This window comes from Nelumbo lutea, chromosome 6, assembly GCF_056320005.1.
Source record: "Nelumbo lutea isolate HS-2025 chromosome 6, American lotus-T2T, whole genome shotgun sequence".
NCBI classification, from domain to species: domain Eukaryota; kingdom Viridiplantae; phylum Streptophyta; class Magnoliopsida; order Proteales; family Nelumbonaceae; genus Nelumbo; species Nelumbo lutea.
In genome coordinates this window covers 69,144,938-69,248,874 of record NC_142689.1, presented here as the reverse complement: position 1 = coordinate 69,248,874, position 103,937 = coordinate 69,144,938, and the positions used below count along the sequence as shown (strand labels likewise).

The following is a 103,937-nucleotide window of genomic DNA, read 5'->3' as shown; positions in this document are numbered from 1 at the left end:
TCTGACAGTGGATTTCTACCCCTGAACTTGATATGCACACTTATTTTTATTTCTACCTTCCACCGTTTGATGCGAATGTCGACACTTGCCTTAGGTGAAGAGAGCCGGTTACTAAGTGTTACTGGTTGTCTTTGGCATTCCCTTTCCTAATTGACATGAATCTCGACACTTAACTTAGGTGAAGAAACCCAGTTACCAAGTCTAGGGTTTCCATTGACCTTTTATTCTCTCTTTTTTTTTTGAAACACTGTTTAGGGTAGTCCACTATCTCTAACAATTTGAAGAATTTTTTTGTCTAATTTCTCAATCTTTCGCTTATTATCTTTACAGGGGCAAACTTGGGAGTATTTTCCAATTTATAAATGGTTTCGACAATGTTCAAAGAAGACCAATTTTGACTCCTATCACTTGTTACCAATTTCTAGAAAATTCAGTATTCTTCTATCAATTTTCTCAACTTTTTTTTTTGTTTGAGAATCACTTTTAATGGAAAGAATTTTGAAAATCAAGAGGGTTTTCAATTTTTCTCTCTCTTTCCTCACCCCCCAACTTAAGTGCCATCGTCCCCAATGGCATGACTAGACTGATGCAAAGGGACTTGGGCCAAAGAGAACAATCAAGAGGGTTTTCCCAAGGGGTTCAAGGTCTGCCAATTGGTCTCAAATCAAGAAACAAAAACTCTAATCCTACAAACAATTGGAAACTATGTTGGGTTGCCTCCCAACCAGCGCTAAATTAAACGTCTTCAGCCAGACACATTCACACACTTCTCTCATCTATACTCTCAAACCCGCTTTCTTCTTCCCACAGATAGGGTTCAGATTGGGCTAAGCAAGGGGTAGATAGGGCATCTAAAAGATCATCCACTACATCTAACTTGAACTCATATTCCCCTAGGTTTGGATACTTAGTGGCATTAAATACATTTAATTGGACTTTCTACTTCCCAAATGAAATGCCCATTTCTCCCAATTTACAGTTAATGTTACATTGGTCATTGCTAGAAACGGATGTCCTAAGATTATCGGGTTATGGTTTAGTTCCTCGGTTGGGGTCATGTCTAAGATGACAAAATATACTAGGAAGTAATAATCCTCTATCCTGATAATAATATCCTCAACAACACCTCAAAGAGTCTTGACTGACTGATCAGCGAGTTGCAGAATTAACGGGGTAGGTTTTAACTCATCGATCATGAACCTTTCATAAATAATTGAGGGAAGCAGATTTACACTGGCCCCAAGATCAAATAGGGCCCAATCGAAAGTGATTCCAGAAATGACACAGCTTATGAGAGGAGCACCATGGTCTTTCATTTTCTGAGGAAGTTGGCTTAAGAGAACCGCACTAACATATGCCGAGAGCATAACTTTTTGTAGGGCCGATCGTGGCTCCCTCTTTTGAGAGCATAGCTCTTTCAAGAACTTGGCTTAGGCTAGGACATGTTGGATTGCGTCGATGAGAGGGATGTTAATATGAACTTGCTTGAATAACTCCCTGATCTCCTTGTTGCGAGTCTCTTTCTTCTTTTACAATGACCTGTCTGTGAGTGTGGCTGGAAAGGGAACTATAGGTCGGTTTACTATAGACTCTTCTTCTAAATTTTCTTTTCTTTTTTCTTCCCCCCCCCCCCCCAAACTTAGAGTCTTCTTGCTCCTTTTCTTCTTCACTAACTCTCTTTTTCTCATACATGTCTTATAAAATCCTCCCACTCCTTAAGGTTGTAACAACTTTGGCATTTTCAAATTGAGGGTTTGCAACCAGTTGACTCATTAGTTGCCCTACTTCTCTCCTCGCATTGCCTTCGACTAGCTGTCCTATTTGGCTCTCTAATATGGTGATGGACTACTGCTGAGTTAGGATCAGCTGCTGAAGCTACATCAATTGGTCATCAACTGTACGGGTCTAAGGAGGTTGTGGGTAAACCTGATAAGGTTGGGCCGGTTGGTTCCTAAGGTACATCTGCTGGAATTGACTCTGCACTTGTGGCCTCTGAAATTGCTGGGCCATGGAGTTAGATGGGTGGTAATGATGGAACTGTGTGTTAGGTTGATATGTCCTCCAAGAAAAGTTGGGGTGATTTCTTCACCCAGGGTTGTAAATATTTGAGAATGAGTCATTATTGGTTCTCGAGAAACTCTAGGTTGCCTGAACTTGTTCTTGGATAAACGGCGGAAACTGAGTCACCGTGGGACAATCATCAACTTGGTGGGTCAGGCTGGCACAAATGGAACAAACTTCAGGATAGGGTGTAGATGGGCCTAGTTGCTGGTTATAGGTGAGGAATTGATCAAGCTTTTGGGATGAAGATCTACCCTACCCAATTTTCTAGAGATTGCATTCAGGTCCATTCTTGCCTTGGGCTCTATATTATTCCTGACTTCGTAGAGCCTTGCCCTCTTTGAGGATCCCACTGACCTTTCATAGGAATACAAGGATGCATTGTTGACGGAGTTTTCACTCAATGTCTCAAAAAGAGCATACGCTTCATCCTCACTTTTGCTCATAAATACCCCTCCATAGGTATAGGCCTTTTAGAATTCATTTCCCCTCAGATTTGTTTTATTGGTTTCCCAAATGTATTTACGCATACCCCCTCCCAAAACACTGACCCCAACTATACAAATGCATTAGGAATTCTGAGGGAAATTTCCCTTATTGTTTTTCATGTGCAAGTTAGGCGATACAATGTTGGGTGTGCCTCACTTTTAATATGGTACCCTCATGTGCTTGATGCTGATCTAACGAGCCATATGTCTCATATCATTTATTTATATAATAATTACCCAAAAAATGTAGATCCAACAGTTAAATCACGTTTTATATTAGATCCGATAACTCAAAAGAGGTGGTACAGCCTCCTTGGTCTTACCCAAATGTCCAAATGTTTGTGGAGGTTTTGGAAGAGCTCTATCAACTGGGTGCATCGTTAGCTACATAGCGGTTTTGGAAGACCTATGAATTCCTATAATTGATCTTTTCTTTTCAATTGCAATCAAATCGAATTCTAATCAAGTAGTTCGGATTCAAATTTGATTAGGCTTGATTCAAGTTCAAGTTGAGTTTGAACTTGGGGTAAGCTCGACTAATTATTCGAGCTTGAGCTCGACCAATAAAAACTTTGGCTCAAAAGCGCATGAGCTTAGCTCAACATACGCACATACATAAATACATACATATATATTATAAAATATATTTTTATATTTTATATAATATAATAATATACTATATATTAAAAGACATATATAAAATATACAAATATACTTATTTTCAAGCTTTCGAGCCAAATTTAAACTCATTGAATATTTAATCAAATTGAGTTCGAGCCAAAAAATATAGTTTGAGTGAAACTTGAGTTTGAAATCGAAGTTAGTAGTATTCTAGTTGAGTCGAGCCAAGACATGTCAAACTTTGGCTCGGTTTGGCTCGATTTTACACCTACCTGAGGGTTAGTAAAGAGAATGTTGTTGGCACTTGCTAAAGACGATGGCATTAATGGTAGGGCTCAGATGTGAGTTTGAATAGAACAAACTAGCAAATACCTTAAAGATTTGAAGAGGCATAGGCACCCTTAGACACCACATCAGAAACGGGAGAGACACACAGAAATCGATGTTTTGCAAACATCGATACGTACGAGTGCAATTAATGAGGCCTTTGCTGATGGGGCGCTTATGTGGCAGCGTTTACTCAATAAACGTAAACGGAACCAAACGCATACAAAATGTTAAACTCGTTCATAACAAAAGAGAAGAAAATAAACCTAAGAAACCAACCCTTAAACTATTCCAATTGTCTATAAGTAGCAGTGGTGAGATAGCGGCAAAGAACAAAAACCATAGAGAAACCCTTGATGTTGTTTTGTTTATTCAACTCTTCTTTTACATGAATGTTCGGTGCAATGCGATGCATATTATCATTTTAAGTTTACGCCACATCAGACACCATGTTGGATCCATGTAGGCACCATGCCATAGAGCCAGCCATTGGGGGCAACGATGGCTCATGGGGGGAAATGACAATTTCAATGTTTTCTCACATCATCAATCTCAATATACAAGGCATTGTCATTTTTTGGCATTTATTTTTTGAAAAAAAAAACTAAAAGAGCACTACACACAACGGGGTAGTGTGACCCCAGAAGTTAGCAAAACAAATAAGGAGAAGAGAAGGGGAGAGGGAAGAAAAACTAAAAGTTAAGAGTTCCATAGGAAAAATTTGAGCTTTGCAAGCCAACCAATCTGCAGCCTGATTTGCCTCTCTCCATAAACATGGTAAAAGGCAAGTCTTCTAGTAAAGGAGTTCTTCATCCTAATGCAACTCTCAATTGTGCTTCTAAGCTTCCATTGAGGCTTCACCTTGTGGTTGAGACACGATATCACTGTCTGGGTTATGATTGAGTTGGCCCTAGGTGTCACGTGCTAGCCTCTGTGATCGTCTTATCTCTCCAACCATGTTGGCACCACGCAGGACAGATAAGCGCGACCAAGAAGAGGAGCCCCATAAGGATAAGGAAAGCAACTCTGTCGGGGAAGAGGACTTATCTTGAAGACCTCGGTGGGTAACCTCATCCCGACAACCCCAGAAGCCTAATCCAAATTGGACACAGATCATTGGCTATAAATAGGTAGCCTTCGCTCAAGGTAAGGGACTTTTGACTCCTCATACTATTACTTTGCCTCCTTTGCTCGGACCAGCATTATTCTCATCTGCTCGGCCCGACCACCTACCTTCCACCTGAGCTTCACTAGTTGATAGGACTATCTGACTGCGATCTTGGTTCGAGACACCTCAGATTGAACAATATTAGATTGGCATCGTCTATGGGTAATGCATGAAAAGCCATTCCCAAATCTCTTTCTATGCAATCAAGAACCATGCTAAGAAACATACCCAACCACTCTGGATCCCAATCCCCATCTCAGGGATCTCATTCTCACTGTAGCTCTCCACCTCAGGAGCCCCAACAATAAGCCATGGTTGACACTGCATAGTTCTAGGCGATGCAACAGAAGGTTGATCGGATTCTTGCAATGATGGAGACACTAGGACAGCTAGCACAAGCCCCCAGATGGTTCCCCTTGTCGCACAAGCGCTTACTACAACTGATCCTCGCACTAAGGACCCCAAAAAGCATCACCCAAACAGGCACAGGGTTTGATCTGATCAAGAAAGACAACAGTTGACAAGAGGACAAACCGTCTAGCTCAGTCCCGCTCACGTGATGATCACAGCAAGATGCATCGCTCCACCCAAGCTTCGGTGAAAGAAGGTCTCGGTCACCGTCTGCCACAACTGCCGATCTTGATTGCCAAGTCCTACTTAGTTCGAGACCAGCCTGTAATACCAAAGGGAGAGAAACCCGTAGGTGTGGCCCTAGCTAACAAGAATGCCGAAATCAGGGAATTAAAGGAACACTTGGTCTGGTCAAACTAGAATGTAGCCAAGCAAACAGAACCGCGGCTCCTCCAACAGCCCAGCCCGTAGAACACCATAGCCAGCTCGCAAAAGAACCGGTCTTCGTCCAAGAAATTGTAGACAAACATTCGCTGACTGGTTGGCAACTCCGCAGTTCAAGAAGTATGGTGGAGCCTCAGACCTCAATGACCACGTTGAAGGGTTCAAGATTGTGATGATGCTACACGGCTCATCCGAGGGTAGGGGTGGATTCGAGCCGAGCCGAGTCGAATAGTACAAGGCTCGAGCTCAGTTCGAGCCAAAACCTTAAGCTTGAGCTCGGCTCGAGTAAAAAATTCATAAGCTCGACCTCGATTTTGAGAAAAAATGTTTTATAAAAATAAAAAATTATATAAAATATTTTTTATTTGATATTTAAAAAATTAAGAATTATAATAATTAATAATTATAATATCTTTATTATTATTATTATATATATATATATTATTTTCTATGATTTTTTATTATATATATACATATTCAATCCAGCTCGCGAGCCTCACAAGCCGAGCTCTAGTAGGCTCAAACTCGGCTCGTTGCCACCCCTATTCGAGGGGTTGATGTGCAAGGCCTTCATTGCCACCCTCCATTGAGTCACCAGGACATGGTATGCTTCCCTTCCTTTACGGTCCATATCTTCTTGGGAACAGTTGGAGACCTAGTTCTTGGCGCAGTTCATGACCATCCAAAGACATCGGAAGACTTCGACTAATTTCATGCAGGTGCGACAAAGGAAGGGGGAAGCCCTAAGAGAGTACTTGGTGAGATTCAACGCCAAGGCCCTACAAGTTTGAGCTCTGAACCAGTCCATAGCAGTGACAACCATCATGAGCAGCCTGCGATATTCAGTGTTCAGTTTCTCCTTGTAGAAGAATCCTCCTCCCAACCTAACGACACTCATGAAACATGCACAAAAGTACATGAACGTCAAGGAAGCCCGGGCACTGCAGAAGAGAGAGGAAGAGCAGTAGGATTTGGAAGAGGAGAGACCATGAAGAGCACAAATCGGAGCAAGAGAGCAAGAGACAGGACCGGCAATCTAACTGAAGACCTAGGATCCTGCCTCCAACTTATAGAAACTTCACTCCTCTAAATGCACCTTGGTCCAAGATACTAATGTAGATTTGCAATTGCAATTTTGTTGGATGGCCCAAGAAAATGATCACAAAATAACAAAAGAAGTTGAGACAAATACTGTGACTTCCATCGAGACCATGACCACAAGATGGAGAGCTATCGCGATCTGCGCTACCACCTTGAAGACCTCGTCAGGCGCGGGTACCTCAGTGGGTTCATGGATATTAAGGAGCATAAGCCGAAGGAGGAAGCATGTCAGCCCGATGGACCTCCAGCCCGACCTCCCCCAGTAGGAATCATTGCGGTAATCTCCAATGGAATGACCTCTAGGGGAGAGAGTAGCACGGCCCGCAAGGCATATGCATGACTAGTTGACTACACTAGGTCGAAGACAAGGAGCAGAAAAGATGGAGGCAAGATGATCCGATCACATTCACCGAAGACGACCTCAGGGGGTCCAGACCCCGCATGATGATGCCCTCGTGATAACCATTGAAGTGGCTAACTTCAAAGTTAAGCTCATCTTGGGGGACATAGGAAGCTCTGCTGACATCCTCTTCGAAGAAGCGTTCGAATAGCTCGGCATTAGTAGGAACCATCTCACTCCCATTAAAACTCCTTTGGTCAGCTTTTCCAATGACTCTTTCATGCCCTAGGGGAAGATCACCCTACCTTTGCTAATTGGGAACAACGACATCACCACCACAGCGATGGTTGACTTCATCGTTGTCCTAGTCCTCTCTCCTTACAATGCCATCCACGGCCGGCCATCCTTGAATGCTCTGTGGACTTCAATTTCCACCTATCACCTATCGGTCAAGTTTTCGACCCCATACGGAGTAGGCATAGCCCGCAGAAACAAAGGAACACACGGAAATGCTGCCTAATAGCTTACCAAGGAAGGCTCCATGCCACTAAGACACTCAGCACGGAGAACATGCATTTGAGAGAAGAGTTGCAAACACAACGTGGCTAGCCCATCGAAGACCTCATCCAAGTGTTGTTCTCCGATGAAGACTCCGAGAAGATGGTCTAGTTTGGATCCCTCTTGGATGGCCGTCTTCAAGATGACATAGTGCAGCTATTGAGGGAGAATGTCAACATGTTCGCCTAGTCAATGGTGGACATTCCAGGGATTGACCCCAAGGTTATCACCCACCGCCTAAATGCTAACCCACGCTACCGACCCATCAGGCAGAAAAAAAAGGAGCATTGCCTCAGAATGGTGGCAGGTGATTAATGAAGAAGTCCAGAAATTGCTCGATGATGGCTTCATCCAAGAAGTGACCTACCCAGATTGGCTGGCGAATGTGGCAAAGGTCAAGAAGGCCAATGGAAAGTGAAGGATCTACATGGACTTCACTGACCTAAACAGGGCCTGTCCCAAAGATAGTTTCCCCTGCCGAGGATCAACCAACTCGTCAATGCAATGATGGGGCATGAACTCCTAAGCTTCATGGATGCATTCTCAGGCTATAACCAAATTCATATGCATCCGAACGATTAGGAGAAAACTACCTTTATAACCAACCGAGGACTATACTGCTACAAGGTAATGTCCTTCAGTCTAAAGAACACTGGCACTACCTATCAGTGGATGGTGAACCAAGTATTCAAGGACCAGCTCGGCCGACACGTGGAAGCTTACGTGGATGACATGCTGGTGAAGAGCAAGAAGGTCGAGCAACACCTAGCTGACCTAAATGAAGTCTTCAGCACCCTTAGGAATTATTGAATGAAGATAAACCAAACGAAGTGTGCCTTCGGCTTCGACTTTGGAAAATTCTTGAGGTTCAAGGTTACATAGAGGGGGATTGCGGCCAATCCGAAAAGATCAAGGCCATTCTCGACATGCAGTCACCTCGTAATTACAAAGAAGTGCAATGCCTAACCGAATGGATAGCCGTGCTTAGTAGATTTATGTTGAATTCCGCAGACCGGTGCTTACTCTTCTTCAAGGCATTGAAGAAGTTGAAAGATTTCCGATGGGCTGAGGAATGTGAACGGTCCTTCCAGGAGCTTAAAAGGTACCTGAGTTCACCACCCCTACTCACAAAGTCAAGCCTAGGGGATTTACTCTTGCTTTACCTCTCGGCTAGAGATGAGGTGGTCAGCTCAGTCTTGGTAAAGGAGGAAGGTCAGACACAGAGGCCGATCTACTACACCAGCAAGGTACTCACAGGCGCATAGACTCGGTACTCAAACTTTGAATGTCACCCTAGCCCTAGTCACCTCGGTAAGAAAGCTCAGACTGTACTTCCAAGCCCACAACGTCTAAGTGCTCCACCAGCCTTTCAAGCAAGTCCTGTAGAGGTTGGAGGCATCTGGCCGCCTAGTCAAATGGAGTGTGCAGCTGAGTGAGTTCAACATTGACTATGTGTATCGACCCACCATCAAAGCCTAAGCATTGGCCGACTTCCTACCAGCCGATGTCCCACCATCTTAGACCCTCCATGTGGATGGCTCGTCCAACCATCATGGTAGTGGAGCCAGGCTCATCTTCCTCGGTCCGGATAGCACCGTACTAGAGCACACCCTCATGTTCAAATTCAAAGCATCTAACAATGAAGCTGAGTATGAATCTCTTAGAGCACACCCTCATGTTCAAATTCAAAGCATCTAACAACTTCCAACTAGTAGTCAACTAATTCCTTGACCAATTTAAAGCAAGAGTACCAACCATGGTGAGCTACCTGCAAAAGGTGCAAGGGCTCATCACTATACAACAAATCCCCTAAGCCGAGAACATACAAGTCACTCTCAAAGCTTGCTAGCTCTTCACGCACAGACCTCGACCCGACAGTCTGGATGGACTCCCTTGCACAGCTTAGCATTTCAGAGACAACCCCGCTCGTCCTCCTTGTTTAGCAAGAGCCATCATGGATGAACCCCATAACTCAATACCTATAGGACGGTACTCTGCCAGCTGACCGAACCGAAGTGAAGAGGCTCATACATAGGTTAGTCTGGTACTGCCTCATCTAGGGACAACTCTATCGCCGGTCACACACTCCCCCCTACCTAAGGTGTTTCCCCCTAATAGAGGCCAACTACGTCCTTAGGGAGATACACGAGGGTATCTGTGGAGACCATCCCGACGCCCGAACCTTGGCTCACAAGGCACTTTGGCAAGGATACTTTTAGCCCACCATGAAGAAGGATGCAACTCAACTCGTTAAGAAGTGTGGTTGCTGTCAGAGACATTCGAATCTCCACCATCAGCCAACACTCCCCTAATGCCCATCACTAGTCTGTGGCCCTACGCCCAATGGGGAATGGACATCCTCAGAACCTTCCCTACTGCAACTAGGGAGAAGAAGTTCTTCCTAGTCGTGGTAGACTATTTCACCAAGTGGGTGGAGGTCGAGCACTTGGCACACATCATTGCGTAGAATGCCCGAAATTTCTTATGGTAGAGCATCATTTGTTGCTTTGATATTCCTTGGGTCCTCATCACTGAAGTAACAACCAAACTGAAGTAACCAACCGAACCCTACTCCATGGCATGAAAACCAGACTTAACAAGGCCAAGGGAAGGTAGGTCGAAGAGTTGCTTAGCATCCTTTGGGCGTACAGGACCACACCACAAACAACTATCGGAGAGACACTGTTTAGCCTAGTATATGGGGCCCAAGCAATGATCCTCGTAGAGATCGGCTAACCTACTCAGATCGAGCTCTATAACAACGAGCAGAACAATGAAGATTTTCGTGTAGAACTCGACCTAGTGGAAGAAACCCACAACTGAGCACACCTCAGAATCGTAGCGCAGCAGCACCAGATGGCCAAGTACTACAACTCTAAAGTTTGAAGAAGGGAATTCAAGATAGGTGACCTCGTCCTCTGCAAAATCATAGTACAGGCACTAGGAGAAGGGAAGCCGGACCAAACTAGGAGGGGCTGTATAGAGTAATCAGGGTCCCCGGCCTAAGTACCTACAGACTAGAAGACCTCGATGGAAAGCCCGTTCTGAGGAGGTGGAGCACAATCAACCTAAGGATGCACTATCAATAGCTTAGTTAATTAAGTGCTCTATTTTTCATCCAACTGGGTAGTACACACCACACACAGCGCCCATCCGAACTCTAATGGTTAAGGTACCGAAGCATAGCACACCAGTGTGCACCGCACACACCACCCAACCGAACTCTAACGGCTGAGGTGCCCGCACGCATCACCACACACACCTTCATACCCAGACAGCGCAAAGCCAACCTAAAACGGCCAACAAACTTGACCACCTCGAACAATTGAAGCCCAAAATGGAAACAACACTCTTGCCCCCAAGGGCGAGAGGGCGGCCACTGAACTCCGCACACCCAACTGACAAACCGTTAGAGAAAAGCTAGCCGAGGAACACAAATAGCCCAAAGAGAGCATAAGGCTCCCCAAGACCAAGCACCACCAAGCATCCCCAAGACGTCAAGAGCTCAGAATCCCCTTGACCAACGCAAAGCCGAAGACGTGAACTACATGATCTTGGCTACCCAACACCTCAACCAAGGCAAGAGCGAGGCCTATGATCGATCCGTTTACTAAGTATAACAGAAAGGAAAGAATGAACACAGTGCTTGAGACAGAAAAACTTGATCTTTCATTAATTGGCAAAAATAGTTACAAGTCAAAAGGCTTGGCATACCGAGCTGTGTACATCATAACAAAAACAAAGAGAGAAACTTCAATCAATGGTAGGGGGCTCCTCGGTTCGCTCTTGGAACTCAGAAACAATGTCCTCTCTACTGGGCATAGGGGGTCAAAAGGGCCAAACCCCTAAACAGCCTCAACCACCTTCGAAAAGCAGCACATGGTCCTCTGCTGGCAAAAAGCAAACCCCTACTACTAAGATTCGGTGGCAAAGTCATCTGGGGCATTCTGATAGGCTTCTAAGGCCTTGTACTTAGAGATCCCCTCTTCCTCTGCCCGAGCTACCTTCACCTTGGCATCTCGAGCTCTTTCCTCAGCATGTCCCACACCTCCTTCAACTCATGGACGCGACTCTTCAGCTTGCGGATATGTCATCCCTTTCTTCCACGCTGTGCTTTAGCTCAGATAGCTCTGCCTTCAACTCAGCATTTTTCTGCTTTCACTTGCTCGAATTCTGCCTCCCGCGCCTCACAAAGGTGTTGCAGCATGCGAAGAAGTAGTGAACAACCGAAGAGAAGGGGAAAGAACTTACCACCGCTATCTGGCGTAGGGTCACACTCTCTAGAGAGTTGTTGGTTAGACTATTGATATCCTGTCTGGTGTTGAGGAGCATCAGACCCTGGATGAGCTGCTCGGGAACCCCCTTCGTCTCGAGGCTATCCTCCATTTGGACACTCCATCGTCATATGCATATGCCCACTGAGTTCCCTGCCACGGTACGCTGTGGCTTGCACTCCCTCAGCAGCGATGGGTGATCAGACTGAGGTGTGGCCTCCTCCAAATCAACGACCACTACCTCCTCTGGAAGCCTCAACCTCTTTGCCTGCCGAGGTCGTGGCTGCGCACCCAGAGTCTTGGCTGGTTGCATCCTCTCTGCCATAGCCCTTATGCACTGGACCATCTCCTCAAAACTAGCCATGTCAGTACCAGCACAAGCCAGCATGGAATCAGTACAAGGAAAAGATCTTGGAAAGCGAAGGAGAAGACCAAGTATAACCTACGAACCGAGCTGGTAGTGCTCGGTCATGGCACTCATCAGCTCAGCATGGATCAACATCGAGAATGGCATGTACTCGAGCACGTCTATCCTCTCTATCAGCCTTATAGACACCAACTCCTCCTCGAAAAGATCAACCTCAATTGGCGCCTTTACTTTGGTTCTCAGCTTAAGAAGATCAATGGGAAACCACCATCCTCAAGGGCAATACACGAAGAAGAATCTCTCCTTCTAGCGCTTCACCGAAGACGGAGCACCGACGAGCACCTTGTTATGCTATCGAGCCGAGAAATAGTAGTAGCCCTGCTAGTGCTTCTTCAGTTGTAGAAAGTAGACAAACATCGGCAAGGTAACCTCAAGGTTGTGGACCGAACAGTAGTAGAGGTGGCCGACTAAGTACCTAAAGGAGTTGGGCATCAATTGGATCGGCTGGGCACGGTACCACCTTAATATTGCAGTTCTGTCCTCGCTCAATGGGAATCTTAGCCCAACCATTAAGCTATGCTCGTAGACGCAAAGTTCACCAGGCTGAGCCGAGGTGTCTTGCTCACCAACACTTGGACATCTCAACTCGTACTCCTTGGGAATGCAATATAGAACCTTGATTCGGGCCAGATCCCCATGAGTCAAACAGCAAGGAGTAGACCCGAAGCGGCTGCCAAGCCACAAAGGGAAATTAGGCCCCTCCTTGGACACTAACTCTACCTCGGCCTCGTCGGCCTCAGCTTCCCAGATCACGACCTCTTCTAGCTCTACATTCTCACCCCCAAATCTGTCGACCTCGACCCCCTAGCCATCGACCTCACAGACCCATGAGTACAATAGCCTCGACAAGAGACCTCTGCTCAGACTCACTACTTGAACCAAAAGAGGAAGACAAGCAAGAAGAATCAAAGGATAAGAAAAAAGACATCTTTATCGGATAATGAAGATTACACTGTAGAAGATCGAAGCACTAGCTGAGTACTACTTCTCGTCGAACTCCAAAGAGAAGACTCTTCGCAAATGACAAAGTGAAATGGCTCTCCATTTCCCTTTTATATGACACCCAATGGCCCAGATCAAGACAGATCAGCGATGTTGATTCAAACGCCGCCCTCTGATAGCTCAGGGAAATGAAATGACGCACCCGCTAACCCATATCAGAAATGACATGGGCGTCGAACCGGCTAGTTCACCCAACAAACCGGCTTTACCTTGGGCCACTCAGCTTGGAGAGCATGCTCAGCCAAAGTTCAAGTTCCTCAACCGAGAACTGCAGAGCTTTTCCATGCCACATCGCGGTTGAGCACTACGCTCATCGACTTCAGAACTGGGGGATTGGTGTTTGGGTTATGGTTAAGCTGACCATGGAGGCCAGGTGCCACATGGTAGCCTCTTTGGCTGTCTTATCTCCCTAGCCATGTCGGCACCATGCAAGACAAATAAACGCGGCCAAGAAGAGGAGCCTCGTACGGATAAGGAAGACAACTTTGACGGGTAACCTCATCCTAACAACCTTGGAAGCCTTATCCGAATTGGACACAAATCTTTGACTATAAATAAGTAAACTCCACTCCAACGTAAGGGACTTTTGACTCCCTAGACTATTACTTTGCCTCCTTTGCTTGGACCAACATTATTCTCATTTACTCGGTCCGATCACATATCTTTCATATCACTCACTTGAGTATTAGAATGCCTACCCGATAAACAATTCCTTAGGCCTCTAATCTTTTTATTTTTTAATTTCACAATCAGTACTACGATCTTAATTCGAGACACCTAAAATCTCACAACATAAATCACCAACTACAAATCGCCTTCAATAATGACCATTAATTGACGGAATTTGAGAGCCCAGCCAACACAAGCTTTCACTTGATTAATAGGACAAGATCCTATCTTGACAACTTCGGCATTTATTCAAAAAACACGTAAACCAAACAACAACTTTTCGGAAAAAAAAAAAAAGGGCCAGTGTCGAACTAGATCTGACGTGGCACCATTTTCCGAATAACGGTAATAAAACCGAACACCTGCTATATATATATATATATATATATATATATATATATATATATATATATATAAGTGAAAAATATCTTTTTTTTTTCCTTTATCTTATTCACAATGAAGTAGAGCCTGATTAAATCCAAATCCAATATTTTGGATTTTCGGATTTCTTCCGAATCCGACTTGATTGCAGCCTTAGGCCCTTAACGGGGCGCATTATCTTGCTCGGCTGGGTTTTACTAGTCGGGTGTTTTCCTGAATTGTTAATCTTGTCAGTTTGGAAATTCTAGATGAGATGACTTTAACCCCATAAGTGGTGTCCATTCGATGGTAGGTGTCGCTCCAAACACGGGACACATGGCAAAAATGGCCAGAAAATATAAACAAGTAAATACTGAGTAATGACAATCGGGTTGATCCAGGACCCCGGAGGCCAGGATCAGTATTAAAACCTTGATCGGGTCGGAGAACTCAGAACTCAATAGCCGGATCGATCTCTCGTTCGGGATTTAAAACATTTTAATTGGTATTGGGAACGGGCGCTATTAGGGTTTTTCAGGCGACAGTCGGACAGAAAACAGAGGAAAAACCACTCGGGCAGGGAGAAGCAGCTATGAGCAGGAGCTTGGGGATACCAGTAAAGCTTCTGCACGAAGCAGCAGGGCATGTAGTGACCGTGGAACTAAAGAGCGGGGAGCTTTATAGAGGCACCATGATTGAATGCGAAGACAACTGGAACTGCCAACTAGAAAATATCACCTTTACTGCAAAAGTATTCTCTTATTCCTGCTTGTTCTTTCTTCGGTTTCTAAAAGTTTCCATGCTGTTGCTTGTTTTCTGGTTTTCTTCTCTTTATAAATGTGTATAGTTATATGGTCTCAGGTTTTCTGATTCGAATGTGTAAACCTTAGTCACTTAGGACTTAGGACCTTATGAGAAATAAGAAATTAAGAACATCGATTATTAGTATTCGTCATTGGCTTTGTCCCAATTCCTTCTTAATGAATCGCCCATTAGCTTTATATCTTTGAGAATTTCTATATACTTGAAGCCTGATAAACCCTAAATTACCTTAACAACCCTATCCAAAACCCTAAGACATTGTTATGCGGTTTTTAACTAAAGAAAAATTCGTTGCACTCTGACGAGAGCTGACTAAAATGGAGATTCAAACTACAGCCGAAGACACTGAACTCCCAAGTACCTCGAACTCTAATGTTAGATAGCAATTGACACAGTACATGTATTTATTTTTGTATTGGTGTGGATTTCAGGACTTACTTTGCTGGTCTACAAGGGAATACATAAACTGGGAATGAAGAATTAGATCATGACAAAAAAAAATATTGATAAAAAAAAAGATCATGACAAAAAATCGGTATTTGGTGATAAATGTTGATGAAACATATTTTACTTGGTCATGGGGACTGGGGAGGATACCATTCTGACCCTGCCTTTTATGCCATTGGCCCCAAGGACGCATTATTAGAACTTCAAAATTAGATTAGAATAAGCAATTTGGTATTCAATGATAAATCTTGGTGAACATAGGACCCGGGGATACATTATTTGGAGTCCTGACAAAGTTTAATCATATGGAGCTAACTGCTAATTTTAATATCCCGCCCCCCCCCCCCCTGCTATTCAATTTTGTACTAGTACTTTGATGGGAATATTACATTATTAAGTTGTATCTGCTGCAATTTTTTTTTTTACCATAGTTTCAAATTAATATTATTTTATGAACTTTGTGAAGCCTTGTTAGAATGCTTTGTTTATTCCCCTCTCTCTGAGGGAATCACAAGGATGGAGTTGTTGGATCCGTTGAGTATGATGGGAATCCACAATTGTTTAAGAATTAAGACACAAAAAAGAAGCACATGACTAGTTTGGTCACTACTTACTATTAATTTTTTTTATTCCAACACATTAATCTTCAACTGATAAGTGATAGTATTAAGGGAAAACTTGACTGAAACCCACCCCATAAATTATAACACCACCTAACACTCACAACATTTCAAAACTTCCAATACCCCCACCTATCCCACCACATCCCTTCTTAAATTGGCATCAATACCCCACTTTCACTGTTCCCAACTGTACAAAAAAGTAAAAATTTATGTGGTGAGGGTAAATGAGGTTTCCCCCAGTATTAACTGGTACACTATGACTTGTGAGAGCTACCTATACAAACACCTCTTATTTTAACCTACAGCCCCTTGGCCCCCTTCCAAAAAGGAGAGGAAATGATAAAAAAACAAAAGAAAAAAGGGCAAGAAGAAATACTTGGTCATACTTTTCTTTTTGTTATTTAAGTATAATTCTTTATGTCAGCCTTGATGTTCAGTTATTCTTTGTTTAATCTATGTTATGGCTTTACATTTGTAGCTAATGCTATTATCTCATCCATAGGATGGGAAGGTCTCACAGCTCGAGCATGTTTTCATCCGAGGTAGCAAAGTCAGGTAGCTAAATGTTATTGTTCTTGTTATTCAACTGCCACTACTAATGTTTGCAATTTTATTTGTTGGGCTGTATTTGGTAAGTATGAATGCAAATTTATTCAATAAGAAGGATGCAAACCCTGTTCAGTTTTGCACTCATAAATTTATAATGTCTTGTTTGGTTGTGATGGGTGCAAATACGAATCTCAATGCTGGAACCAATCTATTCTAGAATGACCAACTTTGAGTTCAAAGTTTGCTTCCTTTTTTGAAAAAACTGTGCTCTCATTTTAAGTGCAATAACAGTTGAAAAAACAAATATGCATTCATTTCCAGTAGAGTGGAAATGCGCTTCAGTCCTACACTCTTACTTAATGCAGTCTTAAGATCTACTAGTTGGGAATATTTATTTATTAGTAATTAATTGCATCTGTTTCCTAATGGCAACCACGGTTTCCTTCAGGTTTATGGTCATACCAGATATGCTAAAGAATGCTCCAATGTTCAAGCGCCTGGATGCTAAAATCAAGGTAAGAATGTCATGCTTATGCCTACTCTTATTTTCCAAGATTTTTGTATAGATCTGCTTAATTTTATATATTTCTTCTTGAAGGGTAAAGGTTCATCCCTTGGAGTTGGCCGTGGTCGTGCTGTTGCAATGCGGGCTAGAGTAAGTTCTCATTTTTACTTCCTGCATTTAGGTAGTCTTTGGGATTCACAGTGCACAAGTCCCAGAGACTATCCAGCTATAATCAAAAAAAAAAAAATGGAACTGGTAGTCACAATCACAAGATGTTTTGAGAGGACAAAAAAAGATTCTCTTTCTGTTTGGATAATATTTATTGGCTCCATTGGGAAACAGGAAGGCGAAAGCCTTCACCATGAAAGTGGATAATAAAGCACCAAAAAATGTGAATATCTTTTGAGAATGTAGGTCACCTATTATTAGTCTTTTTACAACGAAGATGGCATTTTGACATGGATTATTTGTCTTCCCTCTTGTCATCCATGCAGGCTCAAGCTGCTGGTCGTGGTGCTGCACCTGGTAGGGGTGTTGTGCCACCTGTACGTAGGTAATCTATCCCGTGAAAGGATTTCTTGCCAATTAATTTTAGTGGGATTTCTCTCACAAAGGGCTTGGGATGTTCTTGCAATGATTTTTCTTGTAAACTCTTAAGAAAAAAAAAGGTGGTGTAAGTAAATGGTTTCTTTTTAGTTAATGTTAGATTTCCATTTCTCAATTTCTAGACTGTCTAATTTTGTGCCGATGATTTTTGTTTTGTTCATGTACCATTAATATGCATAGGCCATAGACTGAGTTGGTAACTAGCATATTTGTTATTGCCTGGATGTCTGGGGGTTTACTGTTTTTTGTCATTTTGGTTTTTATATGCCCGCATTCTCAACAGAACAAGCTAGGCTTCATGGTTATACAGATCCCCATTTTTTTTGCTGAAGATGGGTTACGTTACTGAAATATAGTTGATTGCCGATGACCCCAGTATTCACAGGCTCTCCGTGATCAGTTGTCCTCCAGTCTAAGAAGAAAATAGTTTTTTTTTTTATTTTTTTCCCCCATTTCTTTAAAGAAATGGTTGATGACAATTGGACAGAGAACCTCTTAAGACAAACTGGATGAAATGTTCAAGGTCAAAAGGTTGGCATGTGGTTCAGATGTCCGGTTTCAGTTGCTTCTCTTTGTATCCCATGAAATGTGAGACTCTCAGGGTTGACTGATTTTAAGCTCAGGGAATTCGACTTGGCTAGTCAATTAGCCATGGCAATCACCGTTTGTTAGATTTTTAGTTTTGGAGTTATGGCATTCTGAACTTGATGTATTATATGGCATGCCAAACTAGGAAATAGACAAAATGTATGATCCAACGAGCTTGAGCGTTCCATTGAGCATCCATTTTACCTGGACAAATAAGTATCCTGACCATTTCACCCAGCGCAAGATATGAATCAACGACCGTGTTCAGTCACTTGCAGCTGTGTATTGAAAATATCTCCCCATGAATAAAACATAAACACGGAGATGTTCCTTGTGCATGTTTATGAGATCAGTTTTGTGGACTGAATCAGTACTCGGGTGCCGCCGGGAACACTATTAAGCAATTGTAGTGAATAGTAAACCACCGTTACCTCCAAAAGTTAATAATATAATTTAGGGCAAGTTTGAGAGTGATTACTTGAGTGCTCAAAAACAAGAAGTTATTCTAATGAGCACTTATGAGCATTTGGTGAATAAAAAACATTTATTTTAAGCAGGGGTAATATATATATTTTTTAAAAATGATATGATGGGCCAAGAGCAGCCTGAAAGAAAAGGAAATAAGCACTTAAAAATAACCCCATATTTGGGCTTTTCAAATAAGTGCTTAAGCACACCCAAACTTAAACCTTACTAAAAATGACTTTGACACATATCAGTGCCCTTCCTACGTGTCATTTGGGATCCGCTATGCTATACTAGGTAACCAATCATCAGAACACATGTTTACGTGTGATTGGATGAACTGAAGATCCGGACTCCTTACGTGCGATTTCAATGTGTTGGATAGTGGAGTCAGGTTGCCCTCAGATCAAAATTTCAATATCGTATCGTAAACAATACATATAAAAACCTACCCAAAAGCCAAATTTTGAAATATATATATACACGGCGGTATCAATACTTTGGACCATGATTGCCCTGGAAAGAAGTATATTATGGTGAAGGGTTTTTTCCATTTTGTAGAGGACCCTTTCAATGGAGGTTCGAATGACTTCAGTTTGGGAATTGACGCGTGCTATGAGACATTTCGTCGAATGGTTACCAGCTGATCAAAGGTTCTAAAACCATCCAAATGATGATAATACTTTTCTTACAAAAAGTCGTGACGAACAGAATGTGGGCAGGCAGGATATCTGAGCTTCACCCTGGACCAAAGTTCAAAAAATCGACATGTATCGGCCAATACATATCGTTTGGGAGCACCCTAATACATTACTACAGAGGGTGTATCGTAGTTCTAACTGGTTCAGGGGGTGGAGGAACCTTAAACCGCCCCCCCTGAACCAGTTTTGAAAAAAAAAAAAAAAAAGTAAAAGGCTGATACTGCCCGATACGGACGTATCGATATTTAGAACCTTGCCCTGGACTAAACCTGTCATAATGCTACACAGATGCACAGAGTGCTTATTGCTGAACATCTTCATATACCAAGAACGGAGCCAAAGCGTCCTCGGTGGGTATTAAGAAATTCAACCGAACAGATATCAATCAAGGGTCACCCATACGTTACATGGCACCAACCTGTAACATGTGTTGAGTCCATTGAAACAATGGAAGATGTCTCTCCTGAACCAACGAGCTGGCAAATCATGCTGAGTAGGCCTTGCATTTGTAGGCATCGACAAATGTGATAGAGGTGTATTTCCCACTGTGATAGAGTCCTCTAAAGTAAGCATGTCAATATTGTTTAAGCTTTGAAGGGGAGCACAGGAGTGGGAAATCATACGCTGCCTCCATCTAGTTTGAGTAGGAGGCTGTATAGAAAGCAAGTCACTGGATTTTGGTACCAAATCAACCTCTTGGGGATGTAGCTGATAATATTGAAAGATACAGGCAGAAAAGCACAAAGCAGTCTGTGATGAGAAATGCATCTGAAAGGGCTTCAACCAGCCATGCATGGGCGTGCAACTTGGATCAGATTGGATTGAGAAATTCTTAAAATTTAAATTGATTGGACTATTGGAGCCTGAACCTGAGACCAATAAAGTTGAAATTCGTCAAATCAAGGAACCCCATTTGTGCCCCTAGTCATGCTAAAAATTTATGGGCATGGTAATAGTATAATACACAAGTGCACGACTCTAATTCAGAGCCTTCATGACAATCTAACCGCAGCTTCTACCCAAAAAGAAAAGGGGTCGGGATCATAAAGACTATTTACATGTTCCCTCCAACGAAAAAGAGAAAAATATACATGTTTAATTCAACCCCATCGTGAAGCAGAACAGGTTCATCCATTCAGATTTCGTGCACTCAGTACCTGAAATATGACAAACGTCTAATTCCCAGGTCATGACTGATCCAGCATGCATGATTCATGGTTTATTGTTACCATTTCCTCTAACTAATCTTTTGTAACCCATCTGTGGCCCCGGATTTGATACCCGCCATAGCTTTGGTCACTGCAACTTTCTCCCCCACTCTCTGCACTGGTATACCCTGATTTTCTACGGTGTCTCTTTGACCTTGATACCCCACTATCACTGAAGCTCCCATTCAAGAGGGGGTCATCTATTCCATGGATCACTCTTCGTGTTGATGATGATGCAATGTAACTGTCATCTTTAATTCTCCTCCTCTCTTTATCATGCCTCTTTATGTTTTGGGAGATTTTGTGTAGTTTCTCATTAAACCGTGTGATCCCCCTCTCCACAGGCTCCACAGCTTGGTTCACGGTGAACCTCACATCATTCACGATCTGTAAAATCACAAATCTAGACATGTTTAGCTGATTATTTTAAGAATGAAATTTTCAGCAACACTAGGGTGACCATCTGGCTTCAGCACCACTAGCAGGAACCATCAGAAAACTGAAGTAGGTCAACATGTCATTTAGCAGCGCTAAAGTTGGTTGATGACCCTAGTGTTGCTTGCTAGAATTTATCTTTCAACAAATACAGTACATGAAACAAAGGATCAACTAACCAAACCACCTTGAGGCCAAATGGCATGCTAAATATGTTGCCAGTATTATCTTAACGGTGAAGCATCACTGAGGCAGGGGAAGGTGCAGAAACCAAAAAGGATATGCACATTCCTCCAGACACTGCAGAACAACACAGACAGCCCAGGTGTGCTGTGCATATAATCCTGATGCACAAGTTTCAGTAAGCTTCAATTTTGTAAGAGTTAATTAATGAATCTAAAGTTGATGTCATGTTTTGAGCTGATTTCCATCTCAACAGAATTCCATGGTAGGATCAATTGGATGATCAATCCTCAGTTTCTGCATTGAGAAAGTTTTGCAAATTAGGGTCCCCATATGTTGTGTGGGGACTGTGATCCAGACCCAAGCTTTTGCCTTTATAGGGCTGTACGTTCAGCATCTCTGTTATTACTTTGTAGTCTTAAAATTTAGGAGCACCACCTTTTGGAATTGTAGGTTGAGTTTGATACCAACATGGAATGTTGCCCAGACAGTGACACCAACATGGAATGGATGTGCAAATGGGGATACAACTCTCCAATTCCCAAGATCCAGGAGATATATATAGGTAAAGATATCCAATTTAATATGCTTACATAATGCTTTATCTAGTTTTGAATCTGAGTTTTATTTCTCAATACTTAAATCTTGCCAAATTTAATTAAACTTGGGCCAACTACAGATTTGTTTATTTATTTTTAGTATGATTTGTTAAGACATACTCTAGAAGCATTCACACTATAAAGCATACTGTACAAGTGTTCATGCAGTATCAGGTGTCATATTGGGTATGAATCATGTTGAAAGAATGGTAGGATCCATCTAATGGACGCCATAAAGGTTGCGGAATGGGTGGGCGAATTTAAAAAATTTCCTACCTTCTCCCAACTGGGAATCATATTCCCTAAATTTAGAATACAATATTCAAGGATCCTACTTGAACCATAATCAAACCAGATCTGTACCAAAAGATAAATGGGAGGAATATACCTGATCCGGAGAAGCAGTATCTCCCAAAGTTGGTGTTCACGCCCAAAGAATGCTCCAAGATCCGTTCCAGCTGAAGATGACACAGCTGTGGATGGAACAGAACCAGCAGGGTGCGTCCTACACACTGGATCCTTCACAAGAATCCTCTGGAAACACTAAACACTGAATCCTTTTAGTCTTTGTTGCAAGACTAATGTCAAGAACAAATTTCTTGACTTTCATTTTCTGCAAAGATCCAATCTTGCAAAAAAAGATGGCGGCGGCAGGAGGAGAGCTCTAAAGGCGAAAAGGCTGAACTGCATTTTTCTTTTTCTGGAGTATGAATGAGATCCTATCTCAATTCGCAGGAGATATCCTATATCTCTTCAAGGTGGTTCGAAATCTGATATTTCTCTTTCTTGGTTAGGGTTTCTCCTCCTTTCTTCTTGATTAAGAATCCTCCTAATTAGGAGTTATCCCAATCCAAATCAGTATTTGGATAGGGGATAATCTTAATCCTTTCTGCAGATAAAGTTAGCTTACTCCTGATCTTATCAGGAGGTTACCAGATTCAAATCTAATTTGAATTTGGTCTCCAAGAGTGGATAAGGCTAAAGGCCCAATCCTTTTACTAACATTAATCTCAGATTCGCCCCAATGATGGGTGATCATATCAGCCCACCTCGAAATGGGCTTCTGGCCCATTAAGTGTTCAGTGTCTAATTACATTCCAATCTGCTGCTCAGTTGGGCTTCTTTGTATGGCGTGGGACCCAAGCATTGATCTACACACCAGCCACATGGGTTCGGCCCAGCCTTTAATACAAGGCCCAGCCGAATTCACTGAAAAACTCAATGAACCCCTTGAGTCCATCATATGGACCCTATGGGCCCAACACTTACATTAAGTGATCCCTGGGCCAAGCCATCTTATAAAAACCCAGGCACTGTGGGCAGGTGCAAGATTAGCCCATCAGGCATTATCCTTAATGGTCTTACACTTAACCTCTCAGCCCTTAATGATCAAGCACTGCCCGACAAGAGAGGACCTCTCCCTCGGTTGCAAGGAACAGTGCCGCACTCTCCTCTCACATGGATCCCGGGAATTAAAACCATTTGCAAACAATTTGAAACCGCACATATATATATATAAATATATTAATTTTGCAAAACAAAATTCCAACGATTGAAATCAACTGCCGGCAGTTTGGTTTCCATCAGAGAGAGTGCATTCCCGATCATTACCCTTTGTCCGACAAAGTGGCTAATTCTGTCACTATGATCACCCACTCAGATGAATTCTCAAACTGCCCCAACATACCCAGGTTTTGATCCCCGCTAAGGATCTCACTGAATGGCATATCAAAGGCAGCCTGATCCAACACCTAGTGAAATGTCATAATCGAGTCTAGGGGTCAGGTGTAACTTTCCAGTTTTGCCCATCTATCTCCAAGGTCCAGGGCAATACTGGAAATCTGGTCCGGTTCAAGGATTCAAGTAATCCCATACCGCATGTGCCTCGGGTCTTACCCTGGTGGCTGAGACAAGCCATCCCAACACTTGGTGGCACACCAGTATCAGCCTTGGCAGGATAAATCTCCCCAGACTTATCCAACGGCTGTGAACATTTAAAACTAACATGAGTCTCTATAAATGTCCAGTTTTAGGGTTTTACACAGAATTAAACCAAACAACATGAATCAAACATGCACTTTATTTATTTCCACTAAATAACAAAAGTACATCAAATCAGATTGAAGCTAAGGGCATACAAAAAACTGTCTAACACATGTCTGATACCGGTTAGCTAAGCATTAGCAGATATGCAGGCTTCATAGGTGTAGTAACTCTCTTCAGAACCATTTCCTGGAAGGTTACAAGCTAATTCTCCTCTCCATATCTCTTTGCTAGACATAGATTTTAGTACACAAAAATAGTTGTACTTTGTTCTCTTTCTTTTTAAAGATTTCTTATTCTCCCCCAACAATATATCTATTCCATCATCAAACACAGTTCGTTAACAGAACGTTACTTTTGTATCCCTCTTCAAATTCTAGAGAGTTGAGAAACCTTATATCCTACCTAAATCTAGTTCTTTTATTGGTAACAATGGAATATAAAATTGCCAATCCTAATTCATTAAAAATTTCAACATCTGCATGTTAAAACCCCAGAAAAAGGTCCTACATCATGGCCAGAAAGTATGGAACTTGAGAAAGTTAGTATGGCAAGAAATCCCCCCCCCACCCTTCTCCATTTTTAGCTATGTTTTTCTAGTAACTTTATAAAATATGCCATAACTATCCAAAAACATTATAATATATGCCATCAATAATTCAAGACTTCAACCCTTAATGCTAATTCCTCAAGTGTACAGTTTTTCTAGTAACTTGTAGTTTTTTCCTGACAAGTGTACAGTAATTGTAGTTTTGATGATAAATTTTAACGCACAAGATAAAGGAATACAGAAAACTTACATATCCACCACCACCAATGACAACATCTCGGACGCTTTCTCTGATGGTCATTCCACTCTTGACATCAATGTCAGGCTGGGGCAATCGTAGTTTTGTGGGGCGCTCACTGTCCCTAACCTCTTCAGGATCTAGGGGGTCCACAGATGCATAGTCTCCAAGAACAGAAACACTCCCAGGAAAGCGGTCTCCCATTAGTGCATATGGTTTTGCAGGGAATACATAAAGGTGAACAGCAGCAGCAATTCCCATCTGTGCTGGGAAAACATATATACCTACATAAGGATCAGAGCATGGACAGTGGCAGTGTTTGGTAATTGAAATGGGCACCGAGTGGAATGCAAAAAGGTTCCAAATTTAAAAACACCCCATTTGTCACTTGTTTTGTGAAATGATGAAGAGTGGACATTGTGTGATTATTTTACCTTTAAAATTTCATCCTATACCAATAATAACCCTGGAATTAAGATAGTTTTAAATTTGGGATCTTTTCTTTATTCCAGTTTGGCCTATTCCAACAGTTATCAAACATCACCTAGTCTTCACTGCACACTAACAGAGAATCAAAGAGAGGAAGCATGTGATCAAAACAACCGTCCAACTAAAAGCTCAAATAAAGCAACCAAACATATTGAACCATGTGTACAGAAAGAGAAAACGAATGAGAACCCAGGACATGTGAGTATGTGGCGGCAGAAGAACAATATAAACTGAAAAATCAAGAAGTTACTGGGTGCTAGTTTTCTCAAATGTTAGCACAACATACAGATGTAAGGTGGCTTGTTGCCTTGTTCCATGATAAACGGCATAATGTAGATAGCACCTTGCATTGCTTTTTCACTTATATCAAATGGATTCATGGAGAGTTAAATTCCACAGCTGATGGATTAGCCACGTCAGGGATTGGAAGGGCTTTTTTGTATAATTAAGGGCCGTTGACTGAATAAATTTTGTTGTAGTTAGGACTACCCAAATTTATGTATTCCTGAAGATCCTCTTGTACTCTAATTTTGCTAACAAGTAATACAAATGCTACAGTGACCTTTGTTAAGAGGAAAAGTGAGAAAGGGAGAGCACAGCAACACAACACACAAAATACAACATAAGTATCAAATGGATCCAACTGAAAAACAAGTAAAATAAAATACCTCTATACAAATGATGAAGTCCTGAATGCTTGATTTAGATGGAAATCCTAGGGATGAAGAGGTTTTGAATATACCAAGGGTATACAGGAGTGCAATCCCCACACCTTGCCACCAGGTCAGAAAGACAATTGATTTAAATGTCAGAAACTTGGCCAATGGCTTTATGTGTGCCAATTCATCCTTTGTAGCAGTATAGAATTGAACTAAGCAGTACAATGCCCATGATTGACTAAAATTGAGTACAACGGCCATGTAAGGATACCTGGGAAAGTAGGCTAAGACAATAAGAGATACTTTACCAAAATGAACCCTATAAAAATTTCATTATTCAGTAGTTGTTTGTTTAATGTAAACAATCAACTAAATAATAACATTCTCCATGACATGTTACAATGACATTTAGTTTTATCAAATACCAGCATGCATTGCCTTGCATACAAAAATGTGGAGCTATTCTCTAATCTATGATGCCCATACAAGGAAACGGACACAAACATGGATATAGGAATGTGGAGCTACCTTCTCTAATCTATGATGCCCATACAAAAATGTGGAGCTACCTTCTCTAAGCTATGTGTCACTTTCCAAGATTTGTCTCGTACCTTTTTTTTTTTTATCAACAACTGCAACCTTCATTAATTAAGGAAGAGAAAAATTTGTAAAGGAATCAGGGTATCATAATCTCTAATTTAAAACTCAAATCATAAACTGCAACTCAGCACCATAGTTGTCAAGGCACCCACCTAGGCATCGCCTAGGCGACTAGGCGCCCTTTGGTTGGGCGCCTCGCCCAAACACCATGACTTTTAGCAACTAGGCGACTAGGCACCCGCCTAGGCGACAAAAATGACAAGGCGGGCACCTTTTATGATATCATTTATATTGCTGTGTCTTATTAATGCATGTGTTAATACATTTTATCATATGCTATATATATTGATTATACTTTGTTTTAATGTTTTACTATTGAAATTTAAAAGATCAAAGGGTTTTGAGGAGAGAAAAAGAAAGAAAGAAAGAAAAGAAAGAGGAAAGAAAGAATAGAATAATAAAGTTCTTTTTTTTTCTATTCTCTCTAATTAAATAAAACAGAAACTCCATCCTTGTTTTTTTTTCTATTTTACTTTCCATCTTGAGTATTTATCATATAAAGTTAATAACCTTCTTTAGCTGCTAATTAATATGAATTTACTCTATTAAATACTTATTATAGTAGTATTATTTTTGAAAATAATGAAATTAATACATGTAAAAGATTTTTATCTTTTAGATGTGATGATTTGCCACATTTTTAGAGGAAATTTGATGTTCTTAATAAAGAGAATTGCTATTTTTTCAATTAACATACATGCCGAATGGTATACAAAACTAGGAAACTAGCCAAAAGTCAGTTCTTATATCATAAACTTTTTATCTCCTAGGTGACTAGGTGCCCCAGTGTTGCCCAGAATCGCCTAGACGTCTTGAAAACTATGCTCAGCACTAAACATTTACTACCTGAATGGCATTCATGAATTAGGATTGAAATAATGAATGGTATGCAAAATGTAATGAAACAATCACTTGTTCAGAGATATCAAATGTCATGCAAAATACGGCCGACTATTCCTTCAATTACAGGCTTGTATGTACATTCATGATGGTCAACTAATAGGCCTTTTCTAGCTACTCCTTCCCTGTGAAAATCAATAACAGGAGGATCTCCAACCAAATTGTTATCTTACACTGACATACACAATATTATAGATAACTATCTTCATACTTGTCAGAAATTCTTATTTTGTTACATCTTCAATTTAAGCCCATTGTCTAATTATCTTCACCTTTTCAAACTTGTCTAGTTGCAAAATCCACCACATACATCCCCATCAATTACAAAATGGAGTGACTACAAGATGTAGTGGCAAGCCAAGTATCATGATCCATTGGACTTGATGCCTTCCTCTACAGCAACATACCAAAAGTCCAAATGGATCAGCCAATATCCAAATCTCACCTTGGGCCCCTCCCCTTCATCAGATACACGTTTCACTTCTTTTAGCAACAACTGTCTAAAGAGAAAATAAACCATTACTTCTTAATCATAAACAAAGCCATTATTTCAAGTTTAATCCCCTTTCCCCAAACAAGCAATTCCTTGTGGTTAATAAGGCCTTAACTTCTCATAGCAGATACCTAAGAGACCAAGTGCCACCTATTTTTGATGAAACCCATCCAATCACTACTTGACAATAAAACCAGCCCAACTGGGAGAGTAGGTTAGCTTTAGACCATGAAGGAGAGAGAAAAGTTCAGATCTTGAAGAAATTATTTTGCCGGGTGAACCTGAACAGCTAAGCAAGGTGCCTCCTGAATAGCCACTTTTTTTATCCCACACTGCTTTGGTTGCTCTTATACCCTATCTTATTCTCTATGCTTTTGTTATTCTTTCTACCACTAGTAATTTCTTATCAGTATTAACTCCTACATTAGATTCTTATGTGCATTTTCTAATATGCTACTATTCCTTTCAAATTGATTTTTCCTGTGATTTTTATCTGCGTTTTAAGAATGCTGAAGGTCAAAAAGGATAAGGAGAAAGCGAAATGGACCTAGGTTGAAGTAGTGAGATCAGATAATTATTGAACAGAATGTAACCAAATGGAGGAACATGATTTGTGCTATTGACTCCACTTGGGTGGGATAAGCAGATGATAACATTGCCCCATGATGTTGCTCCATGCCACATGCAATAGGAGGTCTTGTAAACTCATTTATTACCACTACAACGTACTAATGTAACAACTCAAAGAATGAAGAGATACATCAAAAACGGCTAACCAATTAGTACAGGTAAAGGCTAGTAAATGACATATTTAAGTAATAAGGACAAGAAATCTATAATGGAATCGGACATTATCTCACCCACAACCCCATTTAAATTCCCCTTCACAATACACCTGAAAAGCTTCAAGAATGACGGCTAAAATGGCACTAAAAGTCTTTATTATCATCTGCAAAAAACAATAATATCAATAGCATAAGTAGTAAGCATTAAACTATTTTCTTTCCAGTGGAGGTAAAAGGAAAAATAAGATAGTTTTCTGGATGAAAGGAGACATACATATTGAACAATTCCAAACTTGATAACTTGGTAAAACCACCGACCAAGTTTCCATGGGTTTAATAAATAATTCATTGGAAAAGGATGCTTTACGATTCCCCTTTCGGAACCATGCTCCAATAGTGGAGTTTTAGGACCAATACGCCCCTGCCTCTCCATAAACTCAATTGTCCTCTCCTCCCCACCTAAACAGAAAAATAAAGTAAATCAAGCAAGTAAACTAAAGATGCACATTTTATTGAAAGTAACCACTGTTAAAAAGCATGAATTTAAGAGAAGAAAGTTCATTTTAAATTTTTGATAATAAAGAAGAAATTCCATTAAAAGGAAAAGTGATATAAAGCCAGGTGACAGGGAACAACCAGAAGAGGAGAAAGCATACACAGTGCCAACCACACCAAAAGACATACTTACACAAGGTTCTTTTCTCTTTGGAACTCCTAACTACAATATAGCTTGAAAAAAGTAGGGTTGCAACTTAGGTGGGCCTAACCTGAGCCCAGGCTTGGGTTATGGAATTAGGTAGTGCGAGCCCAACTGAAGCCTGGCCGTGATGTAGGCCCAGGTTTATTTTTGGCTTGATTTCATCGAAGTTACAAACTAAAAACATGATGTAAAATACAAATATAATGTAAAAATACTCATCTAAAAGGATTTTGAACCTTAAACCACATCTATTGTAAGCAGTACTTGAACCATTTACGTGAAATTTAATATATCCTTTATGACCCAAAAATTGTGAAATATGAAGGCCCTACAAACCTGCCCAAATCAAGTCTGATCTGACATAGGGCTGTAAGTTTTTGGAAGGTCAGGTTGGGCTGGGGCCTGAAGAGTTGGGTTTGATGTCAGGCCGGTCACATGTTTGGGCCTGGTCTTCGTGTAAAGAGACTGGGCCGAATGGGCCCTAACAGCTGCTTGTGTGATATCCTTTATTTTTATCTTTTATTTTATGTTGATGGGCCTCACTTAATGGGCCTGTTATTTGTTCTTGTTTTATTTTCTTTATGTAATTGCCAAGCTGGCCGCCCACTTGAGGGCATACTTGTCATCATTAATTTTTAGAGATTAATAAAATAGGGTTAGAGGAGAAGGGTGAATGATTCGACTTCTTCTCTTACCTCTTCTCTTCGACATACACAGCTCTTGCACTGTTATTCAGATCTGATTTGCACTGTTAATTACTGACTTTAATCTGATATTAGAAGACTGATTCACATCTTGGTATCAAAGCCAGGTTCAGTTCTTCTTTCTTCCTTTTTCTTCGTTCCTGTACACTCGAAAATCAAGAGAGTGTATTGAGAGATAGGTTCTCTATAGTATAGAGAATCACTTGCCTAGTTGGTATAAGGGTTTGGAGATTTAAGTTCTGGCCGAATTTTGCCAAGAAGTGATGCTGTTTTGCTGCTGCCCGAAACCCTAGCCAACTAGAGATTTTCGAGGTCACCAGGAAAGGTGAAGCTTGGGTGTGGCAGTCTGTGCTTGGAAGGTGTCTTGTGACTGCTAAAGGAGGGTGGTTCAGGTTAGGAAGAGTTTGGGTCAGTCTGGTTGGTGCGGCACCATCTTCTCTCTTCCTCCCATCTGCTGGACGGAGCAAAACCCTAGTTCTTCAAGCACCCTATTTCTGGTTTGACTTCAAGTAAGTTTGCATAGTTAAAATTCCAGTTCTTTGATTTCCGTTTGACTAATGGAGACATACAGAAGTGAGTTCAAGCAGGTGCCGGATTCTGGACCTGCTCCAGTAGATTCCGTTTTGATTGGTGTTAGCACGATTAAGCTAGACGGGACGAACTATCTTGCCTGGGCACAGTCTATAAAAATTTATGTTTGTAGTAAAGGAAAACTCGGGTATCTCACAGGCAGTAAGGTGAAACCCAAAGAGACTGATCCTGAATTTGAGAGATGGATGCAAGAGAACTATACCGTTATAGGATGGTTAGTTAACTCTATGCAACCTCATATAAGCCAGCACTATCTCTGGATGTCTTCTGCTAAGGAGATATGGGATAGTGTAACTGAGACTTATTCACAGAAACTAAATGTAGCCCGAGCATACAAATTGAAAAGTGATGTGAAGAACATGAGATAGGGGGAGAAGAGTGTGGCAATCTACTACTCTATACTAAAATCCCTATGGCAGGAAATTGATGTTATGAAAACTGTGGTATGGGAGAGTAAAAAGGATGCTGAAATGTACAGAAAGCTGGTGAAGAGAAATAGGGTGTTTGAGTTTCTCACTAGACTCAACCCTGAGTTTGATATTATCAGACAGAATATTTTGGTCAGAGATAAGGTTACTCTATCACAGGCATATGCCATGATAAGTAGTGAGGAAAGTAGACAACAAGTCCAGTTGCAAAGTCCACCTACAGAACACTTTGCACATGCGGGAATAAAATCTAAGGGGCCTACTGAAAAGGGGGAGCAGGTATGTGAATATTGCAAGAAACCGCAGCATACCAAGGACACCTGCTGGAAACTTCACCCTGGACTACTCCCTGAGAGGTTTAAGAATAATCCTAAGAAGGGCAGTCAAGCGGGAAAACTCAAGACTGCTAATGCTACTACAGTACCTGAAGGGGGAAGTAAGGAGAGTGAGAAAACATCAACCATTGAGCAGTTGGTTGCAATGAAATTAGACTTTGAGAAGTATGGGAGGCTCCTAAATCACCTGGAAGCTACAGTTTCTTCAGCCCACCCTTCCAACAGTACATCCTCTTCATCGGCTTTTGCTCACTCAGGTACATACGCCTCAAAAAATCATGATTCAGTTTTAGGTAATCATAAACTCCCTTGGATTATAGATTCAGGTGCATCAAACCATATGACTAGCCTATCTAACCTTTTTTGTTCATATCATCTCCTCTTTGGGAAAGAGAAAATATCCCTTGCCAATGGGTCACTTGCCCCCATCTCTGGTAAAGGAGATATAAAGACCTCTGACACCCTGTTCTTATCTTCTGTTCTCCATGTTCCTAAGCTTAACACAAACCTTTTATCTGTTAGTAGCTTAACAAAGTCCATGAACTGCAGCATAACCTTCTTTCCCACTCATTGTGTTTTTCAGGACCTGCAGTCTCAGAGGACGATTAGGAGTGGCTATGAAGCGAACGGAATATACCTGCTAGATACACCAGATCAAGCCTTGGGAACACCTCATGGAGTTGCTTTAGAGTCAGTTGTGTCAGAGTCTGTTAACAAATTTTGTTATGTCATTTTCGGTTTGGTCATTTGTCTTTTTCTGCTTTACATCATTTATTCCTAGATATGTTTAAAGGAGTGTCTTTATCTAGTCTTCATTGTGAGTCATGTGAGCTAGCAAAGCATTGTAGACATTCCTATTCAATCAGTAATAAAAGATTTGTTTCTCCTTTCCATATTGTTCACTCTGATGTGTGGGGGCCATATCACATGCCAACCATGGGGGGCTACAAGTATTTTATCCTTTTTATTGATGATTATTCTCGTTATACTTGGATTTACCTCATGAAATCCTGGGATGAAATACCAATTATTGTGAAAATTTTTCATGAACTCATCCTCACCCAATTTAATACCCATATCAAAATATTCCGCTCTAACAATGATAAGGAGTATTTTGAGAAAACCCCCTCCACCTATCTTGAAACTTTTGGGGTTATTCATCAAAGTTCTTGTTCCTACACTCCACAACAAAACGGGGTGGTGGAAAGAAAGAACAGACATGTGGTTGAGGTTGCCAGATCCCTTTTATTTGCATCCCATGTTCCTGTAAGGTTTTGGGGAGATGTTGTTCATACTGCTACCTATCTAATCAATCGTATGCCCTCCAGGGTCATTGGCTTTAAAACCCCTTTTAGTCTTCTCTTCCCGGATGAGGATCTCTTTTCTCTCCCTCTCCGTGTCTTTGGGAGTACTTGTTATGTGCATATTCATAGTCACCAAAGGCATAAATTTGAACCTAAGGCTCATAAGTGTGTGTTTCTGGGATATGCCTCTACACAAAAGGGTTATTGTTGTTTTAATCCAGTTCGTGGCACCCGCTTTGTATCTCGGGATGTCACCTTTGCAGAGTTGACTCCTTTCTTTAGTATTCCTCCTGAGGGGGAGACATCTGATGAACCCTTTGCTATGTCTCCAACTATTTCTCTTCCCATCCCTTGTGAGTCTGATCATGGGGTCTCCACCTCTTCCACTGGACCCACCCCTGATCCTCCTCTTGCTTCTACTCCTACTCTCCAAAGGTGTTACCAAAGGTGGAGATTCAGACATATGCAGGTTGTTTCCACTCCTTCAGAAGAGCATCTTGCCAATCCCACAGTTCCTGAGGAAACAGGTCAGCCCTCTATCGACCCAACTTCGACCATCCCTGACCTTGACCTTCCTATTGCTCTTCGCAAGGGCAAGCGGAAGTGTACAGCCCATTGTATCGCCAAACATTTATCTTACAGCCTTCTCTCTCCTTCCTACTACTCCTTTCTTGCTTCTGTTTCTTCACATGTGATACCTAGGTCTGCACCAGAAGCACTATCTCAACCTGAATGGAGGGATGCTATGATGAATGAACTTGAAACATTATATAAGAACCATACCTAGAATATTGTGGACTTGCCGGAAGGGAAGGAACCAATGGGGTGTAAATGGGTGTTTACCATTAAATATCACTCTGATGGCTCAGTTGAGAGGTATAAGGCTAGGTTGGTTGCCAAGGGTTACACCCAAATGTATGGCATTGACCATCTTGAGACCTTTGCTCCTGTAGCTAAGATGACTTCAGTTCGGATCTTGCTTTCTCTAGCAGCTACCTTTGACTGGCCCCTACACCAGTTTGATGTTAAAAATGCTTTCTTGAATGGAGATCTGCATGAAGAAGTCTATATGTCTCTACCTCTAGGGGTGTATGGGAAAGAAATGAAAGGCAAGGTGTGTAAACTGCACAAATCCATTTATGGTCTCAAACAATCTCCTCGGGCTTGGTTTGAGAGATTTTGAGCTGCTCTTGTCTCCTTTGGCTACATTCAAACACAATCTGATCATACATTGTTCTTGAAGAGAAATAACACTCTGGTGACCTTCTTGATTGTTTATGTTGATGATATTGTGGTCACGGGTAATGACATTGAAGAGGCCAGTAAACTAAAAGGATTTCTCAACTCAGAATTTGAAATCAAAGACTTGGGAGATCTTCGGTATTTCTTGGGTATTGAAGTTGCTCGGTCTAAGGATGGTATCTTCATATCTCAGCGCAAATATGTCCTTGATCTTCTTGCTGAAATGGGTAAACTTGGAGCTAAGCCTATCTCCACTCCCATTGATCCTAACCATAAGCTTTCTGCCACACATGGTGAACCTTTGTCTGATAAGGGAGTGTTTCAGAGACTGCTTGGGAGGTTGTTATACCTTTGCATGACTCAGCCAGATATTTCCTATGCAGTAAGTGTTATTAGTCAGTTTATGCATTCTCCCAGAGATACTCATCTAGCTGCTGCAAAAAGGGTTCAGTGCTACTTGAAAGGTACTCTAGGGAAAGGTATTCTATTTGCTAAGCATAGTCACATGAAGCTGGAAGCCTTTACTGATGCAGACTGGGCAGGATGTATTGATGACAGAAGGTCCACCTCTGGTTATTGTGCTCTGGTTGTTGGGAATATTGTGTCTTGGAGAAGTAAGAAACAATCAGTAGTTTCTAGATCCTCAGCTGAAGCAGAATACAGGGCAATGGCTCATGGTGTGTCAGAACTACTATGGCTACGATCCCTTCTAGAGGAACTGGGGGTGGACTACGAGAAACCAATGATGCTCTATTGTGACAACCAAGCTGCTATCAACATTGCACATAATCCTGTTCAACATGACAGAACTAAGCACATTGAGGTTGATAGGCATTTCATAAGGGAAAGAGTCTCTTCAGGAGAAGTTTGTTTGCCATTTATTACATCAGAAAAACAACTGGCTGATATCTTGACCAAGGGAGTTCCCAAAGGGAAATTGACACACTATATAAGCAAGCTGGGCATGATTGACATCTATGCTCAGCTTGAGGGGGAGTGTAAAGAGACTGGGCCGAATGGGCTCTAACAGCTGCTTGTGTGATATCCTTTATTTTTATCTTTTATTTTATGTTGATGGGCCTCACTTAATGGGCCTGTTATTTGTTCTTGTTTTATTTTCTTTATGTAATTGCCAAGCTGGCCGCCCACTTGAGGGCATACTTGTCATCATTAATTTTTAGAGATTAATAAAATAGGGTTAGAGGAGAAGGGTGAAATATTCGACTTCTTCTTCTCTTACCTCTTCTCTTCGACATACACAACTCTTGCACTATTATTCAGATCTGATTTGCACTGTTAATTACTGATTTTAAATCTGATATTAGAAGACTGATTCACATCTCTTCGTATTCAGGGCTGGGCAGGGTTGGCCCTATGCCTGTCTCAGCCCCGTCCAAGTTGCAGCCCTGGAAAAAACAAAAAAAAAACTTTTCTTGAAGACTTGATTGATTGTTTGATGACTACCAAATGCTGCATATCAACAATGACCTACATTTGTAGCTGGATTCTTCTAAACATAAGAATCATAATTTCCAGCCTGATTAGTCTAGTAAGATTTTTTGACAAGTATGATGCTGAAATTGTATTACCATAAAAGGGGGAGAAACCCTCAATAGCATGTACAAGAGATGGGTACAGAGAAAGATATATACTCTCAGGAGAATGTCCTAAAAAAGGAAAACAATCGAAACAAAATCATACAAGTCACACCTAAGTTGTGTCAAAGATAATAGAGGTCCAATGGGATTTGAACTGCTCAAATTTTATCCCATCAAATGGCTTCAAAAAAACCAGCCCAACGGATAAGCTCCCACTCATTCTTTCTAATAACAAATTCAATGATAGATTCCTTAGATTCAAATATCTGATTGTTGCACTCCTTCCAAATGGACCAACAGATAGCAAAAGCCAGGATGTTCCAAAGGATTTTCCCTTGAGCGCTAAATCTCTTTACCTTTCAAGATGATAGTAGCCCATTGAGGTAAAAGCTGGAAAGATCCATTGTCTCCAGAAAATTTTCAAGACATTAGATCACCTAGAAAACAAAGCCACAGTGGATAATATGTAGCTAATATATTCTTTTGTCATCCCATACAAACATACATTGTCAAGCACAACCCCTTCATGTACAACACGATTGTTGAGCAAGAGCAAGTGAAGAGAGGAGAGGAGAAGAGAGAAGAGAGGTGAGTCGAGTGACTGAAAGCCCTCCAGAACATAGGGGGCGAAAGAATTATTTTATTATTTATACCAGTACAGTCAAACAATATAAATAGAGAAATTACAACAGTACCCTTATGGTACTAAACCTGAATACATAAACAACTGACAACACTCCCCCTCAAGTTGGAGCATAGATATCAATCATGCCCAACTTGTCACAAAGATCATGATGTCTGGAAAGGTTTAAACCCTTTGTAAAGATGTCTGCAAGTTGGTTCTCAGAAGTGACATAGGGGGTACACACTTCGCCTGTGATAACTTTCTCTCTGATAAAATGCTTGTCAACTTCGATGTGCTTTGTTCTATCATGTAGCACCGGATTGGCAGCAATGCTTATAGCTGCTTTGTTATCACAAAATAGAGTTATAGGTTTGGTCACTGGGAAACCCAACTCCCCCAACAAATTCTTTATCCACATGCCTTCAGCAACCCCGTGGGCCATAGCACGACATTCAACTTCAGCACTGGATCTAGCTACCACATTTTGCTTTTTACTCCTCCATGTAACAAGGTTCCCTCCTATAAAGGTGCAGTAGCCACTGGTAGACTTTCTGTCACTTTGGGATCCAGCCCAATCTGCATTTGTATAAACTTCAACTTTCAAATGTCTGTGCTTTTGAAACAACAAACTAGTACCCGGATACTTCTTTAGATATCGGATGATTCTCTCTGCTGCTTCAAGATGAGAAGACCTAGGAGCATGCATGAACTGACTGAGGACACCAACAGCATATGCAATGTCTGGGCGAGTCATAGAAAGGTATAACAATCTCCCTACAAGCCTCTGAAACTGTTTCACATCCTTGAGCGATTCACCACAGTTGTCACCTAATTTATGGTTGGGGTCAATGGGAGAGTCAACTGGCTTCACCCCCATCTTTCCAGTGTCCTGAAGTAAATCTAGGACATATTTCCTTTGAGAAATGAAGATACCCTTCTTTGATCGGGCAACTTCAATTCCAAGGAAGTATTTGGCAGGTCCTAGATCCTTCACTTCAAACTGAGTGGCAAGAAAAAGTTTCAATTTCTGAATTTCATCCTCCCAATCACCAGTAACAATTATGTCATCCACATATACAATTAGAGCAGCAATTTTATTTCTCCTTTTTTCACAAACAGTGTGTGATCTGATGACATTGCCTATATCCTTTCTACTGAACTACCACATGGAATCTGTTGAACCAAGCTCTCGGTGATTGTTTCAGCCCGTATAAGAACTTCTTCAACTTGCACACTTTCTGTTCATTGCCTTGAGCTAGAAAACCAGGAGGTTGAATCATGTACACTTCCTCTTCAAGGTCACCATTCAAAAATGCATTCTTGATGTCCAGCTAGTGTAAAACCCAATCCAAATTAGTTGCAAGAGAGAAAAAGACTCTAATGGAATTCATCTTGGCAACGGGGGCAAAAGTTTTTGCATAATCAACTCCATACACTTCAGTAAATCCCTTTGCCACTAAGCGAGCTGTATACCTTTCCACTGTTCCATCAACCTTATGCTTGACTGTGAACACCCATTTACATCCAACTGGAACCTTTCCCTTAGGAAGATCAACAAGTTCCCATGTGCCATTTTTGTGAAGGGCATTAATTTCTTCCCTCAGGGCATTTGTCCATTCAGGAACTGAAAGAGCTTCTGCCACATTCTTAGGGATAGGACAATGTCAATAGAGGTAAGGAAGGCACGGAATGAGGATGAAATGTTCTCAGAGGAGACAAAGTTGGAAATGAGATGTTTAGTGGTGCACAATCTAACACCCTTCCTGTGAGCAATAGGACGGTCAAGATCATTAGCAGTAAAGGAATCATTTTCAATAGATTCAAGGACATCATTGGGAGCCAAAATACCTGAGTGAGTATGATCCTCCCCCGATGAGTCTGGTGGCACTGGAGGTACAACTTCTGGATTCTCTACATCTCTTGAATTTGGTTGGCCTTTGCGACGACGAGAAAAAACACAAAAAGGTGGAGGGTCAGGGAGAGCGGGAAGCTGAACCAGTTTCTCCTCATGCCTACACTCCCCCTGAGGAGAAACAGGATAGAAAGGCTCATCTTCAAAGAAAGAAACATCCATGGAGACATAGAATTTATGAGAATCAGGATTAAAACAACGGTATCCCTTTTGAGTGAAGGAGTAACCAAGAAATATGCAAGGGATAGCACGAGAATCCAATTCCCCACGGGTGGGAGACAGATTTTGGACAAAACACCGGCAACCAAAGACACGAGGAGGAATAGAAAGAAGGGGAGCCTTAGGAAAGAGAAGTTGATGTGGGGCTTTGTACTCTAACCGACGAGAGGGCATACGGTTTATAAGGTAAGTGGAACAAAGAACAGTTTCAAGCCAAAACCGTTTGGAAACGTTCATATGAAGTAGTAAACCTCGAGCCACTTCAAGGAGATGTCAGTTGTTCCGTTTGGCCACAACATTTTGTTGTGGTGTGCGGGCACAAGAGCTACGGTGAAGGGAACCATGCGAAGCAAAAAATTCCGTGAGGTCACTATGAAAAAATTCTTTTTCATTGTCTGATTGGAAAATTTGGATTTCAGTTTGAAATTGTGTGAAGACCATCTACTAGAAATCTTGAATGATTTTTGGTACTTCTTCCCTAATTCGCATCGGGTATACCCAAGTATATCTAGAATAATCATCAATGAGGGTAATGAAATACTTGTAGCCACTCTTAGATGGTAAAGTAACAGGGCCCCACACATCAGAATGAACAATGTGAAACGGAGATTCAGATTTACTATTTCTTTGAAGAAAATGAGTTCTACAATGCTTACTCAACTGACACGTTTGACAAAAAAAATCAGAAACAGACATTGACTTAAACAGTTCTGGGAATACAACTTTCAAAGACTCAAAAGACAAATGACCAAGACGACAATGCCATAAATAGACCTTTTTCTTACAAGACTGACTCATAGACTGACTCATAGACTCTGTAACATGAAGACCAACCTTATTCTCCAGCATGTAAAGTCCATCAGCCATACGACCCCTACCGATCGTCCTCCCCAAGGCCAGATCCTGAATCACACAATGAGAAGGGAAAAAAGTCACTGAGCAATTCAAGGAATTAGTAACACCACTAACAGAGAACAAATTAATGGGAAATTTTGGAACATGAAGAACATCAGAAAGGGTAAGGCCAAGAGGAAGAGAGAGAGTTCCTTGACCAGCTATAGAAGAGTATGATCCATCGGCTAGTCTCACCTTGTCTCTTCCAAAAAGATGGTGATAGGTTTGAAAGTAAGAGGACGTACCAGTCATATGTTTTGATGCTCCAGAATCAATGACCCATGGAGAGTCAGGAGTGTGAGAAGCAACATGGAAAGCAGTGGCAGGGTTACCTTAAGTAGATGCAAATGAGGTTGAGGGAGGAGTATCCATCTGACGAATTGCTCTACCATAGAGCTCTAAATGGTCACAGAAGGAATTCATAATGTCCTCCCTCGGGTCAGGTCCAGTGAGATGTGTCTGAGTCAGTAGAAATGGGGGGCTGATTCTCCCGAGTAGCCATGTTGGCCATGTGATGTTTCTTTGTACTTTGCTGTCCGTACTTCTTATTCGCCTCTGAACCTTGCTTCTTAGTCAGATCTTGAGCCCATTTTGGTTTCCTATGAAGACCCCAACAGGTATCTTTGGTGTGTCGGGGTTTCTGGCAATGAGTGCACCACAATTTTTCCTTATCTTCTGTTTTTTTCTGGAGATCTCCTTTCCGGGAAGAAGATCCCACACTAGTAGATACACCTCCTTTTGCAACTAACACAACAGCATCCCCACTAGGGCTGTTCATTAAATTTCTCCTGCTTTCTTCAGATTGTACAAGAGAATAGACTTCCTGAACAGAAGGGAGATCCTTAGAGCTGAGAATCTGAACCCTGATAGATTCATACATAAGATTCAGACCATGTAAGAATGCAAACACCCTTTGCTGGGAGACAAGCTGTTTGTACTTCTTAGCATCCTCATCACACTTCCAATCCACACTCTGGTAGTGATCCAACTCCTTCCAGACAGATGTTAAGTCAGAGTAATAGACCGATAAACACCTCTCCCCCTGTCTACAAGTAGAAGATGCTGCCTGCAGTTGATAAATTTTGGCATAGTGTAGTAATTCTGAATATGTAGACTTTGCTTGTTCCCAGATTTCATTCGTTGTTTCAGCCCACATGAAATTCTTCCTGATTTGAGGTTGCATGGAAACCAAGAGCCAGGACATAACAATATTGTTCTCTTGATTCCATCTATCATATTCAGCACTCCCGGAGGATGGTTCTTTTATCCTCCCATTAATATAGCCTATCTTCCCCCTTGCCGTGATGTATAATTTGATCCCTCTTGACCACTCCAGGTAATTTAAACCATTAAGAGGGACAACAGCCATGGGAAAGGATAGGTCACCCCCACCCATTCTATTCAGCATTGAGGAAACTCCAAATATGGCTGAATCTTCACTGCCCATGATATTTGAATAAAAAGTTGAAACGGCAACCAAAAAGATACAGCCGTACAAGACTATTTCAGAGATAGGTCCTTCTGACCACCGGTTTCACTGAGAACAAAAGAAAGAGCACTGTTGTTGCAGTACAAGAACAGGTCCTTCTGACCTACAATTTCACTGAGAACAAATAACAAACTGAACACCACTGTTGCAGTACTGAAACAGGTCCTGACCTATAGTTTCACTGAAACAAGTCTGCACACTGCTGTTGCAGTACAAGAACAGGTTTGAATGACCTACTTAGTAGGGCTGATAGTTAACCAGTCAAGAAGATCAATAGGGTAGCCGAACAGTCAATTAATAAGATTAATGTTGAGCAGACAATTAGTCGGCCAAAAACAGACCATCAACAATCCACAATACCAACAACAAAAAAGTTCGAATACAGTTACTGTGTTAAGGAATACAGTCGCTTAACAGTAGGGCAGCCGAATAGTTCATCAGTCGAACAGACAACAGTAGGGTAGCCGAACAAACAGTAGGCATCAAAACAGTTCATCAGCCGAACAGACAACAGCAGGGTAGCCGAACAGTCATCAAATAGTTCAGCAAACAATAGGCATCCGAACAGACAAGGATGATAGTACCTCTTTTAGTTTCAGATGATAGTCTCCCTTATGGTAAACCAGAACTCCTTGACTGTAAACCAAAGCTCCTTCTACGAATCCTCAAACAATAGGCAGCCGAACAGAAGATGAGCAATTTCTGAAGACAGAACACCCTCTACGAACTGCAAACAATAGTCTCTCTACAGTCGAGTAGATAGGAGGAGCAATTTCTGGGCTGGAAGACGAAAAGACTCTGTAACTTCTGGGTCGAACTGACTTCACTAGATCAGGAGTTCGATTGGAGACAGCACTAGATGCAACAGTAGTTAGCTTGACACCACCCTTCAGGCCTGGACGACTTGCTCTGATACCATGTTGAGCAAGAGCAAGTGAAGAGAGGAGAGGAGAAAAGAGAAGAGAGGTGAGTCGAGTGACTGAAAGCCCTCCAGAACATAGGGGGCGAAAGAATGATTTTATTATTTATACTAGTACAGTCAAACAATATAAACAGAGGAGAAATTACAACAGTACCCTTATGGTACTAAACCTGAATACATAAACAACTGACAACAATGATCAATGGTAAGAATGATGTCTAATGCTGCTGTCCATAAAAAAAAAAAAAAAGTGACCTTAGAAGGACCCTTTTCTTTCCAGATTCAGCTCTGAGGAATTTAAGTCCAGCAACAGCAAGTTGCAAGATTTGATTGAAAACAACTGCCTGATCTGTTTCCAATCCGAAACCTAGATCAGGTACTTGAGAGGCTGAGTATGGCAGTTATATAATCTCTCCAATAGAACACCAAAAGACTTCACTTCCCAATAATTCATGTGATGCCTGAGTCAAGGAAGCCAAACAGTACAGGATCTATTACAAAATCATTTTTATTGCCACTGATGGAGAACAAAAACGGAGAAGGTAACACATAGGAGCTGCTTACTGCATCATATATCTTCCCAAGAAAAGGATGTGCTCCCCGTTTCCTGAAATCAGTTTGATGAATTTCAATTCCTCCCTGCATGACATAATGCCCTTTCATAGGCCTGAACCATAGGATTGTTGTGGTATTAAGGCTTCCCAATCCATTGCTGCCCTCCCATATTTACCACCTATCACCATCATCCATAGATGCTCATTCTCAAGGCCAAACCTCCACAATCACTTGCATAAGAGAGCCTTGTTTAAGGTATTGAGCCACCTTAGATCCATTCCATCCTTCACCATATGTCCACATGACATGTTCCATGTCACGAGATGGAACTTCTCCTTATTCTGGCCTTCCCAAAGGAAGCCCCAAGTCCCAACAAAGCTTTTCCAATGAATTTTTTTTTCCCAGAGAATTGACAAACAAAGCAGGCATGTGAACAGGGTGGGGAGTTTGGAGGGTGCTTTTAGTAAGGGTACCATTCCACTATAATATGATTGAGCATGTACAATGGTCGTATTTATAGATAGTTCATCAACTAAAATAGTAAAGTCCTAATTGGACACAAACTTCCTAAAACATCGTATTTAATCAAAAAGGAAACTTCCTAATCTAATTCAGACTCAAGAAAACTTGAAGTTAATGTTTCTCATGGTTAACATTGCACACCTTTAATAGGAAACTCTAAATTCGGCTTCGTTTGATGTGTTGGAAAGTAGACTTAGAGCTTTCCTAAGAAATATAACTTTTCATGCAATTCCCACACTATTAGGTGCATTTTTTCTTCAAAACTGGTCCAAGATGTGACTCTGTTTACAGCCATTTGGTGTGCTAACACCTACTTTGGCCTCTCCTCTTCCTTTCCTTGTGCTCATGGGCCTCCAAGGACCTTTCAGCCACTTGTTCTATATTAGTCCCCTCCACTTCAAGCAAAATCATCCCTGAGTTTTCCTCTGGATGATCTGAGGCATGGTACTCATATAGATCAACAACATTGAAAGTGGGTGAAATCACCCAATCTTCTGGAAAGTCTACCACATAGGCATTGCCATTTATCCTATTCACTATTCTATAGGGACCATATTTCCCATTCTTTAATTTGCGTACCAAGAGTCACTCTTTTCTGAGGTCGACCATCACTAGATCTCCTTCTTGGAACACCTTCTTGTGCCTATGTTTGTCTACTGCTTCCTTGTATTTGGCATTAGATTCCTTCCATTGCTTTTTGACTTCTTCATGGATGGAGTATATATGATCTGCTAAGTGAGTTGCTGGTACCTTATCTCTAGGAATCTTGGGCAGTGGCACTAAGTCAAAGGCATGCCTAGGGATGCATCTATACACAATCTCAAATGATGACTTGCCTGCGGTTCTGTTCAGAGGTGTTGAAAGAGAATTTAGCTCGAGCCAAGGAAGAATCCCACTGCTGGGGTTTATTACCTACTAGAAACCAAAGGATAGAACCCAATGTTCTGTTCGCTACCTCCGTTTGTCCGTCTGTTTGAGGGTGATGTGTTGCAATGATGTATCAAACCACATCCATAATGTATGCTAGAAGTGACTAAGAAATTTGGTATCCCAATCAGATACGAAGGTCTTAAGAAGAAGAGCATTGTCTTTATCAAAGGAAAACAATCCCTGAATCCACAAGGAGCAAGAAAGAAAACTCAAAGACAATTGTGTTCAATTCACTATATATGATTGAACATGTACAATGAACTGATTTATTGATAATTCACTATATATGATTGAACATGTCCAATGTTTTAAAAATCGACCCGGAGGCCGAAGTGTTTTTGCTTTTGGGTCACGGGTCACCGGTTCAACCATCCGGGTTGAACAAGCCAGACCGTCCCACTTGTGTGTGTGTGTATAAATATATATTTTATCAATAAATAATATAAAAATATGTTTTAGATATGTTATATGTATTTTTATATTTAATTTATGTTTTTCAGTTCAGTTTTTTATTTTTTATTTATAAAAAATATTAAAATTTGCAATTTGAGGCCAAAAAAGGGCTTTTTTCGTGAAAATAGCAAGGCAAGGCACCTACAACTCCTTGGGATGCATAGGTCTCGAAAAGTTACCCAAAATAAAAAAGATAAAAAAAAACACCTCAATCAGACATCAAAGTGCAAAGTTATGGCCTCCGAAAGTTTGCATGCATTGAGTGTGCAACCCGCAAATGGGTCAACGGTCAAACCGGTCAGGTCGAATGGTTTTTGACCAAATCAACGGTTTTTTACTGTCTGGCAGGTCTTGACTGAACCAGACCCAAAATCCTGGCTGGGTGACGGTTCAAACGGTTCGATTGGCCGGGTCAACAACGAATTGAAAACATTGGAAGATCCCAACAAGATTAAGGGTCCATATCCCCACCCCCATCCCCAAGAATCATAGGATTCAGCAAGGTAAGCAAAGCAGACACAATAGGGATTTTAGACTCTTTAAGATTCCTAGTGAAGCCCAAGTTCCAATTCAACCCAAAAGGAGAGGAAGGGGAACAAATAAACTCAATCACTAGTCTACCTTTGAGATTGGAAAGAGCATAAAGGGAGGGAAAGATCTCCTTCAAAGGGGACTCCCCAATCCAAATATCTTCCCAGAACCTAATTTTTTTACCCAAGACCAAGTCATACTTGATGTGACTGAGGAAAACAGGAACAAAAACTGTATATTGCTTTCCAAGGAGTAGCCAAAGTAGCTCTGAAGACAACTAGCATCCCATCCATTATTTGACAGTCATGAACACTTGCTACCACTTTGTGCCAAAGTCTTTCACTTTCCTTCAGGAATCTTCACATAAGACCAAAATTTTCTTTCTAACATTCCCAATCCCTAGCCCCTCTTCTGCCTTCAACTTCATCACCTTCTCCCAACTAGTATCTTCTCAAACCTTTCCACCACTAGGGACCAAACACTGAGAAATTTAGGGTTGCCACCAAGAGGTAACCCTAAATATTTAATTGGTCAATCCCCTTTCTCACAACCCAAATAACCTGCCATATCCCCCAATACATTTTCCTGCACATTAATGCCAACCAATAAGTTTTTATTCTAGCTAATCTTCAAATTAGAGACCCTCTCAAAGAGGTTTGCTACCAACTTCAAATTTTCCACCCCATCTTTGAAATCCCCATCACAAAAAAATAAGAAAAAAAAAACTAAGATATCATTTACAAATTGTAGGTGACAGTGGATCACCTTCTCTAAGACCTTGAATCCCTTCAAAAAAAACCACCAAACCATTGAAAAGTATTGAGTATGACTAGATTGCAAACAACCTCTAGTCCATTTACACCACCACTCCACAAAACCACAACTTCTTGTGATATTAATTAAAAACTCCCGATCCATAAGATCGTAGGATTTCTCCATATCCAACTTAACCACAACTCCTTTCTTCCTTAATCTTTCCTAGGCCTTAACACACAAATTAGCAATTAAAATCTGATCCACAATTTGTCTATCTTGAATAAAAGCCCCTTGAAACTAAGAGATAAGTGAGGGGAGAACCTTCTTTACCCCAAGGGGTAGGACCTTAGCAATTATCTTGTAGATGCTAGTAACTAGACTGATAGGTCAAAAATCCCTAGGATGAGTAGCACCAATTTTCTTAGGGATTAAAGCTATGAAAGTTGAGTTCATTCCCGAGTTGATTATACCCCTTCTATGGACTTTCCAAAACACTTTGATCAAATCAGCTTTGATTATCTCCCAATAGTCCTAATAGAAAACCACTGTAAAACACTTTGGGGCCCAGTGCTTTTGATCTATCCATTGAAAAAATTGCTTCCTTAATTCCTCCACAAACTTTCATTCTAGGAACTCCACATGATCGTCTTTCATTTAGTGGTCCTTGAAAGATTGTTCTGAAGTGATCGCAAAGGTCATGGCTATCTAATTTTGATCTGTGATCCCAATCGCTTCCAAACATGATAAAGTAATTAGACTCTTTTTTTATCAATAACAGAAACTTTCATTAATAAAAAAAAGGGGGAAGTAATTAGACTCTTCCTCCTACCATTTTCAATGACATGAAAAAGCAATCTCATATTACCATCACCTTCCTTAATCCATTTCTCTCTGGATTTCTATTTCCAACAAATTTCCTCTTGTAATAGGGTAACCTTTAATTCCTTCAGTAGAAATCTGCTGAATAAAAAAATATAAAAGAAAAGTAGTTTCTTGAGGAGAGAAGGAAGAGAGAAGGAGAAGAAGAGAAGTTGAAAGAAAAGAGAGCAATAATCTGGCCGCACCCTTCACTTATTATTTATACTAAAAATAATAGAACAGTACAAAGACAACTATGCCCTTATAGGGCGGCAAAACATAAAACAACATATATAACACTCAAAAACATAATAAAATTTGGACTCACATAATAAAACAAATTAATTTTCAACACTCCCCCTCAAGTTGGGAGTAAATGTCACACATTCCCAACTTGCGTAGGTCATGTTCAAGCTTGTTCTTTGCCACCCCTTTAGTGAGAACATCAGCCAGCTGCAACTCTGAAGAGACATAAGACAAACAAACTTCTCTGGTTGTTACCCTTTCTCTTATAAAGTGTCTATCAACTTCAATGTGTTTTTGTTCTATCATGCTGAATTGGATTGTGGGAAATATTGATTGCAGCCTGATTGTCACAGTATAACATCATAGGTTCCTCTGCTTTCACCCCAATCTCACCCAAAAGAGATCTAATCCAAAGAAGTTCTGAGACACCATGAGCCATGGATCTATACTCAGCCTCTGCACTTGACCTTGCCACAACCGCTTGCTTCTTACTCTTCCAGGAGATCAAGTTTCCCCCTATAAAGGTTCACACTCCTGATGTAGACCTCTTGTCATCTAAGCATCCTGCCCAGTCTGCATTGGTATAGGATCCTAGCTTCAGATTCTCATGATTTGAGAAAAGAATGCTTCTGCCAGGATGCTTTTTAAGATATGCAAATATTCTCTCAATAGCTTCCCAGTGTTGAACTCGAGGTGCATGAATGTACTGACTCACAACACTGACAGCATAAGAAATATCTAGTCGTGTCATACACAAATACAGCAGTCGGCCTACCATTCTTTGATATCTCCCCGCATCCTTTACCAACTCACCATCCACACCATTAATTCTGTGATTTGGATCAATAGGAGTGTCTGCTGGTTCGGTCCCCAACTTCCCAATCCCCCGCAGTTAGACCTGTTCATGGGCCGGGTGGCCCGACGGGTCGGCCCGGCCCGACCCCCGAACGGGCTTGAACATGCTTATAGGCCCATGGGCTTAAAGTCGGGCCAAAAATCCCGGCCGCAATAAATTCGAGTCGGGCTCGAGTTTTGTCAAAATAGCCCGGCCCAAGCCCTACCTGACCTAATATTAAACTTAAAATTAGTTATGTGATTATGTCCATTTGAATAAATTTTTTTATTTAAGAATGTAAAATTGTGTTTTAAAATATAAAAGAAAGGGAAAAATACCATCTTATAGGCCCATTGTTCATTTAAATAGAAAAAAAATACTATCTGAATTTTTAATTCTAATTTGAATAGGGAAATTTGTTTTTTTTTCAATTAGGTCGGGCTTCGAGCTCGGGCTCGAGTTTCGGGCTTTTTATCAGGGCCGGGCTCGGGCCCAAGTTATAGGCCCGTTGGTCGGGCCGGGCTCGGCTCGGGCCTAGTATATTTTCATTAGTGACAACTGAAAGCCCGACCCGGCCCGGCCCATGAACAGGTCTACCCGCAGTAGGTCAAGTACATACTTTCTCTGTGAAATGAAGATCCCATGCTTGGATCTTGCAACTTCAATCCCCAAGAAGTATTTGAGCTCACCAAGATCTTTGATCTCAAATTCTTACTGCAATGATTTTTTGAGATCATCAATCTCCTCCAGATCATTTTTTGTCACCACTATATCATCTACATACACAATCAGAATTGACACTAGAGAATCTCTCCTCTTCACAAAGAGGGTGTGATTAGACTGTGTCTGTGTGTATCCAAAATGGATGAGTGCCCCTCTGAACCTATCAAACCAAGCCCTATGTGAGTGTTTCAGTCCATACAGAGATTTTCTGAGTCTGCACACCTTTCATTTACCAATATTTTCATAAAAGCCTACTGGAATGTCCATATATACCTCCTCCTGTAAATCACCATTGAGGAAGGCATTTTTGACATCAAGCTGGAATAAGGGCCATGAATAGGTGGCTACTAGAGATAAAAGGATACGAACTGAACTCATCTTAGCTACTGGTGCAAAGGTTTCCAGATAATCAACACCATAGGTCTAAGTATACCCTTTTGCTACCAACCTTGCCTTATACCTCTCTATCTCGCCATCGGCCTTATACTTCACTGTGAATACCCATCTACATCCGACTTTCTCCTTGTCTAGGGGGAGATCAACTATTTCCCAAGTTTGGTTATTGACCAAAGCATCCATCTCATCTTGCATGGCTGTTTTCCACTCAAGTTTGGAGAGAGCCTCAGTAGCATTCCGGGGTATAGACACAGAATCCAAGGAAGAAAGAAAAACACGGTAGGAGGGTGATAAGGCACTGTAGGAAAGATGGTGTGAAATGCAGTGGGTTGTACACTTTCTCTTCCCCTTACAAAGTGCAATGGGAAGATCAAGGTCAGTGGGATCAACTGCAACAATGGTGTTAGGGACAGGAACATTATCATCAGAAAACATAACAAACTCAGGCTCAAGAGGAATTACTCGGAAATGTATCTGCCGAATCTGGAGCTTCAAAGGACTGATAGAGAGTGGTGTGGGTTGAGGATGTGTGGAGTCAACCATCATCTGCCTACACTGATATTTCTGTGAGGCTGCCCGTAGTGGCTCAGGTAATGAAACCGGTGGTGCAGGTGCTAGCTGAACTGATGGAGGCACCAAAGAAACAAGAAGATGAACAAATTGTGAGTTCTCCCCAAAACTCTCCCCCTGAGGGGAACCACTCGAGAAGAAGAAGGTGGATTCAAAGAAGGTAACATCCATAGTGACAAATCTGCTCCTCGACACTGGGTCATAACAGCAATACCCCTTTTGGTTCTAAGCATACCCAAGAAAAACACATTTCTTGGCCTTAGGATCTAATTTCTTGCGATGAGGGCTAAAAATGTGAATAAAGGAAACACAACCAAAAACCGTCAGAGGTATATGAAATATCTCCCCATCTAGAAAAAGAAGACTAAATGGCTCCTTAAACCCCAAAGTCCGTGAAGGAACACGGTTAATCAAATGCACGGCTGTAAGAACTACATCTCCCCAAAACTGCACAGGAACTGAAGCACACACCATAAGACCCCTTGCCACCTCCACAATGTGTCTGTTTTTCCTCTTAGTAACTCCATTCTGTTGCGGTGTATATGCACAACTGCTCTAATGAACTACACCATGTTCTAAGAGATACGTGGTCGAGTCCTTCTCAAAGTACTCTTTGGCATTATCTAATCTAAAAGCCTTAGTTCTCACTCCAAATTGTGTGAGAACCATCTGGTGGAACTATCATACCAAGTTACGAACCTCATCACGTGATCTCATCAAATATATCCAAGAATATCGTGTATAATCATCCACAAACAAGAGAAAGTAACGGAATCCTCCCATGGAAGGGATATGATATGGCCCCCATACATCAGTGTGAACAATATTAAAAGCAGAAGTACTTCTTTTATTACTTGGTTTAAAAAACCGTCTACAATGCTTTCCTAACTGACAACTCTCACACTCCAAAGTAGATAACTGAACAGACTCAAACAACTTTGGGAAAAGACATTTCAAAGAACTAAAAGAAAGATGTCCCAAGCGATTGTGCCAAAGCATAATCTGGTTCACTGACTCTGACCCACTACTACTACTGCTACTAACATGATGGCCCTGATGTCTCGGAAACTCATCCAGAACGTAGACTTTATTCACCTCACGACCACTCCCAATCATCTTCTTTGACTCCAAATCCTACAAAACACAATTACCAGGAAGAAAGGTCATGGAACAATTCAATTTTTTTGTCAAAGAACTAACAGAAGTAGGTTGGTATGAAGTCTAAGGGCGTGTAAAACAGAAGACAGAGTTATATCATTGATCACTCTAACTATTCCCTTCCCAGTAATGGGCATATGTGAACCATCTATTATAGAGACTCTGTCTCTACTAGAGAACAATTGATAGGAACTGAAAAGTGTAGGGGCATTAGTCATGTGATGCTCCTGAGTCTATAATCCAAGGATGTACCTCCTTACCTAAAGTGGATGCAAGATTCGCAGTTGCATATGAACTACCTGTATGTGCAAAGGAAGTGGTGTAGTTGGCTCCTGCATTCTACTGTCCAAACCTCTCCAATTCTGTTCTCACTACTGCTACTGCAATGGATTCCCAATCAGTTTGGGAAAGAGGAGCTGAAAAGTCTCCTATAGTGGCTACATTTGCATTTCCCTTCTTGTTTCTTATCCGAGCAAGCATAAGATTTGGATACAGCTTCCAACAAGTGTCCCTGGTATGTTTAGGCTTCTTGCAATAATTGCACACCAAGTCCTTCTTATCTTCCCTTCTAGTCTCACTACTCTCCCTGTCTCCATTCGGCTTAGGTTTTGTTGTACCAACTGTTTGCTGAAATAGGGCTGTCGAATGAGAGAATAAGAGGTAGAAAAAGAAGAAGATATGAGATGGGCGGCAGAATCATCCTCAGCCAGCCCTAATCTACTATATATAAGGACATTACATAATGTTACATAAATAGACAAAAATGCCCCTGATTAGAGATGGGACACCTAGTCAAAATAAACACTAAATAAGATTAGGCCCAGTAACTAAGGCCCAATAACTAATGACTTAAGACCCAACAAAGATAAACATACAAATTAAAACAGCCAACCCAACACTCCCCCTCAAGCTAAGCATGGATGTCAATCATGTTTAGCTTGCCAAGTAAGTCCACGAATTTCACTGTAGCTAGCCCTTTAGTCAGAACATCTGCAATCTGCATCTCGGAGGGAGTATAAGGAATGCAGAGTTCTCCTGAGACAATTCTTTCTCTAACAAAGTGACAGTCTATCTCAATATGTTTCGTTCTATCATGTTGCACTAGGTTATTTGCAATGTTGATAGCAGCCTTGTTGTCACAGTACAACCTGAGAGGACACTCAATCTTTATTCCAAGTTCACCAAGCAGGATCTTAAGCCATAAAAGTTCAGCAACACCATGAGCCATAGCTCGGTATTCGGCCTCTGCACTAGATCTAGCAACCACATTCTGTTTTTTACTCCTCCATGTAACTAAATTTCCTCCAACAAAGGTGCAGTACCCAGAAGTAGACTTCCTGTCCCCAACAGAGCCAGCCCAATCTGCAGCAATATATCCTTCAACTTCAATTTTACTGTTTTTCCTGAATAGAATCCCTTTCCCCGGGCAAGACTTCAAATATCTGAGGATCCTTTCCACAGCTTTCATGTGAGGAATTTTAGGAGTGTGCATGAACTGACTGACAACATGTACAGCATAAGCAATGTCAGGGCGAGTGAGGGACAGGTAAATCAACTTCCCCACCAGCTTTTGGTATCTTTCCTTATCAAGGTAGTCCTCTCCTACTGACTCCTGTAGACCATGATTCTATTCTATTGGAGCATCTGCTGGCCTACACCCCATCATGCCCATCTCTTGAAGAAGATCAAAGATGTATTTCCGCTGACATATATAGATGCCCTCTTTGGACCTTACAACTTCAATCCCAAGAAAGTATCTCAGTTGGCCCAGGTCTTTGATCTCAAATTCAGCAACCAAAACCCCCTTTAGTCTTTTAATCTCTTCCTGATCATCCCCTGTAATTACCATATCATCCCCAAACATCAGAGTGGACTAAGTCAAAAGAAGCTCGAATTTCATTACTCGAAGTTGAATAAACAGTTCTACATTGCTTTGATAGTTGACAGACTTCACAAACTAACTCTTGACTTGAAACACCTTTGAATAATTCTGGAAACAACACTTCCAAAGATGAAAAAGGTAAATGACCTAGCCTAGCATGCCACAGATGTAACCTAGCTATTGACTCCACATTGGACTGACTACAAGTAGCAGATGTTTGCAAGGCCGAACTGATGTATGCATCAAGGTAGTAGAGACCTCCACACTCATGACCGCTCCCAATCGTTCTCTTCGTCAATCTGTCCTGAAAGACACAATGAGTAGAAAAAAAGGTTATGCTACAATTCAAATTTTTGGTAAGCTTTGAAACAGATAAGAGATTTGAAGAAAGATTGGGAACATGCAAGACAGATTTGAGTGAGAGGTCCTTGCTTAGGTCAACCACTCCTTTCCCAGAGATGGTAGAAAGAGAACCATCAGCAACCCTCATTTTATCTTGGCCAGACATTAAATGATAGGAAGAAAATAGAGAAGACATGTGTGTCATGTGGTCAGTTGCACCAGAATCAATAATCCAAGAGGCAGGATCAATAGTACTAGTTGCACTAAAGGCAGAGACAATACCTGATCTGGCAAGGGAGGAGGATGGAGAGTTGGTCCTTAGACGGGCTAGCCCGTCTAAGTACCTCTACCTCATCGGCAGTAAAACCCAAGGACCCAGTTCGAGAGGAATTAGTAGTCTATCCCATGGAAGAGGAAGTAATTGTAGATGAGAGTTTTGAACCATCATCACTTTGACCCGTAGCCAGATTCACACTTGCAGATTGACCCTTCAGATGCTTCTTATCTTTCCTCAAAGCAGTTGGCTTCAGATGCGGATGGAGAACCCAACAGGTCTCTTTCACATGCATTTCCCCTCCACAGTGGGTGCACTTCAGATGTCTCTTGTCAGAGTGCCTATTTCCCCTTTGATTTGTAGAGATTAGGGCCGAATGCTCCACAGACTATTCAGCTAGTTTCGTTTGAGTATCAACCTGCATCTCTTTTCTTCTCACCTCTTCATTCCTCACAAGGTAATAAACATGATGTAAGTTTGGCATTTCATCCCTTCCCAGAATTTGGGACCTTATGCTCTCATATATAGGATCTAGGCCAGCCAGAAACTTAAATGCTCTACCCTCTTCAATTTGTTTGTCATGCTTTTCCTTGTCTCCGGCACTCTCCCAATCAATAATAAGGTGGTGATCTAACTCTTCCCATTGTCCTTCTAGTATAGCAAAATATGTTGCAACACTCATATCTCCTTGCCTCAAGGCAGCAATGTCTTGATTCAGTCTGTAAATTCTTGCATTATTCTTTTTCTACCCATAGGTTTTAGAAACTTTTTCCCATATCTTGGCAGCCGTGGAGAAATGTTGAATAGTCCTAACTACTCTTGGAGTCATTGAGGCAAGTAGCCAGGACATAACTGTAGCATTCTCCTTGCGCCAAGCTGCATATTCAGCACTCCCCACTTCTGGTTCCTTCTTCTGCCCGTCCAAGTAACCAGTGAGTTCCCGGGATGTGATGAAAAGCATGTCTGAGACAGACCATTCCCTGAAGTTGTACTCATCCAACAACACACTTGTGATCTGTAGGCTGTGCAGATTTGGATTCTCCAGATTAAGAGACCTCCCACAAGCCCTAACATCTCTAGAAGACACTTCCCCAGATATGGAAGACATCTTCACTTACTCATAAATGTCAAAACTGTAAACGCAATATATAGTGAACTGTTTCACACTTACGGAACTTGCTGCACTGTAAACTTAGTCCTGAGAACCCGACACAGAGCTGAAACATCGAGTACTACACTGCACACTGAGCCCTAATTACTGTTGTCACAGATTATACTCTGTTGTGCTACCTTCTGCTGTGTTCTAATCACTGCTACCGCAGCCTGCAACTTGCTGTGTTGGCTTCTACTGTGTGCTAAGCACTGCTATTGCAGGTTATAACCTCACCCACGAACAGTTCTAGGACTGTTGAGATTAGTCATTCCGCCTAGATTTGTTCTACATAGATCTATCTTAGCCGAATGGCTACAGTCTGTTGTACTGCGTCTATTAGGGCATCAGCCTCTGGGTCTACCTCCCCTTGGGCCCTACAACCAAGGGAAACCCTAGATGTAGGTCTAGCTGTGTTCTACAACCAACCCTAGGGTTTCTTTGCAGCAACCAAAAAGAAAGATGAGAGAGTTAACTGCGAGTAGAAGAAGAGGCGGCTGCTGTAACCAGTCGACAAATTAGTGCTCTGATACCATGTTTGCTGAAATAGGGCTGTCGAATGAGAGAAGAAGAGGAAGAAGAAGAAGAAGAAGATATGAGATGGGCGGCAGAATCATCCTCAGCCAGCCCTAATCTACTATATATAAGGACATTACATAATGTTACATAAATAGACAAGAATGCCCCTGATTAGAGATGGGACACCTAGTCAAAATAAACACTAAATAAGATTAGGCCCAGTAACTAAGGCCCAATAACTAATGACTTAAGACCCAACAAAGATAAACATACAAATTAAGACAGCCGAACCAACACCAACCATAGCTAATTGGTCAATCCCAGGTTGTCTCAGCATTACATTCCTCCTACTCTCCTCTCCAAAAACAAAGGCATAGGCCTGAGAGAGTGTCACACTCTCCCTAGAAAGAATATGCTGCCTAGCAATGTCAAATTCAAGGTTCAGCCTTGCCAAGAACTCAAAAACCCTATTCCTCTCTACCAGTCTGTGATAAGTTGTTGCATCATTTACACTTTCCCATACCACAGTTTTTAAGTGATCTATTTCCTGCCATAGGGTTTTCAGTATGGAGAAATACACAGCAAGAGGTTTTTCTCCCTGTTTCATACTTATCACCTGATTTCTTAATTGATAAGCTCTGTCTTCATTTTGCTTCTGAGAGTAGGTTTCAGTCACTCCATCCCAAATCTCCTTAGCAGTATTAGCCCATAGGAATTGCAATATGAGGTAACATAGAATTACATAGCCAGGACATTACCATGTAATTCTCCTACACCAATCAGGAAGAGTCTGTATCAGGTGTCTTCTCCTCCCTAGTGAGATACCCTAATTTTCCACGGGCACCAATAGCCATCTTATCCGATTATGCCCACTCCAAATAATTTGTACCATCAAGTTTTACTGTAGTAATGATCTCAAACCCAAAAATATCACTACTACCTCCAACACCCAATCCCACAGTACCGGTAGATTTCATCTCGGTATTCCAACTCTACATCTTACTTCAAACAGTTCAATAGTAAGAAAAAAAATAGATTGGAGACCTTCAAAAAATAATTTAATATCACATACATAGAAACCAACCCTTCCGGAAGAAGAAAACCCTAGCTAGAGAAAAATCTCTCTCCTTCCTATGCCTCCCAACAGAGAAAGAGTGAACCGATCACTCCAGGAGGCTCAGAAAATTCCAAAAACCAAACCGCCCTTTTCAGAAAATCAAAAGAAAACTAACAATACCTAGGCACCCAAGATCAGATCAAAAACAAAGAGTCCAACTTTTCTGGGTCTCTTCCCCGTACTCCAGTTCTTCCTGACTTTTATGCCGAACAGTACATCACCTTCCTGATGACTAGATCCCACCAAAAAATCCAAGAACTGGGCAATCTATAGCAGATCGATCAGCCCTTTACTACTTCATGCAGTCGGCTAATCTAGGGCTGCATGAGAATGCTTCAAGAAACCCTAGTCGATGCTCTGATACCAAGTAGAAATCTACTGAATTAAAAAATATGAAAGAAAAGTAGTTTCTTGAAGAGAGAAGGAAGAAAGAAGGAGAAGAAGAGAAGTTGAAAGAAAAGAGAGCAATAATCTAGCCACCCCTTCACTTATTATTTATACTAAAAATAATAGAATAGTACAAAGACAACTATGCCCTTATAGGGCGGCAAAACATAAAACAGCATAAATAACACTCAAAAACATAATAAAATTTGGACTCACAGAATAAAACAGATTAATCTTCAACACCTTCAAAGGCCACCTCAAATCTCTACCACTATCAGAAAGGGATCCATCCACCTCCTTCCTATCAACCCCCTCAATTGGAGACATCAACCCTACTTTCTTTTTCTTTTCTTCCAATCTACTAAAATTCAGTTTATTCCATTCTTTTATTTTATCCTTTTTTTATAGATAATGATAATGAAAATTTTATTAAATAAAGAACTAAGTATTCATCATACAATTCCCCACAAAGAGCTGCGAGGTGCAGCCTCCAAACTACATCATAAAGCTTACAATTGAGCCCAAAAGAGTTGATTCCTATGTACTCCTTGTTTAGCTAGAAGGTCTGCCAACCCATTTGCCAATCTTCTTTCCCAATGAACTGTGACTGAAATATTTGAAGTCAACCACTTAAATATTCTCAAACCCCCCTGTACTGTCAGGCTTCCGTCTTTGGTTCTTTTAGCCATCCAATAACCAATTTGGAATCACCTTCAATCATTAAATGCTCCACTGCCAACTCTCTTGCATATTCTGCTTCTTGTAACACAGCTTGGAGTTTTGCATTTACAGAGTCTCCCCACCCTATAGAACCATAAAATAGAGCTACAATCTGACCCTCATAATTTCTGAAGACTCCCTCTATTCCAGATGGCCCCGGGTTGCCCAAATTATTGCCATCAAAATTTAGTTTAATGACGCCTACATCAGGAGGCTTCCAATCCACCACCGGCTTGCTTCTGATTGCAGAACTTTTAGCTAGTTGTTCCCAATTTCTCCTTATGTAATTGAAAGTGTCGGTGGAAAACAGATCCAAGGATTTTACCCAACTTATGGCCCTACATAAGATACTTTCGAACACACCCTCTCCTTGTCATTAAAGATTCTAGCATTTCGTTCCTCCCACACAGTCCACATCAAAGCAGCTCTAATACACCTCCACAAAACTCTTCCTCTTCTCTTTGGCCACCTAAAAGTTGTAGGGTCAAAAAGATTGCAAATTTGCACCGGTTCTATCCACTTGCACCCAACAAGATTAAAAAGCTTTTCCCAAAGGCCTACAACAAAAGGGCAAGTGATTAGTATATGGTAGCAACTTTCCTCATTAGCTTTGCATAAGGTGCACCAGTTAGGAGAGATACAAAGACTAGGTCTTCTTTTTTGCAAAACATCCAAAGTGTTGATTTTCCCGAGGGAGACTTCCCAACAAAAGGCTCCAACTTTAGGAGGGACAGGTTTGGACCAAACTTCCTTGTTATGAAAAGGTTGAGGCAATGGAGAGGAGCACAACACAAGAAAAGGAACCCGAAGGTAATGGCTTCCAAATACGGGAGTCTACAAAAGGAGGCTCCAGGTTGGTGAGAGTTACAAGCGGGATATCAGGGACTTGGAGGAGCTCTTTCCCAAGTTAAACCCCATGGTTGAAGAATTTGTTCCTCCTTCCCCCGTTAACCATGGATCAAGAGGTGGCCTTCATGCTAACAACTTTTTGCTACATAATAACACTATAAATGACAATGTCAACGGAAATACCAGCATACAGGTAGGATCAAAACTGCTTTCTCTCGATTTCTTTGCTTCCTTTTTCTTTTCTCTCCCTTCTATACATGTCTCTTTTGTCCCATTCTACTTTTATTAAGTCTCATCTTTCTTTAATTGGTTTCTCTCAGTTTAGAAAATGAATAACTATAATCAAGGGAAACAGAAAATGAACAACAAAACAAGTATAGCACAACAATAAGAAGTAATTCGAAGGATTGTGTATGTATATGACATTGATCATCAGGTAAGAAATTAAATTAGCTTCGTGGGGTTTCCATTTTTCTTTCCTTTCCTGGAGAATTCCTTTCTTTCCCTTTTCTTTTTTTTATTATATAATGCCTGTCGCTTAATACTTTGGACCACGAAATTGAGTTGCAGAAGTGAATGTTCAAAGGGGTTCTTCCTAGTGTTGCAGAAGTGATGTCTGGTGGTTAGTTTTTGTTTATTTTGAACTCAAAACCGGAGGCAGTGAATACTCTGGAGAGGGGCTTGGTCAATTTCAACAGTCAGAGGCTGTGGGTGGTTCAATGGAACCCGAACTTGGAGAAAAGATCGGTTTTGAACACAGAACTGAAGGTCCATGTGCATACCAGTTACAGCTTTCTAAAATCTATAACGGTGGAGTTTGCAGGGGGACCGTATGAGGATGGAACAGTGTCTATTCTGATTCCTAAGGTAAAAGGTAATGAACAGTGTCTTTTATTGAAGGGTAGTTTTGACATTTTTAAAAGTTTCAAGTCACACATGTCATCACATGATATAGATAACTGACGGACTACTAACATCAGGGACCAACTTGACAGTTTTGAAAGTTTGGGTACTGCAGTGACACGTTTTGAAGTTCGGGTACTAACTTGAAACTACCCCCAAAGTTCAGGGTACTAATCTGGAATTTTCCCATTTTTTAAAAACTTTTGGCCTTCCCAAATTGGTGGTTGAAATTGAGTATCCCACCACTCCTTGACCCTATCTTTAAACTCCAAATGGGTAAACCACATGTCTTCAAATTTGACTGGGATCGGGGCCCTATCAAATCTCCTCTGAGGTAATTCTAGGCAAAGTTCTTCCCAACAAGCCTGTCCAATGCTCTTCCCAATCTAGAGACACTAAAAATCTGTCGAGCTTAGAACAAATCGGTTTAGCCTAAAGGTTAGACCAAGTAAAGCTAGATTTCCCAAGAGGGAAATCTTTCAGTTCAAAGGCCTCTATGAACTCATTAAATTTTCTCATGCTTGTAGTGACCCTTCTCTTACCCCATTTGATTCTTCCAAAAACTTGATTATATTGAAATCTCCCCCTAAACACCATGGTCCTTCCCACTATCCTCTAATGTCTCCTAACTCATCCGGTCATCCCAAAGGCCAAAACAAATTTCTCTCTATATATATAAATCTGGCCCATACACATTTGTGAGAACCCATTCAAACCCATCATGTACATTCCTCAATTTTACATAATTGAAAATTTACCCACCAACTCTTCAATGCACTGCACTGTTTCTTCCCTCTAAACCGTTGGTATGCCCACCAATGCTCCCCAAGATGGGACAAAAATACTTCTATATTCTTAATTTTTTTAGATTATAATTATAAAATAGACATTATTAAACTAAAATATTCATTTTGTGTGTTTATATACTAATTTCTTTTTATTATTTTCTTATTTGTTAGGGTTTAATCAACACAGACATTGCTAAATGTTGTATTGAACCCTCAAAAGACTTCAAAACTTGAACCAATAGGTAAGGAAGAACTTGACATTTTGTCTAGCAACCTTTCTTTTCTTCTTTTCCTATAACAAAAGTAGGGGTTCAGCCCCTATATTTTTTTAATTTTCTTTTCTTTCTTCTTTTTCTTCTCATGAATATGTTGATTTTCTATACTTTAACATGAAATATGGTTATGGAACCTAGGGAACCACCCTAGGATATATGTTTTTTACTTAAAAAAAAATCCATCGCCTAGGTGACTAGGCGTCAAGGCACCCCCTTGCCACCTAGCCTCACCTTGGCACCTTGAAAACGATGTTAATGATGGACAAAGCTCATTGCATATCTGCAAAGAGACTCACTTTAACCTGTCTAATAAAAGACCTTGTTCTAGCTTGAACAACAATGTGAAAATGGATATGAATCATCTTGAAATTACATAAATAAAAAGGTGAGGGAAACATTTTTCAATTTTTATCAATCACACTAGATTGCAAAATCTTGAACTATTAGCAACCAAGATGACCATAATCATGATGATATGAATTAAAATTGCTAATGGAGCTAGGGTGAGGCATTGGATTGGAAATTCTGGTGTATCATGTAGAGGTCTATTGTATCTTTTGTTTTGTGATCTGTAGAGTCAGCTGCCCCTTGTGTTGTTTAGCCTTTCTTTTCCCTCTTGTTCAAAAAAATAAAATAAAATAAACTTTCAATAGGAATTAATCACAAAAAATAGGAAGTAATCATAAATGTACAGTAAAATATTGCATAGCAAGGTAAATATCAATTCATAGCCACTCTTTGTGAAGAGACATACCCAGACATGCAACAAGGTATCTTCCGAAGCAATACATAGCAAAGGCCTCATAGCCATCACGTAGGATCTCACAATCAACACTAATTGATGGATAGACCAATGAGACAAACTGTAGAAGTGAATTACCAGATCAGATAACATAATATATTTTTCCACCAAATGCACGGTGAGTAGGGTAACAGCCCAAATTAAAGTATTCAGCTCCAGAAGTTCATATCTTGTAATTCATAAAGATTAATTCAGTATAATATGAATACCAATAAATTGAAATTTATATCCAACTTGAGATGTCATGCCATGGTTTTCATCTATGTGCTATATGCTGATTTTTTTTGGCGAATCATACATTTTGGACCTTGGAAGCACAGATGTGAGATCAGAAAAGCAAAAGATTTAATCAAAGAACAGGGAGCAGTCATAATGTGGGTACTTAGGTCTGCTAGCAATACAGCAGATGGGCTGGCAAGACAGGGGATGACGAAGAATATATTGTATTGGGGCAAGGTACAACAAGGGGGGTGTTGTACACTTGTACTTGATACAGATAACCACATGGAGGTTGACCATACCTATACTCTCTATGTACATTAACTTATTTGCAAATTTCAATTAATAAAACTTTCACTGCTATTGATAAAAAAAATCATACAGTTTTAACTCAAAAGCTTACCGATTCAATGGAATAACAAGGAACCATTAAGACAACGCCAATCAGAAACTTCTGTTCCTGTCAAGAAAAGGCAGAAATAAATATCAACCAAGTAATAAAACAAAGGACCCTGTGTAGCTCAAAAAAACAAAGAGTTGGAAAAAAACCTCAGGATTCTTATATGCTGAAAGGTGCTCAAATATAAGGTATATTGAAAGTGAGAGAGTTATAAGAACAAGTACACCAGCAACTAGTGCTACCCATGTGGCTGGATTGTAAGATTGTAGAGTGAGATTGAGATACCCTGTTATCTTCATTAGTTATGATGACTTTTGACTGCCCTTGATTTTCATGGATGGAAAGCATAATGTATTTACCAGTTCCAAACGAAAAAGTATTAGCAATGGCTGGCATCAGCTGATGGAAACAGAACCATATGTACCTGAACACATGCATTAAAAGTGGTCAGCTCCGAGTTTAGAACCATCTTCTATCTATAAAAAATTACAGTTTATTCTATTCAAAAAATCTGAAATTGTTGTGTATACCTCAACATCCAATAATGGCATCTACGTACAGTATAACTATAATTAAGAAATGACCCCTTTAAGAAATACAGTATGGTGAAACAGGAAATACATTGTTTCTTGTAACAATCATTCAAAATCCGACAAGTGGCCTTTATGATATACTGTATCTCTGATAAGGTTTTGAATTACAGATCCCACTCGCAGTAAAAAGTAACATGGCCTTTGTTACGATCCATTTGTCTCATGTTGGTAGTATGGGATGCTAATGTGAGGCATCCATATCGGTAGAATAGGATGCTGTTGTGGGGTATATATGTGCTTGGGTTCCCTCCCTCTAACAGCTAGCTTTTAGGGGTGAGTTCTCCTAAGGCACATAACAAATGGTATCAGAGCCTACACTATGCCTCTCAGTTGCAATCGTGCGGCGTAGGTGGTGATGTCGGTATTGCAGTGTTCAGCCGAGACTAGGTGGAGCGTGGTGGGATGTTACGATCCATTTGTCCCATGTTGGTAGTATGGGATGCTAATGTGAGGTATCCCACATCGGTAGAATGGGATGCTGTTGTGGGGTATATATGTGCTTTGGGTTCCCTCCCTCTAACAGCTAGCTTTTAGGGGTGAGTTCTCCTAAGCCACATAACAGCCTTCATAAGATTTTTCAACATAGCATATTGCTTTACTTCAATGTATTAGATGCCAGATGAAAGATAACTCAACAACCAAGAGATCTTTAGAAAATAGCCTTAGTATTGTTCAGTTTGTAAAGCATAGCTCTGTGGGTCAGTGTGCCCCTGCGTTTGTGTCTGCAAGTTCTCTGTGATGAATCAGAGGGATGGGATGCAATGAGTTGACACCTCTATTGGTGTATGCAGCACTAAATTCCATACAGGCTTATAAAAACACGACAACCGATAGCAACTTTCTTACAATAATTTGTAGTTCCGAAATGAACTATTATACTAAACCAATCATTCAAAGATTGCAAGAAACACTTTATCTCTGAAAAAGTCAAGCATAAGTCCAAACTGCAACCCAGCTCAAACCTTTCAAACCATGGAACGGAACAACAGAAAATTTGAATACAGAGAGCAATAGCTAGCAAAGGAGTGACATTTATAGTTGCTTAAGAACCTTATAAAACAAAAGCTATACATCCTATACCTGATCGCTTCACTTCACATGCATCTTGGATGATACTAAAAGAAGACAACTACATAAAAAAATCAGATACAATATATAGTCAATTAAATCTGCGACCAGAAGAACGAAAGCCTCAAAGACGAATTCAAGAGGGAAAGAAGTTGGTACGATCGGCAAGCTCCTTCTCCGACCAATCGAGCCCAAACAAATATGAGAAAGAAAATTGTCCTGATTCCAAGAGGCAGAAACTAAAATCCATTGGGCAAGTAGAATGCGTAGAGAAAAAAGAAAACCTGATCGTAGGGCTTGAACCAGATGACAACCGCGCTAACACAGTCTCCCTCTCTCTCTCCTTCTGTAGTTCTGTGTTTCTGTTCCTTCCGGTTTTCTTGCGCAATTTAAAAATAGAATAAAACCAAGCAAATCTGCACAGCTTTCCTTCTGTCTGAATTCGGATTCAGTCCTCACAAAACCGTCCTCACAACTATGGAGATATTCGCAATCCACGGATACAGAAGTTTGTGAGTACAGCGCGCGGACAGTTTAGTAAGGACTGAATCCAAATTTCCCTCTATTTACGAGTTGAAATCAACCCCCACAAGATAGTTTCCCACAATGTGCCAAAGCACATTCCCACATGTATCGGAAATATCTCCAAATGATGCATCATCATTTCTCATACTTATCATTGTAGATGTTCTCAATAAACAGCAGGGATATACTATGGGATGTCGTGGGAAACCGGGGGCTGATTTGAACCCTCTATTTACACTCTATGCCAAAAAAAGGTGGATGCTAGAATAACGAATCTTTTAATCACAATGTGACAAAATTCACATCACCCCCCCCCCCAATGAGGTGAGGACATCTGCTCCTCACAAATGGGTGCCTCACACACACATCCACCATGCATTGGGAACATCTCTCGTGAATATTTACCAACAAGTATGGGAGATGTTCTCAATGCATGGTAGGATGTGCGTGTGAGGCACCAGTGAAGCGCCAATTGTTAGGAGCAGATCTAGTCTCCCCAATGAGCACCCACTATACATCTCAGTCATGTATTAGAAACATCTCCCAATGATGGTGTGAGGCGCCCCCTTTGCAGGGCTGATGTAAACTCACAAGACATAATAATATCCTTAATTCCGGTATTCATAAAATATTTGTTTTTTGTATTCTGTTGCATGGTATCTCTGTAATGCATAAAACCCATAATGCTAGCAATGTTCTTAGCAAGATAATCTTGATACTGCATTTCTTTGCCAAAAGAGTGCAAATGCAAATATAAATATGTCTAATATAAAACCTTATACGTTATAAATTTATTTCTAATCTTTGTTTTGCTATGTGATGTGATGGGATCTGCTACTCATTAATGGGCGCCTCACAGGCACATCCACCATGCATTGGGAACATCTCCCGTGAACTATAATTAATAAGTACGGGAAATGTTCCCAATGCATGATAGGATGTTCGTGTGAGGCCCCTGTGAAACACCAGGTGTGAGGAGCAGATCTGATCTCCTATGTGATGGTTTGATGGATCATTGGACCAACCATTTCATTCCACATCAATCATATAAAGTGTATATGACCCACAACCACCCAATGCTTAGTTCCACGGTCCACATTGTCGTTATTGATTGACTAAAACACGAGTAATCAAAAGCTTCACTAAGCAATCCAGATTAGTTGAATGCTTTAGTTGTGTGACAACCACACTAATGATGAAATACATGAAGCCCCAATGAGGGGTTGATTGTTTGTGAACCCCATGACCAATGTGGAGCATTATTATTGGTTCTATTGCCTGTTGAACAGCTATCACGTTTAGCTAAACCTATCTCTTTGTCAACTTTATTTTATTTTTTCGATCGGCTAAATTCTTTCTAAAGGCCCAACAAAATATTAAAAAGAAAGAATTTTCAGTTGCGGGCATTGACTATGTAAAGCTAATGGAAACTATATCCACTACAATTTTACAACAAGATCATATGGGAAGATAAGTTTAGATTGTAGAAGGAGCAGCTTTGTGGAAGATAATGTCAATACTCAATAGTATCCTAAATATAAACCCTCCAACAATATCGTGGGAAGATAAGTTTATTAGATAGACTGAGTGCAAGTAGAAAGTTTATCTATCAATAGGTTGGTCTCTGGTCACAAAAGAGATCTGGTTGGTGAGGTGAAATATCTAAAGAATTCAAAGCATTGGATAGAGCTGTGGACAATGAAAGTCCACCAAAAAATAAATTTTTCATTTGAAATGCCATTGGACTGCATTAATAATTTAAAGAAAAAAGTTGAAAAAAGAGGGTTTACCTATCCTTTTCTTTTCGATATTTAGTCATACTCCCAAAGCCAGTGGTAGTGGGAATCAAACCCTCATTCCACTAGAACAAACCAGCTAACATACCAACGGAGCCACTACTCAGTAAAAGGTTTACTATTCTGCTATATATCCAATCTACTCTTGAAGAATGCTTTTATGTGATCATGCCCATTGGGTTTGGTTTGGTAGTGCTATAAACTGCAAATCATTGCACTTTGAGCACTTCAATTCTTTTGCTGATTGGTTCATCTTTTGGATAGATTTGCACAAATCTTTTAGGTTGTGTTTGGTTTCCTTTCCTTTTTCCCTATTGTTGCTTTTAGCTCTTGTTCCATGGATTGCTTAGAAAAGTAGAAATAGTTTTGTTTTAGAAATTGTTGGGCAAAATGCTAATGTCTCCTTCAAATGTTGTGCACAAGTTGTGTGGAAGGAGAGGACTAGAGGAGGATTATTTTGTAGAAAAATGGGAAGCTTCCTTTCTTCCAACCTATCAATTAGGAGTTCAGATTTATTCCTCACAGAGCACATCGTGCACTGGCCTCAAAGCACATTTCAGTCGTGTAGTGGGAACATCTGCCCATAAATAAATATTTTAAGTAAGAAGATGTTACATATGCATGGCTAAACGTGTGTGAGGTCAGTGTGAGGCACGCTCTGTGAGGAACAGATCCGAACTCATCAATTAGAAACTTCCATTCTTCAGTCTTTGATCTGCCTAAGAACAAAGGCCCCCTCCCACCCTAAATCTCTCTAAATGTGTATTGCAAGGTTCACATTGTGATATTTTGAACCTTGGCTAAGACATAAATTTTAATGGATAAAAATAGTTCAAGTAAGGCATTTGAAATAAATCATCCATGAATTATCATCATATGGATAAGTAAGCTTTGCATCTTATGGATAAAGTTGGTTTTAAATGGGTACTAATGTGGGTAAAATAAGTTCTTTGATAAAGCAAGGGATAATCTGGTGATTTTAAATTGTTTAGGGTTATTCATGCAATTTAAAATCACTTACAAGGGCTTAATGGTCATGAAAATTTATTTATAGGAGGGTATTAAAGACATTTTAAAATTTATTAATGTTTTTAGTTGAATGAGTTTTCATGGAAAAAAAAAAAGATCATAAATCCTTGAAACTTATCTACCAAAACTCCTTTTACCCACCTAGATGGATAAGGAGAGTTGTTATTTGCCAAACAAAATTTACCTACATTTTCTCCTTAGAGGAAAAAGACTTAGAAAAGACAAATACAACCTAATTCACCTCCACGTGAATTAGTTATTCACCCGAAGTCAAAATTTGCGTTTAGTACGTTTTTCTACAGGGTGATATTCTTTTTTTATCTTTAAATTTTCAGACTAATGTTTTAGGGTTAAGAATGTGAAGAGGGGTTCTATATTTAAATAGAAAGACATGTCCCAAATCCATATAAATTGCATTTCACTGGGTTCAAAAACCGATACAATACAATACACATCAATATATTGCAATATTTTGAACTTTCATGTTTTAATGCTCTTGAACTATTGAACTATAGTTATATATGCTTCAATAAATCCATTTAAGTAATAAAATATAGGGTAAATTTCTTAAAATACTCTTATGGTTTAAGAAATTGACTAACTCTACTCTTATTGTTCACATATTGTCTTAACGTATTCTTAAATTTTCTGATAATTGCCATCACCGTTAAAATTGACAAAAAAAAACAAAATATCAAATTTATCCTCCCTTATTTCTTAAATTTTCAAATCATTCCTATTGAAGTCGTCCAATTCATCGAGTTCCCCACAATAAGTATTCAAATTAATTTGAATTAGACAAGCATGCGCTTCTAGCCTAGTATACCACATTGAACTCAAGGTCATTTAATGTCCTAAAGCAAAATATAAATGGACACTTCCATTTCCATGTTGTTGAAGGTCAAAACTTCAAATTCAGGGCTGCACCACCTGGGAAGTAGAACGATTGAACGTGTTGGTTTTTTGGGGAATCATCTGCAAAGGCTGACATATAAACATAGATGAAGTCAAATGTAGAGGACGACCAAGGCATTTGCCATTACCAAACCCAACAACCTTGTCCTCTATCTAGCTCTACTACTGATGAGGAGCTTGAGGTTGATGAATGGGCCCAGCTATGGTTTTCAAAACCCGATCAAATCAGACGATTGGACCAGAAAAATCAAGAACCGGTGACTGATTCCGTTTTATCTCAGAACCATTATTTCGCTAAAAACCATTGATTTAGTGAGCAAATTGATGACTCAGGCAGTCGAACCGTTCGAACCATCCAACAATTTTGGCTTTTTTTTATATTTTTAATTTTTTTGTTAGAATGGACATTTGTTCGGTCTGAACAATCAAATCGTTCGATCTAGAAACCAGACCCTTGACCGATTTGTTGTCCAGTTTAATTCTAAAAGCCTTGGTCCCAACTATCTTCCTTTTGTCTTTCCCAAGCAACAGCACAAGCTATTACTTAAGTTGTTGTCATTTCAATTATCTACATTGATTAGACTGCAATTACCAATAAGCAAGACCTTGATTTAAGTATTCAATGTCAACATGTTGTAGGAGTGTAGGGGGAATGCAAATTTCAGACGAATATACATTCAGAGAGGAGAAAGTCGGACCCAATTCTAGAAGCTAATAGATTCTGAAAATATAGATTAAAAGAAAATTCCCTATTAAGCACGATATGTAGGTTTGGAAAACGAAGGAAAATAATAACCAAACTGGAGTTACAGATCAATATATCCTTCATTTGATGTTAATAGATAAATCTAAATTCAAGATAGAAATATACAAAATCAGATCGCAAAGGAAAACCAAGCTCTCCCTTCTTTTGTTCTCCAAGCCAATTAAATATCTTTGGGCATAATAGTAATCCTCTTACACATAAGTTGGTATCCTCAAATACACTAACCAAATAAGCCGCCACAATGTTGCTTTGGAATCTCAAATCTGTCTTGAAGTCCTGGGCAATCTTACGAATAAATGGGTTTTCTTTGTCTTTTCTAGTTTGAGATACTAAAATCATAAAAGGGTAGTTTAGGAATTTTAAAAAATATATCAGTCACATGTTGTCACTTGTAAACAGAATGTAACGGAAAATTAATGACGATGGAGGTTTTAGACAATTGTTAGAAAACTTAAAGGTACCTTAAGAGAATATGTAAATTGTAAGCGTAGAGTTAGTCAGTTTCCTAAACCTTAGTGGTACTTTAAGAAATTTGTCCTAAAATATAACCAAAGAACTATTCCAAAAGTTGTGATGCATTTTAGGAAGATACGTAGCTATGACCATCGCTCAAAGGCTACAATCCAAACTTATAAAGATGACATCATGTTTTGTCCTTCACTTTACAATAAAAATCATGCACCATTTTCATCATTATGGTTATCATCTTCACTATCATTCTCATCATTTTCTTTAACTAATGAGTATGCACATGCTTTGCACAACAATTCTAGATGATTATAACGATAGAAATAATTTATCCAAAATATTCTATAAAATTCATGTATTTTTTATTTTTTATATTTTTGTTTTTCATTATTACTCAGATGTACATTGCAAAATCTGAATTTGATTACCTAAGCACCTCATATTGGGTCACAAAGTTTTGTGTATCATACTATCATACATTGATTGGCCTACCCACTTGGCTGGACCCTTCTTTTTGTAATGTTTTATCTACTTAGTGTATTTTTTTGTTCATTTATCAAAAAATTTATAAGATTTAAAGAGAGAGATTTAAATAAGGTGAAAATTGTAGTTCAAACTACATTTTAAACCTCACAATAAAATAGAGATTAAATTCAAAAGATTGGTATTTTAGTCAAAACAAAGTTCCACAATCTTATTCATATTTTTAACAGTAGTGTAAATATGGAGTTATAGATGTGTTCAGTTTTTCTATAATTTTTTATTTCTATGTGTAAAAATAATACTATTATGTACATTCATTTATTGTTTAATATGATAAATATATGATATTATACATGTGCCCAATTTTTTTTGTAAAATTTATTTATTTTTTATTTTTGTGTTTTTATATTTTATTAATTTTTATTATTTAATTATTACATTAAAGCTTGACAAATTTGACCCAAAAGTTGAACTATTGACCTCTGCTAAATAGGAAAATAATTTCATTTTTGCTAGTTTCAGATTATGTATTTCATTTTCATCATAAAAAAAGTAATTCTTGTTTATTACACTTTTTTTTTTTAATTTAATTAATAAAAACATCATAAATGTGTTTATTTTTTATATTTTTGTAATTTTCTATACTTATTTCTATTTAAAAATTTTATTATCTAACTTTGATTTAATGGGTTGGTCAATTTGATTCGAATAGTTGAATTTCTTAGTCATTACTTGAATAAAGAATGGTTTTGTTTTTTGAGTAATGGTGTGTTCTGTAGTATGGATGAAAAATTTGTGGGTGTGAACTGGTCCACACCACACCATAGTTCACAACTGTGGACAAACTATGTGGACTAGTTCACACCCACAATGGCATTCTTATAGGCGTGGTGTGGACCAATCCACACCACACATTTTTATTCCATGTATCTCATATAAATTTTATTAATGATCAACATAGTTGACCATAAATGTCTAATTTTTGCATTTTATATGATAAATAAATTGAAAAAAGGCATCAATAAATTAATTTTAATTTTAATAAAAAAGATAGTAAAATAATTAAAAATATTATTTTATTGATAAAAACATTAAAACTTTAATATTTAAATAAATGAAAAAATAATGGAGAAGGAGCACTATTGGGCTTGTGCTAGAATTAACATAAAAATTATTATTTTATTCATAAAATATTAAAAAGTTAAAATTATAAAATTATTATTTTAAATTTTAAAAATTAAAAAGAAAGAAAAGTATATAGAAGAGATGTAGTGTATCAAAATAGAGTGTGGAAATGTTGTGGACCAACCACATCCACGAGATATATGTGTGACTGAGATTTGGGGTTGTAGATAGGGACGGTCTACGATATATTATGGACTAGTTCCATCCGGAACCAACCGAACATCGAGGCCATCCCATGGCGTGGACCAAAACGGGCCATCCACGAGATGACCATAGTTCCAAACATCACCTAAGTTTTAAAATATATTGGTTTGTATTGCTAAAAGTATTGGACATAGATCAAATTAGTAGCATTTATTAGTGAAAAATCAATGTTTCCAAAACCAAACCGAGAACCAGTCACCTGACCGATTCTGTTCCAGCCTAGAACCACTTTTTGGCCAAAAAACATTGATTTGGTCAGTGAGACGTGGACCCAAGTAGTCAACCCGTCGACCTAGAAAATGGTTTTTTATTTTATTTTTGTCAAAATGGGCCATCCATTTGGTTTGAACGATTGGACTGTTCGACTCGGGAACCAGAACCCATAATGGTTCCCTATTCGTTTCAGTTTTAAAAACCTTTGAAAAAATAACTTAAATATGGAATTTAATAAGAGAGAATGAGAGTTAATACCTTAAATACAATAATTAATAAGAGGGGATTAGATGAGGTGAAAAGCATTAATTGAGATTAAATTTTCAACCTTCATAATTAGAGATGAACTAAATAATAAATATGGGCATTTTAGTCAAGAAAAATTCCACGCTCTTATTCGTTCTTTTTTATAATAGTATAGATTTAGTTAAATACCTTGGAAAATTTTATTGAAACATTTTCATATTTTTTGGTCTCAACAATCAATGAGTATCAATACACGCACATGGTTTAATAGGTATTGGATTTTAGAGTTATCATGGCACCCATGTCTATAGCATGAACACACCCATGGTTTTGATGGTGTACCAAAAACTACTCCCACAAATCAATTAACTCCCTTTAAAGTCAATCGCATTCAAAAATTGGCTATTTAAAACCTAGCTATTTAAAAGATAATGATTCTCACTATTGAATTGTTTTATGACAATTTGTTCAATTAGCACGATAAGTTTTCTTATAGATCATTTACTCAAACACCTCCTATAGTTTTGTGGATTTATTAAAACCTATCCTATAGTTTGCATTCTACTAGAATACCCCTATAGTTTGCAATCAATTTACTTAGTCTCCATTAGATTATAAAGGAAAATGACAGTTTTAACCCTAATGTCCATTTAAATAAATTTAATCAAAAGAAAATAAAATGAAAATACCATATTCCACCTGGTAAGACATGAGCAACCACACCATTTAGATCTATTTGGTCAATTTTGTTTTGAGTATGAGGAAGTGTTAGGGGACTTTTGGAATAAACAATCATGGGTCCATGCCCTTGAACATTTTCCACTCGGTTTAGGTAATCATGTCACTATTTTCAGATGGCAAAACAAACACTTCTTAGTAAAAGGTCAATTAAATAATTTGATTGCAATCTATAGGGGTGTTCTAGTAACATGAAAACTACAAGGTAGGGATAAGTGAGCCCGTAAAACTATAGGGGGTGTTATAGTAAATGACCCTTTTCTTATACTACCAAAAACTTTATATTTATAGTACAAATTGCATGATTTAGCTTTCTATAGTCTACATAGAAACCAATGCTAGTATTCTCATTATATAACATAGATATAGAATGATATGTTTTAATTTTCAGAAAGAACGGGGGTTAGGGGATGACCGGTTCAAGCACAAGGGATCAGTTGAGAGGGCGGGAATGTAGAAATGAGGGTTTTGGGCTAGTTTTGGGGTTAACGGGACAAGCTCACAACCATCCTGTTAGCCCCACACGCGGGAATGCTGATCGCGTGCGAATGAACATGACGCTCAGTGTGTGGGGTGTTTGTGGGGCGAGAGGTGGTGGGACACAGATTTGAACTCGCCTAATTCACCTCCACATGAATTGGTTATTCATCCAAAGTCAAATTTTGTGTTTGGTACGTTTTTCTACATGGTGATATTCTTTTTTTTCTTTATCTTTAAATTTTCAAACTAATGTTTCGGGGTTTAGAATGTGAAGAGGGGTCCTATATTTGAACACAAAGACACGTCTCAAATCTATGAATCGGTTTTTATCTTGCAATATTTTGAACTGGAGTGTATTATTGAACTATTGTTATATGTGCATCAATAAAATCATTTAAGTAATAAAATATAGGGCAAATTTCTTAAAATATCCTTAAGGTTTTGAAAATTGACAAACTCTACTCTTACTATTTACCTATTATCTAAAAGTATCCTTTAAGTTTTTTGACAATTGCTATCACCATTAAATATTAACAAAAAAGGCAAAATATCAAATTTACCCTCCATTATTTCTTAAGCTTTCAAAATAAAACCTAACAAATAAGAAAGTGATAAAAGATGAATGATATTAAGACCATAGCCATCCAAACCCCCAAGCTCCCGTCTCCAGCGTATATGCCCTCCCCTGCTTGAGCATGTTATCCCTAGGCCTCCCCTTCAGCTAAACAACACACTGTCATTCCTATTGAAGTCGTCCAAATCATTTCCATTTCCATGTCGTTGAAGGTCAAAACTTCAAATTCAGGGCTGCACCACCTAGGAGGTAGAACCATTGAACGTGTTGGTTTTTTGGGAATCAACTGCAAAGGCTGACATACAAACATAGATGAAGTCAGATGTAGAGGGCGACCAAGGCATTTGCCATTACCAAACCCAACAACCCTGTCCTCTATCTAGCTCTATTGCTGATGAGGAGCTTGAGGTTGATGAATGGTCCCAACTATGGTTTTCAAAACCCGACCAAATCGGACGATTGGACCAAAAAATCAGGAATCGGTCAGGTGACCGGTTCCGTTTTACCTCAGAACTGTTATTTCTTAAAAAACCATTGATTTGTTAAGCAAACTGATGATTCAGGCAGTCAAACCATTTGAACCGTCCAACAGTTTTGTTTTGTTTATTTTATTTTATTTTTTTGTTAGAATGGATGTCTGTGCAATTCGAATCCAACAATTTTATTTTATTTTTTATTTTTTTTAATTCTTTTAATCCAAACCCGGTCCATTGACACCTATATTCTTATCTTATATCAAATGATCGGATATTGGCTTGATCCAACCAAATCTAATATAAATTTTTTTAGACGGACCGGGTCCAATTCAATCTAATAAATATTTTGAAACGGATTGGTCCAATCCACTATGTCTTTTTGGTCCGTCCAATCCGTCCAAAACCGGTCCATTGACACCCTTAATTGAAGGTTCCTGTTTTGTACAATTGTGCTTTTTTCTTCCATAGAGCTGTGTGCCAAACTATGAATGATCTTTATTGAACTTTATAGCTTTTCAAAAACCTAGTAATAATCCAAACAAGCAGGATCCTTGTATTGGTTTCCCGACTTTCCCTTCCTTTCCTACTTCTTTCAAAATCATAACGAAAATGAAAACATAAAAGTACGGAAATAGACGATAAAAGATGGTTCACGATGCACGGCTGAAAGTGGTGTGGTGAGGAGCGAGGACCAATTGAGGACTAAGAACTTGTTATGTTTAGCAAGCAATATTCAGCTTTCAGATTCAAGCCAGCGTTATCGACCACTTCCTTCTCCTTCCTTTCCATCCCAAAACACTTGAAACACCAATCGACCTCAGTCCTATGCAAAGAACAACAGCCCATCAACCATGGAATTCACATCCTTTCCGACCACCCAAACCCAGAAATCTCTGCCTTTCCCACAAAGGGATTCTCAGAGATTACGAGCTTGGCTACGGGGAGAGCTTTACATGCAATTTGTATCAAGGAATGCATCAACTTGAGTCTCTTCCATTCAAATACCTTAATAAATATGTATTCAAAATTCGAAAACGTTCATATTGCCCAGGCATTGTTTGATCAGATGCTTCAAAGAAATAAGGCTTCGTGGAATACCATGATCTCTGGTTATGTAAGAGTAGGCTTTTACGCAGAAGCAATTGGATTGTTCAGTGAAATGCGGGACCAAGGAATTAATCCCAATGGATATGTGATAGCCAGCTTGTTAACCGCTTGCAGCAGGTCTGTGTCGATGGTTTGTCAAGGATTCCAAATTCATGGCTTTGTTGTGAAAATGGGACTGTTATTTGATGTGTTTGTAAGCAGTGCACTTCTGCATTTTTATGGCACATATAGCCTAACCTGTAATGCCCGGATGGTTTTTGAAGAGATGCCTGAACGAAATGTAGTTTCTTGGACTTCCTTGATGGCTAGCTATTCAAACAATGGTGATCCAGAGGAGGCGGTAAAGATTTATATCAAAATGCGGCATGAAGGGGTCGGTTGCAATCAGAACTCTTTGGCAACAGTTATTAGTGCATGTGGGTTGCTCGAGGATGAATTGCTGGGACTTCAGGTTCTTGCACATGTTATAGTTTCTGGATTTGAGTCTAATGTTTCTGTTTCTAATTCTCTTATATCCTTGTTTGGTAGTGTTTTCTGTATGGAAGATGCATGCTATATTTTTTGTCAGATGAAGGAACGTGATACAATATCATGGAATTCAATGATATCATCATATTCACATAATGGGTTTTATGAGGAATCACTTAAATGTTTTGATCAGATGCGTCATGCCAATGTAAAACCAAATTCTGCTACTTTTTCTAGCTTGCTTTCAGCTTCTAGTTGCGTTGATAATCTTAAGTGGGGCATGGGTATTCATGGTCTAGTTGTTAAACTCGGATTGGAATTAGTGGTTAGCATATCTAATACTCTTATTAACATGTATGCTGAGTCTGGAAAGTCTCAAGATGCAGAGCTTTTGTTTCAAGAGATGCCTGAGAGGGATTTGATTTCATGGAATTCCATGATCGCTTGCTATGCAGAGGATGGGAAGTATCAAGATGTCCTAAAACTCTTGGCAGAAATTTCAGGGACTAGAAAAATAGCAAACCATGTGACTTTTGCTAATGCATTGGTTGCATGTGCAAGTCATGAATCTCTAATCTATGGAAAGACCCTCCATGCAGTTATAATCCGTGCAGAGCTCCATGACAATTTGCTTCTGGGGAATGCATTAGTGACTGCCTACGGAAACTGTCGCACAATGAGAACGGCTAAACTGGTTTTCAAAGTAATGCCAAAGAGGGATGTAATTACATGGAATGCACTTCTAGGGGGATATGTTGAAACCAAGGAACCGGGTGAGGCAATAAAGACCATTAACTTGATGAGAGAAGATGGAACATTTGCAGACTACATTACCATTGTGAATGTTCTTGGTTCTTGCTCTACTCCAGATGATCTATTGGAATATGGCATGCCTTTCCATGCCCATATAATTCTAAGTGGATTTGAAAGAGATGATTATGTGAAGAATTCTCTTCTGACAATGTACTCCAAGTGTGGTGATCTAGATTCAAGCAATTTCATATTTGGCAGATTGCTTAATAAAAGTATTGTATCATGGAATGTAATGATTGCTGCAAATGCCCATAAAGGTCGTGGTGAAGAAGCTGTCAAACTTATTGTGGAGTTACAGCATGCAGGAATGGAGTTTGACCAGTTCAGCTTCTCTGGAGGCTTTGCTGCTAGTGCTAGCTTGGCAACATTGGAGGAAGGCCAACAACTTCATGGTCTTGTCATTAAACTTGGTTTCGACTCAAACCTCCATGTTATAAATGCAGCAATGGATATGTATGCAAAATGTGGAGAAATGGATGATGTACTTAAAATTCTTCCTGAACCCAGCAGCCGATCAAGAATGTCATGGAATATATTGATATCAGGGTTCGCTAGACATGGAGATTTCAAGAAAGCTAGAGAAGCTTTTCATGAAATGGTACAACTAGGACCAAACCCAGATCACGTAACCTTTGTTTCACTTCTATCTGCATGCAGCCATGGGGGTTTAGTGGATGAAGGTCTTGCATACTATTCTTTAATGTCTTCAGAATTTGGTGTCCTGCCTGGAATGGAGCATTGTGTATGCATGGTTGACCTCCTTGGGAGATCAGGGAGATTTGATGATGCTGAAAGGTTTATAAAGGAAATGCCAGTTCCACCAAATGACCTTGTTTGGAGGAGTTTGTTGGCTTCATGTAGAACCCATGGTAATTTGGAGCTTGGGAAGATAGCTGCCAAGAATCTTCTCAAGTTGGATCCATCAGATGATTCAGCATATGTTCTTCTATCAAATGTGTGTGCAACTAGTGGGATGTGGGAAGATGTAGAGGATGTCAGAAGAACAATGAAACTAAATAACATAAAGAAGCAGCCAGCTTGCAGTTGGACTAGGTTGAAGAACAAGGTCACTTCGTTTGGGATGGGAGACCAGTCCCATCCTCAAGCTAGGCAGATATATTTGAAATTGAAGGAGCTGAAGAAGATTATCAAAGAAGCAGGTTATATTCCTGAGACAAACTTTGCATTGCATGACACAGATGAAGAACAGAAAGAGCACAATCTTTGGAACCACAGTGAGAAGCTTGCTCTTGCATTTGGCTTGATTAATACTCCAGAGAATTCAACAATCAGAATATTCAAGAACCTTCGTGTTTGTGGTGACTGCCACTCTTTTTATAAATTTGTCAGTGCAGCTGTCAGACGAAAAATTATTCTTCGAGATCCCTATCGCTTTCATCATTTTAGTGGGGGCAAGTGCTCTTGTACTGATTATTGGTAGTAAGAATATTGAGCTCAAATATTGTTCCAGAATCCATATTTATACCCTTATCAGGCAGGATAGAAGCTGCTGTCAACAAATCTCCTATTTACACAAAAGAATTTCGCCTTGAATGAAAATTCTTTATTCCCAGGTCATATCAAAAGACAAAAAAAAGATCAATTGACGGTTTGGTAAATGTTCTCTATATTGGTGAGCTCACAAGAGTTAACATGTGCTAACACAACTGGTTGTGAGGCCCCACTAACACATTCAACTATGCAAACTGTACTGAAATATGATTTAAAGCATTTAATCCTCTAAATCAGTTTAAAAGTGTTAATAAAGTTCAAGTTGAGTGGTTGCCTTTGTTGTATTTTCCTACGATTCCATATGCTTCTTACTTGAACAGAAACATCGAAAAGAATTATATGCTATTTGGCCTTGCAAATATTGAAGATAAGAAACTTGCACAAAATGGTTCAAGCTATTTGGTGTATTTTTCTACAATTCAGTCTGTTACATAGAGATGGTAGTAAACTACCAACAAGAGACTTGTAACAGTAAAAAAAAAAAAAAATACAAACAAATGAGAGAAATTATCAAACCCTAAGGCTGTGTTTGGTTTGAAGGAAAAAATAGGGAAAGGTAGGGAAACCTTTACAAAACTTGTATAGGTTTCCCTACTTTTTCCCTCAAATCAAACATAGCGTAAATGCGAGAATGTGAGAAATCAAACCCTGTAAGATATTAAACCCTATAGTTCAATATGCTTCTTACTTTAACAGTCTTGAAGGAGCCACTTTCAAAAGCATATATGTTTCTTTGCCTCCATATGTTCCGAGTAATGTAGTCCGCTTTCTCTCATAATTCTTGGGAAAACCTATGATGCCCGAAAGACATGGTACAGGAAGAGTTTTGACCGATTAATTAATTCCACCTGATTGATAGATACGTTTATATACTGATTGATTGGTCACTAATTTTTCAGATATCATGTCTTTTCAGTATCACAGTCAAAGCCATAATTCTTTACTCCTAATTATGTTTTCTTTCAATGAACTTCCTGTATGGGTAAACCTCAGGGTGCGTGGTATTTAATTGAAACCCTAGGATGGATATAGATGGTATACTCTAGAAAAGTTCACTGGTCAGTTACACAAACAGAACAAGTCAACTTTCAGTCCAGAGTCTACCCACTAAAACTCCACTCTCGCCTACCCACAGGGAGACCAGATCTGCTCCTCACACTTGGCGCCTCACATGAGCCTCACACACATCCTATCATGCATTGGGAACATCATGGGAGATGTTTCCAATGCATGGTGGATGTCCCTGTGAGACACCCATGTGTGAGGAGCAGATCCCGTCACACCCACAGGCACCACAGCTGCATAATAGAAACATCTCTCCATGAATGATAACCTACAAGTATGGGAGATGTTCCTGATATGCAGCTGGTCAGTTACGTGGTATTTAATTGAAACCCTAGGATGGATATAGATGGTATACTCTAGAAAAGTTCACTGGTCAGTTATGACAAACAGAACAAATCAACTTTCAGTCCAGAGTCTACCCACTAAAACTCCACTCTCGCCTATCCACAGGGAGACTGGACCTGCTCCTCACACTTGGCGCCTCACAAGAGCCTCACACACATCCTATCATGCATTGGGAACATCTCCCGTACTTATTGGTTATTATTCATGGGAGATGTTCCCAATGCATGGTGGATGTCCCTGTGAGACGCCCATGTGTTAGGAGCAGATCCCGTCACACCCACAGGCACCACAGTTGCATAATAGAAACATCTCTCCATGAATGATAACCTACAAGTATGGGAGATGTTCCTGATATGCAGCTGGTCAGTTATGTGGTATTTAATTGAAACCCTAGGATGGATATAGATGGTATACTCTAGAAAAGTTCACTGGTCAGTTATGACAAACAGAACAAATCAACTTTCAGTCCAGAGTCTACCCACTAAAACTCCACTCTCGCCTATCCACAGGGAGACTGGACCTGCTCCTCACACTTGGCGCCTCACAAGAGCCTCACACACATCCTATCATGCATTGGGAACATCTCCCGTACTTATTGGTTATTATTCATGGGAGATGTTCCCAATGCATGGTGGATGTCACTGTGAGACGCCCATGTGTTAGGAGCAGATCCCGTCACACCCACAGGCACCACAACTGCATAATAGAAACATCTCTCCATGAATGATAACCTACAAGTATGGGAGATGTTCCTGGTATGCAGCTGTGATATTCTATGGGTATCTCGGTACAGTTCTTGTGGGTGGGAGAGATGAATGTGCCAAATTTGTTTGGTATACAAAGAAAATTTTGTTAGGTATATGTTAATTATCAATTTTCTGAGAACCTGTTTGGGAGGGCTCAACTTTGATTGAGCTATTTTGAAGAAGCTATTAAAATTAGCTTCACTAGAAAGTTGATTTCTTAGCTTGACCAATGTATATTATGGCTTATTAGGTTTTTCACTTTAACATAGGATAAAAAAATTGCAATTATTGGCTGAAATCATGTTAGTGGGTTATTGATATGGGAAATTCTGGTCCTTTGGCCTTTTTAATTTATTTCAAAGGATACATAGGCCTTAGAACGACCCCCTAAGCATGGTTTTTGAACCGTCATTGACCCAGACGGTTGGACCGTTCGACCTAAGAACTATTCAAGCAGTCGGTTCCGTTTTACCCCAAACCTAGTCCCTGGCCAAAAATCATTGAATCGGTTAATGAAACGTTGACCCGGGTGCTTTAACCGTCGACCAGTTCGATCCATTCAACAACTTTTAGCCGTTTTTTAATTTTAATTATTTTTTATTATTTTAAATTTATTTTATTAGAATGACCATATGTTCAGACCGGACGGTTGAACCATCGACCCAGAACTCGATGGCCAAAATTGTTCTGGTTCCAGGTCGCTTTTTAAAGCATTGCCCCTAAGCAAGTTTGAAAAAAAAACAATAAATAAATAAATAAAACGTGTTGTATTTTTAGGGAATAAAACATGATGTTGAAACAAAGTTCAGATCTACTCCTCAAAGAGCGCACCTCACTCTGACCTCACAACATGCTTAGCCATCCATCTAGAACATCTCCACAATTATAAATTTTTATTCATGGAGGGATGTTCTAATGCATGGCTGAAACATGTTGTGAGATCGTTATGAGGCGTGCTCTGTAAGGAGAAGATTTGAACTCATTAAAATATCCGATATGTCCCATCCAGCATACCTAAGTATATTGATATTAGGAAAATCTATGATGCCGGAAAGATATGATATGGAAAGAGTTTTGACCAATCAAAATCCACCCATAAATTTTAATAAATTACACTTGATTGGCTACTACGTTTATGATTCCATTTGATTGATAAGTTTTTCATATATCATATCTTTTCCATATCATAGTTGAACCGATTGATATTTGAAACCTTAAATTATTCTAGTCTTTCTCCTCCATTAAGTAAACTAGTACACACCTTGTACTTTAAGGGACTTTAGCATAATAGCCCTCCCCCAACAATTTTTGTTAAGGGCATAATTTGTTATTCTCGAATATATGATCCGTTGTAGTCTAGTTGGTTAGGATACTCGGCTCTCACCCGAGAGACCCGGGTTCGAGTCCCGGCAACGGAACGTTTTCTTTTAAAGCAGTGGGTACAGATGGCCAGATGGGCTCGTGGATAGAGTAGTTCAAAATTTTTCGTAGAATTGTTAATCACCACGCTTGAAACTAAGCTGACGGTGCACTGGCAAAAAATTACGCGTGCGGATACTCGGCTTAAGTCGCTGCTCGCTGGACAGAGTCCGGATCACCTGCCAACACATATCTCATACATGGCAGGTCCCACTTTTACGATGTGAGATGTGTGATGTTTGTAGAGGGTTGAAACATTTGGGAGAATGCTCAATCAGCCCAGAGTCAATTTGTAGGTTCGTACTGTCTTCGGAGTAAGTGTCAACTTTTACCGCTGGCGTTGGTGCATAGAATGTGAATTGTTAACCTTTTAAATGTTTATAACTCTAAAAATAAAAAAAATCTATGATTTTGATTGGTCAAAACTCTTTCCATACCGTATATCTTTCATTTATCCATTAAATCGTGTGAACGAGGAAAATCTATGATACAAAAAATATAGGGCACGGAAGAGCTTTGACCAATCAAAGCCATAAGTAAATTTTGATAAATGCAATCTGATTGATTAACACATTTATAATAGGTTTATTGTCACAATTTTTTTTGATATGATATATTTTCAGTATCATAGTTGAACGCCTAGTTGGTTATCACTTTTGATTAGGGGTGGCAATTTTTTGACTCAACCCGCTAATCCACCCATTAATTAATGGTTTGGGTTGTAAACTTGTAATCATTTAGCCAAGATTACTAGCGGGTTGGTAACCCAATAAAGTGCTATTTAATGGGTGAGTTGGGCTGGGTCATGGTTATCCAATGGGTAACCACTATTTCTCTCTCTCTCAACACCTCAAAATGTCATTTCTCTCTCTCTCTCTCAACTTATTTTAATTATGCAACTTTACTCTCTTTCTAACCTATTGATGAAGGCATATTTGTCCCTCTAATGATAGCGCACCATGTGAGGATGACACCTCGAAATCATGTGGGCAATGACTTACCTTAACCAAAATGATAGAGACCTACTCAGAACCATGTCAGATGCACCTCGCACACCCCTGAGGGTGCTTCATCACCACCTCGCCATGGCTGACCTGTAGACACCTCATCAGGATCGGGACAACTACCTTAGGACTGAGCTTGAGACCTCGGCACGAACTGAGGTCTCACTGACCAGACTAAGGTCTAGGTAGCAATTTGCATGACATGGTGGTCAACTTGCCTACACCTCCACCAACTTGACAAAGACCCAGCTGGCAACCTACCTTCGTTGGCCTGACAAAGACCCAATTGGCAACCTACCTCTGCCAACCTGACAAAGACCCAATCAACGACCTACCTCTGCCGACCTGACGGTGTAAGATCTCAACAAGACTAAATTAGCAGAAGAGGTGGCCTACCTCCGCTGACCTAACAAAGACCCAACTGGTGACCTACCTCCGCCGACCTAACGGTGTAAGATCTCAATAGAACTAGGTTAGTGGAAGAGGCAACCTACCTCCGCTGATCTGACGGAGACTCAGCTAGTGAGCTACCTCCGTTGACCTAATAGCATAAAATTTTGACAGGACTAGGTCGGCAAAAGAGGCGACTTACCTCCACCATCTTGACGAAGGCTCAGGTGGCGACCTCATCACAACCGAGCTAGGGACCTCAGCGTTAGAGGCAACCTCACTTGAGACCCTACTGACCTAACTGGGACCTAGTTGGCGACTTGCTTGATGTGGTGACCAATCACTTTGAAGTGAAACATCATGCCAGACTCCTACAAGATCACATTGCTCAACCATTAGACCCATCTCCTGTGCCACTCGCTTCAGAGTTAATCTATGCGGATTCCTTTTCCGATTAAGAAACTGCTCCCAAGCATGGCAGATAACTTCCTGAGGATCTTGGACATGCTATGGCCGCGTCTTCCCAAAGATCTCGGGCGCATTATGGTCACAACTACCTGCTCCTATATAAGGGCATCTCCTTCAATCAGAAGAGGTATGCGCAATTTAGCTCTCACAGCTCTCTAGCTCTCTCAAAACTCTTCGCGGACTTAAGCATCAAAGTGCCCACCTCGGGTAAAGCAACCCTGACACTCTAATCTCCTTCTTTGCAACTTAGCTAAGCGACCTACTTAGTTTGACGTCCGAGTTATCTACCAGCAAGGAGCACCAAATCATGCACCATCAATTGGCACCATCTGTGGGAACACTTAACACAAAAGCTAAGGGTCCATTTGGTTTGTAGGAATAGGGGTTTGGAATCGGAATCGAAATGGGCTATTTTGATTCCAACTATTTGGTTGGGCGGAATCAGAATCCCATTCCCATTCCTGCTGGAATGGCATTCCCACATTTGAGGGAGTGGCAATTCTTTGCCCCTCCCTTGGGAATGAAATCCCATTCCTACTAATTTTAATTCCCATTCCCATTCCTATCAGAACCAAACAGACTATGGGAATGGACCATTCCTATTCCGATTCTAGAGGATTTCGATTCAGATTCAGACTACGAACCAAACGGACCCTAAGTTCTCACCTGTTCTTTGGCCCTCAAGTAATGGCATCCTCAAGCAACAACAACAACAACACCTGGATTGAAGGAACTCCCGTAGGGGGCAGAATCAGAATGATTAGCCAGAACAAATTCCAGGGGTCTCACCCGAACAAAATATCCCAACCCTGATTGTAAGGCTACCCCCGCAGGTTGAGCCCTCCATTCTCCCTGCGAGAGTTGACGAACAACAAACAGTGGAGCTGCCCTTGTAGGTTAGCCCTGTCGAGGTGATGAGGTGTCTGTAGGTCGAGGTGCTAAGAGTGAACTAGCCTGTTAAAATTTCGGTGACATAACTGAGACCCACTTTAGTGACTTGGATGAGCCAACTCGTAATACACGCACTTTGGAGAAAATCTACAAATGGGAAGCCAAACCACATTTAGCATTAAGGCTCCCTCAAGCCGACCTATTCGAAACACAACGACAACAAATGACTGACCCACGCTTAGTGCACCTCATCTCGCTCAAACATGCAACATCGTCCCCATCCTCGTCGACAACACCCTTGTTGGCATCATTCTCGTTTCCCTCTCCGTTATCCTCCACTTCGGTTTTGGGCTCTGCATTGACCTTCTCGGCCACCCCCTCGAGGACCGGCTTGAGGGACACCACGTAGAAGTCTGTGAGTGGAGCGACCTAAGGAAGCATGACACAATTTGAAGCCCTTCTTGAGGGCAAGCACGACTAACTCCGCTTTGATGTACTTGGGTGAATGACAAAACTCCTCGATGGCTACATCCCTAGCTTGGGAGATGCCCTCGGAGTGCCCCCTACACCTCTTCTCATGTTGATGAGTTTGCTCATGCACCCGGTGGTCAAGATGGCGATGATCTACCTATTGTTGCATTTAGCCCTTAGACTCTTCTTGCTCAGGCGAGCAAATTGGGTCAGCACAAAAAAAGAGAGAGAAAAAAAGCCAGTTGAACTGTCACTTCAGGCTAGAGATGTGCAACGATCTACTCCTTTTGTCGTGAAGACCTCAACTCGAGAATGGGGAACAATTGATAGGGCAAATTTGGCCCTCTAGTGATAGTGCCCCATATGGCGATCCCAGAATCATCACATGACACCTCAACACCATGTAGGCGATGGCTTACCTTAGCCAAAATGACAGAGACCTACTCAGAACCACGTTGGATGCACCCCGCACACCTTGAGGGCACTTCGTCACCACCTCGCCATGGTTGACCTGTAGACATTTCGTCAAGGTCAGGACAGCCACCTTAGGGCTGAGCTTGAGACCTCGTCACGAAGGGAGACCTCCCGCTGAGGTCTCATCAACCAAACTAAGGTCCAGGTAGCAACCTGCATGACGTGGTGGTCGACCTACCTCCACCGACTTGATAGAGACCCAGCTGATGACCTACCTCTGCTGACCTGACAATGTAAGATCTCGACAGGACTAGGTCGGTGAAAGAGATGACCTACCTCCGCCGACCTGATAGCATAAAATCCTGATAGGACTAGGTCGGTAGAAGAGGTGACTTACCTCCACTGACCTAATGAAGACTTAGGTGGCGACCTCATCATGATTGAGCTAGGGACCTTGACATTAGGGGCGACCTCCCCTGAGACCCTACCGACCTGATTAGGACCTAATTGCCAACCTGCCTGACATGGCGACCAGTCACTTTGAAGTGAAACATCGTGCCCGCTCCTATGAGATCACGTCACTCAATTGTTAGACCTGTGTCCTGCGCCACCTACTTCGGAGCTAATTTATGTGGATTCTTTTTCCAATTGAGAAACTGCTCCCAAGAATGCAAACAACTTTCTAAGGAACTTGGATGTGCTATGGCCGCATCCTCCTAGAGATCTCAGACGTGTTATGGTCACAACTACATGCACCTATATAAAGGTGTCTCCTTCAATCAGAAGAGGTGCGCACGATTTAGCTTTCATAGCTCTCTAGCTCTCTCAAAACCCTTCATTGACTTAAGCATCAGAGTGATCACCCTGAGTAAAGAAACCCGAACACTCTGATCTCTTTCTTTGTAGCTTAGCTAGGTGACCTACTTAGTTTAGTGTTCGAGCTATCTGCCAGCAAGTAGCACCAAATCACTCACCATCACCTATAATCAAGTCTTTTTTTTTTGTTCAGCACCAACTCCTCTCTTACTAATCAATCCCATCCGAACATAAAAAAAAAGAATTAAAAACAACAATTGGAGCATTTGAAAATGAACAAATTTTCATTCTTCCTCTTCTTATATTTTTATTATTTTTCACATGACTTATACAAAAAAGTAAAGGTGTAAATTGGGCCATTTCAAGCCAGCATGACACGACTTTGCCGGCTGCTAGTGTTTAGTGGGCCTATGTTGGTTGTGCCTGCCTCCTTGGCGATCCTTAAGAGATCAGGCCTAACATGGCCCATGGCACAAACCCAGGCAAGCTTGGGCCAGGCTTTAGGTTAAGCCATAAGAGAAATGTTTTTTAAATAATTAAAAAATAGTGATTTTTTTAAATAAATTAACAAAATAGACAAAAAATTGAAAACAAATTAAAATTTTATTTTATATGAATTTTGATGTATACAATTGTTTATATATGAAATAATAAAATGAAATTAAAAAAAATTACAATACAATTGGAACAAAATAATATAATAAAAAGTTAAAAATAAAAATTTATATATTAATATGTTATATAATTATTATTACATATATATATATATGTATATAATTATATAATTATTATATATAATAATATAAATAAAAATATATGCATGGGTTATGTCGGACCATGTTGTAGGTCGAGTTGTGGGCCCGTGGCAGCACAACCCGCTTTGTCATGTCATGCCATGCAAGCCTGTGTGCTTGAAAATCGAAGCCCAACACAACCTAGAGTTATGGGTTGGGCTGCAACATGGCCTGTGTGCTACAGTAATGGGTCGAGCCCGACATAGCTCGATTTACACCTCTATGCAAGAGTCTTCATCAATTGGTGTTGAACAGACCTGTTCATGGGTTGCGTTTTGTCAGGTTTGGATTGAGCTTTGCCTCTTTATTAACAAAAAATGTTTAGGCCCAAGTTCAAGCCTAGCCCTTATATAAAGCCTAAAGCCCAAAGCCCAGTTTGAACATAAAGACTCTTACCTATGGTGTAATTTTTGTTATTTTTATTTTCTATGTTTGTTTATAATCTTTGTTATATTTTCTTATAATTTTTGTCATTTTTCATTTTCTATGTTTATTTATAACTTTCGTTGTATTTTCTGTAATACATACGTATATATATATATATATATATATATTTTTTTTTTTTTTTTTTTTCTAACTGGATCATTTAGGATTAGTGGGTCAGATGGGTTGGGTTGAAGAATAACCCAAACTGAACCCAACTTAACCCGCCTAATTGCCACCCCTACTTTTGATACGGATTGATTGGTTACAAGTTTTTAGTATCATGCTTTCCAGTATCATAATAGAACCTTTATTTTTATTGCTTGCATGAGTATTACACATAGCGGCAATAAGACAACCTCTCTCACAGGGATTTAAAATTAAACCTTTTTCTTTTCCTTGGCTATACAACCCTAGCAGCGGGATTTAATATGGGGTTTAAACTAATTGAGTATTCAATTAGTTTGTCACTTTGGCTTATCATTCCCAAGCCCAAATGAAAAAGAAGGGCTGTTTTAGATTGGCATTTTTACCAAACTTTTATGTTTATGAATCCTGAATAATAAAATAAGATTCATGTAATCAACCCCATATAGTTCGTCTCGATAAATATCTTAAAATTCCCATTACACCATTACAAGGTGTAGAAATATAAATTAATTCAACCCAATTTCAGAAATAGGTTAAATTTGGTAGTTAACTTCAGGAAAATAGTACCTGAATAATTGTTAAAGAGACCGGTGATGTCTCAATACCTATGGTATGGTTTTATCATTTTTTTTTTTGAAAATATGATATGGTTTTTATCGAAAGCAAAGAATGATCGACTTTAATGATACCAAGTTTAAACCTTATCTTGGTAGTAATTAAAATTCTCTTATAGGGAAGTGAACATGGATCTAAGCAACTGGTTCCCTTTCACCTTTAACATCGTCTTTGGCCAAAAACTGTTGACTTCGTCAGTGACCTGTTGACCCAGGTGATCGAACCATTGACCCACTTGGCCCAGATAACGGTTTTAGCTGTTTGAAACAGGCCATTCATTCGAATTTTGAACCGGACAGTCAAACCACTGACCAGAAACCGGTGGCCAAAGCGGTTCCGATTCCAGGTCAGGTTTTAAAACCTTGGTTGTAAATTTGTAATAACATTTGAAAGAGTCTCCATAATGGAGGCCATTCTTGGTGCTAAACTGCTAATGAGACCTCCATGGGTTCCAAGCTCCAAGGTCATTGATGACATGAAAACAAATGATTGCTCAAGATTTTGAGAGCTATCCCTTGTCCTTGGCTTGCGTTATATCAATGAAAATTGATTCAATCTTGACATGAATGGAAATCAAACAATAAATACACACATATAATACTTATACAGAGAAATATGGACAACAGATCTCAGATCTCGTGTTCACTTTCAACCCAGGCACTAGAATGGGTCATGAAGAAAGAACCTCACACGCATGCATACACAAAATGCATAGATCTGCCACAGATTTTCCTCAAACACCAAAAGAATTCTGAGGGTATCTTTAGACGAGGAAACACGGTGGAGTAGTTTGATTTCTCATATTCTACAGTTGGCAGCTGGAGATGGAATAATTGCAAATTTAAGTATCTTTCAAGGAAGATGAGGGGGCACTGTATCAAGCAAAAACAATTACACTGAAAAGAGACTCACCGCAGTAAACAAACTGGTTGAGATCCAGTGTCACTCGGCCTTGCTTAGCTGTATCAAATGAATTAAACAGATTCCTACAATGTGACAGAAAGAAGATAACCAGTCTATAAGACGCAATATTTAAAAAGTTAGCATATATTTCTCTCCATCAGCAAGTTTTACATGATCCAAGCAATCTATTGCATTAGCCCCAGTAATTGTAGGATAAACTGCACAAAGGGCTACAGAAAGCATAATGGTGAAAGTGTAAGGGAAGTTTTTCCTGCAATGCATCAAATACCTAGGATAGGTGCTTCTAGATATCAACCTGATCATGTAATTCCAATGCTCCAGATTAATTCAATTCCTTTTGGAAGGCCAAAGTGTGGTAAAGAGGGAAAAACAATTCAATCATCAGATCATAGTACCATGTATACATACCTGGTATATTGAATGCTTTAATTTCTATGAGCAAGCATTATTCAATAGTAAGAAATATGCACATGCTAACTTATTGAACTTTCTAAATTCCTACATTTCTAAAATGCTAAAATGCATGGAAGGGGGGTGTATTTATTTGACAAGTTGACTTGGACCCTGGACAGTAGGACCCTCTTCGATGCGGCTTTAATTGCTTGAATAAGAGCCCATTTGGGAGGGCTTCAGCCTTGATTGAGCTGTGTTGACTGAGCCATATTGAAGAAGCTACTGAAACTAGATTTACCAGAGAGTTGATTTAATAGCTCAGTTAAAGCATATTGTGGCTTTCCAGATTTTTCACCAAACATAACTTCTAGGCATTCTGTTTAGGTCCCGCCTTGCATAGCCAGAAGCCGCTGTGTGAAAGCCCTCCCAAATGGGCACTAAATCTAGAAAGAAAAAGGAAAACACATTTTCAGTTATATGGGTCATCTTAACAATACATACCGGGCAGACTGTAAGAATATACAAAGTGCTATAAAATCATCTAGCCGGAATCTTCCATTCTTCTTCTGATCGAAGCTCTGAAAATGACATGGAAAAATAGCATTTTAACTCAAGACCTTCCTGATCTGAATGTTGCAATTAAAGTTACTCCTGCACCCTTGGAGCAAGATGGATGAACCATGTTGACAACACAAGATCATAAACATGCCACACAAAACCCAAATGACCAAATATGGTAAATGAATTCATTTTTCCCCTTTCATTACCAAATACAAACATCAAAAACAATGTTTGATAAATATAAAGTTATCCACCAGTAAATGGTTTTTGACAATCCATGAAACATGTCTTCAATTTTTATTTTTTATCTTCCTATTAAATTAAGTTTTAAACATAGGATCCTTCCTGAGCAATTCAAAATGTGAAATACCTTGAGTTTTAGTTATGAGAATAACTTTGTCAAGTTAACAGTGAATGTAAAGAATGAACAACTTTATGCATATTGCTTCGTAAAAATAATTTCTACATTCAGTAGATAAAAAATACTAGTCTACCACTACCAAAAAAACTACTATACCTCACAGACTGTATGGAAAGCAGGAGAGTCAAGGGAAAACCCAACCTTCATCAAAGCCTGCAACAATGGTGAAACAGGTAAAAGAAGGCAAAATTATATATCTTCAAGTTATGGCATAATTTTCATTTTTATATTTATGTCCATGATAAAATGTCATTAATAATAAGAGAAAAGATCTGTAAAGAAATATTACAGTTTAACCTGGATTACTTTACAACATAATCCCTCTACGCACAATAGCACCCCAGCTAAAGACAGTGATCCTCTTATAAATACTAAATCCCAGCAAGAGCCCAATCAATAGAAATACTACTACCATTGCACAGTGCCTGTAAAACTCCTTTTCTTAACCTTCCCAGTATTGTTTAGGAAGCAAGGGACAAGAAGTAAGGAAGATATATTTTCATTTGTTCTCAGATTCCAAAAGTAAAGTGTTGAGATGGTATACCAGGCAAGCACCTAGGCACCTTGCTAAGCAGCCAGGTCCAAAGCGTACAATCATTTATTTCTTTCTACAAGAATATTTACTTCTAATTGACTAATGGAATCAAGAATTATTTGTGTGACCATAAAATCTACAAGAGTAACAGGATGTAAAAGCATTTTCCCAGGGAACAACAAGGAAGAAAGATTCAAAGTTGAGCAGGGATGCCTGGAACATGGAACACAATCTCGTTTGTTCATCCAAAAGAGTTTCTTACATGAGGCCAATTTATGTTTACAAGCCTTAAATATTTATTTAAACTACACAAGGTAGTTTATTAAATGATACCTCATAAACATCATCACGAACAAGAAATCCACGACCCCTGTAATAAAGAATAAAAATAACAAGGATGCAATTAGGCATAACTGTGTGAAAACCATGGAATTTCAGGCTTCCTAACTTTATAATTTACCAAAATCAGAGAATGGGCCAAAAATTAAGTAATTGATGTAACCTCAAGTCTACCTGACTACCTAAAGCAGAAACCAAACAGTCCAAAACTGTAAATTTTTTAGTGTTTTATGTATTTTTGCATTTTAGACCACAGGGGCATTTTGGTCATTTTACAAGTCTGGTGGGGATCTTAAAGTGGTTCAGAAGTTATTGGGCATTCTTATCATGGTATCAATTCTGTAATTTTTTTCTTAGTTCTAGTGGGATTGGGCACCTTTATAGTATTTGTGTGCATGTGCTTCAAGTTAAAAACATGGTGAACAATATATAAAAATCAAGTGATTTTTTCTGCATATAATGCTTATAATTGATCTAGGTACATTTTATTTGAATTTACATCAAATATCAACATTTTCCTATTATGGTAGTTTTTTTTCTGTGCCAAACCACCTCTGATGTCTCTCATATTTGTTTCCCCATAAGTTTTAATCACCTTTTATCCTGCCATTTTTTTCATTGATAACCTATAATTTTAATAATTGAAGAAAAAAATATAATTACAATGTGCCTTGCACCCCAAAACATCGTTTGATTACATCAGTAAAATGCAATGTAAAATGCTAGTTTTGGATCATTAGATTACATCAATCGGTCATCCAAAGAAGAAACATAGTATGTGTTTGGTTCCATGGGCGTTTATGGATAGGCCATTTATTTGTACTTTTTCACTTTAAACGTTTATTTATACCTTTTCACTTAAAACATTTTTTACTTTAAACATTTCCTTTTTTGTTGTTTGGTTGGGCTTCACTTTAAACGTTTTTTACTCTCCACCTTAGATTAATACCCATTAAAGTGTGCCACATCAGCATTTGGTTTCAAGAAACGCTGGGATGTTGGAGGAAACAAGAATTTGACGTTTCCCCAAATGCCCCATGCAAAAAAATCAAAGCGTTTCAGTTTTCTACCATTTATTTGGTAAACGGTGAAACCAAACAGTTGTTTCATTTTTCTTCATCTGCAATAAACACCAACACCTATGTGGCGCTGATGTGGTGGCGTTTTTTCAATAAATGCCCACGGAACCAAACACAGCCATAGTAACAAGTAGCATATGTTGTTGTGCATACATCCATGTTTTGCCTAATAAAAAAAAGTAATACATCTCAAGTATAAATAAATACAACAAGTACACAATTATTTATGCTATTATCAGATTTCTAATTTATTATTATTGTTAAGAATTTTTCTTTACATATTATTATTATTTTTAGTCATATTATTATCATTTCAAAAAACATTTTAAGGGTTACAACTTACATTAGTAATGTATTCTAACTTTCTAAGGGCACATGCTTATGTGAAATCAATACGATATACATGGTTTCATTTCAAGATACTTGATGTCAACGTATTGCTACATAAACCCTTCTTGACATCCAAAAGACTCAATCTGCATTGATTGCACCTAAATTGTGCCCTTAAGCCAAGCACTAATGCAACCATTCTTTTTATTCCTAAGAATGTTCATGCTTAAGAGATTATTGTTTTACCTTTTTAGTTCATTCAAGGAATACAAGTCAGAACCCGTGCAATGCACGGGCTTTATTTATAAGCACAATTGAAGATGGAGCTCCATGACATTTCCAAGTAAGTGGTGTTCATCTAAATTCAATTCAAGTATTACTTTTTGGGGTTATGTCTAGTTTATCCAATCACATTTTAAGTTGCGCTTTAGTGAGAGTGGCCAATTTCCTATTCTCTAGATAAATTTGTATTTTTTTTTGTATCTTAATGCTAATTTTTATTATTTTTTAAAAAGTTTTTTTATTAATTTTTATTAGTTTATTATTATTTTTTGTATTATTTATAGGTAAAATTATTAAAAAAATCCTCTTAAACTATGAACCACCTTTGTGTTTTTACCCCTAACCAAGTTCTCTCCAATAGTTTTGAGAAAAAAAAGTGCAAATACATCCTTTCCCTTGGCTTTTCGGTAATAAAGACATTGAAGTCTTACATCGTTAATGCATTATCAAACATAATTTAAAGTTTCAACCTTATCCTTCATTAATTTATTTTTCCAGATAACTCTCAAAGAATAATTCTCCTTACTCTTCTTGGACAAAATAAGGTAAAAAGGCTGAAGTGAAACATCCTCTTAAAACAGTTCTATGAACCACCTTTGTGTTTTTACCTCTAACCAAATTCTCTCCAATAGTTTTGAGAAAAAAAGTGCAAATACATCCTTTCCCTTGGCTTTTCGGTAACAAAGGCATTGAAGTCTTATCATTGTTAATGCATTATCAAACATAATTTAAAGTTTCAACCTTATCCTTCATTAATTTATTTTTCCAGATAACTTTCAAAGAATAATTCTCCTTACTCTTCTTGGACAAAATAAGGTAAAAAGGCTGAAGTGAAGTAAAATTAATGCATTACGCCAACATTTTTTATTTGGAATGCTGATGAAAGGAAGGTATTTGCAACTTTTTTTCAAAATAATAGGAGAGGTTTTGTTAAGGTCAAAACACTGGGGAGTTTCATAGGATTGTTAGAAAACCCAAGGAAGTTTTTATAATTTTCCTTATTTTTAAATGGAATTTAAATTGATTTTTAAATAATTAAAACTATATTTAAAATTAATATTTTTATTAATTTTTAAAATTAGTAAAAATTGAATTTATTTAAGTATATTAAGTTTTAATTAAATTTAAATTCCTTATGAAATTTATATAAATTTTTATTTTTCACTAGAACTTAAGTTGGTTTTAAATTAATAAAATTCAATTATAAAACTAATAATTGTTTGATAATTTTGCACTAGTTTTATATTAATTTTAAATTGATATTAGTTTTTGATTTATCTCATTCCTTTTATTAATTAAATTATTTTTATTATGTTAATAAAAATATTTTTATCAATAACAACAATTAATAAATATTTTTATTTTATTTAAGTAACTTACTAAATTATGTTTATTATGGTTGATTAATTTTTATTATTTTGAAATGGAATATAGATGGACTATAATTATGAATGGAAGTAGATTATTTAGCGTAATAATATATCATTGAATATCTCAATTTCAATATAATTAATCTTTACTAATAATTACAATTTAATGCAAGTATAACTAATATATATATAATTATAATGAAATTGAAATGAATATATATAAATAAATTTAATGTATTTTATTCAATTTAATGGAGTAATGGAGATGAAAGAGAATTAGTGGCACGAGTTATTGAAGGAGAGAGTTAACAGCATAATTAATGAGAGATTATTAAAAGAGTTAATGGAAAAGAGGAGAGAAAGAGGGAGGGAGGGGGAGAGAGAGAGAGAGAGAGAGAGAGAGAGAGAAGGGGGGGGGGGAGGGAGTTAATGGTGTATAAATGAGGAGTGTTAAAAGTCTTCAAGGTGATTGGTCACTTAAATTATTTTGTTCAATTTTAAAATTAGAAAATTCAAAAGAAAAAAGATATGCGCCTTTGAGAAGAAACCAGAAAAAAAGATAAATGACTTTGAGAATAAACCACAAAGCAGAAAAGTGCACCTTGGTACATTGCATTTTAATATATAGATATAGATATGTCTATAACTAGAAAAACTTTGAGCTAAACATCATAGAAGGATTTTTTTTGTTAAAAACATATTTATTTTCTTTTACACATCTTAAAAGAAATGCTGCATTGACACTTCTGGAATATATTTTGTAGAATTAACACTTTTAAATTATGTAAAGAAGATTTCCCAATGTTGACAGTTTTCTTTAATATGTAAAATAACATTTTAACAAGCCATCCGATAAAAAAACTGCATTTCTTAGAAGTACTAAAAATGACAATTTTTTTTATAAATGATAGAAATTTTATTAGAGCAGAAATAAATATCACATGATTACAGAGTACATCCAGCAGAGGCGCAAGATGCAGCCCCAGCCAGAAAGCAGATTACAACTGAGCCCAGAATAATTCAGACTTATGCACCCCCTGTTTTGCAAAAAACCCAGCCATCCCGTTAGCTGAACACCTTTCCCATTTAAATGAAATTGTCATATCTCTGACCAGCCACTTAAATCTTTTCATATATTCTTTGTATTTCAAATTACAGTTTCAGGTTCCTTCAACCACCCTATTACCAGTTTAGAGTCACCTTCAACTAACACTCTGTCATAATTTAATTCTCTAGCAATCTGTATTCCTTGTAAGACAGCTTGGAACTCCGCAAAAACTGAGTCCCCTACTCTAACTGGACCTGAAAAAAAAGCAACAACATGACCTTCAAAGTTTCTAAACCCCACCCTCCCCCCCCCCCTCCCCGCCGGGCCTGGATTCTCCCCCTACCGAGAAATGACAATTGTCTTCAAATATTTTCTCTTTCTTATTCTATAGATTTCATAGAAAACATAAAAACATATAAGGATTTTGATTGAAACCATGTAATTTTATATTTCTAGGCAGGTTTTATTTGGATTAGAACTCCACCACTGTTAGCTTGCTTAACACTGTTAATCCCAAGCAGCATAAAAACCTTTAGCCAATCCAATATGAATATAAATTCTTAACCATTTTCTTCAATGCTAGGTTATTCTCCAGGAACATGCTTCATTGGAACCAAGGTGTTGTGATAATGAGCAAGGGTTCATGGACTTATAATTTGATGGAGCACAATGGCGGGATGGGATTTGTGTAGCTGACTCCAAATGGTTGGGATTAAGGCTGAATTCAGTTGAGTTGAATAAGATTGAATTGAACTTTATTGTGGATTAAAGCCATGGCCACCATTACTCAAAACATAAGAGACTGGTTACCAAGGATGGTATGAAGTAAGATTTTTTTTTTTATCAGTAACAGTGAAATTTTATTAATGATAAAAACAAGATTACAACGGGATGGAGCTAAAAAGTCTTAACTCCAGTTACCCAAGAACTTTCTGATCTTGTAGTGATTACAAAACAGCCCAGAATAATGTGTCTCTATTTACCCCTTGCCTAGCTAGACCATCAGCCAATGCATTTGCACTTCTCTTAATCCAATTACATTGAATTTCCATGTCCCTGGTTAACCATTTATATTTCCTCTTTTCATTGCTGTATTTCCACATCATAGCACTGTCCTCTGTTAGCCATTTCACCATCATTGCAGAATCACCTTCTATAACCACCTTTTTGAGGTATGAACTATGAAGTAAGATCAATATCATGAGTAATAAAATGGACAAGTGTATTAGTATATAAATATAGTCCATAGGTGCACAAAATGATACCATCAAACATAACAATTTTGTGATAGGAAAAGGCTCAATTTTATTTATCAATCAAAATAAAGCTTCACTTGATGGATAATACATGTAGACAGCATGAAAAGACCAGCTCAACTTCGTAAAATATAAATTGAAACTGTGATATTCAACTTCCAAGGATTCAAAAGCTCTATTTGATGGATAACTGACTCCAGAGCAGCTAGAAAGGAAGCAGGTATTAAATATGCCACAGAAAAAAGAAGCAATTGCCAAAAGGAATGATTTTGATCCACATTCCCTAATTTTAATAAAAAATTTAGAAGTTCCCATAGCAGTAGTCGCCATATTTCCACATTTATCCTAAAGTCATGAAATTATCTCCAAAAACAAAAAAAAAAAAGTAACAAAATAGCACCAATTTTTGAAATAAAAGGTAGTTAATCACCTTTCTAGGTCTGAAAAAGCTTGCTGAACCTGCAAATATATTTAAAAACTGAACGGAAAGCAAGTCTAGAAAAAAGAAAGTGCATGAAATACAATACAACTATTGCCACCATTATGAGTACTAATGAAATAATAAGCAAAGGACTACTTAACTACATATATATCACCTAAGAATTAGAATGCTACATGATACCAAAAATAGAAGAGACCAACACCAAACTAGAAGGAATGGAAGAAGTGGAAGATGAGCCTCAGTAAAATAGAATGAAACAAAGAGCAAGATGGTTGAAAATAAATTCATCCCTGCAACTAGCCAGCATCTTCAACATCATAATTAATAACATTATTTCGTTTTTTATCACCATTAAAAACATTGTTTTGTTTCTGAAATCATTAGAGATTTCATGCAATCCAGTACGATTTATAGAAAGGATGCCAAAGTTTCATCTGAGATGGATAAAATTAGCCAAGAGCTTTTCATTCTTCACCATCAACTACACTGAGATCATCCTACAAAAATGCAAAGGTCGAAAAATGGAAATCTTCCACTTCAATGTTATCCCTCCTCCCCCCCCCCCCCAAGGAAAAATAAAAATGATGCTAACTGCATTAGAATTCTAGCTTTCTGAAAAGAACTTCAACCTTAGAGGTGATGCATCTAAGTATTTAGTCACCTGCCCTAAACTTTGACAAGGTTTATCTTGATGGATCTCAGATAAATACTTAATTCAAAAGTAGATTTCCATTTCCATCATAATTTTTTTCTTGGTCAATAATGAGGTTTCCATCATGAAATTGATAGTTAAAATATCAACTTTTAGTTTTTATTTATCAACTAGAGTGTTAGTTGTTGATCTAGGAATCCAATTAATTAAATTAAAGGTTTTATTAGTAAACTAAAGATCTACTCTCTCTAATCTAGTAGTATAGTCTCCAACAGCCATTGGACATCTGTGTCCATCAATCATCATTTATCCTCCAATCAGGATTCTCACTTAATCCAGAACCTCTGATAACCCATCAACGACAATAGTCTCAAACCCTAAACCAATGATAGAAGCTTTGCTCTCACAAAATCTTCAAATTCACTGGCCTTAAGTATGCAAATATTATTCAAACATAAAAGTCTAATACTTATTGTGTTTAGCGCAGTTTGGGTTTTCAAACACCTCTGGATATTCTATTCATTAAAAGGCTCATTTAGTAAGCACTAGAGGTTTTTTAGTCACCAGATACAATGTAGGCTTCTCCCATGCCTCTTTGTAACTACTTGTCCAGAAAAAAAAAAAAAAAACAGAGGGAGAGGGGACATAGTTGGTTCAAGGTACCCCAAAAGCAAAAGAACCAACTGAATGAGCAACAGCTAGAGGTATAACCAAATCAAGAACGCCAGGATCCCAAACCAACTTGTTTCTGGAAACCCCCTCTTAGCTAGCTCATCAGCACTGAAGTTTGCCAACCTAGGCACCCATGGGAACAGGATTTTCTTTTCTTTTTTTTGGAGAATTAACTTCCACATGTCTAGCAGGGTTCCATTCAACCAGCCAATAGGGGTGTCAATTGAACCGGATTTGGTCCAATTGGATCTGGTCCAATATGAGTCCATTACAGATGGACCAAGTCTAATCCAATCCGATGAATACTTTCAACCATTTTGGAATGGTCCAATTCAATGTCTGGACCATCCAATCTGTTCAAATTGGTCCTAATTTAGATTGGTTCCAACCCAAACCTGGTCCATTGACACCTGTCTTCTTATCTTCTATCAATGGACCAGATATTGGTTCTATCCAACCAATCCAATATAAATCCATTACGGATGAGTAGGTCCAATCCAATCTAATAACTACTATGGACCACTAAGTCTGGACTGGTCCAATTCAATATGTCTTATTTTTTCTTTTTTGGGAAAAATTTCAATATGTCTCATTGGTCCATCTAAATTGATTTTGATTAAAACCGGTCCATTGACACTCCTACCAGCTAATCGTGATCAAAGGTAATCTACACTAATCTTTCAAAATTACTTCAATCTTCCTCTGCTATAAATCAATGACCTAAATGTCATTGTTTTCCAATAAGTTGGCAAACAAAAAGGCAAAAATAAGGATTGTTTTTTCTATGTTAATTTTTTTCCCTTTTGGCATGTAATAGTTCAATTATTTAAACATTTTCCTCATATGAGTACAAAGTCGTTTCTTTGTTTCATGAAACTTCATATGTCATTTTTTCAATCCTGATATCATAAAACATAAGTTTAATACCTTGAGACTCACAACCCATGCATCAAGAGGGCACAATTTGCCTAATAAAGCACTGACTGATAAATAACAATGGAAGCATGATAAAATAAAATATAATCAAGGTCACCATCATAGCAAAACTTAAGCATTAAGTGAAATTGAAATAATTGAATGGATTAGCTTGCAATTCGTTACAGATAAATCAATTAGTTTTGATCACTTAAGTACTGGGGAAAATGATTCTAATACTGCTCAAATGAAAGGGAATTGATGCATAAGGAAAGCAATAAGAACATCTATTCCATACATACAGATGTGTGTGTGTGTGTGTGAGAGAGAGAGAGAGAGAGAGAGCTCACCTTAAGAAGAAACTTGTTAAGAGCAACAAATTCTGAATGGAAGAAAAATAAGCTACACGAAGTTAGAGTAACAATCTCAAACTGTTTTCAACGTAAATACTAAATACCAGAAATATACTATCTCATGCATGCTAGCTTTGCCCTCCTGCCCCCCAAACAAGAGTGTCAACTGTCAATGATAATAGCTAGCCACTTATGCAAGATGCACCCTATAATAACTAAAAATTGTTTTTGACAATTCCCTATTCAATGAATGAATGATTTTTAGTTCAGCTTGAATCCTACTAGACAGAAGACATACAAGCAAACGAACTTTCGAAATTGGAACTATGCAGTGTTTTCATTATTTTTCAATTGTCTTTAACCACTTTTCCCTTATGAATTAACAAGGACATATAATACTTCAGATTCATATCATTAAAAAAACTTAATGGACATTTTTTTACTTTTATTTTTTATCCTTAATGGATTATGCTTTTTGATGCTAGGCTAGTACTATGATGCTTCATATAGTTTGTGTTTATGTTGGTGCCTTGAATTCTAGTTGTGAATCCACTCCATGATCTGGCCCTACATAGTTGAGAAAAACCCTAAGGCAAAATTTCATAGTGGTCTGTGGTGGAAACAGAGGGCCTAGTCCACCACTGACCACCTTCGGGAGTGTAGAGGTGGAGCCCCCATGGTATGGATTTGCAGTGTTAAGGGAACCATAGTTGAGTCAATTGTACTTGGGGCTTGCAAGTATCTAGAATCACAGAACGGGTGGGAATTGCAAGTCATCCTGATTCAGGTGTTGTCCGTAGTCCAAACTCACAGCTCATCTAGATTTGTGAGACTCCGGACTCACAGTGGCCAATAGCCTAGAATCGTAGATTGGACTCACAGATCTCAAAATTGTAGGACTCTGGACTCGTAGTAGGGATTTCACGGGACTCATGAAACTTGTGACTTAGCAATTTTGTGGGGCGAACCCAGTTTAGGGGTTTCTCATATAAATAGCTTTGTACCTTGCACAGAAAGTTATATTGTATCCTGGGTGCCAACAAAAGAGAGTGCAAGAGTGTGTGAGGTACAGAGAGAGATTTGGGTGTATTGGAAGCTAGGGTTTGGTGAAAAGGTTGTGAACACTGGAACTGTAATCTCCATTGTCTGATAATGGATTTCTTCTCCTCTGATGCCCATGGACATAGGCTATAAGCCAAAGCACATAAATCTCTGTTTGTTCTCCTTTGTTGCTCTGTTTTACAATTTTTCCTTCCTGTTTCTCCTTTTGCCAATTGCACTGCAGTCTTAAAACTTAACTATTGTTTTTATTTTATTTTTTTATAGATTAAAACTTAACTATTGTTCTTTGAGGGTGGTTCTTTGAGGAGTCTTGGTATACTTTTCTTGTGTTTTAATGATATCAAAGTTCCCATCGTTTTTTGGTACTCTAGTATATATGTTTAAACAATGTGAAAAGATCAAAGTAATTAAAATTTCATGAATGAACTTTAACCTATTAAATATAATCCATTGATCTAATAATTCGATACCAGAGAGTACATGTAAAATCTGAGCCGAATGGATGAAACCATCTAAATATTACACTTAAAACTGGAAGAAATGACCAAGGAGAAAAAAAGGGCAAGTAATAAAAAAAAAAGAAAGAGGAAAGAAAAAAATAATAATAACGATGTTTTGATGGGAGTATTTTGTATCCTGCTGCTTCTCTGACAACCTTTCCGTTTTATGAACGAGGATGTCAGAGGGTGAAGATTATATTCTCACTTGCTAAGTTTCTTTTCCTATTTAACTTATTGGTTTCTCTTCATTCTCAAAAAGATTTTGTAATGTCAAATTGCACCGCCACACGAAAAGGGAATCAGAAAAATGGAAGACAACACCGCAGTAGCAAATTTATCACACCTTCAAAGCTCATTGCCCCATTTCGATCAAAATCATACATTCTGCAAAGACGCAAAACATCAAATTACAGCTCAGTTCTACCAAAATACAAATACAGCTCAGGATTTCAGTTCGCCTTGACAATTAAAAATAGATTCACTACATGGAACACCAATCTAAACTAACAAAATAAGAAGAAATCTGAATCAGTGAGCAAAATTAGAGAGAGAGAGAGAGAGGGGGGAGGAGGAGGAGGAACCTGATCATCTGCTCTACAACGGAGAGAGGGAATTCTAGGTTCCCAACTGCTAGAGCTCTCTGATCATCAAATTTCATCGAACAGCATTTCCAATCAGAAGATTATGCTAGGTTTAAACCAAGGGATGGAAATAATACTGATGATGGAACGAAGAAAGTAGGTTGAAAAGGAGAAAAACCTTGAGCTGAGGGGCAGTGATGCTCCCTATCTTGTCAGAGTCAACCAGTTCGAACCACTCCTTCAGAATCGCCGTGTTCTCCATTTCGCGCGGAAAGAGGAGTGCACCCTTCCCCGTTGGCTGTTTGACAGTTTTATACGTAATGACTTTTTTTTTTTTTTCGCTTCAGACGTAATAACAATTATAAAACCCCCACGTTAGAAGACTTAAAATGGGTAACACGTTCAGTCCAGCCCAATTTCCAAGCCAAATGTATTTGCTCGACTCCTCACATACGATAATAAAACCCCACATTTTGGGGCGGGTTTGCTTTTAAGTAAGGCTTGATGTAGGATGACCCAACCCAACCCATTGCTACATTGTCGTTGACAGCCCCTTACGAGTCCCATCTCAGTCATTCATCTCCACTTACGTCCAAGCAAGTTAAATAGGGGTGCCCCCTCCGGGTAGGAGAGAGGTTTTTTACAATTAGAATCATATAACTATTGACTTGATTGCTCTAGCTAGAGCTAGCCTCCAAGATTCTCTCTCTCTCTCTTACCTTGTACTAACTTGACCGTCGAAGACTCCGCCTCGGATTCTCACCCGGGGTCCTCTGACGAGCTCCTGTCTTCTAGTACTCAAAGACCACTCTAACTCAACTTACACACCTCTGCCTTTGCAGCATCCCCTTCGAACCTTCAAAGCCTTCGACCTACCTCCAGAGCTCAGGGACGAAATTGCCTTGTTGTCCTTGGCCATTCCGAGAAGCAACAATTGGCGCTTGATGGTACGCAATCCGGTCACTCCTAGCTGGCACTTGTGTGGCTCCTGAAAAGTACCTGAGATGGAGAAGATGAGGAATCCCTGGGGGCTTGCCTGGCGGGAACACTCCGATGCTTAAGTTAGAGTTTTGTGAAAGATGCAAAGAGATGAAGAAAGCTAAGAGTGCAGATAACGCAAGTATCAAAAAGTTACCTCTGTCCTTTGGGATTGGGCTACTTATAACAGAACTCTGTCGAATCAGGCCCACCTACCTCTGACAGGGTAGGTATAACCGCCACTGTTGTCTTGCCGCAACCATTACAGTCAGGGCTGAGGTGGCACGTGCAGGGCCATCCTTGTAGGGTACGTACCTGTCAGGTGGAAGACACCTTCTAAAGGTGGCAGGCACGACACTATCTGACGAGTGACGTGGTTGCATTCTCCAGGTTTGTCGGGTACGGTGGTCGGGCATGAGGCCTTCCCATGATGTGCCAAACTGCTCTTCTGTGAACTACCCTATACCGAGCTACCCTGCAAGTGGCAAGCTGCCTATGGCAAGCTACACCAAGTTGTTTGCCCCGAGGTGTCTCTACCTCGGGGGTATCTAAAGGCAGATCGTTGTGTTCCTGTTTGGGAGTGGCCTAAAATCCACTGGGAGGAGCTCGAGCATTAGGAAAGGTCAGGGGGCCCCGAGCTCAGAGGTAGCTTGGAGTGCCTCAGCCTTGGGAAGGAGGTGCAAGCTAGGTGGCTCTCGGCGAGTAGCCTAACCCGCCGAGTTGCCAGACTAAACTCGGTGAGCCCTTCCCACCTAGTTGCGGTTGCGCTTGCCATGCTGTCACGCTAAGTCATCGCTTGAGCAAGGTCATGCCCACGTGCACCCGTGCTATGAGATCGAGACAAATCACCCTCCATCAATTGCCCCCACTCCCTGTGCTGGCAGTGTTGACCCAGTGCGGGGAGTTCATGACGCGCCGGGTGGATTTGGCTTCGGTACTCATGCCACTTCGTCGTGCGCTTCGTCCAACTAGACTGGTCCAGTGCCCGGCTCGATCAAGAGAAACCTGGGTCACATTCGGTATACACGCGAACCTCACGCGATTTGGACTTCGTGGACGTAAAAAATGCGCTAAACTCATTTCGCCTCAGAGAGCCCGTAACCAGTTTCTTTGAGAGTCGTTGGATCATCTCGATCTTGACCGTTAACGCCCGAATGCAATGGCTATAAATAGTGGGGGACCCTTGGTCGTTTCTTCGCCACAAAGTCTTCAGCATCAGTGTTGAGCTCGCGTCTGAGGTTCCTAGTTCAGGTTTTCTAGCTCGGTTATTCCCTTAGTTCCGTTCACGTTTCCTACGGTGAGTCCCCGAGCTTCCTTTTCTTTTCTGAACATTCTTTCCTTTCCATGTTACCATGTCGTCTAGTGTAGATAGCCTTATCGATGAGCCTGAGGTGGGTACCTCAGCTCAGGATGGCTCTTCTGTCGCCTAGTCGTCCGAAGTACGGGTGGTTTCGGGTCATCTGGCATCCACCTCCCACCGAGGTCGGGTGCTAGATCAGTTCGGCCCTTCCACCATGACTCCGGAGAGACTCTAGGACCTCATTTAGAGGTTCCACCTTCCTGGGGAGTACTCTTACAATCTTCCTACCGACAGCTTTCCATGGGAGCATGGTCCCAATGAGATCGTGGTCTTCAGGGAGCAACTGGTCGCCGGACTCCGTCTTCCTCTTTACCCTCTGATTGTTGAGGTGTTGATACACTTTAACATTACCTTGGACCAGCTTCACCTGAATTCCATACGAAATGTGGTTGGGACCATTTCCCTCTGCTTCAACCGCTCCTTCCCCATTGACCTAGATATCCTCAGTACCATCTTGGCAATAAGAAGAGTGCTTCGGGTGCTTTCCCCGGGCACAGGTGGGCTTATTATCTGTCTCCCCACCCAGGTTTTAAATTAATGCATAAGCTCCCGAGTAAAGTCCCGACCAGGAAGCGGAACTACTTCGTAGTTCAAAGCAGCACGGGGTGGCCCTTCCCTATTGACTGGAGGGTGGCCATTCAAGACCCTGGTGTTATCCTCGATGGGAAGACTAAGAAGTCACTTCAGTTGTGGGCTCAACTCGGGTTGAATTACAAGGACTTCACAACCGAGGAGAAGCTCATCCAGGCCAACTTGAGCCCAGGTAGGTCTTGCCTTTACTTGGGCTTTTTTGCTCACATACTTACTTCAGGGTTACTAACATCGAGATTCGCTGCAGGTCCCATGGAGGTGGAAAAGATAGACGGTCAGAGGCTCTTCTGCCAGATGAAGAGAAAGAAGCACATAGCCAAGAAGGCGCGCGTCGAGTCCCCATAGGCCTCTGCCGAGGTTCAGCCTCCACAGGCCCCAGCTCTGGAGCCCGAGCTCCCCGACGCTCAACCTATCATCGACTTGGAGGGAGACATGGCACCTCATGGGCCCGAGATGGCGGTAGAGCCCACCATCGAGCCTATCGAGACTGTTGCCAGGGACACCACTAAAGCTGCCGCTGAGGCTCGCCCTGCAGAGGCTACAGCCGAGGCTTGTCCTGTGGGTGTCGCCGCTGAAGCTTCTGAGGAGTCCACCCATGCGGCAGAGATGTTAGTATCCAGCTCGGGGAGTCAGGAGGGTCAAAGCATTCTAAACCCCATTGCAGCCTTCAAAAGAGTAAGGAGGCTGCGTACCCAGAGGAGGTCGCAGAATGGGCCGATCTCACTCCTGGTCAACTTAGTGCCCGAGCTGCTTCTCATACC

The 103,937-nt window shown here is 39.6% G+C and overlaps 4 protein-coding genes and 1 non-coding gene across 18 annotated transcripts; 3 read left to right on the top strand and 2 right to left on the bottom strand.

The window, feature by feature from the left end:
• The first annotated feature begins 14,419 nt into the window (after positions 1–14,419).
• LOC148849500 (small nuclear ribonucleoprotein SmD3b-like) lies at positions 14,420–17,858 on the top strand. Its single transcript, XM_088949782.1, has 5 exons — positions 14,420–14,942; positions 16,586–16,638; positions 17,081–17,147; positions 17,231–17,287; positions 17,632–17,858. The coding sequence occupies exons 1-5, from the start codon at positions 14,784–14,786 to the stop codon at positions 17,692–17,694; spliced, it is 399 nt and encodes a 132-aa protein (XP_088805908.1). The 5' UTR covers positions 14,420–14,783; the 3' UTR covers positions 17,695–17,858.
• A 2,529-nt stretch (positions 17,859–20,387) lies between these two features.
• Positions 20,388–62,932, bottom strand: LOC148849499 (protein LAZ1-like). Of its 10 annotated transcripts, XM_088952346.1 has the most exons (11): positions 62,808–62,903; positions 62,536–62,584; positions 61,222–61,286; positions 61,012–61,112; positions 60,866–60,922; positions 60,196–60,304; positions 29,014–29,198; positions 28,815–28,903; positions 25,911–26,172; positions 24,766–25,014; positions 20,388–21,092 (listed from the first exon to the last, which is right to left on the bottom strand). In XM_088952346.1, exons 3-11 carry the CDS (start codon positions 61,256–61,258, stop codon positions 20,739–20,741), a joined length of 1,443 nt encoding a protein of 480 aa, XP_088808472.1. In that variant the 5' UTR covers positions 61,259–61,286; positions 62,536–62,584; positions 62,808–62,903; the 3' UTR covers positions 20,388–20,738. The 10 variants fall into 10 exon arrangements, with proteins under 10 accessions (XP_088808472.1, XP_088808473.1, XP_088808474.1 ...); XM_088952347.1 differs by lacking the exon at positions 62,536–62,584 and having other exon boundaries at positions 62,808–62,932; XM_088952348.1 differs by lacking the exon at positions 61,012–61,112 and having other exon boundaries at positions 61,148–61,286.
• Positions 62,933–73,163: 10,231 nt separating this feature from the next.
• On the top strand, positions 73,164–76,569 carry LOC148849498 (Tetratricopeptide repeat (TPR)-like superfamily protein). Its single transcript, XM_088948746.1, has one exon. The coding sequence runs from the start codon at positions 73,337–73,339 to the stop codon at positions 76,448–76,450; it is 3,114 nt and encodes a 1,037-aa protein (XP_088804872.1). The 5' UTR covers positions 73,164–73,336; the 3' UTR covers positions 76,451–76,569.
• A 3,453-nt stretch (positions 76,570–80,022) lies between these two features.
• Positions 80,023–80,095, top strand: TRNAE-CUC (transfer RNA glutamic acid (anticodon CUC)). Its single transcript has one exon. It is a non-coding gene; the product is annotated as a tRNA-Glu (tRNA).
• Positions 80,096–87,031: 6,936 nt separating this feature from the next.
• LOC148849496 (uncharacterized) lies at positions 87,032–100,715 on the bottom strand. 5 transcript variants are annotated; one of them, XM_088949300.1, is made up of 10 exons: positions 100,426–100,715; positions 100,248–100,306; positions 100,010–100,050; positions 98,102–98,133; positions 95,501–95,529; positions 89,700–89,736; positions 88,928–88,984; positions 88,351–88,427; positions 87,445–87,518; positions 87,032–87,350 (listed from the first exon to the last, which is right to left on the bottom strand). In XM_088949300.1, exons 1-10 carry the CDS (start codon positions 100,507–100,509, stop codon positions 87,331–87,333), a joined length of 510 nt encoding a protein of 169 aa, XP_088805426.1. In that variant the 5' UTR covers positions 100,510–100,715; the 3' UTR covers positions 87,032–87,330. The 5 variants fall into 5 exon arrangements, with proteins under 5 accessions (XP_088805426.1, XP_088805427.1, XP_088805428.1 ...); XM_088949301.1 differs by lacking the exon at positions 95,501–95,529 and having other exon boundaries at positions 98,102–98,153; positions 100,426–100,659; XM_088949302.1 differs by lacking the exons at positions 87,032–87,350; positions 87,445–87,518; positions 88,351–88,427; positions 88,928–88,984; positions 89,700–89,736 and adding an exon at positions 94,646–94,993 and having other exon boundaries at positions 100,426–100,659.
• Between the last annotated feature and the right edge of the window lie 3,222 nt (positions 100,716–103,937).

What these genes read in the sequence shown, in the direction of transcription:
- LOC148849498 (XM_088948746.1), top strand. Translation starts at nt 73,337, where the DNA reads ATGTTTAGCAAGCAATATTCAGCTTTCAGATTCAAGCCAGCGTTATCG.
- LOC148849496 (XM_088949300.1), bottom strand. Translation starts at nt 100,509, where the DNA reads ATGGAGAACACGGCGATTCTGAAGGAGTGGTTCGAACTGGTTGACTCT. An exon ending in TTAACAAGTTTCTTCTTAAG is followed by an intron (nt 95,530 to 98,101) that starts GTGAGCTCTCTC and finishes ATATATTTGCAG; the next exon opens with GTTCAGCAAGCTTTTTCAGA. An exon ending in CTTTCCATACAGTCTGTGAG is followed by an intron (nt 88,428 to 88,927) that starts GTATAGTAGTTT and finishes TGTCATTTTCAG; the next exon opens with AGCTTCGATCAGAAGAAGAA.
- LOC148849500 (XM_088949782.1), top strand. Translation starts at nt 14,784, where the DNA reads ATGAGCAGGAGCTTGGGGATACCAGTAAAGCTTCTGCACGAAGCAGCA. An exon ending in GCCTGGATGCTAAAATCAAG is followed by an intron (nt 17,148 to 17,230) that starts GTAAGAATGTCA and finishes TTCTTCTTGAAG; the next exon opens with GGTAAAGGTTCATCCCTTGG. An exon ending in CTGTTGCAATGCGGGCTAGA is followed by an intron (nt 17,288 to 17,631) that starts GTAAGTTCTCAT and finishes TCATCCATGCAG; the next exon opens with GCTCAAGCTGCTGGTCGTGG.
- LOC148849499 (XM_088952344.1), bottom strand. Translation starts at nt 61,161, where the DNA reads ATGAAGATAACAGGGTATCTCAATCTCACTCTACAATCTTACAATCCA. An exon ending in CAGCATATAAGAATCCTGAG is followed by an intron (nt 60,923 to 61,011) that starts GTTTTTTTCCAA and finishes TTTTCTTGACAG; the next exon opens with GAACAGAAGTTTCTGATTGG. An exon ending in AGTTTGGAATTGTTCAATAT is followed by an intron (nt 28,904 to 29,013) that starts GTATGTCTCCTT and finishes TGTTTTTTGCAG; the next exon opens with ATGATAATAAAGACTTTTAG.